The sequence below is a fragment of the Astatotilapia calliptera genome, chromosome 15 (assembly GCF_964374335.1).
Source record: "Astatotilapia calliptera chromosome 15, fAstCal68.1, whole genome shotgun sequence".
Taxonomy (NCBI): domain Eukaryota; kingdom Metazoa; phylum Chordata; class Actinopteri; order Cichliformes; family Cichlidae; genus Astatotilapia; species Astatotilapia calliptera.
Window position 1 is genome coordinate 26,087,196 of NC_137436.1, and position 144,179 is coordinate 26,231,374.

The 144,179-nt window shown below is 41.9% G+C and overlaps 2 protein-coding genes and 3 long non-coding RNA genes across 7 annotated transcripts; 2 read left to right on the forward strand and 3 right to left on the reverse strand.

Moving 5' to 3' along the window:
• The first annotated feature begins 243 nt into the window (after positions 1-243).
• adgrg6 (adhesion G protein-coupled receptor G6) lies at positions 244-105,231 on the forward strand. 3 transcript variants are annotated; one of them, XM_080290087.1, is made up of 29 exons: positions 244-469; positions 9,425-9,525; positions 36,542-36,889; positions 39,530-39,669; positions 39,889-40,168; positions 40,666-40,842; positions 62,925-62,990; positions 77,821-77,909; positions 78,768-78,820; positions 79,234-79,272; positions 79,385-79,530; positions 79,774-79,864; positions 80,924-81,012; positions 81,945-82,009; positions 82,103-82,236; positions 83,521-83,686; positions 83,776-83,916; positions 83,989-84,102; positions 84,476-84,521; positions 84,987-85,096; positions 85,315-85,442; positions 86,406-86,674; positions 87,307-87,391; positions 87,946-88,096; positions 88,356-88,488; positions 88,686-88,787; positions 90,316-90,468; positions 91,239-91,280; positions 104,096-104,234. In XM_080290087.1, coding segments are annotated over exons 1-28 (3,438 nt in total). In that variant the 5' UTR covers positions 244-467; the 3' UTR covers positions 91,259-91,280; positions 104,096-104,234. The 3 variants fall into 3 exon arrangements, with proteins under 3 accessions (XP_080146213.1, XP_080146212.1, XP_080146214.1); XM_080290086.1 differs by lacking the exon at positions 91,239-91,280 and having other exon boundaries at positions 104,096-105,231; XM_080290088.1 differs by lacking the exons at positions 36,542-36,889; positions 91,239-91,280 and having other exon boundaries at positions 104,096-105,231.
• On the reverse strand, positions 9,026-10,206 carry LOC145420662 (uncharacterized). The gene is made up of 2 exons (XR_013901979.1): positions 10,070-10,206; positions 9,026-9,551 (listed from the first exon to the last, which is right to left on the reverse strand). It is a non-coding gene; the product is annotated as an uncharacterized LOC145420662 (long non-coding RNA).
• On the reverse strand, positions 11,520-16,344 carry LOC145420661 (uncharacterized). Its single transcript, XR_013901978.1, has 2 exons — positions 15,950-16,344; positions 11,520-12,080 (listed from the first exon to the last, which is right to left on the reverse strand). It is a non-coding gene; the product is annotated as an uncharacterized LOC145420661 (long non-coding RNA).
• LOC145420660 (uncharacterized) lies at positions 51,184-53,471 on the reverse strand. Its single transcript, XM_080290089.1, has 2 exons — positions 52,292-53,471; positions 51,184-51,835 (listed from the first exon to the last, which is right to left on the reverse strand). The coding sequence occupies exons 1-2, from the start codon at positions 53,454-53,456 to the stop codon at positions 51,321-51,323; spliced, it is 1,680 nt and encodes a 559-aa protein (XP_080146215.1). The 5' UTR covers positions 53,457-53,471; the 3' UTR covers positions 51,184-51,320.
• Positions 105,232-118,275: 13,044 nt separating the features above from the next.
• Positions 118,276-119,745, forward strand: LOC113006829 (uncharacterized). Its single transcript, XR_003269811.2, has 3 exons — positions 118,276-118,464; positions 118,554-118,664; positions 119,378-119,745. It is a non-coding gene; the product is annotated as an uncharacterized LOC113006829 (long non-coding RNA).
• The last annotated feature ends 24,434 nt before the right edge of the window (positions 119,746-144,179 follow it).

Below are 144,179 nucleotides of genomic sequence, written 5' to 3' on the forward strand. Positions count from 1 at the left end.
CCTGCGGGTGGGGCCGTGCTCAGTGTGACAGCTGATTGTTCTGTTTGTTCTGTCAGACAGCTTTTATTTTGATGGTTTGGGCGGAAGATTAATCGTATAAATTCCAGCCTGAGCTGAAGTAAAAGCCCGTGCTTGTGTTTTTCCTCAGCTGAAACGTCTTCGCGCTCCTTCGCCGGGCAGTCCGGGTCAGGAAAGCGAGTCACCCCTCGCTCTCCCCGCCTCTCTCTCTGCATCGCCCTCCCTCTCACTCTCTAAACTTTGGAGACTTTTGCGCGTCCTGGGCGCATTCTGGATTTGCTGATTTGGAGTCTGAAAACTTTCAGCGCGAGAAAAAACTGGAAAGCAGAGAAAGAAAAAGGGAAAGAGTAAAAAAGGGAGAAAAGAAAGAGGAGGAAAGAAGACCTTCCCTCGGACACCGGACAGGGAGAATGATCCTGCGGGGGAACCAGCTGCCGCTCCAGTGAAACATGTAAGTCACAAAGTGTGAGGCTGTTTCAGCTGCAGACTCGTGTAGGATGGGTTTGCTGTCTGGTGTTTGCTCTGAAAGCTTCTCAGAGACTCACTTTGAGTGTTTCTGTGTTTTTGCCTCCCGTTTGTGGGACATCCACAGAGTGGATCCACAGCAGCCTCCGTGGAGAGGCTCCTGGTTAGCTGAGTCTTCAGCTCTGATGGACGCGCCGTTAATGAGGAAAATCATGTGTGCTTTTCTTTGAGCTGAGTTCTCCTGTGGAAAATGAGCAGATCTGTTTCCATGATGCTGCTGACTGCAGATGTGTGCACATGTTTATGGTGATAGAGACGGAGTGCGCGCGGGAGCGGGTCAGTGTGTGTAGAAAGCGCACAGACTCCTCTGGGTTCTTTTCTTTTGTCTTTTGTCTGAAACCCTGAGTCCAGACTACACAGGCCTAATATATCAGAGCTCTTCAGGTCTAGCACGTAACTTGAGTCCTGTGAGGAACAAGACGTGATGTTTGAAACATGTAAAAACTCTGCGAGCACAGCTGGGACAGTCCCGGGTTTAAACCTTGGCTTAAACAGTTAAAACACCTCGATTATACTTCAACTAGTTCAATTCTTAGATCGATCATTATAAACTGGACTAAGATCTTGTTTAGGAATCAGAAAATCTCGGACTGTGAACAGAGTCCCATGGAAAAGTGTAGAAACGTGACTGGAACCAAAACGGAAACTTTGTTTTTCTTTAATAAAACTGCTTTTAAATTACCACAGTTTATAAAAGATTAGTCTGTGAAGAGTCTTTGATTACTTTGTGGACTTTTTTGTATTGTGTGGAGTGAAATAAGCACCCGTGCTTCATATGTGCAGGTGTGCGTGTGAGTCTGACAGCGCACACGTTATGAAAGCAAAACGCACCAAAAGACCCTGGAGGCACCGTGTAGAAAGTTTCTGTTTGCCGGCTCAGTCAGTGAAGTAGTTTGTTTTTCAGATGATGCTGTCTGTCCATGCAGCTTATCCCAGCTCCCAGTCCACCTGGACAGGTCACCAGTCTGTGGCAGGGCTAACGCAGAGAGACCCGAGGGGCATTTACAGTCAGTGGGTATCCCAACCCCACAGAAAGGCCCCGGGCTGGATTTGAACCCAGAGAGGCGAGCATGGTGACCGCTGCATCAGCATGCTGTTGGTGTGGGTCATGTTTGTGTGTCACAGCATGACAGGAGCTGTGGAGGCTTTGTGCCTTAGTAACGTGTTTCATTGTGAAGATGGGACGGCGGTGACTCCAGAACCAATCAGTGATGTTCGAGGAAATGAAAGATGCATCCTCACAGGTCCTCAGAGCCTCCGCAGTCCCCTGCAGGGAGAGGATTCCTCTTTATCGAGTTCTGACTTTATCAAAGAGCGTCTTGTTTAGGGTCTTGTTTACTGCCAGGTGTTACGCAACCTGCGAAGGCGATACGGCCAAAAACACACCAAGGGTCCCAGAAGGTGAAGCGCCGAACAGGCCGCCTTTAAACGGAGGCGCGAGGTGACGTCAAATGACATTCTGATGACGGGAAGTGTGTGTCTGTGTGTGAGGTGAAGTTACCAATCCTCCAGGTGTACTGAGGAGCCCTGATACATGTACATATTAAAATGAAAGTTATGTTCAAACAGAATGAAATCCAGACGGCGGCGATAAGCGAGAACGAGCTCGCGGTCAGGCGTAGCAGAGAGGAATGTGCTTTAATTAAGCTAAAGGGGAAGATCTGATCTCTCCACCTGCACCGTGAGTCTGAGCCTGGTGACATTTGGTAGGATAAGAAAGAGGCGCTCGCCTCGTTTCCCCTTTTCGTCGTGAAACGGGCGCACAAACTTTTACAAACTAAGCATTGTGATTTATATAATAAAAGTGAAAATGAGTGAGTGGAACAGTAAAGTCACAGGGAAGGTGTTTAACGAGGTCCCAGGTGAGACTGGGAGGCTTGTTTTCCGACAGACTTCTTTGTGCAGGAAGAGGTGTCGCCCCCTGCTGGTCATGAGAAAGAATACAGGTTTAAGTCGCTTCCTTTTTTAAACCCTAGAAACTGCTATATGCACACATGCATTAAAAAACAGGAAAAAATAAAGCCCTGTGATGAGTACTTGTGTCAGTGGACCGAGTCAAAGACGGATTCGGCACTGAAGGCTAATTTCATTTAAAATGTTATGCTGGTGCCTAATAAATCATAATGAGCTGTTTACACCGAGTAATGAAGATGAGCTCATCATGTGTGAAATTCATTTGGACATCTTAAAACTCTTCCACTTCCAAAAACATGTTTTTATGCCTTCCAGTAATTAACAACAGTCATAATGTCAAAAAAGGGCTCCATGCTGTGAATGAGCAGCGTAGGTTTTTTTTAGCTGTCCACACTAAGTGCTGTGATTGTGCTTAAAATACAACAGCAGAATCAGTCACCAGCATGGAGCCCCCTGAGGATCAGCACCGAGCTGACAGATCTTTGGAACATTTAGTGTGCTTTAGGCCCTATTTTTGGTTTTGCGGCACATTTCCATTGCATCTGTACGTGTTTGCATAAAGCAGAGAGACATCACTGCAGTGCAGCTGATCAAACAGCGCAGCTTCCAGGAGCGAGCAGAGACCAAAGCGGAGCTAAAAGCAAAGGGAATATCAGACACGCCATGTTGTTGTCCGTTTACTAAAAATCTCATGATGATTTTGAATATCAGTGACCTCAAGGTCAGAGGTCAAGTTTTCTGAATATCCTATGAATGCCATTATTAAAGAGTGAAGCATATTGGTTGAATATGATGGAAACTACACAAAGAAAATGAAGCAGTAAATTCTGAGAGTTAAGAGCTACCCATTTTTGTTGTAAATAAAATAAATAAATAAATATGTCATCGCTGGATTAAAAACTGCTAAACATGTCACCCTGGTCACCCCGTGGTTCCTTCACAGGTATCGTCCACCTGTTGTTGTCACACTTGTGTTGCACAGCCTGAATTGTGTGTCCTCTGGTCCGTGCTGCTGTTGGTGCGTTTAGCTTCGCCTCTGCCGTCTTCACAGCAGACAAAGAGCGTCTGTGTCAGAAATAACGGCTCCACATTGGAGGGCATTGTTTCCGGTCAGCGCGTTGCATCTGCGCTTGCGGGCAGCGCTGATGTTTTCGGCAGCTCTTCCTTTTCACAGTCATCTCTGCTGTGGTCATTTCCCTTTTGCTTCAGGCTAAAATTTCAGCCAATTGGAGTTCAAAATATGCAAAGCGTCATCACTCAGAGGCGTCATGCTCTTGTTCTGCTGGAGGACTGCGTTTAAGTGCGTCTCAGTGTGCGTCGTCCACTCCATGCAGGCTGGTCAGACGGACACAACAATGGGCCATAAATCAAGCGTCAGGCAGCTCTAGCTGATCTTCTGTACACATGTTTGAGGAGGGCAGTTAGAGCAGTTTCTCACAATAAATTAGATTTACAACCGTGTGCGTGACAAGAACTTGGCTGCAGTGTTGAAAGGACAGGTTCCTGTGTGGGCTTCAGACCTCCACCAAGTTTGAAGAATTGTTAATATTGGGATACTGCAGCGAGACGAGTGCTGCTATGGAGATTTAATCCTGAATGACTTTGTTCTCCACCCCCAAAGCCGACAGAATAGAAAACAAGTGCGCCTGTTTAACAGACTGATTACACATGCACGACACAGAAATCTGAGCGCCACGCCAACGCAGAAGAATAAAGAGCACAAATATCTTAGATTAACATCTCTAGAATATAATACACTCATCTACAGAGTCAAACAGTTTGTCCCTGTTTACCTTCTCTTACTTCATAAGAGAATCCATACTTCTTTCTCTGACTTACAGAAAGGTCTTCACACAGATCCAGACTTTGTCTTACATGATGTCTGAAAGGTGTTTGGGTCTCAGAGGAGTGTTTTTAAGGACTGCATACCCCACAACAGCACCCCTGCAGCCCTAAACTGGATAAGAGGTTAATTAAAAGGATGAAGGCTTGCCCACTGGCATGCTTATGTGGCAGTTAGAGATGGATAATTTCATGCTAGTGAAGTTTTTGCACACCTGAGTCACATTCAAGCCTTTTCTATCCTGGTTTCAGGATTTTAATCAGAATCAATAATGTCGTCAGTATCGATGACATCCCCATCACTCTCCATCCGGAGGCGCAATTCTATTTTCAACTCACGTGTCCATAATACAGAGTAACTCTCTGCTCAGCTTTAAAAACTGTAAAACACATAGAGGCGGGGCTTCAGCCGTAAGCTTTCAGCAGTGTAGTTTCCTGCTGTTGATCTACGCTGATGATGGTGAAGTATTTTTTCTCAGAGTTCGGTGTTTTCTGTCTTAGCTACTATACTTAGCTACTATAACATAAAACCCTACTGAATTAGGTCTGTTAAAGTTGTTGCAGGATGCAGCTTCTGGTGATGGTGTGTAATGCAGTAGTTGACGCAGCAGCAGTGGGGAGACTGGTCTCTTACACATATTTCCATTTAAACATCAGCCCTTTCCGGCATGTAACCGAGCAGATTTTGGAAGCTGAGCCTCTCTCTAGGCTTCAGCGACAGCAGGTAAAAGACACAGTTTATTTTGTGTTTTTAGTGACTGCACTGATTTAGTGATGACATAAAGGCAAATTCTTCAGTAATGCATCTGTGGTAGGGTCCAATCAGGAAGCAGTTGACACCGTTGGTTTGTTAATTAGACCAGAAAGAGAAGTTAAACAGCAACAAGATAAGAAATACAAAGAATGAGGTGACGCTGACAGAAAATGTTCAGCGTGATGTCGGAAAGTTTTCTTTGATTCTTGTGTGTCAAACATGAGCAGTTTGAGTAAAATGTAGTTGGTTGTAATTAATAGAAATCAATTTTAATGAAAAACATCTGTCAGGCTTGTTTTCTCACTCATGTCCAGGTTATTAACCTTCAATGTAAATGAACTTGAGGGTGAGTCACAAAGGTGTTCCTACTTGTGCAGAGGGGTTGGGCAGAGAAGGTTTGTGTTGCCGAGTCATGTCAGAGCTCCTTTTCCTGCAGTGAAAGGTGATTTTCTCAGTTGTTCTGCAGTGAAACCCTCAGAATAACCTCTGGGCCACAGAATGCCTGGCTTGAAACAGGGGTTTGCAGGCTGCCATCCAGCACTGCAGACACATGAATCGCCGCCTTTATGTGGTCATGTCTACCGCCTTGCTCGCTGACCTCGCTCTTCTTGTCATTCACTCCCATTTCCACAGCGGAGATGGAGCTGGGAGGAGGAGGACCGAGAAAACAAGACGCATGACTTGACAAAGAGGCGAGTTTTCTTTAATGTCAGGAGCTGCATGAATTTGCAGCACTGGACACAACAAAGCTGAACAATGAAATTAAAATCGAGCTCTGTTCTCTCTGCTCTAAATATTTATGATGCAGGAACTGTTCCCAGTAGTAGGACGGCCAAGTTTGCATCAAATGATGAAAAAAATTCTAATTAAAAGTTCCCAGAGACCGAAATGTTTCTGCTCGTCTTTTTGCTTTCTCTACCTTGTACAATTTTCATTTCTTCCTAGTGTGTTGAATAATTCACTGGTTTGATCTGCGGAGACAGAGGAAGTGTGCAGCTGCCATGTAAAGTTGTTCAAACACACCGCTGAGGCCATCTGCTGCCTCGCACATAGAGACGTGACTTTGTTTCAGCATGAGGACTTAGCAGTTTAAGCTCAGACAGGGTGACGACGAGAAAACTTTGCTGCGTTAAACCGTTGAATATTCACTGAATGTGTAGCTTCGGCAAAGTCCACAGCTCAGGTCCACATTATTCTGGACCTTTGGAAACATCAACGGCCAAATTTGTCGTGAGAAAAAATTTGTCTTTGGTTGTGCACAGACAGACGAGGAAACTTTGAAGTAGCTGGGATCAACCATGTGATCGAGGCTTTTCACAGCGTACTCTTTCTGGATTCGCACAGGGATGGATATCAATACCAAAGTCCTAATCAGTTCAGTCACAGAGTGAATGAAGTGCCGTGCAGGCTTCATATATTTCTGATCATCAAGCTGTTCTAGAGACCATGCTAGGTTTGCTAGCCACATGTTGGTCTTCGCCAAAATGACCACACAGTACAAAGTGTGTGTGCCATTATCATTAAATATGCTAACCTTCTTCACTTCTACCTCCTGGATCGGTGCAGATGTGGCAGTACTGCCTGAGTGAAGTTCAGGAGGATGCTGGCTACATGTGCCGTCATGGCAAGCATATATAGGAGTGCGGTGGGTGTATCTTGGGCGGCTTTGGCCTCTTCAAGGAATTCACCAATCACTGGCAGATACATGCAGTATCAATAGAAACACAAGGACTCGCTCCCACACAGCTCTGGTCTTAACATCATGGAGTTGGTAGGAAAACACAAGGACCTGGGGGCCATACCTTTCTTAAGTGTTTTTGATAAATATGAGCCACAAAAAGATCCCAGCAGTCCCAGCCGTTAAGTGTCCAATGGGTTAATGAACAGCTGAGAGAACAACCTGAAGGCTGTTGTGGAGATGCCGTGGTTTCTTCTGAAACTTAAAGACATTCGGAATTTTTAAGCTGTGAACAACTTTTCTCGGTCTTCGGGTCATTTTTGCTGTGATTCATAGTTTAGTATTACGTGATCTTATAACTCAGTAACCATGAAAGAGGAGCCGAGTTTATGCTCTTGCTCAGTTTTTAGCACAGCTGTCACTTCTCTGCATTTTACAGTCTCCTGACAACAGAGACAACAAAATACAATCAAATCAACTCAGCCAGAGTCATGAGGGACCGTCCGAGACACCGAAAACAACCTTTAGATTCACTTCACTGCGTTAAGCACATAGTGCACAGATGATGTCACTTCCTTCCTTGAAACCGCTGTAATTTCATGTTTTCTGTCATCTGCCACTTGGCCCTCTGTCTGCTGAGCCCAGGTGCATTAAAAGTTATTCAAGTTATTCAAAAAAACAGCAGTAGGATATTTTGGTAGATCGTAAACAAAAATAAACAAATAAATACATATTAATATACATATTAATAATGAGAGTAGTTAATTATCAGCCTTCTTAATAATTAATAATAATTGATTAAGTGAGGAATTATCCAGAGAAACTTCATTAGCAGTGATTCAAGCAAACCTGGAGTTGGATATGTGGAAGGAGCAGATTATAAGATCCTGCTTTTAATAAGCAGACTGTCTGTGTGATGCTGCAGGTATTTATTACTATTTATAATTTATACACAGGCAACAAACAAAACCTCCACAAACCCACTGTGTGTGTCTGTGGAAAATAACTGGAAAGGACTTTGGTAGAAAACCTTTGTGACTGTGGTTTCAGCATCCTGCACTGCTGTGTGTGTATACATGTGTGTGTGTGTACGTGTGTGTGTGTTACCAACAGCGATTATGGGGATCAAAATCCTGGTTTGAAGGCATTTTTGAGACTCAAAATGTGGTTTCAGTGGCAGGGTTACAGTTTGGTTAGGGTTAGGCATTCATTTTTCATGGTTAGGATTAGGGTAAGGGGCTAGGGAAAGCGTTATGTCAATTAGATACCCCCACCCGATGTGTGTGTGTGTGTGTGTGTGTGTGTGAGTACTGTAAACATTCGTTTCAACTGCAGGAAGAGACTAAATCAGGAAGAGACGAGCTGGGTCTCCACATCGCTGTTCCTCCCAGAGGCCTTTGAGATTTGGATCACTGGATGGTTAACCCTGATAAAGTATAGATGACAGCCTCGCTCGACCTTTTGGTTTCATCTGTGCTGAGATAAAAGTGTCCCGACCTCACAGCCGTCAGGAAAATAAGAGGTGTCAGATGGCTGACAGTGGATGTGTGTGTTTGTGTGTGCGTGATAGATTGGCAGGATCCAGCTGATGGGTGAATAAAACATGAAACAAAGGTGTGCTGACACTGTGCCTGGAACATCTTCCTGAATGTGGCTGACTAGTTTGGATCCCTGTGTGGGACTGAAATACTCCCAAACGGACACATTCAGATGTGTTATTGGACTTTTTTTTTTAATTTGGAGACTTTCCACAGTTTTTCATTAAGTTGCAAATCAAGTGACTCTTTGATTATATTAAATTTGATTTTGAATAATGTTATGCTGCAAAGAATGCCACAGAGAGCAAGGCTAGAGTATGGGTACCTGACTGAAGATATGTAATATAAACAGTTTAACCCACTGATGTCGGCTTTATTTAAACATTTCCTTGAAGGATAGAAGTCAGTCCTGTTGGGATAACTACCTTCAGTCTTCTCATGAACTCTCACTCCTCTATAACACCTCCGACCCGTTGGGGCGTGGACGTCAGCTGATGCTTTTGTTCTGTGTGTTGTCGATGGGGTCTCCATAGGTCGGGCTTGTTCCTGTGCCCTCTGTGACCCTTAATAGGTCCTGAGCCATTGTTGCGGAAAACTTAATGAATGAACTGAGATAAGATTTGAATTTGCTTTAAAGTTGCTTCACTTTGCTGAAGTGAAACTCTTTGATACAACAAATCCTCTCATTAGCTTCTCTCTGCATTGGAGCAGTTTGATTGGTTCCCCGGGGGTGTGATTGTCTGACACGCAAACACATGTGATCTGCAGTCACTCGTTTATTCACAGGTCTCTCGTCAGTTTCAGGGCTGCAGGACACATTTGAATGTGACTGGTGAGAAGCATTTGAAGCTCCTTTTTTGTCATGAAATTATCCATAGTTATGTTGAATTAGGAATTACTGAGACACAGTAAATCTGCATCAGGTCAAGTTGCACTCCACCCACTCTAGAGCGAAGTGGAAGGCTCTTTGTTCCCACTGATGCTTTTCTGTTGCTCGGACTGAAAAATGACAGCAAATAAGTTGAAAATGGTTCAGAGAGCAAATGAATCATAAAATGTGGAGTTTTCATCCAAGAAAAACAGGATTCATGTTCAGAATATGAAAAAGTCGGAATGCACTATGCTGAAAATTTCCTTCTTCGTCTGCTTTTCCAGGGAGACCTTTAGAGGTGAAGGCGGAGGAGGAAGAGGAGGAAGGTGGAGACTTCGTCACGTTGTCCCGGTGGTTCTGCTGTGGATGACCCTGCACAGACACGGTAGGACTCGATGGTTTTAACTCTGCCTGAATGGGAAAATCCAGGACAAATAGATCTTACTTTTATTTATTCACTGAAGCAGGAAAGCCGTGCTGCCCTCACAGCTGTCACACTGACAGGAAAAAAAAATCACACATATTCTAATAAATAAACCTTCAACCCCTAAACCGCGAGCAGGAATAAAACCGTAATCATCTGAATACTGAAGACACTCCAACTGCAGTGTGTGTTCAGGCAGTAGTTGGAGTTACTGGGTTACTTCCTGATGACATGTTTTTAGTGATGTTTGCTGTGTTATTGGGCAGCGTGGATATTTTGAAGAGTTCACCACTGCAGCCACAGCAGCACCCACATGGAGAACATGACAAATACGTTCACTCGCACTTTAAAACACAAGGAAAACGCCTGCAGGTCACCTCTGCAGGAGAGGCTCAGGAACAGGCATCAGTGTTCTCAGTTACAGAGCGATGCCGTCTGATGACAAAACACGAAACCATCATGAAAATTGAATTTATTTGTTTGTGTATGTGAATGCAAACATCACCTCTTTGAGTTACGGTCAGCTCGACTTTGGAGCTAACATACGAGGAAGTGTAAAAATCATCGGGTCCATCTGAGAGTTGAGCTGCAGTCCTTGGTGCGAGGGGCAAAACGACCCAGAAGGCTGTATTTTTCTTTTTACTATTTGAAAGTAGAAAACCTCACAGCGTGAACACAGATACAATATATAAAACTTCATGCTTGTGTCAACCTGGGAAAAGAAAGAAAAAGGTAGGGGGAAGGATTAGATCCAGGATTTTGATAAACACAGAGCTAGTGCAGGGAGGATGGGCTTCATGTCACGATGTTGGTTTCAGGTACAGAATGAATTAATAGTAAACAAACCTTTATTCAGGTGACCCAATAGTCCAAAGGGGCTGTGGATACACTAGGCATGAACAGGCACACCAGCAACCTGAGGCTTTAAAGCAGGGGTGGGGAACTCCAGGCCTCAAGGGCCAGTGTCCTGCAGGTTTTAGATATTACCCTGGGTCAACACACCTGAAATAAATGATTTGTTCATTACCAGGCCTCATTACTTTGGTTGTGTCCGAATTCAGGGGAAGGATGCTTAAAATGCCATATTTGGAGGCAATGACGTCACAGCAACGCGACGAAGGCTGTCCGAATTCAAAGAGTACTCAAAATGTGGCGACAAATGCGTCTTACTTTTCCACAAATTTTAAGGATGGGTCCGATGTATCCTTCGTGTCCTACCATATCCCAGGATTCATTGCTGGTCATAGAGGAGATTTGTTTCTGATAACGACGGGGGTCGAAGCGGGAGCAGAAAACACTTTCAAATGTAAGTATATGAAAATCTGGTTGTACAAAAGTTAAATTGTTATAGCGGTCGTGTTGTTAAGCTTTGGGCATCTGCATAGACTTTTTTAATTTTTTTTTATTTAAATAACCGTAAACCAGCTTGTATGGTGGGTCCCGCAGTTTTTCATGTATTGCCGCTTACATACAGCTAATTTAGATTTTTTTTTAATTGGTGACATGTTATGGGGAACAAAGACCAAACGACTTAATTTATTAAAATGAGGAGAAAACGATCACCTCTTCACTGGGGTGAAGAATTGGGCCGCTATGGCGTGGAGGTACAAGAATAAATCAATTTACACATCATATTCATATGAATACGGTCCTATTAACCCTCATGCTGTCCTATTACCCCACAGCAGCGGTCCCCAACCTTTTTTGCGCCACAGACTGGTTTATGTCAGACACGGAGCCTTTAAGGTGTCGCGGATAAATACAACCACATAAAATGGTCCAACCAAGACAAAAACTGTGGTATCTTGTAAATATAATAATAAACGTGAATGTACTGTGTAATTGTGTAACTTTATTAGCAGCGTTCTCCTGAAAATGCAGAGGCTGAGGAGAGGAGAGCAGGGAGAGGATGGACAGACTGTTTTCACTTCTAGAAAGATTAGTTCCAAAATGAGTTATGCATTAAGAAATTAATTTATTTGGATATATTTGTTACATTGTTATATGTGTTGCATTAGTGTAGAGGTTTTATGTTATTAATAAATAAATTAATTAAAACAGTAATTGTCACTGAACTCAATTTGATTTACAGGTATTTGTAACATGTATGAACATAATGCTAACTTTGAACAATAGTACTTGGATATTTATTTGATAGCAATAAAGTAAATAACAAAAAGCTTTAAACAAGAATTAAACAACAGTTTTAAAGATGAAAAAACAATATTTTCAGTTGTTCACACAGGATTAATCTGAGTGACCTGTTCCTGGACGGTTTCTTTCACAACTGTAATAGATTACAGGAAGTCTCTGGCAGTGTTGCTGAATCTGCCCGAGCAAGATCAGACATGGATGGGGTGCTGCAACTGAGACCCGCAGTTTGTCTTTTCTGGTCTGCGAGTGGAGAATCACACAGGGTGGTCTGCAAAGAGAGCTTTAGGATGCTTCCTCCCACTGTCCACTGCATTGTCCATCCACAGGGTTTGCAGGCTGGCTCACTCGTGGCTGCCACACCACTAAGATGTTTTCAAAAATATGCAAGCAGGAGATGGTGGATGCTAAATTATTAGTATAATACTTGTAACTCTGTAGCAGACAACAGTTTGATAAAGTGCTATGTAAAAGAAACCAAAGATTAGATTCTATAAGTTTCAAAGACCTTTGGTTTATATATTTTATACAATACAGTACATGTGTATGAATGACTGGTGTTGTGCCAAAAAATGATAGTCTGCCAAAAACTGATTGCTCGTATTTAAACTGCTATGAATAACATGTTGGTCTATAATACGTGAAACACATGTCAAATGTATCCCTCGTGAATGATATCAAGTCACCTTGAGCCACAAACAACATTCCTGTAACAAGGTAGAAGCTGCAATCAGTTGTTGGCAGACTTTTAAATATCCTTTATTTATCCAGTTCAAAAAAAAATGTTGTTGACATTGAAAAATTTTTTTTTATGAGTAATCTGGTCAAGTGGACAGCAGACAGCGCAACAAATATATCAACAGCTCTGTAAACATACTTTAAGTGGACAAAAAAGATCAGATTGGTTATAATGTCGGTACAATAACACAGAGTTATAAAGACACTTGAAAAACAGGTAATTTTTAAATTATATAACCGCTTTGTGAACCCTGTTCACCGAAGTCTATTTACCAACATACATAAAGATATTACACACGGAAACATTGGAAATCAGTTTTGGCAGGCACTTTTTGGCACAACACCGGCAATGATTCAATTATCCATGTAATTAGCTGAGTAATTCCTAAATGTGTGTAGATTAAAGGAATTTATTTTACCTGCATATGTTTGTCTCTGTTGAGCCTAAGCTACAAAACGTGCCGGCGACGACGATAAGGTTTTTCTAGCTCCTCGAGAATTACAAATGTACAAAAAAAACGGAGCGACATTTCTCGGTCCATTTTAAAGTTTTCGAGTTGTGGCGCTAGTGACCATAAAAACACGGAAGTAAGGGCAGACTTGAAGGCTAAAAGGCTGTCCACAGCCCATCTGTTATGTTGCATACTCATTGTTTGTTCAATAAAGTTTCTATGGAGAAAAAAGGGGGCTGTCCACAGCTGCTCACTTCCTGACTACCTGTCCATCTAAGGACACTACCTTGTGACGTAGGTAGGTAGTGTCCTTATGAGCATCCTTCCCCTAAATTCGGACACAGCATTCAAGACATGTTGAGGAGTAATTTAGCCATTTAAATCAGCTGTGTTGGATCAAACGCACATCTAAAACCTCCAGGCCCTTGAGGCCTGGAGTTCCCCATCGCTGCTTTAAAGCATACAGGAGGCAATAAGGGAACAGGAAACACAGCTGAAAGTAATCATAGATAATGAAATAAAACTGGTAAATCATAACAAGAAAACAGCAAACACATAGAAAAGGAGAAACTAAAGCTCAAGGAATCAAAATGAAGCTGCACCTACAGATTATTTCAATCTCATTATGTTCATCAGTAGCACGTCGCTGCAACCATAGAAAACCTCCCTGAGACCGAAACCGCTGCTGAAACACGAAAGTGTGGCAGTGAAGACTGTTTGATGTCATTAAGGTGCTCACAGGTGTAGAACACAAACATGGATCTTTGTGTGTGTTTTGACCACCCTTCCTCCAGTTGACACCGGAATCATTCAGTGTTTGTGGAGGACTTCCTGAACGCTCGCAGCTGTGAGGGCAACGCAGCACAAAATTCTTCCTCTGACACAGCAAAACGATAAAAGGCCCTCAGCAGCCGTCAGAGCGACTGCACAATGATTAAATGTCAGAGTTTCAGAGCGGAGTAAAGTCTGCTTTCACTCTCAGTCTCATTTTGTTCACTCGTTGAATCTTTGGAGTGAACATGAATGTGAAGTTTTTCCTTGATTAAAGCTGCTCGCTCTGTGATAATTGCTTTAATTACAATGAATCTGTGCTTCTAATGACATGAAATCATCCATTAAATGTCATTTTCAGATGTTTGTGTGATTATTTTAATTAAACATGGGGCTTGCTTGCATTTCCTTTCCCTGTGAAAATGCCTTTTATTGTGAAAGGCTCGTGGACATGACCGTTTTGTGTTTCTTTGCTTTGTTCATGTTCTCTTTGTGTTCAGCTGCTGTTGGGAAAAGACGCTGCGTTTTTGAGGGAGTGCTCATGCTCTACGTTCCTCTGAATAAAGAAATGAGCCACGTGTAAAAGATTCTTTCGAAGCTTAAACTATGGGAAAACCGGCATTCCCAGGGATGCAGCGTTTTCATCTGACAGCAGTGATCTTTCATTTTGTCTCTTCTTCTCCCCGAGTTTCCATCGTTTGCGTCCCGCTTCATCCCACTTTGTTTTTTCATATTTTCCATGTCTGTGTTGGAGCATGCCTCCTCTTCTTCATGCTTCCATTAACGAGAACCACCCGCCATGTTCCTGAAGCCTGCAGTCAGATATCTTTTCCATCTGGTTTATTTTTTATTCCGTGGAGAGCATGTCAGCAGCGATCATGCTCTGATGCTTTCATTCATTCATTCCCATGAGGTCAGAAATTCATCCTCTCACATCCATGCATGTCTTTCTGTCGCAGGCATCACTCTAACACCTACAGACGTCTTTTTGTTTTTTACTTTAACCTACCCAATGTTTGTGAGTGGTGTGAGGGAGGTTTGGTTCCTGGAATCAGTTTCACGTTCGATTTGGAGCCAAATTAGACAACACTGGGCCAGAAACCTGTTCTGAAGCCTAACGGAGTTTAAAAAGTTTCGTTTTATAGATTAAAGCCGCTGTGTTTAATGATGTGTGTTTAGTGATTAGTTTGGTTATTTTTCCATGGTTTTATGGTTCTGTTTAAAAACAGAGGAGCGCTCTGGAAAGGTTTTTTTTGGTGTTTTGTACTCTGATTCAATCCTCTGTTTGTCAACACTTTCCTGTAATCCAGTTATGTTTTCCTCTGATTGTTCAGCTTTTGGCCAATGAACTAATCAAACATTTGTTGGTTGTTTGCTTCGTTTGTATCTTTCTGGTTACTTCATTTGTTCAGAGGATCAGTTTGATTGAAACTTGGTTTGTTAGTGTATTTTCTTTTTCTCCTCACTGTATGGCTTTTTTCAGAGCTTGTGTCTGAATGAAGGTGTAGTGGGTGGTGCCCACAGACTCATCTGTGCAGGTTTGGGCTCTGTCAGCCCGACTCTGCTGTTTTTATTATTTTTATTTTATTTCCATTGGAAATGTTGACAGAAGGTTACCTCAGCAGAAATGAAAGTTGTTTATGTTCATCAGTGTGGCTTGCCTTAGAGCACTGTACCTGGACGTAGTTCTATAACGGCGTGTAAACTGAGTCGAGAGAAAGGATTTTCTTTGTTTTTCTACAGCATTAAATTACATGGATTAATTTTCATTTAAAGAGATATTTCATGTTCACGAGTCAAAATAAGCACAAATGGCTGCAACCGCTGGGTCTCCTCAGAAACGTGCACCCAGTACAGACTGCATACAGTCATTGCAAGCTTATTATCAAGGGTTTGACAAACATGCACGCTCAAACTACTCTGACAGCGCCGGCTCTGGGTGCCAGTGGCATCGGATGGGACCAAAGTTTGGCCAAATTCTTGCACGGCAGCCGTGGGAAAAGTGGGGCATCCACAGACTTTTGGCCATGTGAGTGTTTTTCTTAGATTTCAGTGTTCAAGGAGAAATGCAGGAGTGGAGGACCGAGAGCAGGGAACTGCTGGCTGTCCATGTTTTCCATGTTTCTGCCAATAACACTCATTAAACTGAAAAATTCAAACTCCAAGTGAGAGAGAGACAGAGGGACGGATGATCGAGAGAGAAAAGCGAGGGGCGAGCAAGAGGAAAGAGGTGAAGGGGGGGGGAGAGAGTACGTTTAATGCATTTTCCATACCTCATCAGCAGCTGCAAGCCAAACCGCGCGGTTCACACACACTCGTAAAGTTCCCAGCAGTCCTAAACCACAGCACACACACACATGTGCACAGGGGTTAGCGGTGGTCGCTGTTCTTCTGGTGACAAACACATAACCGACATGTGTGTGCTGCTGCTGACCGGCTGATAAACTGCAGCTCTGAACCAATCACACAGGAAGCTGTAAATATTAGAGAACGAGCGAGGGGGAGAGAGAGAGAGAGAGACCTTTGGTCTGACAGCAGCGTGGGGCCTTCTCCTCTCTGACACGTCAGTCCGTTAAGGGTCACATGCCAATCTGTTTAAAGTTGCTGTGCCCTCCAAACACAAGCTAACGCTGTAGCTGTGGGTCTGGTGAGGTTCCAGTAAATGTATTCTGCTGTTTGTTCTGAAGCTCTGAAGTTTCCACACACTCAGCAGAGTGCAAGTCTTCCGAGTGCTGCACCACAGTACAACTATTGTTGCAGAACCAAAGTATTGCACTGACTGAAAATGATGCAACGTATCAGCTTCATGGAGCAACTCCCATCAGGACGTTGCTCTTACCAATTATCTCCCCATTTCTTACTGATAAACACGAAGCCTGAGTGAAATGCACAGGCTGACAGACAGTGCTGAGTTGTTTTTATCTGATGACGTGAACATGGGGCTTTATCGAGATGGAACCAGAAGCTGTAGAAATGTGCTTTCTGTCACTTGCCAAAACTAAAAGCAGCACGCCTTCCTAGCTGCTCAGCTCGGTCACTGACCTGACAGCGGAGCATCTACACTCGACCTTGCAAACACAACTCTGACTGTGATTCCAGTTCCCAGATCTCACAGTATGACCACAACGTTTGACAACATAATGCTCAGACTTCCTGAGTTGCTGGTGATTTGTTTCAAACCATCCATTTTCTACTGCCTGTCTGGATTTGAGTTGTGGGGGCAGCCATCTAAGATAAGCACAGACTTCCCTGATCCTGAAATCTTCCTCCAGCTTATCTGGGGGAGCACGGTCATTTCCAGTCTTGCAGAGAGATGGAATCTGTCCAGCGAGTCCCGCGTCTGCTCCCAGCATGACATGCCTGAATCACCTAAACTGATTCCTAAACTATCCATCCATCCATCCATCCATCCATTTATTGTATTTTGCTTATCCAATTCAGGGATGTGGAGGGCTGGAGCCCATACCGTAGGGCGAGAGGCGTACACCCTGGACAGGTCGCCAGGCTGCTGCAAGGCTAACACACAGAGACAGACAACCTTTCATACTCACGAAATAAAATCCAGTTTTTTAAAAAAAATCTGGTCCTGTTTTAATGATTAGTCAGCAAAATATGTAAAAAACTTGTTCTTTGAAGTGAGGAGTGTGCTCTGATATTGGAGCTTTCATCTTTAAAAAAAAGAGTTTCAAGTCTCATGAAGTCCAAAGAGTTTTTCAAAATATGATTAATTAATAATTCATTTCCCACAAACATGCCTTTTGTTTCTTCTGTTTTCTTTTTCTTAACGTTTCCGTGCGTTCCAGCATCCTGCTGGCATCTGAACAACGTTTAAAATCTTTTCCACCCTGACCAGAATTTCTTTTTCCTTCCTGCCGCTGACTCGCTGTGATTAGTTTTTGTCCCGTCTGGGCTCGGAACGTTATCAGGGATCAGCAGCCGCAAATTGTTAATGTCACCCTCCACCAACACTGCTAATTAATCATAATTATGGTGTACTGAATTTTTTAGACAGTAAGGAAATGATTTCAAGCCTGGGCGCCTAATGGCTGCCCACTGCTTCACAGTGTGAATGGATTAAATGCAGAGAGGAATTTCCCCACGGGGGATCAATTAAGTATACATTATTATTATTAAATTTCAGTGTGTGGTTTTAAGGAATCGATGCAACGCAGCCGATGAGACGTGAGAAGGAGCAGCTGAGGTTGTGCACACATCTTGCTGTGTTCTTCATAATACACATAATCACAGAAAAGATTATTAGACATGAAAGACACGAAGTAGCGTTTGTGTTAAAAGAAGATTTTTAACTGCTCAGAAATCGTGTTTAAATAAGATCCTCCGGTCCTCCTCGGTTAAGTCGTTCCTCTGGAGGCAGCGAGAGGCCGGGGAGGGGTCGTTCCTACATATTTCATAATATGATGTGGGTGTGTGGTTGTGGGATGGTCCAGATTTTATCAGCCAGCTTGGCGTCCTCCCCTCATCCCTCAGTTTTTATCTCTACCTTCACTTTTTTTCTGTTTTCTCTTCTGCACATGTAACTAAGTACATTTACTTTACACCTTTTGTGCTGTACATATTTATTTCACGGTTACAGTAACCAGTTAACCAGTGTAAAATATGATGCTTGGTTATACTATAAAATAAGAAATCTGACCAGAAAATGAACAAATGAACGGTGTTTCGCTTCCAGCTTAACTTGACGTGACAAGTTGTTGTTTTTCCTCTTTGATCTGTTTTTAATCGTCAGTTTGAGGCTGTTTATTGGACACTCTTCTCACTCTTTTCCAATAATAATCAGAGGAAATAATGAGCATAATAGTGGGCTGATACATTACTGAGCAAAATTACATCCGCCCCTTCTAATCTTCATTACAGATCTTTAAAGGTTCCAGCAGAATGTGCACCGTTAACATGAAACTACTGAAAATGCAAACTCAAAAGGTGCTGATTATGAAATTGACTGAGTACTGCAAAATAAAGATATTTCTAAGTATTTTTATCCAGCAGCACAGACGATGCCACACTTTTTTTTTAAAGAGTTACTGTGTTGCTGTGAAGCCTTTCAGTTTGCAGAGAGTCCAGCAAGTTTGTTCCATATAACACGAGCATCGGTAAAAGAAAAGCCAGTTTTATGCCATGAAAATATCTGTTTCACATCCGTTTGTTCATCTTAGAAAACCCAAATGTATTCTGTTGATAGTTTTCAGTTTCAGTCTGATTGGTTGGCATGAGACTCTCTGATTGATGGTTTTTGGTGGGAGTTGAGATGAGGTGTTCAGCAGCTGGCTGTTTCCCCACCTTCACGGGAGCATATCCATATATATCTCCTACTGAGCATGCTTCATATGATTGTTTTGGTTTTCTTTGTGTCACTGTAGGGTCTTTCCCGTATAATATGAAGGGCTTTGATGTGACTGTTGTGATTTGGTGCTAAATAACTAATAGTGAAATGAACTGAATTGTTGCTGTGTGGTGCTATTTACTGTTTCAAACCAGAGACATGTTCCAAATGTCCTGTGCTGTAAACTTTAGCGGTATGTATTTTCTTCAGTCGTGTGAATAAGCTCTTACTTTGTGTTCGTCTCTGCTTTAAAAGCAGCTGGGCAGAGATGAAGGTTTACTTGAGCCCAGTTACAAAACCTGGACGATGATGTCACTTTTGGCCTTCAATTTTCTTGTTGAGCGCAAACAAGGCGATACTCTGTCCTCTCTCCTGTTTTACACATCATCCCTTCTTCAGTCAGCTCTACCTTCCCCCCCAACTCTCGGATGCCAGTCTTGATTATCTCCCAGTGAAAGACAAGAGGATGATGTGAGGGAGGAGCAGGAACACCTGGGAGAGTGATTCAGTATTCACCTGCAGAAAGAGAAAAAGTGGGGGGAAAAAAAGTAAAATTCCTCTTTCACTATGTAATTATTGCGCTTCGGGCGAGCTTATCTGTGCTCATTTCAGTGCTTCAGGTGTGTGCCGTTCATGTTTGAAGCTGGAAGAGAGCAGCTGTCGATGGATTGAAATCCGGGGTCTGAGCTAGCCACCCTGTTTGCATCTTTTGAAAGACCCTGATAGGTTGTCCAAATTATGGAAAATATTAGGCATCATGTAAGTGCAGTCATTGTGTAACTAGTCCAGCTGAATAATTGACTTCTCTCACAGCAAAGTGGAAACAAAGGGTTTTCTATGGAGCTCATATACCGTGTCAAACTGAAACAGACATACTGTGTTGACTCAATATTGTCTGAAATATCTCTGTATGCAGTGTCAATATTTTCCTCTTTGGAAGAGGCAGCTCCTGGGCGAGGTGTTCTGAGCATGTCCGATCCCAGACACACCGGAGAGATTATGTCTGTCAGCTGGCTGTCAGCTGGTGAAACCAGCATATCTGAGTCTCCTGTAAACAATTTTTCTATGGGGACGAGATCATTAAAGAACTATATTTTATGTGTGTGGAAATGCTCAGAGTCAAATTAGTTAGAGCTGTAAATCATCATTTCTTGGAGGAGAGGCAAGTCTGTTTCTGACCGATGATTGGCCAACAAATGTTTCTTTCTGTAATTGCCATGTTTGTTGTTGTGTTTCAACCGCAGGACCTTCCCCCAGATTACAGAAATTCTTATAAGGATCTCAGTTCCTGTGCAAGAATTTAAACTGTAGAATGAGGCAATAAATTCACTTCTGATAAGGTCTGTTTATTCCTGGAAAAATACCTGATTAAGGTGTAAAATTATCAGCAGTTTCAGGAACTCCTGATTAAGGGGAACGTCACGGTTGTGATATATCAGTTCTTGGAAGTAAATCTGTTTGGATGTGGGTCAGTGAGTGAGGATTAGTGTTGGAGGTTGGCTCAAACAAAACATAATAAAACATAATAATTAGTGCTGCACTTCACTAAGTCTGCAGTTAAGGACTGTACACATTTTACTGTAGTAAAATGTGTCTGAACATCAGGACCAGCGCTGTAACTCCATCGTCTGATGTTCTGAATGAAGTCACCAAGAACCTGAGTAACAAATTAATATCTGAATATTACAGGCCAAGAATGGTTTTACTCTCAAAAAGATGGAAACAAGCTCTCTGTTTTTATTCTCTACATCATCACCGCTTATGAAGAAAGACCGCTTCAACATTTCCTGCCAGTAACCCTGTCTCTTTGTCTGTTCGATGACATCTGCCTGTAAGTACGGGTGTCTGGTACAGCTTTGCATTATGAGATGGTCTTGTAATGACTAGTTCCTTTCAAGCGCACCCAAGGCTTGATTGGGTTTCTCTTTTGTAGTCGGATCTTAAAAAGTCTTAGATTGTAATAAAAAAAAACACTTCAAGTTCTAAAACTGAACCCATGCTGGAAAAACCTGTGACCTGTTGAGCATTTATCAAAGTTTTGTCTCTAAAAAGCTACATCTGAAGTGTTCGCTGAGGGAAGCGACTTCAATTTCAAACCTTTTTGAAGTTTTGTCCCGTGTGTAATTTGAAGAACTTCTCACAGATTCTTAAAGTGAGTTTAATTTTCACAAAGCATGATTCAGATTCCTCTATACTGCAGACTGATACTGACCACAAAGGCATTCTTACATTTCATCCAGCATGGTAGGCTGTTGTGCCTTCATTTGGAAGAAGTGTGCACGGTGTTTGGACTGAACTGTGTTCAATTTGTAGGTGGGAAAGAAGGAAAGCAAAGAGAGGGGATCAAGAAGGAAAGCAATGGAGCGATAACAGTGAATGCCTGAAGAAGAAGGAAGGAGTAGAGAGGAATGCGAATGAAAGAATGTGAGAGAAATGCTAGAAAGGACAGAGAGGTGAAAAGAGAGAAGGGCAGGTTGATGGAAGCCAAATCATCTATAGGATTATTTTCAGGAGAAAGGCTGAAAGGGGCAGAGGGGGCTTTTATTTTTAGTGTATTTGTGATACCGGAGAATTTAAGATGAAGTTTGGCTAAGCTCCTTGGGTCACAATGAAATACCAGGTGTGCACTGATATCTTGTTGATAACAGAAATGATGCCAGAAAGTTCCTATTTCAAAAATCCTCTCTGACCTTTCCTCATTCTGTCATTTTCTAAGATCTTGGGGGTTAAGGAAAGGTCTCTCATATCTGTTATCAGAGTGGGCAGGTTTTAATACTGAGGACATGGTTAGTTGGCACCACTGGTGCATTAACAAATTTGCAAAATTAGTTTTTAAATAAGCTCTTCTCTTCGACGCAGAGATGCTGTACCAAACTCACTACAGACTCACACCAGCAGCTCTGAGTAAGCCCGATAAGAAAGACTGAAAAGGCTCCTTCAGTTGCTTGTTGTATTTCATCATTGGTCCTGATTGTAAAGGTGCAACAAACAGAAGTTTATCTTTATCTTTCACAACGACAGCAGTTTATCAGCCACGTTAGCCAACATCAGCTATCTCTGGTGGTATCTGCTGTGTCAGCATGCTCATTACGGATTCTGGATTTTAACACCATGTGATCACGCACAGTATTTCAGAGCCCACACAGTGGTGTTTTGGTTATGTTCAAACCCACTGGTCAGCCTTTAAATAGTAAATGTGAGTCTCTGTGCTACTGTATTACTGTGATAGACTGAATAGGATACTAGTGATTGAGCACCGAATCGTTATTGACCTCGTTCACATACTGCAGATGACGACCTAGCATGAGTGGACTGATATCAGGTCAGAGGTGCTGCTGAACATGCAACAAGAGCTAAAGTCTATGATGTAAATTATGATCAGGCTGACTAACCACTGATACTATGAGCACACCAGAAATGTTGTGAATACAGCATCATTAATGAACAGTTATTACAGTTTGATGTGGTTTGTCTTGAATTCTCATTATACTATTATCTCAGAGAGTATTAGGAAGTCCTCGGCTGTGTGCAGCTCTTCTTTAACTTTTTAAGGACAGTTTAACAGTCCTGCTTGTGGAAGATAATGAAAGATTCACTTCACTTAGAACTCACAGTGAATAAGAGTGAAGCAGAGCACACAATGGTTTTATGACCCATCGTTCTGTAACTATTAAATTAGAATTTCATTGACTGGAATAGACTTGAGGTGTTTCTACACACACTTAAGTATTATTATTATTTTTATTATAGTGGACAGAAAAGCCACAGCCAAGTATGAGGAAATATATGAATTTTAGTTGAGCCACCATCTTATAATTCACTTCATGTAATGCAGACTTTGGCAGAGGCTGAAAGCTGCCACTGCTGTGATGTTGTCACGCTGGACGGAGGCCAGCAACTTGAATAGAACCCAAGCGCAAACACACAGGGCGGAGGCAAGAGAGCGTTTTAACACAATTTATTGGTGAATATATAATATATGTGAAAACACAAGGACGTGGCATCTGTGGTGTGGAAATGTAGCCGTGGAACTATTAGCGTGGCATGAACGTGAGGACAACTAGATCTAGGCAGGTAAGTATTGGTCACACTGGGGAGAGAGGAGAGTGGAGTTAGAGCTGGGTTAAAGTGGATTACCAGAGAGGGTAAGTATAACAGTTTTTCCAGCTTACTTGCAGGAGGTGGAGGTGTGGTATTGAGGGAGAGGTGAGGGATTTCCTCGGAGTTTGAAAAAGGTGAAATAGCTGACCTGGGGTTCGTTGGATCCAAAGTGGTGAGTGAGCAGGAGGGCAGGCAGGTGAGGTTTGGAGATATTTCCCAGTGAGGTGGAAAGAAGCTGAGATCCAAGTGGTGAGCAGCAGTCGACACTGGAGAAAAGGTCCTGAAGCACAAGAAACAGCGCGAGTAAATCTACTTGAGAATAGCAGCATGAATGTGAGAGCCGGTTACCAACATCAGGTAACTGACAAACTGGCAGGGAGGAGATGACAGCGCAGAGCTTAAATCCCCTTTGGCCTGATTGCCCCAATTAGCTCCAGATGCGTGAAGCTGAGGAAGTCCTGCCCACGGGCGGAGCCAAGGGTGCTCTGGCACTGATGGAAATTCCCAGCTGCTCACCCAGACCATGACAGATGTAGAGGTCGGCTGGATGTCTTTCTTCAGAAAACTTAAAACTTCAGAAAATATAAATTTCTTTCATTTTATGCCTTTATTTAACAGAGACAGTGACAGAGGGATGATGAATATCAGGAAACCAGGACGTTTGTGCCAGAGCTGTTCCTCTTTTACCCTAAACAAGATTTGGAGTTGCTGTAGCTTTGCAGGCTGTGGATGTTCTTGTTCCTTGTTTTACAAAGTGTCCCCAAATGTTCTCTCCTGGTGTTGCAATAGTCACCACAGTTTAGGAAACAGGCGTTCTCCTGTTGGATATTTGTCTTCTGACATGAGCTTAACTTTATCAGTAGGTGAACCTTTTCTTTCTAAAACCTAACCAAGTGTTTGTGGAGGCAAACAAATACTCCAAGTTTGTGAAGGTGATAACTGGTGAAAGAGGCAATGTAGGATTTTGAAATTTGTACCATTGGTGCAGCTACTAAATATCTTGCACGGCTTTGAATTTCAGTGACCTAGATGTCAAGGTCAAGGTCAGAGGTCAGGTTTTCTGAAAGTCTGGTGAATGCCTACTACTGCCTTCTACTCGGAGGCTGAGGGAAGTCATGGGGAGCCTCCAATATTTTTACATCCTTTCGCAAATAAAGGCCTCGTCTGCCTGTTGGAGCGACTGTGCAGTCATTCTAAAAGGCAGTGATTAAAAGGAGATGTTAAAAAGTGTCAGTATGTGATGAGTTGGGCGTTATACTCAACAAACTGAGCCCTCACAAAAGCCGTCACCAGCGCTTACAAAGTTAATAAGTAACTGCATCCACACACCCCCACCCAACCCCACACCTCACCCCACACCCCTCCGTGCTGCCTCTCCATAATTAAAATGTTGTAAATCTGTCTCGAGTGAGTAAAATGCACTCTTCTACGCTTCTTCATTGTTGCATCTTTTTAAAAAATCCACTCTGGCAGAACTGCAGCAAAGCCAGCCTCCTGTCTCCCACACTAGCTCCCAGACAAAGGCCTTTTGTTTTCGGCTCCATCAGATGGGCTAAACGAACAGTGCTCTGGGTTGTAGCTCTGACAGAGAAGCGTACCCACATGTCGGGCTTCCCGTCAGGACTGGTTTCAGTATTCTGTGTGGGAACTGCTGCAGGAAACAACATCTTCTAGATGTCGACTTTGTTTCATCTAAAAATTTCTCCGAGCACAATGTGGCAGGCTTTGGTCAGTAGCTGGAAGACGTCTCTCAACGTAAATGTAGACACACAGCAAAGTAGACACATGTATTGCCAAACATAACACTGTGTAATTCTAATATTCAGTTGACCTAAAAGTATGTAGACAGTAAAAAAATGTATTGTCTTTATTGTCAGGCTTGTTAACCCTCTCTGGACTGCTCTGTTTCAAAGAGGGATGAACTCGTGTGGCCATACCTCAGCTAATCGTGACCCAACAACCCAGGATGTGTGTTGCTTCCCTTTGTCATTTGTAAATCGTACGATCATTTCTTCCTCTTAACCATCAAACAGAAGTATTTAAACACGATGCATGCAAAATGTTCAGGCATGACCTCGTTCAAAATCCTGCATGAACTACAAACTTGGGCATCTCCTCTGCAAATAAATCTAAATAAGCAGGAAGTCTGTGACCTTTCTGATAATCTACCATGAAAGAGAATCTTGGACATTAGCAGCAGTTTGTGAAGACACACCTGTACTGTGGAAGAAGTGAGTAAAAATATTTCTGAGGATTAATTACATAAATGTTCCTCAGTCAGTGATTCCAGTGGAACAGCGTGTTGAGCTGGAATCTGGGCTCAAATTGTGTAAAGTCTGTAGTTATGAAAAATGAAGAGTGTTGGGAAAAGGCAAGCCTCTGACACACACACACACACACACACATACACACACACACACACACACACACACACACACACACACACACACACAGCCAGTAATTAGCAGCTCAGCATACACTTGCTGCGGGTCATTAGCCTCGGCCCTGCAGCCTGGTTGCGTGGATGCTGGTAATTAAAGCGACGTGTTGTTTGTATGTTGTTTGTCACATGCTTTTTTTTGGCTGTCAGGAAACTCAGGAGGGTGAATTAGCAGGAGTGAATGAAGGTGTGAAGCACACACACACACACACACACACTTCTTTGCTTTCACTGTACCTCAAGACCACAAACCTCCTTCACTCAAACACACTAACTTTAACCTTAGTCAACTCAATGATTTGCATCATACAAGAAAAGTTTGGTTCTGTCTCCATTAAGTAGCTGTGAAAGTTCACACACAGACACAGAAGCTAATAAAGCAGCAGGCCATCCCAGTAGCCTGTGCCCAACCTGATCTCACCTCCTACTTTTAACAAAACCACAGCCACACACACACACACACACACACACACACACACACACACACACACACACACACACACACACACACAGAGTGGAAACACTAAAACTGTGTGTGTGTTGCGTCATCTGTACTCTGTACAAACAGGCTGTTTACAGTCTCACTGAAATAAAGAAATATGTAATACTTGAGTTAACTGAATGCTTTTTAGCCTCGTTTATGTGTGTGTGTGTGTGTGTGTGTGTGTGTGTGTGTCTCTGTGTGTGCTTTGTTCAGTCAGTTGAACTGCTGCTGAAGCTGATGTTTCAGCCTGCCGGTACAGCAGTCCTGCACGTCTATCTCCTCTCTGGAGCAGAGCACAAACACACTGTGCACCGGTTGTTTGTGTCCTGTTCCTGATGCAAATATATTAAGTATTTATTCAATCTAAAGGATGAGAGGTGGAGTTTTAAATTGACTTCTACTTCATCAGCTTTCTGCCTCTAACGAGCTGAATACGAGTCCTCTCTGCCAAACAGGGACAGAAGCCTCCCCAAAGACATGAGAAGGTTCATTATGACCTTTTATCTTTAACAGGAAACACAGCGACACACACACACACACATGTTTCCTGTCTATTCTCTGCAGTTCTCCTTTACCCACCAGTCCCTTTTCATTCTTGCCCTCTTTTTTTAATTACTTCCTTTCCTGTCACTTCTCTTCTATTTGTTGCCCTTTTGTCACGTTTTTTTTTTTTTTTTGGCATATTTTCAATCTCCCCACCTTTCTTTCCTTCACATGCTGTCCCTGCTGTCCTTTCCTTTGATTATTTTTAATATTTTTTGTCTCCATTTATTTACGTACACCCCTGAGACATTCCTTCGTCCTTTCCTTTCCTTATTTTCTCTTATCTACTTTCTCCAAACGATTTCCTTTATCCAACGTCTCTGACCATCCGTCATTTCCTCTTTCTCCTTTTTTCTGTCCTCTGTGCTTCCCCTTCTCTGTTCTTTCATTTTTCCTCCTCTCTCCTCTTCCTGTTCTTGTCTTCGTCCTGATCAGAAGATGCTTCCTTTTTGCTTCCTTCTGTTTTTCTTATTTCCTCTCATCTCCTTGGGATGACCCAGAACATGGCTCACTGTCAGCTCTCGGCTTATAGGTAAAAATGAATAAACTATTTTATTCAGTCCCAATTTTTATTCTGTCAGCAGAATCTGCTGATAATTTGTGTCTCTGTCACATTTCCTGTAAATAAATCCCGTTTTCATTCTGTTTGGCTTGGCTTTGATTCTCTTGCTTTAATCCAATTGATACACACAGGGTGAAATTTATAGCAGTCCACAGAGAAACACTCAATGCTGCCAGGATCATAAAATATTAACCTTTCAAATTAATTCTGTAGTGGTGAAATCATCCACCTCTCAATGTGTGACAAGCTGCTGCCAAAACCAACCACCCATCTAAATGTAAATGCGTACAGCTGTGCCACTGCTAATCCTCCGCTCATTACACACGTTCCTAATGATTCCTCCGTTAACTGCGACAGAAATTTAAGGAGACATTAGCAGGAAATAGACTGCTCCTGTCCACTCTCTCTCCCTGACTCACATCATTAGTTAACAGTCGAGCTGCAGAGCGTCCTCTTCATCATGAACGAGGGGGAGGCTGTAAAGTTTTCCTCCTGCTCTGATTATCAGCAGTGAAGGTGACTTGGAGCCAGCAAGGAGGCATTAATGTGCTACCGCTGAAATAACAGTCAGCAGATCACACCTCTACCGGAGAGACCCGAAGATCGTTTGTTTTATTACATCGCTAAACACAAGCAGAAGGAGACAAGGGGGCAAGAAGTGGACTGACCAGATTAAAGCAAGGAGACAGGAGATGATTCGATGAACAGAGGGGAAGAAACTGGAGGGAGCAAGGAAAGGAAAAGGGACAGTAAAGAAGAGAAAAAGGGGAAAGGAAACAAAAAATAAAGAAAGGATGAAACAAGAGGAAAGATGTCATAGAAAGCAGAGGAAGAGAAATAAGGTAAAATGAGAAAAATAGAGGAAAGCATACAAGAAGAGGTGAAAAAGGAGTCAGGAGGAAACAGGGGAAACTGATGGAAAGGATGGAAGAAGAGAAGAAGTGAAGAAACAAGAAGGAAAACAAGTGAAAGTTGAATAAGAAACAATAACGAGAGAGGAAGCATGGTAAAGTCAAGAAGAGGAAACCGAAGAAGAGAAAGGGAAACAAGAAAAGTAAAAAGATGAAAAGGAAAAGGGAAGATGGATGGACTGGAGAAAAAAGGAAAGAGTAGAAGGGAGAATAAGACAGAGGGGGGTGAAAAGAAATTAGGAAACAAGAGGAGAAGAAAAGAGGAAAAAGAGAAGTAAGAACAGCAAAGACGAACAGGAAGAAGAACGCTGCGCAGTGAAGTGTGTCACTTCTCGGCCCCTCCCACCCTGAAGTCATTGTATCACTCTAGCAGATTATTGTGAAACAAATCTCTCCTCATTTCCCACATTTGCTTATCAGCACAGTCATATTTGCATGGGTGGACTTCCTGTCTGCTGTTCTGCTTTTTTTCCTGTTTGGCAAATACACCCACACCCACCACTAAACACACACACACACACGCACACGCACACACACACACACGTCAGGGTTTATCAGCTGCATGGAGCTGCCAGAGAAATGTCATCACATTAATAAGAGGCAAGCAGAGAAAAGAGAAAGAGTTTAGGTTTGATTGATCCAGCTGGTGAGAAGTTCGGCCATCCGGGAGGGGCTCAGAGTAGAGCAGCTGCTGCTCCACATCGAAAGGAGCCAGCTGAGGTGGTTCGGGCATCTGACAAGGATGCCCCCTGGGCGCCTCCTGGGTGAGGTGTTCCAGGCATGTCCCACCGGGAGGAGGCCCCGGGGCAGACCCAGGACACGCTGGAGAGATTATATCTCTCGGCTGGCCTGGGAACGCCTTGGTATTCCCCCGGATAAGCTGGAGGAGGTGGCTGGGGAGAGGGAGGTCTGGGCCTCTTTGCTTAGGCTGCTGCCCCCGCGACCCGGCCTCGGACAAAGCGGATGAAAATGGATGGATGGATGATCCAGCTGCTGAGGTTGTCCCAGGGTGTCTGATTCAGAGCCGTGTGAATCTGTTTACCTACAAAGGTGTGACTGTGTACGTACACACCGGCTGACACTGAGGCCTATTGTCCCACCTCAGCCAACAGAAATGTTCCAAATACAGTTTTTGAATATTAAGGCTGTACCTGTAAAGTCATTTCACACTTACAACACAACTTCTTGACGGAAGTGCCAGACGCAAACGGCCGACACAGTAAAAGGATGAAAAAAACACCATGTCATTAGATTATGCAGCACAATTAAAAAAATAAAACAGTTTAAAAGAAGATCTGTGTCTAGAGTACATTTTATATTAACATAATGGAGAAAAATACAATTAGCACTAGTGTCTAACTCAAATACACAGTGGGCCAAAATTCAAAATGGAACATTAATATTTGTTGAAAAAAAAAATCTTCCTCCAGATATAGGAATGAATCTTTTCTTATGGACTCAAACAAGTTTAGCTGAAAAACTGAATATGGAACAAGCAAAGCTTAATACTAAACAATATATATATTAGCTGTATAATACCAGTAGGCCAGCTCTAATAGTAATTTGGTATGGCTTCGGGCCAGAGTTTGACACCTATGTCCTAGGACCTGGCGTCCACATATGTGAACATCACATTTTGGGTTATTTAGACCAAAATACTCATTTTTGCTTTACAAGGGCCTGATATCCACTTATGAGGACATTATACTGCTACTGTTCTATCAAAATTTTAAACAAATATCCTCATCCTCTTGTTTTTCTTAAAAACAAAAATAAGGTAATGACGTCAGACTTAAAGACCGGATAAGAATGGTTTCTTTTTTCTTTTAATTTCATGGATGTGGTGAAGGAGGACATGCAGAGGATTGGGATGTGTTGGGATCCCTTCACCCCAACCGGTCACAGCAGATTCCGGCATTCCGGTTCTGGCAGAACCTGAGTCTGGGTTCTGCCAGAGTTTACTTCCTGTTAAAAGGGAGTTTTTCCTTCCCACTGCTGCCAAGTGCTTGCCCTAAGGGGTCATTTGATTGTTGGGTTTTTTCTGTGTTGTTGTAGGGTCTTAACCTTACATTATAAAGTGCCTTGAGGAGACTGCTGTTGTAATTTGGTGTTCAAAGCAGAGGTGGGACCAAGTCATTGTTTTGCAAGTCTCAAGTAAGTCTCAAGTCTTTATCCTCAAGTCTCAAGTCAAGTCTCAAGTAATGTCAGGCAAGTCAGAGTCGAGTCTCAAGTCACTGGTGTAAAAGTCCGAGTCAAGTCACAAGTCTGAAACTTTGAATTTCAAGTCCTTTCGAGTCATTCAAAAAAACGAAAAAAAGCATGTTGCAGTTATATGCTAAATGTAAATATTAGACCATGTAATTTTTAAATCTGTGTTTTTCTCAACACATGACAAAATAGTGAACGTAGAAAATATACACAAATTGTGAAATTGCACCTCTTTAAAATGCAGCTCAATTAAACCTAGCTCCAAGAATAATTTTCACCGACAGTTCTGAGATAAGCTGCATGTTATTCTTGGATGCGGTTGTAGGACCGGCTTTAAAACCGCATGACAAAAATATCATACACATTAAAAAAAACTGCATCACCAACGTAGCCTGGACAACATTTGCTAGTTAGATGAAGTCAGCTATCTCATCTTAGCATATTTATATGCATATTTATAATCATACGGTTCTTGGAGTGAGTGCATACACTCATGAAGTTTAGTAACTTCAGGTCACTGCAACAAGCCCAGGTACAGTTTACCGACGGATGGGTGCAGGACCTTGAAATGCACCGTGTAGAACGAAAGACCATCGTACGTATCATAAGTTTACCAGTCTCACAAACTGTCGTCATAAATACACATTCCTTAACCGTTTATTAATAGGACCTTTGAGCTCAACGATAATTAATTAGTAGTGGAAATAATTTCTGGTACCCATCACAGAAATGTAGCAGTGACAATAATATTGTATGCTGTAATCATACTGGGCAATTAGTGATACAAAAAAACCCGTTTTATCCTGTGAATAAAAGTATGTTTTTGTCAATGTACCATAATAACAGAAGCGAAACGCAATATTGTGTCAGGACAATTCACTATTTATGCACAATAAATAAAGGAGCATAGCGCGACAATTTCTGTTCAGTGCCAGACTTGCTTGTAACCTATATCACCAATTATGTTATGAAAATGACGTATTAACTACTAAAAAACACTGACCTTCGTGTAAATGCTTGGAGCAGACTAACCTGTGAGCTGGAGGGTTCTGGGACGTTATATTTGGTCTTTGAATGGCTGCAATCCAGGCCATCCGTCGCGTCTTTGTTACTTCGGAAACATGGCTCGAACAATTTCTCTTCAACGACGTAATCCGATAACAACCGATCTCTTTACCCGTCGGCTTCCCGTGGCTGTCATGCGACCGGCTATTGCAGTTAATAATACAACGGCTTCTTGACATTTTTGTGTTTCTTTTTATCGCTGTATAACTGATTTCAATTGAAAGTCTGTGTGCGCTAGTACCTCTTGCCACGAGTTCCCAGAATCCTTTGCGGTTCTACCCGTGAATGACGTCACATTTTCAATCTCTATATAATATGCATGTTAAATTTTATATTTGGGGTAAAATATCAAGTCTTTTCAAGTAAACAGGTTCAAGTCCAATTCAAGTCCCAAGTCATTGGTGTAAAAGTCCAAGTCAAGTCACAAGTCTTAGAACATTTTTTCAAGTCAAGTCTAAAGTCATAAAATTAATGACTCGAGTCTGACTCGAGTCCAAGTCATGTGACTCGAGTCCACACCTCTGGTTCAAAGCTCATTTGCTGGTGTTGTGTTTTATTCATGTTCATGTTAGCTAAGCACAGACCTTCTCAAAGTGTGGGGCCCGCCCCCTAGGGGAGGCGCAGAGCCATGGCAGGGGGGGGCGCAGTATGAAAAGAGGGGAAAAAAAACAACGCTTGGACACTGCTACCATGGGGCGCCCACGGACACGCAAAGCAGGAGATGAAGCATGGCTGAATATGTTTCCAAACCAACTTCATTCTAAGCCAAAGACTAGAAAATATGGTGAAGCATATCTTCCCTTTGGCTTCACCTGCACAAGTGCCAAGGTAGGTCTCCCCTGCAGAATTGGTTTTACCTTGTTGGGAGCACGCACTGGGCTCTTCAAATCACGGACAAACGGTATCCCACATTCTTGATTGAAAGGAGTTTTAAAAAATTATCAGTTTCCGGTGATTCGAAACGCCGTTTACGTGTGGAAGAAACAGCTGCGTTTTCAAAAATACCCGTGTAGGTGTGGACGTAGCGTAAAAGAGTTAGTGGTTTATTTTATTATTTATTTACTACCTGCAGATTACTTGTATTTGCTTAACTGTTTACTAAATGTTTGAGGTGTGAAATAAACCGCAATGGAGCAAAATGGGGGGGCGAACATTATTCTTGTAAAACAAAGGGGGGGGGGCTAGCAAAAAAAAGTTTGGGAACCACTGGCTTAGCAGAGCAGTGACACCATGAGTGCAGCAGGCAGCTGTGTTAATTAATTGAGGCCCCTCCTCTGTGTTAAAATAATGACCCATCTGGGGAATTTCAGGCCACCTTGCCCATCTTCTTCCACACACCACAGAACTAACAGCCTGATGATATAAATTTAACGAGACAATCAGGACAAGGTCGGATTTAATAATTCTTTTGAATTTGATTGGCCCACTGTGCCTAGACCAGGCAATAGACACATGACAGTCAACTTTGAACTAGCCAATAGGTGGAGGCTTGACACCTGAAAGGTAAAAAGAACACAAAAGCAAAGCCACATCTCTTGGCACGTAACAGTGGACTACTGAATTTCCTCTTAAATACCAGAGTATCTGTATTTAAGATGTTGCCCATGTGTTCAGCTGCTAGTGGAGGGAGGGGCTGTGTGTCAGATGGAGGAGACAAAGATGGCTATGTTGTTGAAAATGAATGAAATGAAAAGCATCTAATTTGATAGTAATCTTTATTGGTACCCAAATATCACTCTCTTTTAACAAAACCCTATCTGGCAAAAACCAAAGTACTGTCATGTTTTCAGAAATTTAGTACTGAAAGGTAATGTAAATATTGGTTTTGGTGACATCCCTGATTATACTCGTGCTATAGTTTTTTTTTAGTTTTTTTTTTTAGTAATACTATTTAGTAAAGTGAAAACATGGTGTAACATCTTGAGATATCAGCTAGTTTTGTGGCTTTCTGCTGCCTCCTAACTCTGCTCAAGCCCTGTTTCACGGACGCCTGGATGTTAAAGAGACCAGCCTCACTGACTGTTTTATTGGAGCTGAAAGACATTTTGACTGTCACTGATGTTGCCGTCTTTGATCTGGGAAACTGAAGGAACATTTGGACAGGAAATGACTAATTATGCCAGACTAAGTGAATTACACCCAGCACCTTTAAATCCATTGAATAAACAATGTCCAGGGCATCCTGCTATATTCAGCCAGCACATTGTGCAGGCATTGTGCCGAAGAGACATGAAAGAGAAGCGTCAGAGTCTGTGAGCCTTGTAGTTTGATATTCAGGCTGAAAACATGAAACCTTTTTTTTTTCCTGCCTTCGCTGCTCTGATCTTGAAGATATCGACACTCAGACCAGCTGCAGTCAAACAGAAGCACGCAGGACTGGTCAGACCAATGGTATTTGGACACTTAGAGTGCACTCAGGGAGAGCGTCAGCATCTTGTATTAACAAGATGCTGACGCTCTCTAGTTGGTGAGATTTTCAGTTAGTGAATATTATTAAAAATATTATGGCTGAATATTAAAATGTTGGCTGATGAGGGTCCAGCCATTAGAATCAATCAGAAGGGTCGGCTGGAGACGAGAGAATCCAGAGAAATGTGAAGTTGTACTGCCAGAAACTTGAGAGGCAGCTTTTAGGCTTTTGAGGGATGAACTGTGCGACTTACAAATGCCCCCCCTTCCACAGACACAAAGCCTACCCTGAATGAATGAAATCAGGGAATCAGGAGACATGGGGAAACACTCATTTTGTGTGTGTGAGTGAGAGAGAGGAAGAGAGAGAAGCAGAGCAGAGCTGGGAAAGAGAGAGAGAGTGAAGCTGTTTTCTGAATCGTGTGGCAGCGTCTAGCTTTTCCATTAGTGGAAGGGAGGAAAAAAAGCTTGGTGCTTTTTGATGTTACATCCAAATGTTCCTAAAATTTCACGCTGAACAACTTTAATGGGAGCAAAAGGTTTAGCTGAGACACACTCACACACACACACGCACACTTAGGAGGATTGGAATTTTTGTGCATAAATTTGCCATGTGTGCTGTGAATGTGTTTGCGTGCACCTGTGCAGTCAGAGTCTGCATGTGTATTTCTGTCAGCATAGAAATCCTACATCACCCTCTGTTGATCCGACATGTTCAGCATGCTTTCAGTAAATTGCTTGTAGAACATAAATGACTCAAGGAAAGAGGGGTGGAATAAATGGGGGGATATAACCTCACGCTCCACGGTTTGAACTTTTCAATTCAGCCAATGCCATTTCAAAGCCAGGTGCATTAAAAGGCAGAAGCACAGCAGGAGTATGGCTTACAGCGGCAGAAAGCATTTAAAACCTTTTTGGGACACAGTCAGCAAGAGTTTGTCACCACCCGTGAGTGGTGATTGTGTATGTGCAGGTTTTTGTGTTCCGTGTCCTCTGAAATCACCAATCACCAGATAGGCAAATAGCCTCGTCACAGTGTAAACAAACCCTGAATCAAAAAAAACATGAAGCACGAAGGTGATCACGGTTTCTTAGGCAGAGGTCTCTAAAGGACACAGCTGGGAGATTCCTAAATACTCCTCAGCCATTGCTGTGGATGGTAGGCGTGTCCGAGGATATGCCTGAGCTAGGCTCGTGCATTTGATTGACCAATTGGATGTGAAGGCTGGGGAACACCTACTCTGATTGAGTAACAGTAACACAGCACTGCAAAGACTCCTTATGTGTGTTTTTGGGAATCTGTGAAGAAGCATCATGTCGAGGATGTTCCATTAGCAGAGAAACACTGACCCCTTCCTCAGGTCACTCATACGTACAAATATTTGTGAAAGGAGGTAAATGTGTGGCTTATTTGCTTATTTAAATGCATTTAAATGACTCCTTTTTCATGTTATGACTCGTCCTGGTGGCTCAAAGGATTAACGGCCATGATTTAGCTGTTTGAGCAGCTGTCTCCTTATTTTTGATTTAAGCAGCGCTATAGAAGCCTGAAAGCGTTTCAGGATCTGGCAACATGCCACGATTGTTTTAGCCGCTCGTAATTTGAAGTCTGCTGCACTTGGTTAATAACATTTACCAGAACGATGCGTGAGCTTCACCTCATCTGCTTCTGTTCCCATGAGCGAGGCGCGGAGCTGTCAGTTTCTGCAGTAAAACATATGAATATGAAATAAGACGACTGTGAGAAATGTTACACCGCCAAGCTTTTCTTATTGGAACGAGGGCTCTGAGACGCGTGCACGTGCATGCTGGCGTTTCTGACGTTGGCTGTGGTTTTGGCTGCCGCAAAGGCCGAGCCTGAGATCAACGGAGGCCATTGTTGCCCCGAGCGAGAGAAGCAAACCATTCTTTCCACTTTCCATTTCAGCTCTTGTCTGTTATTTTTTTTTTTCCTCAGGAAACGTTTTTGTTTCCAGCTGTTGTTAAGGGCGATGAAGGCCAACATGTTTCATGTGTAGAAAATTTTATATCAAGCTTCATTAACAGCCAACATTTTACGGTTGGAGGTGGATAGGGCTATACGTGGCCCCGTTACCGGGATGTGAAAATGTGAAATATGACTTTATATTAACTTAAATATGGAATCTCAGCCGGCCGAAGTGCAGCATGTATTGGTACCTTTAAATGAAAGTGGTTTTCTTTGGATCTCAGAGAACTGAACACAGCTGCTCTTGTTTTTTTATTTTCTGCCAAGATTTTCACATTTTTGTTTAAAACTTAAGAATTTGACTGCTTCTTGAAACAAGGGTGACTCACTCACTTTGCATGTGCATGCTTGTGTGTTTTCAATGTAAACTTGCAAGAGACTGGTTGTGGTGTCAGTCTGCTAGTTTGATTACACTCTGGATTAACTGCACGAGTTGTTCTGGCTCATAACTGAAGTGCAATTGCTCCAAGATTACTCCTGAACTACTCTTCTTGCATCTTATCTTATTGTCCTGTAAACAGCAATAAAACATACTGGGTTTGTCTTCTGAGTCCTTCTTGAAAACCTTTCTTGATCCCTGACTGGCTGACTGGGCTGCGTTTGTCCGTGAGAACTACTTTGCCTATTGACTTCTAAAGATTGTATGAAATATGTCTGTTCCCTGTCTGTTTCACATCTTATGGCCCTGTAGTCCTGTACTCTTTGTCTCATTCTTATCCCCATGTCCTTGTTTACTAAGCGTCCTGTCTCCGTTATGTTGCTGCCTCATTGAAGGTTGTCACAGTGTGAACACTCATGAATTTATCACCCCCAGTACTGGGCTGCGCCTCCACAAACTGTAACCTGGTGCTAACGGAGGCCCAGGGAGAAATCACATCACCGTGCTATCCCCAGAGATACCCCAATTCGTACAACTGTAGGTGGATCATGCAGGCCCCCACCGGCTTCATTATCCAGCTGTCCTTCCTGGACTTTGAACTGGAGGAGGCGCCGGGATGCATCTATGACTGGGTGAAGGTGAATACAGGCAGCGCTGAAGTTGTGTTCTGTGGTCTGACGGCCAACGGGCTGACGCTAAACTCAACGGGGAACCAGATGGTGCTGTCTTTTACCTCCGACTTCAGTGTGCAGAAGAAAGGCTTCAGAGTTAGCTTCCAACATGGTAGGTGAAAGCCGCCAACAGGGTCCTGATCTTCAGCTGTGTCTTAAGTCAGGCATTAAACAATAAGAGTTTGAGGATGGGTTTGGTGACAAGGACGGCTCATTTGGTTACATCAAAGGGCCGATGTTACAGCATGAGGATTACAAATGCTCTGCTCACTAAACTCTGACCAAAAGCACCATTGTCACATGTAACACACAGTGTTTAATCAAGGAGAATTTGGTCCAGGAGGTTTTTCTCACGCAGGTGTGAACCCACTTTGGTTTGCTGACATGTGAAATCTTTGCAGCCGACCATTAGCAGTCCAACAACCAGCCAGTGTTTATGTACTCACAGATGGAGGGTGTATGTGTGCAGCATACTGCAAAGTTTCAAACTGGTAAAAACCAGCAGGGGTGTCAAATGTACGGCCCGCTGGCCACATCCGCCATACAATTATATCCAGCCCATGAGATAATTTCATATGTCAGTTATTGATAGCCCTGCTGAGAATCCATGCGGACGGGGGCGGGACTTTAATTTGATAGGAATGATACATAAAAAAAAACTCCCTTATGGCTGTTCGTACTGCACAAAGTAATTTACAGTACGATAAACAATTAACCTGCTGAACCCCAATGCCCCGTTACCGGAGACGAGAGGGAGAACATCTGGTTTAATGTGATGTACAGAGATCTGTTATTTAAACATAGACGTGTGTGGTATCCACGGGAACGTCAGAATCTCAGCTGAAAGCTCAAAAAACCATTTTAACGACCACCAAACAGCTGAAACAGCAAACGATGAAAGAACAGGTAAACAGACTCTGCAAAAAGATGTAAACACAAAGTATGGCGCGTTCACCTGATGGCGTATACGTGGACACACCATCAGTGCTGACGTCTCACAGATTCTGATGTTGCAACCTCATTTCTGCTGTTCAATTCCGAAGAAATTTCAACTTTCACAAATTCTGCCAAATAACAAAACACGTAGCTTTGTCTCTAATAAAACCTCAGTGAAAAACAAAGGTTTCTGCTTTTCACTTTCTACCATAAAAATCTATTTTTTAAGACTTAAGTTAAAATCTAATGGACAGTATCGAAAATGGGCTAGCAGAACTTTTTCTGCAATTTTACATATTTATTTCTTACAGTTTAAGTCCAAAGAGTTGCACTGACAGATTTCTTTCTTTGTCACAGCAAAGAACGAAATCAATTAAACACATAACTGGCCCACTTAAGGTCAAAGTTTGCTGTAAAATGAGTTTGACACCCCTGGCATAAAGCCTTAAATCATGTGAAGAGGCCTTATGGTCTCTGAATGAACCAACAGGTGCAGATAACATATAGCGTTAGCTTAGCATGGATTTCAGGGCAGTTTGTTGGCCCAGGAAATGTTGGACATTGGACTGGAGAGTGGAAAGGCTTTGTTGTTTAGTACCAGGTGTCCAGTGTCATTGCACTCCCTGCTCTTCATTCACCAACACGTTAAGACACCTGCCATCAATGCCTGTGTACAGCTCCTAGCTCCAGCTTAACACCATGACAACAAAGCTGTTCCTAAATCAGAAACATTTATCATCTATCATCTAAAAACAGAGGGAAGTGTTTCCACACCAGTTGTTTCATCAGTGATAAAAAGTATAATCAGTCAATCAATTTCCTGGTTTGTATGAGAGGCTGAATTGGACTTGGAAACTACATTGTCTCCTCGCTGGAGGCCAGCCTCTTGACTTTAGCTGTATGAGTTCATGCACAGTCTGACTGAAGGTGCATGTTTTTAGGTTATCGTGCAGTCAAGAGACCGAAGCGTCTCAGACGTCACAGACAGTCCGATGTGTCACCGACTGACCCAACGCTGTTGCAGTGTGTTGATGCACCGTGTGTACCTGCCTTCCTGCATGTTTGCTGTGTATATTTGAGCGCTTTTCCAGTGAGCAGTGAGAGATGACAGCTCCAGCCAGAGCCACTCTCCTGCTGAGAAACGTCGTTTGACGTGACGCTTGAGAAAGGCTGAGGTCCTGGTTAGGAGCTGCTTGTGGATAAAACGTCTGTTTTCTGAGAGTCGAACTCAGACTCATCATCACCGCTTTGCTTTTTTCAGTCAAACTTTCATTTAAAAAGTTCGGCACATGAAGCAAATATTATCACCAAATCACATCTGAACAATAATAATTAGCTTTGTTGGGTGAAATCGAGTTTTGATTTGACCTGTTTAAACTGAAAAACCAATCAAAGACTCGGTAATTTTCCCTTCTGTGATTCTGAGTTTTCACTCCCGTTTTTGTCCTTTTTTTTTTTTTTTTTTTTAACATTTCTTTCTTTCCTTGATTGAATTTCTGGATTTCTTTTTTTTTTTTTTTTATCTCTTTACATTTTTTGCTTCTCCTACTTTCTATTTTTGTTATTTTTACTCTCTTTCATTCTTTGGTGCTTTTGTTCTGGAATTTTGTCTTTTATTTCATTTCTGTCTTTTTTCCTTTTTTATCCTGAATCTTGAATTTTTCCTGAATTTTCTTTTATTCTTTTTGCTCTTTCACCTTGTTTCCTTTTGCTTTTGCTTGCTTTTTTCCTGTTTCTTTCCTCCTTTTTACTTTTCTCGTCTTTTGTCTTTACTTCTCGTCCTTCCTTCTTCTCGATGTCCTTCTTTGCGTTTTAGTTGCTGTGGCCCTGAGGAACCAGAAGATCAAGATGAGCAGCGGTGTCGGGCAGATCACCAAGGTCGCCAATTCTGTTTCCATCCCTGCGCTGAGTCAGCTGACCATATGCTTCGAGGTGGAGCGCACCAGCCTGAAACAGGTCTGGATAAACGTCACTTTTTGATTTGACTAAACTCCATCTGGTCATTTATTTCTTTATTTCATTAACTTTTTTTTACAGCTTCAGTCTTAAGTAAGTCAAATCATAAGAAAATAGACCCATTTAGGGGCTTTAAATTATTTAATTTATACGCACATGTGTGTTATTCATCCCACCAGAGCAAGTTTGTGTTAGCTATTGTTCTTGTTCCCTGAACAGAAAGAATGGATCTTCACTTACTCCAATGACAGCAGCGCCATGTTGCTGAGTCTTGGTTCCGATGGAACGGGGATGAAGATGGTGGTTGATGGAGTGGTCTGTCCAATAGACAACATCATCTTACCATCTGACTTCACTAACTCCATGAAGTCCTTCTGTGTCCTCTGGACATCATCAAATGGACGTGTGGCTGTTTACTTCAATGGGAACTACTTGGCCAAGACCTGCTCCAGCTCCACCGGACACTCCGTGCAGGCTGGGGGAGAATTCCGGATAGGAAGTAAGCTCCAATACGAGTTGTATGTTTTTGATGCATTTTGTTAGACGTGCACGTAAAGTGTCAAACCACTTTAAAGACATTCTGCAGAGAAACTTCACCACCCGGTAATCACAGGTTTGGGGATCTGCGGGATTATGAGATGTGAAACTGTGTGCATTAAAGGATAAAATGGATGAAAGACACTCGTAGACAGAATATTAAAGCAAAAAAAAACAAAAACCTGGAATGCTGATTCTCTGCGTGACATTTCATGGCGCCCTGTGCTGTCACATACAGTAACCTTGGTTTGATAAGTGATGCAGTCACTTCTGTTAGTAAGCGGGAAAGTCTCAAGCCCTGCTCTATGGTGCTGAGCTCATTACTAACCCGCTTCTACCTAAGCAGACATTGATGTAACTGCATACTTTGAGGATGTAGAATTATTATTGTGCTCTTAGAGGAAAATAAATTAATACATTTCTGCAATGCTCAGTGCTGTTTTTCTGGGATTTGTTCAGGTCAGCAGCAGAGCTTCGATGGGAACATCTACAACCTGCGGCTGTGGAATTACGCCATGTCCATTCAGGAGCTCGGCGCATTAAAGTGTGACCACGTGGGGAATGTCATCGACTGGGACAACAGCTACTGGACCATCCCGGCCTCTCTGGCCCAGACGAACACCTCGCTCAGCTGCAGTGAGTACAGGAAAGAAATCAAAATGTGATTAAACAAGCACGATGGCGGGAACAGGAGGGTGTGCTGCATGGGCTGTGATAGAGCCACGTGTGTTGCAGGTCAGGGGTGTCACACTGACCTGCCAGGAGGCCTGAACTGGGTCACTGGATGGAAATGTGCAAAAAGGAGAGAACTTTTTTATTCGACTTTTTTACTGCATGAGCACCGATCAGAAAGTTTGTTTCTCTGCACATCCAGCTGCTAATCTTAGATCACTCCCTGGTAGTCCAGTCTGACACTTCGCCATCTAAACAGACCTCGAACACGATCAAAATTTTTAATGACGGATCAATGCCAGGATCGGAACATTCTGAGCCCCACAGCAATGAGTGAGAGCAGGAGCACGATCGCCATGTTTTTAAATCATTTATTGGCTGTTCTGCGATGAATGAGACCCCTGAGGTATCTGCGCACACAGCACTCTTACTGTGAAGGAGATTTTTGGCTGCACCGACACATCGCCATCTTCAGTCACGATCTAAACCGCTTGGCAGATTCTCTGCATCGTTGCCCACTTCCCGAAAAATAAAACCGAAGTTGAATGATGACCAGTTTGACACTTTTAGAGAGATCCCGCAGCCATCACAGAGGGACTCTAAGAATAGCAGCGGCGCTAAAAGCAGGCACATTTAAATGAGGCTTTTCATTTGCATCGAGCGTTCCCGTAAGCTTCTGCTCACACCTCGTGTTTCACACTAGGAAGCATTGTGTTTCAAGTCAACCGGGCTGCGTCACCGCGGTGGCGTCCGACCCAGAGGTCTGAATCATTGTCAGCATTACATTACCCACAGCCTGCCACAACACACAGAAAAAAGGCGGTTAAATCGAGAAGCCACGCTGACACGTTTCTTTGATTTACAACATTAGACTGAGCAAATGTGGAAAAGCTGAAACACGAAGAAGAAACTAAAAAACTCAAACTCTGTTCTTTAGCTGGAACCAGCGGTCCACACAGAGGAGTCAGGAAGAGCCGAGAGACGTTCTAACACATCATATTTGCTGAGTGTGCACACTAAACGTTGCCATGAAAACATTTTTCTTCCCATTTACTGTGGCACCAAGAAGTCGCATGTCTCTCCCACACACACACACCTCCAGGTACTCTTCAGTCAGCACTTCAGTCTGTTTGCTATCAGCGTGGAAAATTAGAACCAGACTTCAGCCAAATTCTGGTAGATTTTAGCTGCGCCTGGTGACTTAATCAGCTCCAGCAACCTGTTTGGCTGCTGATCAGAAATCGCTGTGATTCCTGCTCTGGTCCACAAACCCACTTGGCTGGTGAAACACACAGACACAGATGTGTGCTACTGTACCGCTCCGAATGGAGGCATGTACATTTAAATGACTCAGTTATTAAAGATTTCTCACTGTTTTTATTAACATGTTTTGCACACATACACACACCCACTGGTACAAACCTGCGTGTACATTTGTGTTTGTGTGTGTGCGCGCGTGTGCGCGCACCGACAGTGCAGTACCTCCTAGTTAAAGCTTTGTAAACGAGCGTATAGCCACAGGAGGTTAGCCACAGCGGTTTTAGTGAAATTCCAGCCAACACTGTACCCACTGAAGAAAGAGCCTTCTGTGTGTGTGTGTGTGTGTGTGTGTGTGTGTGTGTGTGTGTGTGCATGCCTGTTTACCTCTGAGACTTGTGGTGGTTTTTTAGAAATGCATGATTCTGCACTAACCTTCCATATTGTCCTGCGCTTACAGTAAGAAGCTGACATTATCTTTTCCGGGGGGTGGGGGCATTCACTTTAGCTGTACCTGAAACTTTATCTGTGAGATCCACACATACAGAGACTTTATAGACCGAGACATGAGTGAGGTTTTTCATGTTACAGCTTTGACATGGTGCAGCACACAGTGCACAACAAGCTTCAGAGCGACATCAACAACAAGTGTTTAAGACTGCAGGCATTTCCATTTTGGGTAACCTCCACACATCTGCAGACACGCACTTTTGATTTTGAGGGATCTGCCTAATTCCTGGAGCTTCAGACCACCTACGCTGGTTTGACTGATGTGCTGAAGATTAAACGCTGCCTGAGTGACTGATGACTTACTTTCTGTCTTTTGTTTATTAAGTGTGTCAACCTCACATTTGCATTTACAGATCTCTCCAATGATTCTTGCCTGTATTGTTTTGGAACTCATGCCCACTAACCTGTCCCTCTCTTCACAGTTTGCTACCCTCATTGTATTCACTTAACAACTACTGCGCCAGCTAGTGGTGAGTGCTGCTAACACCTTGTGTGCACCTGTGTGAGTGTGAGTTTATGTGTGTGTTGGCTTGTGCTAATGCATGAACTGGGATATGTAACGGTCTCCTTTTATCATTCTAATACGGTAGCCTTTGGATTCATGTTTCTTTAATGTAGAAAAATCAGCAAAACATAATCACAAAACAAAAGATCTTCCCCAGCAGCAGTTATTTAAAGGTTCTGTATATATTATTCTCAGATTATTATAGGTTCAGATTATCAGCTGTGTATGAAAGCTGTAGATTATGCTCTGTGGCATCTTCCATCAATTTCCGGATGCACTTTGAAGCCTTGACTTTACCAGGGTGTTTTTTTGGCCTGTATTAAAGCAATCCGCATCCATATACTGTACAGATGCAACACGCATCTCTTCTCTGTGCATTAAATACTGTCATAACCCTGCAGCCGAATCATCCAGCGATACAGAAATGCATTGTTAGATAAACTAAACACTTTTTTTCATTTCATCATCAGTATCCACAGGTTCCCAGGATTAAAACACCATTAAAGTCTCTTCTTTCACATATTATAAATTAAACATCAGTAATCGTATCATATCAACTCATAATGAAAGTAACTTTTGCTCGTATCCCTAGATGATCACATTTGCTGCAGCTGGCCTTCCGCATTTTGCTCAGCAGCAATCGCAGCAGAATTATTAATAAATAAACATGACATGAACTTAATTGGTCCCTGCAGGGAAACTGGATAATTGCAGCAGGAGGAAACACAAACAGAGGATTAGTCTGGAGAATAAAATGTGTTGGGAGTCATTCGCAGATGTCTGCTGCTCGGAGATTAGAAATGATTTGATGTCACACTCATTCACAGGTTTGTGTAGCAGAGGTTCAAATGCAGGTCACAGCTTGTGCGAATGGATTCAGATACACATAAATGCCATTTACACAGAAGCAGTAACAGCAGTGGGAAGGTTTGGAAAAGTCTGAAAAAGCCCTGGAATCTTTTTAATTTCATTCGCTGTCATTCATTGAAGAAAAATGTGATGCGTCTTTAGATTTTTGGACAAAACAAGCAAATATTTTACATTTTTGCTTAAAAACTGAATAATTATTGAGCTCCAGATTTTAAATCATCTGTCCTTATTTGGTGGTGATCCAGCTGTTTGCAGTGACCTCTCTGTTAATGTCTTTACTATTATTAAGTTTAATTAATGTTCAGGAATTTCAGTTATGTGATCTTTAATTGTCATTGAATTAGACATTTTTGAGGCGAGTCAGGAATAATTGATTGTTCTGTATTGATAAAGCTTATTGATAATTAATAAATAATAATTAGGTGTATACACTAAAAACTGTTTGTGAACTCCCAGAGAGACACAGTTCCACACAAAGCTGTGTTTTATTATTTAAATAAATAATCATTTAAAATGAGTTCTTAGAAGTGAAAGTGGCCCTGGCCGCCCGTTGACCCCCCGCCTCCGTGTTCTTCATTTAATTTATTATATAGTTAAAAAGCGCTTTGTATGTGCTTGGAAAGAAAAAGTTCATTCCATGAAGTGGAATGAAGCAGTTAGATTTACATCATACTCTCATACTTGGTCCAGTATGTTGGGGAAATGAAATTAGTCCTTCAAACAGGTCTCAAAACGTCTTTGTGTAACAGAGGACAGCGTGCAGTAATGCTGGCCGTGCACACTGTCCAGAGAGGGAACACTGAGAGTCACTGAGCATTGGAGTGTTAGTGTTTCTGATCAGCAGCCACAGTTTAAGGATTAACTGAGCGAACTGTTGTGTTTTAGTCTGAGCCCGATGGAGATGCACAGGAAAGGATCAGAGCAGACATGTGAGGTCCCATCTGAAGGTCGCAGAGCTCTTAAACACGCAGGCTTCAATCTAATATTTGCATGTTTGGCTAACGAGCTAAAGGTATTAAGAAAAAAAAGTCTCAACCATCTTTGCTGAGCTGTAAGCAAACGAACAGTTTTTTAGACACGCTGCTAAAACTAAACGGTCCTCTGTAATGATGTTTTCACTGACTGTGTGCTCACTTCTGAGGGTACAGTTTGTTGGTGCCCATCCTATTCAGATGAACAGTTCACCCTGAATTATATTTTTGTGTTGTAGCATGTTTTCTTCCACTTTAGGAGGAGGGTTCATATAGCCTTTAGTATGTGGCCAGTGCTGGTGGACACAGAGTGCTGGATTTACCTGCCAGAGCTTCAGTGGACTTTGATTTTGTGTGGTTTTCATCACCATTTGATGATGTCATCTTTGGCTTTGCCTTTTTTTTACCTGCGTTTTTCCCGTGTTTCTTTTCTTTTCTACTTTTTAGCTGTACTGTCAGTGACAATAGCAATGAAGAAATACACTCAAAGGCAATAAACTGCCATCACCATCTCTACTTCATACCTTAAGCGACTTCTACAAGATATCTCTGTCATGTGTAGAAATGGATAAGGTGGACCCAGAATGCAGACTTGGAGGATGCAGTGGAAATACCAAAGCTAACCTTTAAATCCAGGCTGCAATCCTAGAAATCCAAGAAATCCTAGTAACAAGTGACAGAAAAAAAACAAAGTCTGTGTATCAAGTGGGAGAAATGTATGTCTGATATCTATCTACCTATCTACCTATCTATCTACCTATCTATCTACCTATCTATCCATCCATCCATCTATCTAAAAACTTTATAATGAAACAAAAACTGGATGATCTGTCCTTTGAAGCATAAAAATGGTGACTGTTAAACTAAAACTAAATATTTTGTATTAATGATGTCTGCGGGGACGCTTTTGTTCCAAGTACACTTCACACTCGTTTATGTCTCCCCGGAGAAAAGTGCTGTTGATTTTGTTTACCTGAAAAGGCTCTTTCCTTTTTTATGAGCCTAGCAGAGAGCCGCTGGCCAAACCAGGTTTATGTGGCTCTCTGGTCTGTTAATGAGGCCAGTGGTGATGGAGGCTATGTGCTCATACAGTTTATATTGTACATGCATGTGCATGTGTGTGTGTTTGCACGTCAGCTTGCCTTTCATCTCCTATTGATGCCGGGGGGGGGGGGGGCAGACACCTACAAGCTGCTAATCGTGTTGCTACAAGGACTTATTCACGGAGTGGTTTTCTTTTAATTTGACACAGTGGACCGTATGTTTTATGGCCTGAAAATAATGCACATTAATTTAGAAGTGCAGTGTGGATGGTTCCTGTGAACAGGCAAAAGCAAAGCTATGTGTATTCATTGGGGAAATATTCAGAAACAAAACACGGCTTCATATGAGAGCTGTTCTACAGGATGCCTTGAAGTCATCTGCCATCCTGCCAGACCGCAGAGAGAGAATTTAAATCTCGGTTCATCTTTGCCAGCTCAGAGAGGAACATGGGTTTTTTTTCCCAAGTAAAATCCAGCCAGGCACTCACATGGAAAAGCTTCAACGAGCTGAATATTGGTTAACATGCCACAGTGTTATTACAAGTGTCAACTGCTGGTTTATATGAAAATGCTGCACAGTATTACTTTAACCGCATCTGGCGCCCATAAATATGGACAAACAGCTCTCGAGTATAAACATGTTTTCCACTTATCACGGTGAGTTATGGTGCGCTGTCCTGTGCCGAGTCATCATATTAATTACAGTTCATGAGCTACTGTCAGCACGGCGACGCCCTGATGAAGCCATACGGGGCGAACATAAGCGCCTTTGCTGACAACGAAAGGAAATTTGCATTTTGAGCTGCTATGAGAACAGATCGCTTGTGTTTTTGTTTGTCTCAAATTCAGATATGCTTCATGTGGACAATTGATTAAGCGTCGCTGAAAAAATAACTGTGAATCTCTTCGTGCTTTTTCCTGTCATATATTTTGACAATAATGGCAAAGCAATTTAGTTGTCTAGCAAGTTAAATTAAAGCTCATTACCAGTGACAACTTTCTTCATCTGCCTCCACTCTTTCTGGCCCAACACTTTGTGCTGTTAACGGGCTTGGCATACCTGCTTATCAGCACGATGCTGCTTTTAATCTCCAATCACAACATCCTGCACAGAGACAAGAGGAGAATCAGAAAACAGAACAAGAGGCAAAAGTCAAAATAAAATATAGGACATGGACACGATCACTGTCAGCACAGTTAGTGCTGAAGAACATTTGCACACCTCAGAGGAGCCAGGATTTTATCTTCTCTCTTAGATTCACGTGATGGAAAAAGAAAGTTGTTGGACTTTTGTGAAGATGTTCCACCTTTGATCCATGACGCTTAAGTTCTAAACAGAACGCATGTGGTGGTTGGCACACTATTATCAAATAACGAACCGAGGTGTGATAAAAGGCGTGGGTCATTGCCATCACTAGGGTTTTACGGGTGAAGCTGTCATGATCCTGGGTCCTTTTGACCCAGCATTTTGTGTTTTCTCTTCGATTTTGGTTCTGTTCTTCCTTTGTTTAGTGTTTACTCTGTTCTGCCCGTGTGTTCCTGTTTTATTGTGAAGGTCTGCGTCTTATGTGAGTGTTTTCAGTTTGCCTCCCTAGTCTCGTTATGTTAATCACTCCCAGCTGTGTTTCCCACCTGTGTGTAATCTCCCTGTGTTCTCTGAGTGTATTTAAGTTGTATTTTCTGTCTTAGTAATTGCTGGTTCGTCTGTGTTGTTTCCCCTTGGTCTCCCTGCGTCTTCCCATTTGTAGTTCTCCGGACCTCCCTGCATCCTCGTTCTGGTTTGTCTTATTAGTTTACCCAGTTTAGGTTTCCAGTTTCATGTTTTGTCGCCACCGCTGTTTGTACTTACCCACCCCTGTTAATAAACACTCACCTGCACCAGAGCTGCTGCCTTTTGGGTCCTTCCTACATTCCACACGGCTTGCCCCGGCAATCCGTGACAGAAGCCACTGTGAGACCTTGCCCCATCCTATCATGTCAGGATGGGGCAAGGTGTGGCTGCGTGATTTGCCACCCATATGGGCGTCATGGGAGTTTGCTGTTCTGATTCCTTGTTGTGGTCCAACACCGTGAAGAAAGAAGTTAAAATCTTAATAAAAAAGAATGAACAAAAATTTGCAGTCCAAACAGATGGCGGGTGGCATGAGCAGAGTTTGACATCCACAGTTCAGTTGTTGGTAGTCAGACACTGGAGACAGCACAGCCACATAACACATAAGAACAACTGCAAAATGAGACGGAGTACAATACGACGCAAAGCTGGAAAACGGAGACGGCTAAAGTACAGCTCATGAACGAAAGTTGTCTGATACTCGCATACTTGAAATAGGCAGTGGACATGTGAACATGAAGCCTGACTGGAGAGGGTCATGAGCTTAAGGTTTTCAGGGTTTTTGCTGTCTGTGGGAGATTTGGTTCTGTTAGGGTCATCAGGCTGGTCTTGGAGACAGGGTGAGGAGCTCAAACTAGAACTGCTCATTTTCATTTTACTGTAAGGGGATTTAGGCATCTGATCAGGATCTACTGATATGTGTGACATCCTCCCAAAGGAGGTTGATGTTTTTGGATGCATGGGCACCTAGACTAACTTGTTTAGTCTGCTGACTCCCAAACCTGAGCTTTGATGAGGTCTAGGACTGAAGTCAGGCTTTAAGTTCTGGCTCACGGTCCAGTTTCTGCCAAAGGTGTTGAAAAGGGGTGAGGTAACAGACTTGGTTCAGACAAACACCAAACTGGCAAAACTGCTGGTTTAGAGGAATACTGCTGTGAAGTAAAGTTTCCTTTCATTGGAGCTAACTTGTCCAAACCAACAAAAGTAGTCCAGACCAATAAGTGGGCTGTGGTATCCTGTTCCTAAAGAGCCCAATCTCCATCTCCCCCCATTTTCTTCCTCTCACTTCTGTACTGTGAAAAAGAGACCGTGGATTATCTGTCTGCTACAGTACACTGAGGAAAATAGAAAAGAGGTAATAGAAGCACACGGAGTAGAAAATGGGAGATTCGTTGTGCTGAGGTTGTGAAAAGAACAGGAAGGGGAGAAAATGTAAAAGCGAGGGCAGCACTGAAAAACCGAAGCAACATAAGAGAAGGTGACAGTCAGTCAGAGTGTTAGGTTAAAAAAGAGGACGAAGGGAGAGAGCTGGAGGTAGATTATGACTGGGCACAATCCTCAGCCCTCCTCACCTCTTTTGATCCTGTTATGGTTCAAAAATATTGGAGATGGACACCAGAGGAAAAACCCACAATAACAACACTGGTCCGGTCGGGTTGAGTCAAACGATGATTTAATGATCACACACGTGGGAGATGGACACTGTATGCAGACAGTCTCAGATCTCATCTCAAAAAACACATTTCCATAGTTTTATGAAATCAGGGTATTAGAACGCCCCCTCATGCGTAGTGACAGGTGTAATACAATCAATATTGACAATTTTATTTAACACAAAGAATAACATTGTCTCCTTCCCGAGGGCAGACGCTAACTGCCCCCCTTCTCCTGGAACCGTCTGTACCCTGCTGAGACACAACATGGCAACTACAAGGACTCTTTCATTTATTAAGACCATTAGTGTGTATTGCTCTAAATCAAGTATATAATATTAAATGAATATTGCTGGATCAGCTACTTCTACTTAAAACATATTAAAACATGACTAAGCACAAAATCACCAAGAATGACATCTTATAAGTGCTGTGTAAGCGCGTGCGGCCTTCCAAGCTCAAAGCCTTTGCCCTCCATAGATCAGCCAGACTCGCGCTGGCTGTAGCTTTTAACCTTTAATTACCTTGAGCACAACTCTAGAATGAGCAACAAACTGCAATGTGTATGGAATGATCATGGTTACATCTGCAATGGAAAATCATGTTATTATTCTGGTACCTGTAAGAAAGATCAAATTAAAGTTATCACCATCACTGTAATGCAAAGAATAATGTAAGATCAAAAACTTCAATTCATGCTTAATGCAAAGCTGGTTATATACTTCTAATGAACTAATAATGGCATATTAAAATATTAAATGATAATGAGAAAAACATCCCCTCCTTATTCTACAATTCCCTCTGTTGACCTCTGGAGAATCCAGAGGTCACAAACAGTTGTGTCCCTCCTTGGCCTACACATTCAGCTCCACATGCATCATTGGCATCATGGACATTGGAGTAATGACTCCAGGGTCCACTGCCCTCACAGACATACTTTTGAACATTCTTCTGGCACAAGGGATGAGACAACAACAAATAACCATAATACCCACCACAATAGACAAAGAAAACATGACCGAAGCGATGACCCCCTTCCACCGTCCGAACACTGAGGTCAGCCAGCCTTCTAACGGATTACCAAGGGCCATTCTATTCTGCACTCCCATTAACGAGGTCGGACCCACCTGCTTCGCTAGCCCCTCCAATCCGTCTCTGGTCAGGTTAGAGAGCCTCAGTACATTGTAATGAACATAATTAATCCTATCTACATTCTTATTTGGAGTCACTGGAAAGAAAGCAGAACGATTAGTTTTTCTAGGAAATTAACTTTAATTAACCCTTTTGGATCAACCCCCGCTATTTCCACCCCCAAAATTAAATACATAGATTGTTTGCGATGCCAATTCCCCAATGATAAAGTTAACGCGTTTCCAGAGGGGCTAAAATCCCTCTGTAGTTTAAGCCCGTTTTCTGATCCTGATTCTAACGGTTCCCAATTTTGCCCAGTGTAACCCCTTACCTGGTCCCAATTACGGCACCAGCTGTCATAAGGACGATTTCCCCTCTCCCAGTGCGTACTCACTGAATAATCCCAACAGACCCACACATTGTATCCCCTCCAAGCACTGCCGACGTCCCTGCAATTAACAACATCACACAGATCAAACGTAAAGGAAGTTGTGGAACCAATAACATAATCTAATTCTAAACCACCATATGTGCTGAGACACTCATCCTTTTTACCAGAGACCTCGCGCTTCACTCTTGCCCGCAACCTTAAATCACTATGGACCACGTGTGATGTACTTGGTGTATCAAACAACGCCGGACTGGCATGGCCTCCGTGCTCAGACTGGTTTCCCGGGTCGGTCTGCAACAAACAAATCAAAAAACAAATAGCCATGATTAGCAACATAGTTAACATCAAACTCATAATAATTTTGAACATTGTGATGGCTTTTGAGACTCTTTTTTCATCACCAGTGTCTAATTGTTGTGATGGCATGGTGGTATGTGAATGTTATGGTGTAGTAAAAAGTTCAAAGCCCTTTATCAGAGCCTCTCTCTTGTTTTAGGTGTTCAGTGTGATACCGCTCCTTTTCGTTGGCGCGGCGATCTCCTCCTTGGCTGCTCCTCTTTCTTTGACCTTCCGGGTAGACTACCGGTCGGTCCGTTGCACAGGTGTGAGGGATTATTGTGCCGCTCAATTTCACCTGCGTCGGGTTGAGATTGATCCTTCCTCACCAAGCCCTCGTGCGCAGCTGCGCACTGCGTCCAGTGATACCAGGTGTCGCCTTTCCCCTTCAGTTGGACCGCTGTCGCCGTCCGAGCCGATACCTCATATGGACCAGTCCAGCGGGGCTCCTTCCACTTTCGTTTGATGACTCTCAGCCACACTGTTTTCGCGTCCGGGACCTCTCCTTCTCCTGTGGGCCCCTTACAAGCCGCCTGTTTCGTGAAACTGGACACTAGCGCCTTTAGCTCGTTCCAGTAGTCTGCGTGGGACCGGTTCCCCTTTTTGTCCCGTTCACCCGAGCCCACCGTCCAAGGTGCCGGAAACTGTCTCCCGGTTTGCAGCTCGTATGGTGTAAAACCTGTGGATTGATTAACAGAACATCTTATGGTCATCAACGCAACCGGCAGGGCTGCGACCCAATTTAGCCCTGTTTGCGCGCAGATTTTTGCCAATTTGTTTTTCAAATTTAGGTTCATTCTTTCTACTTTCCCCTGAGACTGAGGATGATAGACCGTTCCAAATTTATGCTGGACGCCCAACATTTTTTCTACTTTTTCCAAATCTTGATTTTTAAAATGGGTTCCATTATCTGATCTAATTCTTTTCGGGAACCCATGACGGGGAATGTAATGATTGATTAAACACTTAATGACAGTCTTAGCATCCTCCTTTTTTGTAGCCCAGGCCTCTGGCCAGCCGGTCAAAGCGTCAACACACACTAGCAAATATCTTACACCGCCCGGCCCGGAATCAATCATATCAGTGAAATCAATAACAATCTCCTCTCCCGGCCTCTCAGGGGGCCGAAACTTACCCACTTCCGGTTTTACTGCTGGCTTAGGATTGTGTGCCCCACAGATTAAGCACATCCTGGCCTTCTCCCTTATCATTCCTCGCAGCTCAGGATGCCACCAATGACACAAATTTCTTTCCATCTGGGCTCTCCCCACGTGGGCAAGTCCGTGGGCTTCATCCACCTTCTGTTCTGCCATTTTGGCTGTCAGCACGGGGCGCCCGTCTGGCCCCCTCCACAAATGTCCATCCTGCCAGGCTCCTTTGTTTTTCCACACCCCCTTTTCCTCTGGGGATGCCTCCTCCTGGGCCCGTTTAACTTCCTCAATCAGGTCAACAGGTATCTCTTCTTCTGATGTTACCTGTATCATTTGTCTCTGTCCTTTGTAACCTGCGGCCTCCTTTGCGGCTTCGTCTGCTCTCTGGTTTCCTTTTTCCACCATACTGGTTCCTTGGGAGTGAGCTTTGCATTTTATAATGCTCACCTCCTCTGGGTCAGCCAAGGCCTTTTCCAGTTCCTCCATTTCATGTTTGTGGGAGATAGGTGCATTGGTTGCTGTTCTGAATCCTGCTCTTTTCCACTGAGGCAGCTCCACATGCGCTGCTCCAAACGCATATGCCGAATCGGTGTAGATGTTCACTCTCCTGTTCTTGGCTAGTCTCAAAGCTCGAGCTAAGGCTATCACTTCAGCTCTCTGGGCCGACTGCTTTCCCTCAATCCTTCCTGACTCTCTGACCTGATAATCTCCTCCTACTCTGCAGACCACCGCATACCCTGCTTTCAGTCCTCCTTCGTCTCGGTGGCAACATCCATCGGTGAACCAGTCCTCAGCTCCCGGTATGGGTTCGGCCTTCAGGTCCTCTCTAATCTTTTCCTCGATCTGTGCTCTTTTGGCGCAGTCATGTGGTTCCCCTACACCCATTAAATCTGCCATGTTAATTCCTTCATGTGTGAATGTCAAATTTGGGGCCTCTAAGACTTTGCTCAGTCTCTGTTGTGCCCGTGGTGACATACAAAATGCTTGTGAATTTACGTATGCCACTATGCTATGTGTAGTGAGTATTTTTAGTGGGTGTTCTCTCACTACATGTGCTGTTTTTTGGATAATTCTAGCAACCCCTGCTGCATGTTGTGTACATGTAGGATGCTTTGCTTCTGTTGGATGTAGTTTTACACTAACATACATGAGCACTTCTCTACCCCCCCCTTTTTTCTGAAACAACACTCCATTTACAATTGAGTTTGTTTCAGAAACATCTAAATAGAATGGCTCGTCATAATTGGGTGTGGCTAAATCTGAGGCCCTTGACAAATCCTGTTTTACCCTAATAAATGCGGCTTCAGCTTCAGGCGTCCAAGGCAACTCAGCCTTAAAGTTTCGAACACCAACTTGCTTCATTAGGGCCCTTAAAGGGGCAGTTTTTCCTGCATAATCCGGAATGAACTGCCTGCTGTAACCTGTTAAACCAAGAAAAGAAAGCATTTCTCTCACAGTTCGCGGTTTTGGGTGTGTCAAAATTTGGTCTCTGTGTGTGTTCATCAAACCCACTGATTTGTGTGCGATTACCCGGCCCAAAAAGGTCACTTCAGGGCGAACTAACTGCAGCTTGTCTTTACTTACTTTAAAGCCACATTCCGCCAACCTATTCAACACAACGAACGATGCCGCTGAACAATCCGCTGCTGACGGGGCTGCAATGAGAAGATCATCAACATATTGTATTAATGTACAATCATTAGGCAAATTACATGACGACAGGGCTTCTTTAAGCACCTGATTGAAAATGCCTGGAGAAAGTGCAAAGCCTTGTGGCAAACGTGTGTATCTGAGTTGTTGGCCTCTGTATGTGAATGAAAAAATGTCTCTGAGTGACTCATGCAGAGGAAGACAAAAGAATGCATTTGCCAGGTCAATGCATGTGAACCACTTTTGGTCACATGTGATAGCTGATAAAGCTGTGTACGGATTTGGTACCGGTGCAGTAGTAGAGAGCAATATTTCATTAATGGCTCTCAAATCATGTGCCATACGGTATTTTCCTGTTCCATGTTTCTCCACTGGTAGAATTGGTGTGTTCCACAGTGAGTGAGAGGGTTCTAACACCCCGGCCCTTAGCAGGCCTTCTATTGTTTCTGTAATTCCTGCCTCTGCTTCAGGCTTGTGTTTATACTGTGGTCTATTAATTGGTGTGTGTGACTTGAGCTGGAACAAGACAGGAGGACACTTAGCTAGGCCAACATCCGTGGGCCCTTTTGACCATAGACTGTCAGGCAGATTCGACAGTCCAGCAACTGCGTGAGGATGATCTACACACTCCTCACCATGTGTTTTTGAAATTTCTTTATGTTCCAAGATCACTATATCCTCACAGGCACAAGTTATGCGATAGGTTTTACAATTTGGAGCATAAGATAAGTTAGGAATTTGAGTTCTTTGCCACCCTGTGTCGTCCAGTGCTCGCCTGACCATTGGACCTAGATCACCTGCACCATGACCTTGGTGGACCGCCAATGTAATGTGAGGGGTTGAATTTTCTTCCACATTGTACCAAGGCAGTTGTTCATCAGTTAATTTCACAGCCGCGGCTACACCTCCTGGTCCGATGTAGATGTCATGTGTTTGCACATTCCACGTCTGACCTTCAAGATCAGATTGAAATAATTCACGATAGGTGTCGTCATTCTCTTTATCATAAAACAGGGTAACGTGGTAAGGGTCGCGCGGAGGGGAGTAAACTGCCAAGCTCATTATCCAGGGTCTCCACAGCTGAAATTGCCTCAGAACATCCTCTTCCACTAGTCTCCCCCAGTAGATATTGACTTTTGCTCTTTCACAGTCTTGAAGCAGATATTGAGTCTTTGAACTTGTTCCCAGGCACGGAAAATGCTGGCCCCCTGGCAGAGTCACAGATAATCCATCTGCTGAACATGTGATTGTGGCGCCCAACTTCACGAGCAGGTCCCTGCCCATAAGATTTACTGGCGCTTGCGATGACACCACATAGTTATGTTTCAAAGTCTGCTTGCCCAGCTTTGTCAAAGCTGGGTCAGTCACTGGCAGAGTTGTCGGGATCCCGGAAAAACCCACCACGTTCACTGTGTGGCAGGACAACGTTGCACTGTCTGGTGCAGCTCTCAAGGTTGAATATGTTGCTCCAGTGTCTACCAAGAAGGGCAATTCTGTCCCTTCTATAGTCATTAACAGCATGGGATCTGCCATCACCATACTGTTTGGTCCCTCCGGGTCCCTTCAGTACTGGTCCTCCCTCCAGTCAGCCACTGGATACTGCGTGGCTGGTGCTGCGCTCGGGTTTGGGGCCTGATATGCTCCCCACGAGCCATCTCTTGCTCTCGGAGCTCCACGTGCCTGGGATTGGTAGCCTCGTCTTTGATTGTTCTGACGACGTTCTGGGCAATTTCTGCTCCAATGACCCTCTGCTCCACACCTCCAACAGACATTCCAAGGCACACTGCTGAGATTCCCCGTGTCACGAGCTCTTTGTACTCCCCCCGCTGAGCCACCACGCCCTCTGTACGATCCACCGGTTCCCCAATTCCCTGTGGGTTGGTTCTGCCTTGGTGCATTGGCGGGCCATCCGTCATTAGTGCAGGGACCCGGGCCACTATCTGGCCATTCAGGCCCAGGACCAGGCTGGGTCGCAACTATCATAATTTTTTCTGTTTTTTCTTTTTCCTCTTTTTTCTTTTCGCTGGCTTTGTTTCTGGCCTCCACCAACTGTAGTTTGAGTAGAGACGCTTGTGCCTCCTCCAACTCTTTTTTCTGCTTGTTCGCCCTGTCCTGCTCCAGCTGCAAACGATGTGAGACGTGTCTTTCCCACTGCACCGAATCTGCTACGGCAAAATCTGGGTTTTTCTGTAGATCTTCTGTGACCTGGTTTGGCAGCCCTGCCAGCACCGCTGAGCGAAACCATGCCCGATGTTCACCTTCTCTACCCGGATGGGTACCTGTTTCTAACAACCACTGATCTCTGGCTTTTTCTAAAAACTCTCTAGGTGTGTTTTGGGGGTCCCAAATTATTTTAGGTATGGCTCCTGTATTAGGGGTTGGGTACTTTTCACGGACTGCGTCAGACAAAGCACATTGCACTTCATGATAAGGAAAATCATTTGCATGGCGAGTTGTGCAAGCTATAGCCTCTACATCTGCTAACCCACCACCGAGCATACACCGCGCAGAAATGGCGCGAAAATCGCCAATCGCAAGCTCCTCTCCTTCTGTTAGTCTGCCTAATTCACGCAACCACCTTGCTCCGCCTCCAGTTATAGGTGGAAGCTGTTTAACCAATGCCTCCAAATCTCTTACTTTGTATGCGCGGTACACTGGTTCATTTTTTGCACCAGCCACTAAAGGCAAATTATAATGAGTACCCGCAGCTTTTTCTGCTTTGGTCACAGTTTTACACTGTCCCAATTTTCCCTTGCCTTTTGAACTCTTAAAAATAGGCCTCCTCTGTCCCTGCTCTTTTTTCACCTGTCTTGACCTAAGATTCCTGGCTATACTTGGTTCTGACGCGACTCCTCCTCTGTCGTTATCTTCATCATCTTCTTCCTCCTCTGTGGTAGATGAATCATTGTCACTCTCCTCTTCTGCCATGCTTTTGGTCATTTTGTCCTTTACGGTCTTCAGTGTATTTAATACTTCCAATAGCCCTTGCGGGGCTTCCAGCATTCGTCCGAATACTTCTCCTGCCCATGTGTCTGACTTGGCCATTGCTTTGGAGTGTTTTGACCTGGTTTGGGCCTGCTCTTCTCTTGCTGGTGTTGGCAGTCCGATGAAAGCCGGTTGTGCCATCCTTTCCACCGGTGAAATCATTTCCTCGTTTGTTGGGGTCCAATCCGCTTCTCCAGTCTGGTCTGGCAGGCTCTCTCTTGATGCTTCGGCTTTTGGCCTGTCTCCTCTCTCATGTGAACTAGAAGGCAAAGGCAAGCCTTCCTCTGCGGCTGATGTTATCTCTTTCCCTTCCCCATTCAGGGACTGACATTTAACTGTCATAGGCCCTTTATTATGAAACACCCGTGGTGCTCTGGTGTATTCAACATCAGCTACTCCTCCCACGACCACTGCCGTCTGTCCATCGGGGCCTTGAACTTGTCCTCCTCTGAGGGTCATTACAGGCATGACATATTGTCGTCCTACGGCATTAGATGTTAATGTGGCCCAAGGAAGAATCTCTGCTGTGTGATACTTGTTAGCATCTCCTGGTTTTGGAATCCAGTTCTTCATTTGGTTTTCCAGCTTCTTATTTTGGTCTTTCAGTTGTTTCAAAGCCTCCATTATGCTTTCCATATCTTCTGTTTCAGGTGTGTCATCCTCCTCTATCCAGGAAGATGCTCCATTCCACAAGAACATCCACTTGCAACACTTTGCATGAGTTTGCTGTAGTTTCTTGATTTGTTGTTTAATCTTCCAGTTAATTGAACGTTTCTCTGCCTCGGCTTGTAGTTGTTCCAATTGCTGCTCACATCTCTCTCCTTCTATTTTGAGCACAAGACTTAGGGCTATTTTGTCATCCAGCCCTCTCTGTTGGGAAGCAATAAACTTGTTTAGCTCAGCTTCCATTGCTTTGGCTTCCTTCTCAGCTAACTTTGTTGATCCAGGGGAAGCTAAGCGAATAGCTTTTTTTAACTGTTGCTGCTGCTCCTTTAGAGGCTTATAGCCTCTGTGCCCAGTAGGTGTCGTGTTCGGGCCGTCAGCCATTATCCTAAAACACAAGCTTACCTCCCTTTTTTGTGACGTTTTACGGCTCCTCCTTCTGGATCACTCCGCAATGTCTGCCTGTTAGCTTTCAGAAATACTTTCGCTCCTCCCAGGGTCACTGTCTCCTTGTAATCTGCTTGGTAAGACACACAGCCAACGCAGTGTGTCAAGACTTAACCAAGCCTCTTTCATTATTCACTTTTAATAATTACTTTTCACTCTGTAACATAAATGTTATAAACTCATACACACTGCATGTTAACTTTGGGGCACAAAACAATAACACAGCTCAAATGCATTCACACAGCCTTAAATTTTTCACAGAAAATTGCTCCAAAGCAATATCATGTTTGCTCACAAACTAACAAATTCACTGTGTTGTTTACCGAGCGAGGGAGCAATGGACCAATTAAATCCAAACTCCTCAATAATTAGCTGTATAGCTCCCTCTACTTCAATGCCAAACCATAGTACTGTGATTAGCTTTATTGAAATCAAATCTATGTTTCAAAGCCTTTCAAACGCACACCCACACACACAATTTCAACCACGCACTCTCAAGCACACATTTGTCTCCTTTAAATCTACTAATCACTTGGAGACATCTCCACAGATAATTATATTATTTCCCAAGCAAACATATCAAAATCAAAACCGTCTAGTACCGACTCTATCATAGCCTGAGCAAAGTGGGCGGCCTCTGTGGGCTCCCAATTTGGATCATTTTCATGCTCAGTCATCTCCTTTAAGCCTTGAAATAAAAATAGGCAACGTTGTATATAGGCATTTAGCTCATGCAGCTCAATCTCGGACCACACTGTCATCTCATAAGGTGAAACACCTTCCTCAGTCACTATGTGACATTTGCAGGTCACCTCCAATTGGCCCTCCTCCTCTGCTATTTGTATGTTACAGGTTGCAAAATAAAGCACAGACATGTTTGCTTATTCTATTTAAACAACGATTTAACAGTATTAAATGGGACTGTTTAGTGCATGGGACACAATATAATCATTTATTGTTGAAGGGACAAATGTCAAAAGGGGTTCTAACAGGTCCACTTTATTGCGTGCTCATAAATTATTGTTACCTGGGTCACTCACCCAATGTGCTTTATTGTTTAAAATTATTAATTATGTCACGCTTATTAGTGGCTCATATTTATTTAAGGCCTATGTTTGAACTTGACAACAAAGGCAGAGCATCATTTCATCCTTTCAGGGTGAAACACTCCACTTTCTCTGTGTCATGGCAGCTCAGAAAACTTCATGAACTTTACTTATTTAAAGATATGACTTAAAATCAGTTGTGTTATCAGTATAAAATATTTAAGATTTAATTAAATTGTTTTCAATTGACTTACAGCAGCTTACTCTGATCTAGGAACACTCTCTTATGCTCCTCAAAAACTGAAGTTACTCAGTCTTAAATGCTTTTTACATTACATAAATCAACTGTGATTAACAAATAACGTTCTAGTGATTCCCACTTGGTTTAAAACATTCAAAAGTCTTCTAGGGACCTATTCTGATCATAACCTATGTGTTTGTAAGCTTGTTTGCATTTAACCCTCTGCACTCAAAGCATTTATTACACTTTATCAATCCGGACAGTCACGCCGAACGAAGCTTCTGACCTTCAAAGGCCGAGTGCCAACTCATTATAAGCACATTTGCAAGGTATGTCTGAAAATTATTTAAACCACTCTCTTTAAATCAGAAACTATTTACATTGTTATAACATCAAAACCAGCAGCTTCTTTACAGGCTTTCAGCAATAAAAGGCCTTCTGCTTCTAAGGCTCACACACACTCTGGGCAGGAAGTGAAAAGCTCTGTTCTCCTCCCAGCCACACACTCATTTGCATGTTCACACACCGTCTAAAAATAGCTCTCAGCGCTGCAGCTGCGCTCTCATCACACGCAGGGTCACACAAAACTCAGACAAAACTCTATTTTATATCACAAAGACGTCTTATATTTACAACCACTGACAGACATGACAAATTCAGCACCTAACAAATTTCGACAAATTTAAATTAACGGGTCCAACCGAAGAAAGCTTCACTTTTTTGTAATCAATCAAACAGTATCTGTCACTTCTGGGAACAGTTTCTGACCTAACTTCTAAATCCCTAACTCAATTTAACTTTGTCCAAACAAGCACATGACACCGTTTCAAACGATGAGGAGTCTCGGTAACTCCTAGCTTATTTCGGGATGCCCTGTACCCCACAGTTAAACCAAAACTGAACTACCCCTGTTCGCCGACAGGTCAAGACCGCGCGTCCACGGCCAGGAGGGGGCGTAACCCCCGGGCTATGTGCTTCTTAGCAACTTCTGGTGCCGTCCTATAATAATTTCAACCTAACCGATTTTGTAAAATTTTACCATAACGGGTCCTACCGAAGAAAGATAACTTTTTTACGACCAATTAAACAGTCTCTGTTACTTCTGGAACAGTTTCTGTCCTGATTTGTAAAACTATTAAACAGTATCTGTTACTTCTGGAACAGTTTCTGTCCTAATTTCCCTACCAAACTACCTGAGCCTTCAGCTCAATATCCAGGGACTCAAACCCAACATTCTCTGTTACTTCTGGAACAGTTTCATATTTCTTCAACTTCATTAAATACTCTTAAACAACTTTAACTGCATAACACACGGTGATTCTCATCAAAATCAAAACAGACACCCACCAGCAACGTCAGTGAGCAGGCTTTTAATTTAATGCAGCCCAATTTGGCACAATTTGGGAATCAACTCAACAGGCAGTGCCTTACCTTTTAGATGCACCCGGGAAGCTCACTCACATCAGATCCCTGGTCCGTGCCTGTCCGCTCGACAACCTCAGACCGTCCACACCTCGCACGTCCACCCCAATACCACAGGACGAGCCCCCAAAATGTTATGGTTCAAAAATATTGGAGATGGACACCAGAGGAAAAACCCACAATAACAACACTGGTCCGGTCGGGTTGAGTCAAACGATGATTTAATGATCACACACGTGGGAGATGGACACTGTATGCAGACAGTCTCAGATCTCATCTCAAAAAACACATTTCCATAGTTTTATGAAATCAGGGTATTAGAACGCCCCCTCATGCGTAGTGACAGGTGTAATACAATCAATATTGACAATTTTATTTAACACAAAGAATAACATTGTCTCCTTCCCGAGGGCAGACGCTAACTGCCCCCCTTCTCCTGGAACCGTCTGTACCCTGCTGAGACACAACATGGCAACTACAAGGACTCTTTCATTTATTAAGACCATTAGTGTGTATTGCTCTAAATCAAGTATATAATATTAAATGAATATTGCTGGATCAGCTACTTCTACTTAAAACATATTAAAACATGACTAAGCACAAAATCACCAAGAATGACATCTTATAAGTGCTGTGTAAGCGCGTGCGGCCTTCCAAGCTCAAAGCCTTTGCCCTCCATAGATCAGCCAGACTCGCGCTGGCTGTAGCTTTTAACCTTTAATTACCTTGAGCACAACTCTAGAATGAGCAACAAACTGCAATGTGTATGGAATGATCATGGTTACATCTGCAATGGAAAATCATGTTATTATTCTGGTACCTGTAAGAAAGATCAAATTAAAGTTATCACCATCACTGTAATGCAAAGAATAATGTAAGATCAAAAACTTCAATTCATGCTTAATGCAAAGCTGGTTATATACTTCTAATGAACTAATAATGGCATATTAAAATATTAAATGATAATGAGAAAAACATCCCCTCCTTATTCTACAATTCACATGCTATCCACGATTACTGAATTCCTGCTTTTTCACTCGGCTGAATGCTGCGATGATTTGCTGACATCTCTCGAACACATTCCTCTCAAACAAAGTCTCAGCTTTCTCCGTCTGCCCGTCCACCCACTCTGCTGAATGGTCTGTGAATATGCAGCATGTGTGGGCTGCAGCCAGGCTCGGGGTTACATTTCAAATGGCCAAAGTACTTAAGGAGCGCTTGATTTTTGGCTGCAGTAAGCACACAGTTGGTTAGACAGACTGTCCCTGAAATATAACTTTGAGGGCTCGATCTGTGCAAGCAACCAATCTGCACCCACCACAGACCTCAAAGTCCGATTGATTAGAAATCTGCACGCCATTAAAATGGTGTGGGAAACTTTCTTAAACAAGCAGCAAACACTTTGAGAAATAGAAGATTGTGTTACTCGTCTGGCACTCTGTTCAGTGTGTCCATGTCTTCATGTCCAATGCATGCTGGGATAGGCTTCAGCTCATTACAAGCCAGAAATGGATAAGCACTTCAGGCACTTGGGTTGAACCTTGATCACATAACTGTTAGTATAAAAACCCAAAACTGAGCCGGACGGATGCAGCCAGGTCTGCTGCGTCAGACTGGTATCAGGCATAAACACAGTAAGCCAGAGTTACTCCAACCCTGAGAGTACATTTTACATCTGCGGTATGGAGCTGAAGTACCAACCAGGCAAAGTAGCTTAGTGCTGGAGGATCTCACATTTACCGTCTCGGACTCCAGACTTATTTGTACCTGTTAAACAGGACACCATCTTCAGAGAGCTTTTTTCCTGCTTTTTGTGGATTTCTACCCTTTCACACACACACACACACACACACACACACACACACACACACACACACACACACACACACACACACACAGGAGGTGTTGGCGATATAAGTCACGCAGAAACATGCTAACATCAGACTGTGATCAGTGTAACGGTGTAAAGATTGACATGTGAGCTTAAAATATGACATCATTATATGAATAATATATATTCTTTCATTTCTTTTACTTTATTTTGAAAAAATTTTTTATACTTTGCGATTATTTTTTCTAAAATAAAAAAATCTTTAAGCATTAACCAGTGTAAAGATTTCATTGTGTTTATCAGACTAAAAATCTTTCCTCCTCTCCTCCCAGGCGTCTTCCCAGTGAGCAACGCAACCCTCAATAATAACTGTGACCCATCTGCGCTGGGCTGCCCAGGTACGAAACGATCACACTCTTTGACACAATTGCTGAAAAGACCGCTTTCCCCCCGTGAACGTCCTCTGTTGTTGTTTGTTGTGTGTGATGTTCACGGCCAGACTTGCACTGAGCATTTGAGCATTTTTATTGTAAAGAAAAAAGTGTTGCCAGGAATCTTTAATAAGTAAATTCAATTAGTTTGTTAAATCGAAGTTTATCAAACGATAATGTATTACTGTCTGTGGTCATGCATACTCTTCTTCTTGGACCAAAGAACCAGAAACAAAAAGACAAATACCCTGTTCTTCTAACAGAAATTTTGAACTGATGGAGTTACAGATAACATCAGTATGTTGGGTAACGCCAACTACTGGAGATTATGTATCGGAATTTCAGGAGCAGGACCACGCTTCCAAACACGCTCCTTCCGGTTGTCATCTACTGTATATAGGTTCCCCCAGTTCTGCAAGCTGTTCATTCTTGTTTACGTGCCCCACCCTCCCTCCCTGTTCTCAATTCTTTAACTTCTTCATTTCTATTTAGTGTATGGGGATCTGCCAGGCCCGGGAGCCATTGCCAGTCCCCTTCGAGGCCTTCCCCAAACCGCAGCTCAATTCATGTCAAAGCATTCACTTTTACCTACCAAAACACTGTCAAACCTAAAATGAGGACGTGGGCCCAGCTAGTGAAATCATATGTAAAACACAAATGACAACAAACATTTTTGATCAGTTCTTCCTTTAAATGAAAACATCTTTTCACAAAATTGCTTCAGAGTCTGCATAATTTCATACATTTTTATTATGAAGTAAAAATGGTAAAAGACTATTGCAGGTAGGTCTCCGTAGGTCTCACAACAAAATCAGCTGTAAGATTTTGTCTTAATGAGTCACTGACTTTACCTTTTCTGTTACATCTGGTTGCTTAATCCAGATCACAGTGACAGACACACTCACACCAGTCAAAGTTCATTAGAGCTTAGACAGAAGTGAAGAACACAAAAGTGAATCTAGCACAACATTAACCTTTTCAGATAAATATTTGCTCAGAACAGCTGATTGGCAGATACCAAGAATAAATTATGGGGTTCTTTAAACATGGGGTTTGTGCCATTGCATCGCATCTCCTTGGTTGCATTGATGTCTTTTCCCTCTGACATTAGTGCTGTCAAAACTGTCAAATATCTATTAGTCTCTGTTCTTAGTCAGCTCTTCACACTGTGTTACAGTTTGGTGAAAAATGCAAGGGCTGTAAGGACCTCAGAGGAAGTAAGAAGGGAAAAGAGTTTTGACCATGAAAAAGTGACAGTTTGAGTGTTTGAAGGCGAATGGAATATATACAAGAGCTATAGTGCTGGGGCTGAACCTGACAGTGTATACACTTTGAACTGTTCAAGTACAGAAGGCATTGTACAGCCTTGACATCTATATAAAAGTTTTCCTCAGTGACCACATGAACTTTTTATAAAGGTAAACCAAGTGCATCGGTGCCTACACTTCTTATTCAGCTTCACACTATGATGGTTTTTTCTGTCAAGCTTTGCTTTCCACCTTGTGAAGAAGTGTCTAAGGGTCAGGTTTTTTGGGAATGTGCTCATAAGAGAAAGACGCTTAATTGAATTTTGAACATCCTGTTAAGAAAAACTTTCTAAATGAAAGCAGGCTCAGGTTTGGATCGAGATCCTTGGCTTTCCCCAAAGCCCTGAACATATTCTAGCCTTTAAGCATTCCCAGTGCTGTCACACTGCTCTGAACAGTGAAGAGATGCTAGTTTGTTCAAGGATGAATCTGGCAAGAGGTGAGAAGATCAATATAATTGTGATCAACAACTTTGTTTGTGGTGTTTCTAGAGAACCGCATTTAATGATACTGCAGGCCGGTCACATTCTGGTGATGTCAGAGTTTTGGAATTTGGAAGCCAACGCTGCATAATTTGAAGAGCACAGCTTGTCCTTACCTAAACCTGCAATAAACCTTATGAACTTCTTCACGCTGTCATTGACTTTGACAGTTTTTGCGATACAAACCTCGTTCTCCCGGGTCAAACGCCTGTGCTTGACTCCTTTGTCCAGGGTTTATTGTACTTCCTAAAGCTTTTCTGCCAGAAAACCCTCAGTGACCTCCTGATCATCACATCTGTGTTTGCTGTTAGGTCCTTCTGTTACTGACTGGTGCATAACTGTTAGTTGGGACATGAAGAAAACAGTTACAAATTAAAATTTCCAACATTTACACTGAAGATTTGGTGAATACACAAAAAGAAGATGAATTTTGGGTCAGTTTTCTTATTTAAAGCAAACATATGAGAAAAGAGAAAGTCGTGCAGATTGCAAAACCCTTTGATTTATGGTTTTGGGCTTCATATGTGACATTAATGAGCCTGGACAAGAAAAGAAAGCAAAAGGGAATGGAATCTCAGTCAGATTCATTCAAATGAGGACATTCTTGAAATGGAGACAGATGCTTCACTCTGCTTTATTCATTTAATCAGCCTTCATAAGTTCAAGTGGCTGATAAAGGAGGAAAGAATAAAAATGGGCATTTGGCCCATGTCACCTACTCTCACCAGTCTACGTGGATCTGCCAAGAATCTATCCAGGAATGCTCGGTTAATTACATTTTCTAATTCCAAAGTAGATCATACCCGAAGAAACAAAATAACGTTTTTAAAGCTATATCCCCCAGGGTGCCGTTCAGCTGCTGCCATAGCCATTAAAACTGGAATGCTGTCCCTGCACAGATTGTGGCCCTCGAGGAAAATGGACCTCCACCAGTTTCTTTTGCTCAAAGAGGTCACATGATCCAAGACTTACCAGTGAGCTCTGGTCAGAACAGTAGCTGTGGGCCAACTAGTAATGTGACCCAATTGACCCAATGTGAAATGTCAGTTCTCACACTGTCCAGAACTATGGAAGCCTCAGAGGGACATACTGTATTTCTAAAGGTCAGTTTTTGTGCGATTGCGCCATGAGAGCATGGAAGTGAAGCCAATTAAACTACAGTTTGTGTTGCAGGATAGAAATTAAGAGCACAGACAGCTCAACAAGCCATTAGAAAGGGTGATAATATAATAACTCGTAAGCTCGATGGAACAAAGAATAAATGGTCAGCTGAAGAGTAGAGCTGTTAGAAAGTTAGGGTGGTGGTCTGAGGAGTGAAGAAGGCCTGAGTGGGTGTGCTTCAGTGGGTGAAGCTAATTCAGGTGTAGCTGTCCTGAAAAACATAACTCTGACTTCTGTTCGGGAGATGTAGGTGGAAGAAGTTAAATGGAACCACAAGTGAGTGAGCAGCATTGTCTTTTTTTTCCCAAACACATTTGACTTCACTTTAACTCTGAAGCACAAACTTCTTTTCATGAGTAGACTTTATCACCTCTTGTTTCAGTCCACCTCTGAAATCCCTTTGATGGTACAGAATTCATTGTTTCAAAACCTCATCTGTGACCATGCTTAGACTCAAGCCTTTCCACATGACATAATCAAACTTAATCTGTGTAAACCGTCTCATGGCTTTAAACCCTTTGGTCAACAAGAGCTTGGAGAAACTCTGGAGACTGAGCTGTGTATGTCAGCTTGACGATGGCAGGAGAGGAAGCTCGGGACAAAATAAAAATAAAAAACCGGACTGTGTGGTAAGTTTTGACAGCAGCCACAGTCTCAGCTGTTAAATCCACATCACTTATTGGTTGGTTGCTGCTGGTTAGTGTGATTATGTTGTAAGCGGTACACAGACCCACACAGTCAGCTTTGATTAAAAAAAGAGAGCTTTTATCATTATGACTACATAACTGTTGAATAATTTGCATTCTTTATTAACGATGCTGAGAACACTTGAGAAGCCCAGATCCAATACCCCTACTGTGTACATTTAAGATGTTCATTCCTCATCACATCCATTTATCATCCTTTGCATCTGTTTCTCTCTCATCCCATCACATTGTCACTACCACCAGCTGTTTCCTCTCCTGCCACCTCATCCACTGACTCCACTAACACCATCTACACTACTAATGCCAACACCCACGGTAAGCAACCCTCCTCTTCATGCAGCCTCTGTCCTTCCTTTCCATCTTCACCTTCTCCACTTCTCTGTGCCATTTTTGTTCCCCTCAGTGCTTTTGCTTTATCATCACCTCGCGGTTCCTCCCCCTACTTTCCCTTCTTCCTTCCATCTTTTTTTTAAATGATTATTAAACATTTTTGGTTGGTTTTAAGCTTCTGGATTTTTCAGTCAAATACCTTTTCTGTAGAGGCTTCCCCTTTTTTCTTCTGTTTCATCTAACTCTAATTTAGGATAAACTTTTTAGGGTTCATCCAACATCCACAAAGAAAGACCTTTTTTATGGAACTCAGTTATAGTTCATCACCACAAAGCCGTTATTCTTAATGGTTTTCAGAGAGATTTCCCTCATAAAAATCTCAAACCTTTTTAGCTCTGCCATATTTGACCTTCCAGGAAGCCATGAAAAGTAGCTTGAAGCTATTTTGCCCCTCTAAGATCAGTTTGGTCATTCTCTTATTCATTAACTACCTGTGAGAATACTCAACTAATTCAGCTCTGATGAACCCGTCCGCTTGACAGACGAGTAAATTATCTAATGCTGCGTTTGAAGACGGAGTTCATCAAACTTTTCATTAGTCAATTAACCTTTCTGTCGTCCTTTTTCCAACTGAAAAGTTGTAGCTCTAAATGAACTTTCCCAGGAATTTATGAAAAATCAGCTCTCTGTGTTTGATTAGGATAATAAGAACTTTTCATTCTTAATGGAATTTTAATGAAGCACCGATATGTGCTGCTTACATTATATATATCTGTTTGTAATATGTGCATGTGAGAGTTTTAGACCTTCTGGAACATTTGCACTCAAACTGGGCTTTGGGAAAAAGCACACGCTCACGCTAGCATTAAAACCACTTTGTTTTTGCATGTGTCATCCTCTCGTCCTGCCTTATCCTTTGATTTGTCATCATCAGTCCTCTCTACCATCACTCCATCTCCCAGCATTCTCTCCACTCGCATGCCTCTAACCTCTATCATCAGTACCACCGCCTCCGCTGCAACCAGCCCCTCCTCTTCTGGTAAGGCTTCATCTGCTTTCATGTTTGATTCCTGTGCAAAACCTAACAAAGATAATAATAAATGAATGTGTCCCCTAAACTATTGAGTTTACGATTAAACAGGCTGAACAGGAAGCCTCAAAAATGGCCGTTACCTCTAAACGCTAATCCATAAGACTAATCAATGGGTTCCAAGAGAACACATATACACAGTGTGTACATAGAGAAATTGTTACTTGAAAGTTACATGAGGACTTTTATCTCCCAAATGTCATCAGGCTAAATAATTTTGCCACCTTTTCAGGTGGACCCCTCCCAGTCTAGTCATGAAAATTAAATACCAGTAAAATTACACATCTAAGTTTCATCATAGGCTTCCTTCAGGTTGGCGCATAGCTTATTGTATCTGCAGACAGTCACATGAAGAAGAAAATCTTCACAGGATTTATGCAGCCTTACCAGCAGGACAACAACAGTTTAGTCTTTACCTGCTAACCATGCAGGTGAATTCTACGACTCAATTCCTTGTCATTCCTAACATTAAAAGTTTACCTCTCCTGTGACTACATAACATTTAATCTTTAATCAGTGGTATTTGTGGTGTTAGATAAACAGCATAGATAGAATATTTCTGTACCAGTTATTGTTCTGGCAGTCGACCTTTGACCTCAACAGTGAGTGGTAACAGTTGTTTGTGTTAGAATAACCTGTTCAGTGAGCAAGTTTCACATTTCTCATAATGCATCATTAATGTGTCGTTGAATCCAAGATACTTTTGTGTTACTGACATAATCCAATCTGATCTAATCAGTTTTGCCTAATACTACCATCACCACCACCACCAGAGCTCCTACCTCTGCATCTACCGATACTAATGTTTCTGCATCCAGCAGCACAGCACATGGTAAGGTAGCTAACACTATCTTCATATACAGTGTTGTCAGTAGCTGCCATTCTTTATGACTCTGTTAAAAGCTGTTTTTGTTGTAATTAATCTTTTTTTTAAAGAAAGATTAAAAAGCTGCTGCTAAAACCCAAATCCAAGTGGACACGATGGTAAATGGTCACAGGATTTTGTATCCATCACACGAAACACTACTTTTTTTCCCAAATGATGTGACTTCAAAGTTCAAAATATTGTAGTTTTTATAAACTAAAATAATTATGTAGTCATATTTTACAATCCAGTAATGGATTTGATTCAAATTAGTCTTAGAATAAGGAGAGAAAACTTACACATGTGGAAAAACTCGTATAAATTGTCACTGAGTGAGGTTTTTATGTTTTCATGAATGTGCTGTAATGACGGGTAGTTAGAAGAAGAAGTGGCTTTTAAGGCCTTTCACTGCCTTGAAGTGAGTGGGTGCTTTCACAGATACAAAGCAAGAAGTTGCTTTCGCATGATTTACTGAATTATTAACTAATCAAAAAAAAAACCCAAAACTTAAATTCAACTTAAAGCACAATAAAGCATACAGCATCGTATTGACGTCTCCACAGTTTAGGTTTGTTTTACCTGCTGTTGTTCTCATATTGATGCATTTTGAACGCATTAATATAGGATGTAGTCCACTGTGAGCATTTTGAATCAGTTGTTATTCTGTCAGTGTCACTGTGTTTTTTTGTTTTCCCTCCAAAAAGCAGCTCTTTTTCACAAACATCCCGACGACATCTAATACAGACGTTCATATGTTGCTAGCTCCATTCAATAGCTGCCTTTTAATCCTTACAATAAAAGCCATGCCTCAAAACACAGCTTTACTTTACGTTTATATTTACACTTTATTTTACTGTTGTTGGATATTTTGTGACCTGCTCGTTTGTGACTACAGTTGAGGGTGCACAGGTACGTTCACACCAACTTTTCTGGGTGCGTTCAGTCCACTGTGAGGCCCTGTGCTTGTCTGACCTTTGATGGTTGCAGGTTGCAGGGCCACTCACCTGTTACTGTACAAGGACGGCCCAATGGAGCACAAAGGAAGTTTGTTCCACATGTGGTGGAGTTTGGTGTTCATGCTCATTAACGTGTTATGTTCAGCTCAAAGAATTTAGTTTGATTTATGTAATGTGGTCACAACATGCAGCGGCTGGCATCATAACATATATCATGCGCGCTTTTTTTGGCGACAGCAGGAAGGATGTACCAACAGACGTATTCATATTAATCACTGTCTTTGTTTCTAGTTTATTTGTGACACTGATCACTGATACCACATTACATCAGAAATATGGCATTTCTATATGAAGCTCTATGAGGCTGCGATGTAGCGACAGCGTGTGTCAGTTCAGATGACTGATAATCTGTGATTGTTTACTTCCTGTAGCCCAACAGCCAACCAGCAGCACGGCAGCTGTTTCATCTTTTACCACTAACCATCCAGATACTAACCCCACCCTGCATGGTAAGAGGAACAGTAATACCATTGCCAAAACTGGCATGAATAATATTGTCACTGTCTAACTGCATGGATTTTTAACAGTAGTATTTATGCAGCAGATACAGAAACTGTATATGATTGGATGTTGTTGTGCCACAGCCTCAGCTCTTATAAACATAAACGTGTCCCCAAAAAGTTTATTCTGGTTATCTGGACTTGGCCTTTATTTCCTGTGTCTTAAGATCTTGATTGTCATATACTGTTGAGGATAGTTTTAGGCCTCGGGCTTCGTCTTTTAATAATACATTGATTTGTTCTTACTCTTCTCCAGCATGTTTAATTCTTTTAGTCCCTACTCTCATTTCTTCTTCTACACACTGTTCCAGAAACATCTGGCCAGCTGCAGTTCATGACTACTAACCAACCAGAGACTAACATAGCTGTTCCTGCTGCTTCTTCCTGGGGTAACATTCACACTTCCATGTCTAGCTCTTAAACCAAGATCAGTGTTAGCCAATCCTCATCATTCCTGTGGAATATGTGAGGCTTTTCTGCTAATAGCTGTGTGTTTGCACTGCAGGATCTAAGGCCCATGAAACTTTATTTTTGGGGGTCTTTTTTGTTTCCTTCTCCTTTTTTAGCTCTTTAACTGCTTAATCAGCCTAACCTAGTTATAGTCATGTCATATCTTTTGCTTTGGTTTCTTCTCGTATGGTTCATGCACTCCTTTGTTTCATATCGCTGTTACAGACATAGTAATCACTGTACAATCCTACAATACTGTCTGTGACTGAAGGATGTTGAGATGGCTTATGTAAAAATATCGTGTCCTATATTAGTGGTTTATTTTTGAAATGCATTTTTTTACCTTTATTTATTGTATGTAACTTGCTTTTTCACTATAATTACATCTGCTTCGATCGGCCATATCCCGGTGACAGTGGAGGAGACTCAAATTATGCTTCAGCAACCTGAGCCAATGGCCTTGAAGTCCAGGTCCCTGACTGTTTGGCCAGCTGGTTACCTCAGAAGACAGACTTCTGGATTTACTGTTGCTGCACTCTCTTTTTCCCAAACCCCTAGACATCCAGTTCCTTTAGTCCACAAAATCAGGCAAACCAGGTCTGCGTTTTTTCGCAATCCTCCTGGAGGAGCTTCTCTTCATAGATCTCTTACGTCCAGTCCTTTGAATCCCCCCGCTCAAACCCCCAGTCCCCATCATTCAGCTCATCAATCCAGATTCTTAGCTTCAGTCCCTGGTTCCTCTGGTCCATCTGAAGCTACCCGCCCCAGACCCCCTGCTCCCTTCCAAAGACCTCCACGGTATCGAAGATCCAAGATTTCCCTGGGGTACATTTCAACCCCTTTGAGGAAGAGGCCAAACCGAGGAAGACATCAAGCTACCACTAAAGCACCACCTAGGGTGGAGATTCACATCACAAAACCTGCTGTTCCATTAGCTGATCTCAAATCCACAGCCAGGCTTAAATTCACACCAACGACTGGATTCAAAGACACAGATGGGTTGAAAGACTCGACGCCTGCAACCATTCATCTAAATATTTCTTCTGTTACGTCCCAACCAAAAACTTTTCACCAGTCAACCTCCAAAACGGAGGTCTCTACCACCACTCAGGACTTAAAGTTCCTTCCTGAATCTCATACTTCAAGTTCACCTCAGGGGTCACCTCTGCAGCAGAATAAAAGTGAGGCATTAGCTGCGGCTGGGCTAGCACCACTGTCATCATCGTCGTCATTGTTTTTGTCATCATTATCAGCACTTGGCATTAGGAAGAACAAACCTGTTGCTTCATCATGGTCACTCCTGAACATGAGTGGTGGTGAAATCCAAACATCTGCTGCGGGTAACCTGACAGATCAGGAGATACCGGATAATGAATATTCATCAGGCTCTGGGCCATTCATGTATGACATGACTGAACTTGTGGGGGAAAGGAGTCCTTATAGATTATATCAATTTGATGCCTTATCCAAAGAACCCAATACTGGACCTGATGCCAGAAACTCAGACCCGCAAAGTGCTTCCCACCTTTTCATCCAACCCTCAACTCCTTCTGAAAGAGGAAGTGAACATTTTTTCACCCAAACACATTTCCATAATGGCTCAGAAAGCCTGCTCAGCATCCTAGCAGCAGGCATCAAGCCTTTTAAAGATCACTCACCAGACCTACTGGTACCAGAAACATCCATCAGCACTCTTAATCAGACTTTGACAACAGCTCAAACCCACCACGAGCTTCCAAAGAGCAGCGGTCCAAGTGGACAGAAACAAGAGGAAAGTTCCTATGCACAACTGGAAAGACTGAGTTTGCAAGCAATGCCGTCTTCCCTTCCTCCCTCCTCTTCATCCCACCTCTTCATGCAGCCAACACCTTCTTTGCCGATGGCACATCTAAGCTCCCCTTCTTTCCTCGCCGAGGTGGTTTTCCCCAAACAAATCTTTTCCTCTTTTGTGCCACAGAAGGAAGACAAGGCCCAGATATCCTCACTTTCTTTAAACCCTCTGGGCAGTAAAGCTGGACTAGCTGTAGCCAGCAGTAGTCTGGTTAACAATTTATATACAGACGCACATGCACACATACAGTCTTCTGTGCACGTCATTCCCCATCGATCATCCATTCTCTCCCCTCCATCTCCTCCCTTTCACGAGCCATTCCAGAGCCCTCACTACTCCTCATCCAGTATCCTACCTCCTACTTCTCCCTTTTCTCTCTTTCAGTTAGAATTTACAGCCACCTCCGCCCATGCCTCCCCCATTCAAACCGTCATACCCCAGTACTCCCCACTCAGCCCCACCCTTCCCTTGGCCTCTGATCCCCTTTGGCCCACCCTGGTTCCTTTTCCACCTTCTGCTGCTCCTCGGTACCCCTCCCTCCTCCTGCCATCATCTTCCCAGCCTGCAGAGCGAAGGCTTTCAGAAACTGCTCACATGCCAGTGTCTGTGTTGTCATTTCTGTCCTCGAATCTTCAAAAGAACTTTGAGGACTCAACGGTTGACACAGCATCTTTGTTGTCATTTCCTCTCTTTTCTAAAGCCCCAGCTCAGTCTCCTTTTGTTGATAGTGCACTGCACCCTGAATACCACTCTGCAGAAAAGTCCTCTAGTGGTTTATCTAAAGCTAACAGAAATGAAGTGCCCTCCACTGTGCACAACCTGTCCCCTGATACTCGATCACATACATTAACCCATGCAGAAGATTTTTCAGATAACTCCTTTAGTCACACTAACCCAACTCCCTCAAGATTATCTGTGGAGGCTCTGGTATCCAGTCCTGCAGCGCTTGTGCCGGACTTTGGTCCAGCCCTGTCACAATTAGAGTTTCCTGTATCAGAGCTAAATTTGTCAGTGGTTTTGTGGCCATCCTCAGATGCAGCTAGCCTGTCAGTCAGACCTTTTTTAGTTCATTCTCATCAGAAAGATTTGAGCGAGATAGAAACTCGTTCAGTGCTTCACACTGACACTGGCTTGACCTCGCTGCCAACAGCTGGTATTTGGGGCCATGATCACACTCTGGCTCTGCTCAGGGCAAATATTGAAGGAAAGCAAGAACCGCCCTCTTCCTCTGCCTCTTCTACATCATCTTCCAATGTCTTCCTTTTAACTCAAAGCTCTCACATCCCTTCATTTACCGACTCCATCAGGGAGACAGAGGGGATGATGGGAGAGGAAACCGTTCTGACTCAGAAATCTTTGTCTGGGTCACAAGAGAGAGATTCTTCCAGCCCGACTGTTAACAGAGATCCTTGGAGGCTGCATCATGCAGTCTCACATTTACACAACCAGGGAGAAGTGAATGGAGCTGCTGGCACTCGGACCAACTCGCAGGCCCCTGCTGGCTATGACAGTGGATTTAGTCTCTCCACTCCGCCTTTGTTGAATCCGTCCCAGATGCTGGCACACCGCGACAGCTCAAGTGCACAGCTTGGTGTGACAGCCCCCCGGCACGCTCCGGGGATGGCTCTAGCACACGTCTCAGGCCTGACACGAGCTAATACTGTACAACCCGGCCGTCTGATCCAGACACACATTTCAGCACACACACAGCTGCCCACACACTCTAACAGTCAGGCACACACTCAGAACTTTAGGAGTGATGGGCTCAATTTGAGCGAGGGGGCTAACACCAGGGGGCCACGGCAGCAATCTCCAATCTTGAGTTTCTTCACACCCTCGCTTCCTGTCCTTTTGCCCTCCATGTCATCTTCTGTTTCTCTCGTAGAAAGTGTTTCACTTCTTCTTCCATCTCAGCACCTGTCTTACACCTATCCTCCTGTCTCACCCTCTGTCTCCACCCTTTCATCCTCCTTTCTCCTCCCCAGCCGGGCGACATGGCCAGCAGCACCTGCTAGCATGATGAACACAGAAATTGGGTCCTTGTCACCCACTCGTCCTACTGTTAGATTCCTGCAGCCCACAGCAGCACAGTCCTTACAAAGACCCACCATACAGCCAGTTGAAGAGTTTATCTCAAACACTCAATCTCTTTCTTTTGGTCAAGTTTCCATGGAGTCCATCCAGTCACGCCTGCTTATTTCTCCTAACCAGGATGAGGTTTTATCACAGTTTACAAACCACTCTCAGCCACAAAATGAGTCTACGTTAGTCGGCGTTTTGATATCTGAGGCCTCAAATAAGCAAACTGCTGGTGGGAGATTATCACATCTCTCTGCTCCATTTAACCCTGCAGATGTTGTTCCAAAGATACACTTTGCTAATGAGCATGTCTCACCTGTGAGCAACAAAGCTCCTGTAATCTTAAGCGCTGTAACAGGCCATCACCCTAATGAGCATGTAACTCCACAATCTGCCCTGAATTCTCTCTCATCTCCTGTTGATATGCAGAATACTCCCTGTCCTATTTCTGAATCCTGTTATCAGCCTGGTTCTGCTACATCATCACAACCGAATGTTGCTCTGGTTCTTCCAACCCCCCTGCAGTCTTCTGACCTTAATACCCCCTCTTCCACCTCCAGATCCCCCACTGGCTTCTCTATCGAGATCACAAATCATGGCTTCATTTCTGGGCTTGATGAGCTCTCACCTCCTGGGAGAGACAACCACACCACAAACACAGCAGGCTTTAAATATATACCTGAGTCTAATTCAACCACTGCTGTGGCACTCCGAGACTCTCCTGTGGCGCCGGCTGCGATGACCAACATCACAGCAGCTAAAGATGCTAGTGCACTCGTAGAAAAAGGAAGTCTGGATGTGTCGGAGGGCAGTATGACAGGCAGCAGGCCAGTGCCGGTGCTCGTGAATGCAGCAGCAGCAGCAAAGTCAAATTTAACCGCCTCAGAGCCAGGTTTGAACTCAAGTCCAAATGTGTCGAATCACAGCAGGAACCAGAGCTCAGGAGGTTTAATGAAGGGGGACGTGAACCAAGACCACGGCACTGGCAAGATCAAAGACAACAATCTCAACTTTTCCCCAACGCCTCCAGCAGCTGCCAGTGGTTGGCATCTCATAACCCCAAAGATCTCCTCTCCTACACCTCCATTCAGAGCTCTCAGTCCATCAGCTAACGCCGGCAGCAGCAGCGGCCTCAAAAAAGCCACGTTGCACCCCAGTCTGGGATCCCCAACAGCAAATCCATCCATCAGGCCCACACTGCCCTGCCGGTGTAAACAACGCTTTCTTTTTACATGTCAGTGTGGACTGCCATCGGGGAATAGTATGTTATGCAGCAACAACTTTGTTGTCATAGAAAATAAAAATAAATAATCAGTAATATTACAAAATTGCAGAAATACAGTATTTAGTCTTCAAGTCTTTTAAAGGATCTGAATCAGAACGTTTTGATTTGAGCAGCATTACAAATGCATACGGACACCTGTGTCCGTATTATTAAGTGTTTTTGTGGTGTTTCCACCTCACAGTGTTCCCATAACCAACTCCATTCAACCAGCCCTCTTTGGTTCTGAAGAACATTACTGGTCCCCATTCAACTTCCTCCCTAATCTGAGGTGACAGTGATTCAGACCTTACCGGCTGATATCATTGTTGGCCCAAAGAAACCAAGCTCTGGCTGCCAGTAACGGATAATCTTATAATAGAATAATCAGAATAATCTCAGAATGACATGTTCAGCTGTTGTACAGTCAGTTATGGGTCAGTCTTTGGTTGAGTTGTAATATCAATGCATTGGTTTAAAAACACAAAGACTTTAAGACTGAATACTCACTTCAGGTGGTTGGGTTTCAGAGCAGGTCAGTAGTTCGAATCATAGATGTCAGTACAAATGCTGTGATTGGGCGGGATTCCCATCAAAGTTGAGACTCGTGATTGGTTTAAAGTGATTCTGGCTCATTGTAGTTCATTAACCATGAGTTTAGCTGACCAATCAGATGTTGGTATTTAGCCTGGTACTTGTAGTGAAAAAAGGGATTGTAGTCTACTTTCTGCCTGTTTTCCTTTCCTCTCTGATAACTGCCAACACCTTTTCTTATTACATAGTTTTTCTGCTTTTCTTATATTCATTTTTCAGTCCGTGCAGCTTCTTGGTGGAGGCATCCTGCTTTGGTGCTTCGCATCGTCCGCATGCTACTTTCTGCTATCAAATCAAATATTCAAAATCAATCAGCGGCACTCTGAAACTCTGAAAAGTATATTTATAACCAAAGATAAGCAGCCTGCAGGATTTCCCTCCAGACCTGATGGAGTGGAGGTCTCATTTCCAGTCAGTAGCATTTACTAACAATTAGAGATATTAGAGAGACATCTCGTGGCCGGTGTCAAGCATAGCAGGAGCATGGAGGGCCCTACAAGGAAGAGCTTAGATGTGCCTCCTCTGAAACCGAAAGTATGCGTTAAAAAGTTTTTTTCTTTTTTCCCTTTTTTTATAAGCTTTAATCAGTTTTGATTCCATTAGTCGTTACTTTCTACACGTATCTGTTTTTAAGGAAATCAATACACACACAAAAACTCAGTTAAATGAGTCTGTGTAACAAGAAATTAATTTTACAGGAAGTTTCAGACCCCAAAACTCTTTAACATTTACATTTCTCCACAGATCTTTAACGTACCTGCTTCATAATTGTGCTCTTTATTCCTTTTTAAGGTGGATTTGTGAGAACGCAGATCAAAGGGTCAAACAATCCTGAGAAAGACTTAAATTGCACAAATCCTGCTTCAACTCCTTGATTTGTGCAGTTTGAAAAAAGAAAGGGGAATGACTGTTCTCCCCTCAGCGCCGACGTTATTGTCCGTCAGGCGGTGTGTTCCCATTTTTCATCATTTTACTTCAAAATGAGATTTTTACATAACTCGATCAGCTCAAACCGCTCGGGCCGTCTCCTGCTATGTGCCACAGGCTCGGTATGAATTAACTGTTGCACATCGAATCTGAAGTGCTCTTCTTTCTTTCTCCTGTGCTCTCACCTTGGTCTGCAGATGAGCAGTTTTACCGATTCGAGTTTGTGGTGGATGACAGCAGATCGCAGACGACACGGGAGACGCTTAAATCAGCCGTGGCTCTTTGGGTGAGTTTTTACTCCACTTATTCATCCATGTCCAGACCTCAGTGAGCGTAACCGTGGCAGCAGCGACAGACCTCATTAGATTTTCTTTCATAATTTTAATTAGTTGAAGCTCTGAGCAGCTTAACTTTATCAAACGTAGAAATATACTAAAATATGATTTTCAATACAAAGTCAAAAAACTGTGTAAAATGTATTTTATTCAAAACATAACACAGAAAAAACCTAAAATTTCAGAACCGCTTCCAGTTATTATCTCCTTAAATGAAACAAAAGGAAGTCTCAGTACAACATAGTTTAATGTCTGTGGCAGCAGCCCTGCACTGGCAGTGATGGTTTTACTGGTTACTCTGGTTGACTGGCATAGTGGTGGTGTAGCTACAGCAGCTAGCAGAAAGTGTATGATGCTGCAGATAAAAATGAAACAACAAAAAGTGTCAGAATATCTAAAAAACAAAAAGATCAAGTGTGCAATTACTCTCACTGCCAGGAGAGGGAGACAAAACAGCCACACTACATGAGTTCAGTAAAACACTGGCACAGAATTATTGAACAGAACTCAAACTTCATCTCCAGGTCTATGATAAACAAGATTAAAGTCATATTTTATTTAATTAAGACTGAATTAAGATAACATGGGAGTGAAAAAAATTTCTGAGCTGCTGAACTTAAAGAAATGAAGATTAGGAGAATACAGAGGTCGGGAGCAAGACTCACCTTTACCTGAACAAGCGATGACTTAGATTTGTTGGAACAGTTTTTACTCATGAAGCAGGTACATAAAGTTTCTTCTTCACACCAATGCGGCAGTTTAATATTCAGTGCTGAGCAGACTTCAAACCCGATCTGTTATTTTTACAGCTCAATCAGACCTTTCAGGACTGGATCCACAAAGTCTACGTGGGCAACATCAGGTAATCCTGCAAACAGCTATCACACAAAGTGCACACGACCTAGGGCAAAGGTGCTTTTGTATGGGTGATGCTGTTTGGGTCTGTGCTCGTTTTCAGCCATTTCACAATAGCTAAAAAGATGAGCTACACCAAGGAGAGAAAAAAAGAAATGGTTAGAAACAGTTAGACCTGTGAGAGCGACAGGTCACGCCAGGATGAAGTTTACTGTCCTGCTCCTGTGAGCACGAGTGCAGATGTGTGAGGTGTTTGAAGCTGAGCAGTAAGGCTCTGCGCTCCTGGGTCATATTTTGAGGTGAACAGTAAAAGTCTGACTTATGTGCTTCCTCCTGGCTGCAGGTACTTTACTGTGTTCATGCATCATTTATCATTTGTAGTCTTTCATCTCTGCTGCTTCTCTTCTTTTCCCTCTCCAGTGTTCAGCTGAGTCCACAGACTGCAGGAAACCTGAGCAGGTAGCATGACTCTGTTTAACTCTGCAGGTTCCTGTCATTATGTGCTCACCACCTCATAGAAGTCAGGTGTTTAGGATGGTAGGTCATTCTGGCATGTCTCTTTTTGCTGCAGCTATGAGTGCCGTGGTCTGCTGGTTTATACCGAGATCATCAACAAGAACCTGAGCCTCATCGATGATGCGTCTGCCCGGCTCAGACAGGGGAGCGTGTCAGAGGGTGTGGAGATCCAGAGCGCCTCTGTGGAAGTCAAACAGATTGGTGAGAAGGTTACACTGAACGCTAAACACAGAAAAATAAGAACCGGAGATAATAAAGAAGTATGGTTTCTGCACATCACTCACACAACTCTCTGGATTTGATTTGTTGTGGATTTTATTGTCTAAAGTCTGTCTGTTCGCCTTCTCTGATCACTCTGTGCCCTGGATGTTTTTCCTGTTTCATTATATGAATGTATGTCTGCTTCAAAACTGTGAAATCACTCCTGTTTTTTTCTGCTTAAAGAAAATTGCCCGTACGACCCGCCTTGGCCTGAAACCAGACCGACCGTTACTGAGTACCAGCCCTGCTTCCCCAACAAGAAATGGAGGACCTGGTAACACGAACACACACAAAACATGAGCTGAATGCAGCCAAACACGAATATTTGATTGCAATATTTCCAGCTCCATATTCTTATTTTCCACTTGACAATAATCCTTCATCATCCTTGCAACTAGCACGTTTGCACAAGTTCAAGGCAAATATTAGGATTTGCACTTATATTCACGAACTGTTATTTATTTCATATCCATCTTTTGTAGGCACTTTGTTCTCATGATCATTGTGAGGTTTTCGTGTTTCAGGGGAGAGTCATTAATCAAGACTGCATGATATATCCCAAAATGTATTTTAAGAACCCCCACTGTGATAAAATCAGCAGTAAAAGCAGCTCATATCTTTTCTTTGTTAGAGTCTGTGGTTTTAATCAGATCTTTCTGAGACACTGTGGTGTTCAGTGAAACAGCATTTGATGTTGATTTATTGACTTAATTCATCTTCCTGTAATGTTATACACCTCATGGTGATCTATGATTTATTAGTATGACAAGCAGGACATCTTCCGACGCCCACGAGTGCCTCAGCATAAATTCTCAGAGGGAAGTGGTCCTTAGTGGGGTTAACTGTGGAGTCAGTGGGGCTAAAGTTCTGGTTATTCTTCTCCTTTTATCACACGTTTCCACAGCAGCATTTCTGTTGAGCAGACTCAATGATAAAGTCTGAACGAAGCAGTCGGACCTTTGAAGAGCGCTGCTGCACACGTACTCCGGACCGCAAACACCAGGGCTAAAATCCCATTTGAACCCTTTAAATGTTACTTCACCATCTTAAAACAGGAAGTAGGCGATGTTATTGTCATAGAGTTAGTGTAGGGAGGAGGTCGGGGCGGATGGGTGGGCTGATAAAGTCAGAGAGTGCTATAACTACCTTTACTGCATGTTGAACTGTGTGTTTGGAGCGACCAGGATTGGGTTTGTTAAGCTGTTGAATATTTAAGCACTTCCTCCACATTCCTCCACAAAACCTGCCTGCAGCAGTGCCGGCTATCTTACTTAGGACTACTTCTTTAAGCTGAGTAATTATATGTCTTATCGATAACCTCTTCTTTTCCCAGTTTAATCAGTTCGATGAACTACTCATCGTACTGGTCAGATCCAGACAGCAGCAACTGCACTGATATCGACTCCATCCAAGTGTCAGCAGGTACGCTCAGACACAAAGTCAATCTGACAGCGGACTGTAGACGTGGCGTGCCGACACCGTTGATTCTAACAATGCATCATTTGCTTTGTGTGTAAAAAAACATAGACAGCTGAATATCTGAGTTGTTTTATTTTTGCATGAATAAAAAAGCAAATACATGATTTTAAATTATTTTATTCCAACTGCCGCAGTTCAGAATAAAAGTATTAACAACAAAGTTAAAGAGTCTGAGACCACAGCGTAGTACAGATTTAAAAATGTTATTTTCCAGTGTGGGAACATTTTATTCACTCTTTGTGCGTTTCAGATAATAAGCTGGGTCACATTTTTACAATATTTTCTGCTCGTCCGTTTCTGATTTGCCCCAAAATGGTATGGTTTGAAATATGTAACATATATGATTTCTGCAAATAATTCGCTTCATATATCAAATACTTATTTACCTATTCTTTTTGACATACGGTCTCTGAGCATAATTGAGCATGTTTTTTCACACCTGTTTGAATATAAATATCTCACAATGAACTATGAAAGATAAAAGCTTTTCTTCCAATAACATTTAATCAGGATCCATAATCCTGCAAAATCAAACATGCAGAATTAATTTAACATAAATTCACAAATATAAAGAAATATTCATTCACTTTTAAAGCTGCTGTGAGTAAATCTGACATTTGTAAAAGAAAAACAAAAATATTAAGATGACCTGTATGAAACTCTAATTTTCACTTATTTTTGACAAATAGATATAGATTTTTGTTCAGTTTCAAGACTTTATACATTAAACTATTTTAAACCTGAATTATAAGTCAATAGACTAGAAATGACACAGAACTGGAAAATGAACCTGAATTTGTGTTTTAATCTGTGATATATCACAAAGTTGTGATAGAAAGTGACAAAATGGAACCATTTGTGTGTTGCTTGAGCAGAAAATGCATCTGATGTAGCGGAGCAGCTCAAAGCGTTCACCAACAACAAGCTGAATGAGAAAGAGGTGAGTGTTTACACTGGCATCTGTTCGCTCAAGCCTCCTGTGACCAGGAGAGTGACTCCGTGTCCTCCTGTCCTCCTTGTCCTCCGTGTCCAGGTGTCTAAAGTGGTGTCAAAGGTGGAACAACTAGTGAACGTATCCAAGATCAACTTCACGTTAGCCTCCAGCATCGTCACCATCATCTCCAACGTCATGAGTGGCTCAGCTACAGTCCCGGCAGCCTCAGACAAGTACAGACTTCTTACTCTGCCCACCTGATATTAAAGTCCTGTTTGTGGCACATTAGTATATGTGAGGGGGGCAAACTCCTCAAGATGGGTGGTGACCATGGTGGCCATTTAGAAGTCGGCCATCTTGGATACAACTTTTGTTTTTAAAGTAGGAAGAGGGCCATGTGACACATCAAACTTATTGGTAATGTCACAATTTAGACCAACTCAGACTGGTTGTTATGTGATGGTTGATCTGCTAAAATCTTAATTTTGTAACCAAAACATCTGAAAAATGTAAAGTTATCACTCACACACCACCAGGAAGAAAGGGTGACTGGAGAAATTCTGCAAATGTCACCAGGTCTGTGAAAATTAGCAGTTAGCAAAGAAACTTTGAAGCATCAGGATGACGATAAACTGAGAATAAGGTGGAGAGTCTGCTATTAGTTTGGATCATCAGTTTCTGATAATTTGATGATTAACTGGAATAAATCGGTGAAAACTGCAAATCATTTGCTGTCTCCATACAAAGTTTTTCACTTTAAACTGAAATTTACATTAAGCATTTAAATTCAGAGTCCAGTAGCTTCTGAAAGTAGGAGATTTAACTGCTCTGTGACAGCAGCGGATGAGTACCTAACATTTGCATAGGAATAAAACTTGAGTTTAGCCTCCTATTGCAGCGAGTTTCACCATAGACAGGTTGTACTGGTTGTGCAGACTGACTCAGACTGGTTGTTATGTGATGGTTTTGTGTGTATTTATTAATCACATGAACATTATTTGCAAAGGTTCACCAACCTATCTGAGAGACCGCAGCAGTTTGGACATAGGCCGCCTTCCACCAAAAGTTCACTCGGAGATTGCAGAGTGCTCCATGCTCAACCTCTGGGCAACCAGCTGATGCTACAACTACTTACAGTTGACCTCCAACAGCAAAACAGTTCAGCATGATCACCGGAACCGACAGGTTGCCCTCAGTTGCGCGGAGGCCGTGTCCCATTTCTACGATAGCAATCAGCTAGCATGTAGTCAGAGTGTTGAAACTTTCTGCCGCTTAATGAACTCTCAGCCACAAAGTTTGCTGGCAGGACGGAAAGTTCAGTATTAAACTGAAACTTAAACGAGACTCACATGTTTGAGTCTGTTTCACATGAATCACCTTCAAACATGATCATTTTCAGCTGCGTTTCAGTCAGCCGTGTTAAACGCCACCTCTGTGTTTCTCACCAATATCTGTCTGGTTTTGCTTCCCTTTGAAATCATCGTAGAAATACTTTGCTTCTCTCTCCTCCTCCGAAGAGCTCTGAAGACCGTGGACGAGCTGGTGCAGAAGATCCAGTTTGATGGTCCGTCCATCCAGATCAATTCCAAGAATCTGGCTGTGGGAATTCTGGCCCTCAACACGACGATGTTCAACGAAACAACCCTCAGCGCCTTCATGTCTCCAAATAAGTCAGACCCACAGGTAACAGCTGGGAAAGTCAAAACTTTCTCCTGTAGAAGGTGGATTTGTGTTTTTTGATTTAGCTTTGACTGTTTCCTGTCCCCTCTCAGATTGATTTTAAGTCTAAGCGGCCGAATCCTTTAGCTCAGGTCACACTTCCCGCCTCTCTGCTGTCCAGAGTCTCTCATGCCGAAGCCGACACACCGTCCAGGATCAGCTTCATGTTCTTCAACAGCCCCAGTTTTTTCCAGGTCAGAGGTCACGGTGTGACGTTCACACAAAGGCTGATGTTTTAGGGTGTCTTAACATGACGTGTTTTTCAGAAAAAGGCAGAAAATGAATTGATCAGCTACGTGGTGGCGAGCAGCGTGGTGAACGTCCCCATCCACAACCTGAGAGACCCAGTGAGGATCGAGATCGCTCATCGCTCTGACCCGGTGAGCGTTCACGTTTTTTCCTTTCTTCTCTGTTCCATTTTTGGACTTTATACACATTATTTATATATTTGCGTCACTCTTTTCACTTCCTTTCTTTGACCTGTGCTTCATTGTGTTGTCTGTTTCATATAAATGACCTTTATGTTTCTCATGTTCCCCTTTTTCTGAGGTTAATTAATACATTTATTAACATTAATAATCCATATTATTGAAACTGTCAGTAAGAATGTAGTTCCTGGAGATGTGCTGAAGGATTTGAAATGACAGTGTCAGAAGATCATGCAGAAATGAGCCAGGTGTGATGGTCACGAGTGGCTCTGATTGTCTGCTTACTTGAACTTGCTGCTGAGTCATTGCTCTTCTGTCCTCTCAGGCTCGTGGGACTCTGGACTGCGTTTTCTGGAACTTCACCAAGAACGGTAAGTCTGTCCGTCGCCTCATCACTCACCTCAAGTTCATCACTGGTCCTCAGATCTGCAGAGAAGGGAGTCGGCAGCTGTTACAGCTCGTCACACCTCCGTCCTGCTGCACTTTTACTTTGACGTTCTGGTCTGGTTGCTCTTTCAGCAGAAAATTCTGGTAAATTTAGCAGCTTTTCAGGCCGTATTACCAACAGATTCAAGTACTGCAGTAATTACTGAAGAGGACGTTTGTGCGCAGTCTTATCTCAATACAGATATTTGGCTTCGGAGCAGCCGCCCTCAAACTTTGCAGAAATATTTCGAGCTCCTGAATCCCGAGCAGTGCTTTATTTATTATAAAAAAACACATTTATTATATTATATTTTATTATTAGAAAGAAATCAATCTTTTCATCTGTTTAACTACACATTTTCATTTTGTGTTGAGGTGACTTTGCTGTAATGCCTCTGTGTCACCACTAGATGGAACTGGAGATTGGAGCAAAGAAGGCTGCAAAAAAAACTCCACCGAATCCACCGCCAACAAAACCGTCTGCCTGTGCGACCACCTCACACACTTCGGTGTCCTCCTGGTAAGACCGCCGTGTTCCTGTGAGTGTGTGTGTCCGAGCTGTCCTCACACACCTGTCACACTGACGTCCTGGCACGGGCGCCGCATACATGTCACGTTGTGTGGATCCTTTCATGTTTTTGTTGTGGTCATGATGGTCTCCATAGTTGCCCTCTGGCCTTCTTTGTTGTTCATGTGCGTTTCCTTCATTCATGTAGTCGTTGCCGTCTCTCTCTTAAGGACATCTCTCAGACTTCGCCCTCCATCGATGAAAAGAACAACAATATCCTGACCTTCATCAGCTACATTGGCTGCGGGATCTCCGCCATCTTCTCTGCTGCCACGCTGCTCACGTACATCGCCTTCGAGTGAGTCCACCGTTCGGCTGCAGTATGAACCCTCCAGCTTCCAGTGCCTGGCTATCGTCTCTCCTCATCCGTGTTTTCCATCAATGATGTCATTGTTTTTTGGTGACAAAAGCGAGTCAGTCTGTTAAAGCAGAACTACACAAAGTGTTGGAAGACAGTCTAGATTTCCATCATCTGTAGTTTCCTTGAGTTGTTCCTCCCAGAGTGTGAAACACCGCTGCTCTGTCGGAGCTGATGGTGTCTCACAGATGTGCACGACATGTCCTTTGGCTCCAGTGCTGTGACCTCTGGGTTTGCAGTAAAAGCAGCATGGATCGCTCTCTTTCAGCTCTTAAAAAGCTGCATTAAGCTTGTAAAAGCACTTTGCAGAGACAGAAGGACTAAAACAGTGTGATATAAATGCCACTCCTTTGTTTCTCTTGGCTTCGCATTTAAATCCCAGAGCCAAGCATCACTGTTCAAAGTGCAGGCTGTTTATACAGAATCTGTTTAAACCCAAACCGTCATCTTTCCCAGGTTTACATGAGTGCAAACGACACTAATCAGCAGAGCCTGTTGTCCCAGGTGTGAACACCTGTACTCCGAAAAGGAGGCATGGGATGGTGTGGAGGACAGAGGGTTGCGTGCATCACTGTTATCACTTTTATCAGTGATGTCAGTGATGCATGAATAAAGACATTTAGTGTGTTTTTAGCTCTGTGTTGGGTAAATGGAGCGCACATGGGTCACGCTCACGGTGCTCTGAAGGCTTTCAGCTCGAATGTTGTGAATCACCAATAAATTTCAAAGTCACAGAAAAATTTGGAGCAGGAAACCAGAGAGAAACTTGAGAAACTCTTAGCTACTGCATGCGGCTTTGACTTGAATGAGAATATTCGGAAAAAACTGCAGCAAATATATTTCTCGACAATATCAGAATGTAACCACGCAGAAATTTGTGCTTTCCTCCTCTTGTCCTTACAGGAAACTGCGACGTGACTACCCGTCAAAGATCCTGATGAACCTCAGCACATCCCTGCTGTTTCTCAACATGGTGTTCCTGCTGGACAGCTGGCTGAGCACCATGAAAAACGATGGGCTGTGTAAGGCTGTGGCCATTTTTCTCCACTACTTTCTGCTGACCTCCTTCACCTGGATGGGGCTAGAATCGGTCCATATGTACATCGCTCTGGTCAAAGTCTTTAACACCTACATCCGCCGGTACATCCTGAAGTTCTGCATCGTGGGGTGGGGTGAGTCGCCCACTGATGATCCACACAGACCCACAAAGACAACAAAAGATCATGAATAAAGTAAAAGTGTCCAACATGGTTTAGCATTTCTCTGCATCAAGAATAATTTATGATTAATAATTACTGAAGCTCCTACTGTTGTGCACAAGTCAAGTCTTCGTTTGGAGGTGGATTTGGTCGGGAACTCTGTGAAGCTGCGGGTGTCTCAGGGCAAAAACACACAGCACAGCTTCAGCTTCATATCATTCCTGTTGAATATGATTAATAATCTCTTACAGACAGGTCTAAGTGCATGTAAACCTGAACAGATGTGCACCAGCGTACCAAACATTCCTCCGAGAAAATATCTTCTGAGATTTATATCATCCTCCTGAGACTGGAGATGCAATTTTAATTTCTATGAGCTGTTTGGGATTAAATGGCGCTGATATGCACAAAAAAATTAACTAAAAAAAGGAGGCCGTTACCTCGTTAGATAATTGTTGAATACTTTTCTGTCTTGATATGAGGACGTGGGTTTAATTTACAAGATAAAACAGTTTGATGCCATTTCAGTCTGTGATTGTGATGCAAGTATAAGAGACCCGGGAGACTGACGTTAACGTGCGGACGGCGTGCTTTGTGTGTTCCAGGTCTTCCTGCTGTGCTGGTTGTGATTGTCGCTGCGGTGGAAAAAGACGCATACAAAGCAGTAGAATACAAAGGAGGGTCAAAGTTGTAAGTGTGCCCAGAATCTCAATAACAGGTCTACAAACCACGTCACTAAATATGGACGTGATGATTTCTTGTCAGAAAAATCAGGATTTGATTAAGTCACTGAATAACTCATTTATCAGAGTGTTGCTTAATCAGTCAGTTAGCTAACAAAAGAAAAGCCTTGTTACATGCAGGCATCATCGTTAGCACAACTGCTCCACGGTGCCAAGTTTATGATGAAAGGACAACAAGTTGTTCAGGATTCGAGTTAAAAACTGCTGTGTGCATGGCGCTGACGTGCTTGAGCTCCTGCAGCTGATTCTGTCTGTTATCCTGCAAAACTCGCAAAAACGATCAAACTGAACAGCTGCACAAAATCTCACCTTAAGCAACCCTCAGTCCTCAGGGTTTGCTATAACGGGATGACCAGTGCACTTTCACTTCGTTTTAGTTTACTGCATCTCAAATTGATTAAGGCTGGATTTAGTTTCATTATAATAAAGTGGCTGATGTGTGAAAAAACCTTAAATCCCTCTTTAATAGTTTGAACGGGCATGTGTGTGTTTCCTTGTCAGCTGCTGGATTACCAATGACGCCGTCTTCTACACCACCTGCGTCGGTTACTTCTGCCTGGTGTTTCTGCTCAACATGGCCATGTTTGTCGTGGTGATGCTGCAGATCTGCGGACGCAACGGCAAACGCAGCAACCGCACGCTGCGGAAAGAGGTCTGTACTCATGCCCAGTGATCTGGACTAAGACTGTTTCATGATTTAAAAAAACTTTCTGTCGGTTGTAATAACTCTCTGAATTAAAAGTTAACCCTGACATTCCTGTAATATAATAACAACCATATCATAACAGGTGTCAGCAGCCTTAAGGCTCTGTCAGTTTCTCATGTCTGCTTCTGGAAAAGGAAGTAAACTAAGGAGACAAGGAAAGGAGGGAACGTTTAACGCTTTAAAATTCTCTCCTGCTATGATCCAGGTTCTCCGAAACCTACGGAGCGCCATCAGCCTCACCTTCCTGCTGGGAATGACCTGGGGGTTTGCTTTCTTTGCCTGGGGACCGGTCAAGCTGACGTTCATGTACCTCTTCTCCATCTTCAACTCACTGCAAGGTGAAGTGACCGCATAGCGTGATAGTGTGAACATGTTTAATCCGTGTGCTGAGTTGTGTTATGTGTAAAGATAAAAGGTTATAGAGCAGGTTTGTGCAGAGGCGATAACTGTAAAGTGACCCAAGCAGTTATTTTTACCTGTCAGCAGGTCTGCTGTGGTAGAATAACTCATTCTGTTTCTATCTGTCTGTTTTCAGGCCTCTTCATATTTATTTTCCACTGCGCCCTGAAAGAAAATGTGCAGAAGCAGTGGAAGAGATACCTCTGCTGTGGCCGATTCAAGCTGTCAGACAACTCAGGTATCCCATCTGTCTGTCTGCCTTTTTCAGGTCAAGGCCAGTTCACGTCTCCCCTCTCAGGTCTGTCTGCCGGACCCCAGAGAGGTTCCCACGGCAGCATAAAAAAAGAAATAAAAGGACGTTTTATTAAAAATATAAAAGCTAAGTCGCCACGGCTTCATAGGTAATAAAAAAGATAAACCCAGGAACTCCTCCAGGTGCGCTCAGTCTCAGGATGTGCTGTCCGGGTGCCATTTCATTTAAGAGAAATCACTGAGTTTCACTTGATGCCAAAAAATTACTGTGCAAAAGTCTCCAACCACAGATAAAGTTTTGCTTGGAAAATAGAAAATAGATGCATAAATACACAGAAATACAACCTGGAGAGCTGGATGTTTGCCTGTTTCGGACATCAGAGGCAGATACTATTCATCTTCTTTTAAAACAGGTTCTTTCCTCAGATGTCTGTCATGTGTAGACATGACACTGATTCATGACTTTAAGCAGGCGAAAGATCCAGTATTTACTGACTGTTATCAGTCGTGTCCTGAAAAGTCCTCTTTACGTGATTGAACTCACAAATCCAAAGAGCTCCACTTTAGTGCCAGCAGTGCTTTTATGAAAGGAGAGAGAGGATGGATGCTCCAGCCCTTGCTTCGCTTTAACATGTGAAGGTTTTCAGTGAGTGAACACGTCTTTCACGTGGACATGTGTGAGATCCGTTTATTCACTTATACAGAAACATCTCTGAATGTTTCAGCCAAAACATGTTTGGAAAGAAACAACTCAAAACGAAGCTTTATTTAATTTATTTTTCATTTGATAAAAATCCAGATTATGATGACTTTTTAAACTTGTTGGAATGAGTTCATGATACATGTTTGTGTTAAAGCCAAAATCTCTCAGTTCAGGTTCCCTAAAAACATCCTGAGAAGCTGTGAAAGTAAAAGTTAGACCTGCTTTTTTATGTTCTGCTGGCAACTCTTCAGTCTGATGGGACAGGATTTTCCTTTTCTCTGTTTTGGCAACAGTTGGATGGGTTATCAAAACCACAGATTATGTTTCTCCCTCATTGGAGAATTATTTAACTGGAAAAGGAAGGAATCATTTGTAATGGTTTCATCCACCTGTCCACATTCTTTCCAGGCCAGCTGAATTTAAACAGGTGTTGTTGGGAATTGTTCTAAACAGCTGGAAACGGAATGTTTAAAGGTTAAATATGCATAATGACAAGATGTGTGTTATTCAAACATCCTGAACATTTTTAATCTCAGCAAATTAAACTTCAGTTGCAAAAATCCTGAAAATGGAAATAGTGCAGATATAGTTCATGTTGACTGTGAATTGTTTAGTCAAAATCTAAATTTGTACATGTTCCTCTAGAAGAAAAATGTGGAGAATTATTAGAGAGGTCCAGTAATTGTGTCTGACACTGAACTTCAGTAAAAGTGAGGAACATTAACATTGAAGAAAAAACCCTACAACACATTGTGTCCCACTGATATCGTCTCTAAAAATCTGGAGATAATTGATTGTTTCTCGCGTGCAGACTGGAGTAAGACAGCTACCAACAACACCAAGAAGGTGAGCTCAGACAACCTGGGCAAGTCTCTGTCCTCCAGCTCCTTTGGCTCCACCACCGCCAACTGGACCTCCAAAGCTAAAGCGACGCTCAACCCGTTCAAACGACATAGTAACACAGGTGAGACCCGCTCAGAAAGGCCCTCGCAGCACAAACGCTCTCATACAGTAATTACTTAGAGGAGACTGTGAGACCGAGAGGACATGGAAGCAAAGAGAGGAGAAACATCCAGCGTGAGTTAGTCTGAAAAGAAAACCACCACCCTGTTTAGACAGCTTGTCTGAAGTCCATTGCTCTTTGTGAAAACACCGCTGCACATACTATGCCTCAGAGCTTTACTGCTTTAATAACACTTGTATATGTTAGCATGTAGCCTATGGCAGGCATGAGTGCGTGGACCAAATGTTCCCCTTATGCTGCGCAGCACTACTATGTAGTAAACAAGTTTGCATGCAGACTCCAGTGTTTTCTGTCCTGAATATGAAGATGAAAGGAACTTGAATCACCCCCTACTGTGGAAGTTAGTGTAGCTTATCACAACCCCGAAGCAAAAAGGCCTGTTTGATTCCATCATAGTTATATATTATAACGTCCTGCTCAGTAACAATCTCTGTTATTAATCCACCTTTCTCCTTGAATAAATTAGAACATCTTTAAATCACTTTCACTATTTAATGAACGGGATGATCCATAATAGTTGTTCAGTGACTCGGTTTGAAGGAAAGACTTTAAGTGCCAGTTAAACCCATCTGCATGCAAACTTGACTCCACTTGAAGATCAGTTCCTTTTTTCCGTGATTGTTGCAGGTTTGTCACTGTTACCATGAAAGCCTGTGTAATATCTCCTGGTACGTGATGTTGATGTGTGTGCCTCTGTGTTTGCTGTGTAGACAGCTATTCCAGCCAGTAACAAGAATGGAGGACCAGTGGAGGTAAAGCCTAAGCCGATTAGAGGGTTGTGCTCCTGCTTCCAGCATCATGTGATCTGATCTGGGTTTCCCAAAATGCTTCTGCTCTAAAATTAATCTGGAAATCCAAATTCTAGATGATGTTTAATTTGGTGTCTTTAATCCAAAAGAGGAAAACGTTCAAAGGTTTCACTAGCAGACATTTTGGGAAAGCAGCCACTGTGATTGTGCTGTGATTGTTTGGTTGCCATGATGTCATACACGTCCCTTGTTCCCCACCCCTGAGATACTCTGTTATAAGTGAGAGCTCAAACTCAATCCACTCATTCATATTTTGGCCTCAGGGTGCCTCGGGGTGCAGAAACAAGCGCGCCGTGTCGGGCTGCTTCCGAGCCGACATCTGCAATGTGTTTAATGATTTTGGATTTGTGCGAATTTGTAATAAGAGCACAGTAACACCAGGCTAACTCTGTGGTTCACATTAGAGTGAGTAACTGATGTGATTTCTTGTGTTTGCTCATTAAATTAACACCAAATGTTGAGGATGTCAAACACTCTGTTTGAGTCCCAACATTACACGATGCGACTGACTCCCAAAGAGACTGAACCTCTCTCTCTCTCTCTCTCTCTCTCTTACTGATTGTGATCACATTAAACATCTGCTCTCAAAATCAGAGAGGTGCAACACTTCCTACAGTTTAGTTTAATTACTTTAGGCACAATTGTATAATATCCCCAAACCATTTGTGGAAGGCTCTGACACTCATCCATGGAGTAGAATAAGCACGTTCCAGCAGGCAGAACTCGAATGTGTTTTCTAAGGATATTAAAGCTATTACTTCTTTATATATTTAAGCTGTGACAGAGACTGTGAACAACCACAGTTGAGTATAACCCACAGATTAGCACAAATTAACACAAAATTAACCCAAAGAACAAGCTCGATATTTGAAATTGCAGTAATATAATTACAAGAGGAGTCACAGAAACTACAGTCACCAGTTTTTTTTACTCTTAAAAGTGGAAAATCTAATGTTTGTTTTTTAACTAATTATCCTAGATGGTTAACATGGGCTTCGGTGCAGTGAATGATGTATTGATTCCAGGTTAACTCCAGGTTAGTTTGAGTAGATGGACGGGGTCTGGTTATACTGGTTATACTGGTTGTGTCTAAAAAAAAATCGGTGTGTGCAAGATGGTGCAATATGGAAACACTTGGCCGTCTTTGTTAAATCCAAGAGAAGCGTAACGTTTTGGCTGCCCGACTCTGATGACTTAACTCATGTGAGCGTACAATAATGTTAAACAGCGAGGTTCATCAAGTTCATCAAGTTATTTCTAATGTTATTGTTTGACTGTGGTTTACAGTTCTAGGCTAACCCCTGTCAGCTTGCCACATATCAGCTATAATAGCTATATTGGCCATTTGGAGTAACTTTATATTGCGTTTGCTACTGGCATTGCATTTAAGATTATTTGAGGCTAAAGGTGACATGAATAAACTTTTTATGTTGGCCACTTCAGATAGATCCATAAGCCTTGATGTTATTGATGTCGTCAAAAACTCAGTTCATTCCACGACACGCGAGCCACGCCTGTTTCTGAATTTCCAGAATGAAAATAACTGCAAGTCCATCGCAGATACTAAGATTAAGTAAGGATTAAGTAAAGGACTCTAACCTATGAGAGTGGGGGAGGAGGAGCTTTGGACAGTGAGGGGAAAGAGAGGAGATTTGCAGGAGGAAGCTTTCAGTTTCCAATTTCTTGGTTCACCTTTTTCTAATGTTACACAATTGCAGCTTTAAATGCTAACGTGCATGCTCAACAGGTTTGATTTTATGCTCCCTCTGTGCCCCCCCTCCCTCTGCCAGTCAGAAGATTAGGAAACTTTTCAGTTGGACATGTCCTTTCACTTTTCACTCTCACATGATCTGCGACAGCCAAAAGGAATGACTAATGTAATTCCAGCTGTAGTTTAACTCTGTGTACATGATGTGTTTAGTGTTATGGACTGAATCCATCTTTAAGTAATTTACTGTGTTTCCATGTGAAACAAAAAGACCCAAAGCAATCTTAAAACCACAGGAGAAGTAATTTGTCTGTAACAAATTTCACAACATGTTGTTTTGTTCCCACTAACATTAAAAAAAATCTGGTTCGTTTTGACCGCTTTATAGATCTCACTGTTCTCTGGGCTGATTTGGCAGTCCTGAAATCTGGACTTCCCCTTCTCTCGAGCACAGCGTACTCCCTGTGCGGCCATTGTGTCAGTCAGAGTCAGCCCGAATGGCAAGGGTAAAGTTGAACAGGTAAAGTGTCTCAGCCGCTGCATTATATCTCCAGGTGAGCTGAGAGAACAGGTGAGGACAGATCTTTAGTCTCTTTGGGAGTTTGGAGGTTTTCGCCAAAGCTGTGATGTCAGAGTTTCTCCTTCAAACTGGCCACATTCACTCTGAGCTCAATTAGTACTCTTACTTTCATTCCCAGCGTTCCCAGCCTCCTCTCCACAGACAGCTGGGACTGTGTGGAACTGAAGAACACGCAGAGCCTTAATGGAAAGAATGAAAAGAAGTTTTTCCCTTTAATGCCAGCAACATGTTTTAAAAAGCTGAGGCTCTGAGACTTTTTCTTACTAAAACGAGCAGGAGAACAACGTTGTCTGCATGGAGTTCACTGCTGACTCGTGCGGTGAACTCAGAACCGTCCGTGCTGAATCTGTGTGCAGAACAGAGCTGATGATTTAAACCCCAGTAGTCAGGAGCTGAAGAGTGAATGGAGCCACTTTAAAGGTTACTGTTGTTCAGGGAAAAGTGCTTTCTGGAACATCTTTCAGACAGTCAACAAATATCTTTCATGGAAGACGCTTTGGGGAATCCACTCATGAATGATGCTGAATGATGCTGAATGTTGCCTTAGCTGTTGCCTCATGGTTCCTGTTCAGGTTGTGTGCTTTACTTTGGGGACCTGACACGTACTTTGGGGATCATGCTGCTCCATTTGTGTCAGCGTAGTGATCTGTCTTGGTGTGTTTGACCCACAGGAACTGATGCACATGGAAGCTCCAAACAGGATATTTCTCTCACTCTGTGATGGTCACACACACACGTGTGGTTGAAATCTCATATACACATTCCCTTACACACTTCACCACATTATTGCATAAATGCTTTGCAAGCTACAGACCTATGAGTCAAACGCCAAGTCCAACCTTCCATCCAGCACGCTGCCAATCCTTTTATTTATGACCTTCATCGATATGTCTCATTGCGTCCCTGCACGATTAGATCATCCCTTAAACCGCTTGGAAAATATTGGAAAATACTGTCATCGTGCACAGTAGTCTACACTAGTGAAAAATTTGGACCCTGTTCTGGATTCAAACCAAGCCCAGGACAAATAAATCAATTATTTCAAAATAGAATAATAAGCAAAACTGAACATGTGGGACTAAAGCAGACCCAAAATGAGCATGGTGTTCCACCAAGATAATCGGTTCATGACTCCCACACCCATCTTATCTTGATGCTTGACTATATAATCACAGCTGACAGTGTAATGAGATGTAGTGGCCCCATCACACTCCATCATGCTGTGCTGCAGTCAGTATTTTATTATCTTCCAGTAAGAGAAAAAACGGTTATTAGACATTTGTCACGACAGAGGATGAAATCATTTGGAGTGGCAGTGTTTCAAAGTTTAAAGCCATCAAACCTGCGGGTGTGTGGACCCCCTGATATATATTTCACTGTCTCTCCTTTACAGTACTGGAAAAACACAGTGAACCATGTCCTTGAACAGCTCGGCTGAGCACCAGCTAATGGGAGTTTCATTACTATGACCATAATTATTATGCTAGCCCATAATTATTCATACCCCTGGCATATTTTGACCTAAAGTTATTTTTATTCAACCAGCAAGGGGTTTTTTGACCAGAAATGACAAAGGTGTTTCCCAAAAGATAATAAGACGATGTACAAGAGGAATCATTGTGGGAAAAAAATTTGAGCAAAAGGTTTCATGTCCAGAATTATTCATACCCTTCTCAGTAATCAATACATAAGCCTTTATTGGCTAGCAATCAAACGCTAATTGCAGACCAGCTTTTTTGCACGTCTACACAGGCATTTTTGCCCACTCGTCTTTAGCAGTGAGCTCCAAATCCTTCAGGCTGGAGGGTCTTCTTGCCATCACCCTGATCTTTAGCTCCCTCCACAGATTCTCAGCTGGATTCAAGTCAGGACTCTGGCTCTGTTGAGAATCTTCATGTATTGCTCTTTTTTTCATGGTGCCATTTACTTTGATTAGGTTCCCTGGTCCACTGGCTGAAAAACATCCCCAAAGCATTAGGTTCCCACCACCATGTTTGAAATTGGGGATGGTGTTCTTTGGGTTAAAGGCTTCTCGTTTTTTTACGCCAAATGAAGGAAACATCATTGTGACAAAACAATTCCATTTTTGTTTCATCTGACCATAACACAGAAGACTAGAAGTCTTCTTCTTTGTCCAGATGAGCATTTCCAAAGGCCAAGCGAGCTTTTGTGTGCCTTTTCTGGAGAAGTGGCGTCCTCCTTGGTCTGCATCCGTGGAACCCAGCAGTGTGCAGTATCCGTTGGACTGTCTGCCTTGAGACATTGCCACCAGCAGAGCCCAGATTTACCAGGATGGCCTTGGTGATGATCCTTGGATTCTTTTTCACCTCTCTCACTATCCTCCTGGCCAACACAGGTGTCACTTTTGGCTTCTGACCACGTCCTTTGAGATTTTCCACAGTGCAAAACATGTTGTGTTTTTTAATAATACTTCACACTGTAGCCACTGGAACTTGAAAACATTTAGATATGGTCTTGTAGCCCTTTCCTGACTTGTGAGCAGCTACAATGTGTAACTGCAGGTCCTCACTGAGCTCCTCTGTCTTAGCCATGACTGTCCACAAACCAACTGCAGAGAGCTGCTGTTTTTTACCTGTTGAGTTGATTAAAACAGCTGTTCCCAATTAATTAGGGTAATTAGGATGCTTTAGACCAGCTTCGACTATTCGGAATGGTATAGAACTTTTGATTTTCCCAGAGACTATGACAGTTTGTGAAGGGTATGAATAATTCTGGACATGGCACTTTTTGCTGAAATGTAAATAAAAGCTGAGAAATTTTTTTTTTTCACACAATGATGCCTCTTGTACATCGTCTTATTATCTTTTGGGAGACTCCTGTGTCATTTCCTGTCAAAAAACACTTGCTGTTTGCATAAAAGTACCTTTAAGTTAAAATTTGCCAGGGGTATGAATAATTATGGGCTTGACTGTATATATTCACTACAATTCTCTTCTTGTGACTCACTTGATGAAATTAAAACCAACCAACAGCAAGATGTCAGTCCCAAATCTACAAACAAACCCTCAAAGCCTGTGAGGAACCAATACCATCCCAACAAAAGCTTGTGTTTTCTCTAAAAACACAAGCTTTTGTTGGGATGGTAAGCATGCACTAGCTAGCATAACTCCAGGAGTTATGCTAGCTAGTGCATGCTTACTTTAGCCAAAAGTAATGAGCATCTATGCTGAAGGAAGATGTCTTTTGTCATGCAGTGAGAGTGCTGGCAGTGGGATTTAGAGAATCATTGAAGTGACTTTGGTCCTCATTGATGACTGCTGCAGTGAGTGGCATGTTACTGATAAGCTGCATAAAGTGTAAAGGATGCAAATGGGAACATGTTCAGTGTGTTCCACAGCTGTGCCATCGCTGTGCTCGTCCAGACGTTTGCATCCAAATGGGGACAAAACACTGTAATATGTTTAAGTCTCAGACATCTTTATAATGCTGGCTTTGACTCTTTTATATGCACAAAGTTTAGTTTTAAGAAGGAAAGAAAAACCACTCTGTGTCAGATATCCTTGTCTTTTGAGGGTCCAAATGACCTTTTTTGCTTTTCTGTTCCCATTTTTAAAAACCTTTATAAAAGTATTTATCTGCAGACATCTGAACAGCTCTCGGTTGATTTTGGGTTCCCCTCAGATTGGTGTTTGAGACTAATTTTACTGGAATGTTGATTAAGGGTTTTTGTTTTAGCTCTTTTGTCAGATTTAATGTGGGTTGATGTGTAACCTTATGTCACCCTGTATCTGAAATCTATTGTCAAGTTGGAACTAAGATTAGAGCTCAGACACGTCATCTTTTGCCTGCTGCACTAAAGCCCAGTATTTACTTTGAAGGCTGCTTTTCCTTTTTCCAGGTAGGCAGCCTGGTATCTTGCGAAGGCCAAATTGAAACCCCACGTCCTTCCTCATAGCCTCACTGATATCGCTGTGTAGCTCAGCCAGACCTAACATATGGAACTACTGAATGATACATACATCCTCCATTAACCGAGGTGCTTGTGAAGCATCTGTTACTGTTTCCAGTCAGATTTGACTGATAGGAAACCTCCACTGTGTCCTGCCTGCACCATGTGAGTCCACAAAGTTGGGATACGGTGAGACGTGGTGCAGAGATTAAAACTCAGATGAGCACGTCAGGCGAATCATGGACAGCTTTGGATGCAACACTTGGTTCGCCTCCAAGCAAAACAGAAAATACTTTCCAACCACCGTCTTTTTCATTTTATTGGCAGTGTTGTGTACAGAAATTGTCAGAATGTCTCAGCCAGGTCCAAGCCACTGAAGAACTGCAGATCTCGCATAGTTCGAGGACTTTTCACTGATTGTCTATTTTTAAAATGTTTATGTGTGTATCAGCTTCTTTGACCCGTCGCCTTTCCCGAGGTTCTCTCCAGGGGTACCTTTTCAGGTGAAACTGGATTACACCTTTGTTATCAAGCACAGACATGCTGACAGAGTAAGGGGATACAGTTTGAGTCGGTTCTTAGTCAACAATCACTTCTTTAACAGTATTTGCAGTAAAGAACAAAAAGTTCTAAAGTGAGGAAGGAAAATGGAGGCCAACAAAAAGATAATGGAGTGCAGATGAAAACATAAAATGTGTTGGACACCACAATAAAATAAATATTTTAGTCAAAAGCTTATCCAAAAATAATTTTTACTCTTTGATTTAAAGAAGTTGCTGATTGTGCCAGTTTCAGATTGTCAGACAGGGCAGTGATATTGACTGGTTTTGTGTCAGCGTTTGGCCAAACTAATAGTGCAAGAAAACACACAAATCCTGGCCGGACACCACAAAACTGTCCACATGGTCATGCCCAGCTTGCTCATTTTTACTTTGTACTGTCTCGTGTGTTGCCTGAGCCACATCGTGAGGTCTAATCAGCAAAGACAGTATGGGATGTCTGAGTCCTACTGACACTCGAATACACATGAAGTCATTTGCCATTTGCCTTCAGATCAGAGCTTTGTTGCTGCTTGTTGTCATCTCTCTAGATGAGGCCTGATTTGCTGCACAGTGTTGGCTGTGCATGTCATTCCAGTATCTCGCTCTGTCTTTTACTTCTAAGCACCAATAGAGCTCAGGACAGAGTCTAAGTAGAAGGAGAATCATTGCCAAGTGATCTGGTTGTTGTCTGGTTAATTTCTTCAAGCTTTGTCCAAAAAGTGAAACCCTGAAATATTCTGTCTTGTTAGGAGCCATTTTTATTTGCAAGTGTGTCATTTGGACACCAGGGTTGATGGATGAGGTAAAAACACAGTTAAGGAAATCAGGCAGATGATGAACAGAATTCAAAGAAGAAAGAGATTCAGTGACTGATCTTCTCAGTAAAGTTAATCTGGAGTCTCATAGTATAGTCCTCACAGCAAGAGGTCAGACACCTTCTGTCTTTAGTCGGAGTCCCAGGCCAACCATCACACGTGCTCAAGAATATTAGTCAAAGAAAATTAATTAAAACTGTTCAACTCTCCTGGTTTGAGTCAAAGCTTGCATACATACATTCTCCCTGTGGATTATTTAAAAGTCTTTAAAGACAAAAAGCTGCGTCCACAGTGCTACATGATGAGCTGCATTAGCTTTTTTATTTGTTTGCGTTGCCACTTGGAGGCAGCAGAAGCAGGGGGTGAACTGTGCTACAACAGCCACACACAGGACTTTTGCCTTTACACGTGACCTGGAGCGACATTTAAACTTAACAGCCTGCTGCGACCTCGTGCTGCGGGAAAGATCGGACGATAAAATCTGTGTGGGTTCGACTGCATAAGTGTAAACTTTAACATGTGATACTATCAGATCATCTGTGTTTCACATAACATTCATCAGCGCAGCTTTATTGTGTGGAATGCTTTAGGCCTGCACAAACAGACTTGTTTGTCTAATTGCTTTACTCTAACATAAAAGCATGTACTGAAGAAAATGCATTTTTATTTGTACCTTAGAGGAGGGTGGTAAGCATTCTCATTCAGATCGTGGCCTGCGGTGGAAATGGACAGCGTGTTATTAAGTCATCTGCGCTGAAGGAGGAATTCTCTCTTTGTGTTTCCTACGAGGTTGCTTCACAGTTCCTCAGCGTCTTCACAGTGTCAATCTATCCTTGTATCATTTCCAGATGTTTGAGGTCGGAGCATCTCTCCATCACAGAGCAGGCAGATCATGACCAGGGACCGACCTGCTATTCCCAAACGCCTTTTCTATGACACCAGCTCAGCTCTAACACCCCTCACAGTTTCTGTCTCTGTCTCAAAGTGTACTCTGGTGTACAATTGAGGGATTAAAAAAAAATAAAACAGTATTCCCCGTAAAAATGTTGTCCATGTGTCAGAGGAGATGCAGAAAGAAAACAAAACATCTCAGTGTGACATCATGGGGCATTTTAAAAGTCAAAATGAATGAATAGGACCAGCTGCAACATGACCGCGTAAGGCCAGCGGCATAATCAGCGCTGTCATAATGCACAGTGAAAGGAAGTCGTGACTGCAGTCCACGCCAGCAGGAAATCATTGCTTGACCTTGAAGCTTTTTGTGTTGCAAAGGGACAACAGTTGGAAGAGATGTTGGGAATAATCGCTGAATGTGTAGTAAGACAACACAATCAATCAATCCATGCTTTGTTTAATCAGGCAGCGATAGAGAAGGAGCTTCTTTGTTTGAACAGCGTGATTTAGATGCAATCTCAAATATTCCCTGCTTTACAATATCAGACCAGGAGGTCAGCGCACAGACATATGCATGTGTTTGATTTGGCTCAAAGAGCATACATTTAAGTCGATTGCTTTGGCCCATTGTCCACAAGAATGTTCCATAAAATGTGAAACTGTGAAGACTGCTGGTATATCTATACCATAAATCCAGAATTCAGGATGACATTTTTAACAAGTAGACAAAATTATTGTCTCAAACTGCCACACCTGTAAAGAGCCCCAGAGCATCGTTAACTTCTAAGAAGTCTTCCTGGACTGAATGAGGAACAAAAGGAAACCCCTGAAGGTTTGATGAAGACACTTTTTGTAACTGAATGAACATTTTCCAGACATTCTCACATTAAGAGCATTGACACTAGTGTTTGGACTTCTATTCTTCTCGGTCTAATTTTGATGTATAACTTGCTCCCCGGTTAGCCCTAATTCTAACCTAAAACAAACATGCAGTTCACAAAATCCCATCAACATTTGGGACTTGTGAACTTTCTGGAGCTTGCATTGTTGCTGGTAGCTGTATGTTAGGTTATAAGAGGGTTGGTTCTTAAATTCAGGGTCACGGACAAAGCATATTAACACTTTCATATTTCATTTTTCCTCTTGTGCCCATTTTCTTTGATCGTTCATCATGTTCGGAGTCAGTAGATTATCTGGTAGCAGACTTAGAAGTACATTCCAGTCGTTGTTGTCCCCAGCATTGTTTCCTCCAATTTTCCCCCTGGAGGATCTTGAGACAGTCTCAGGTCAGACAAGATTTGAAATCCCTCCAGTGAGGGTCAACCCCAACGACTCTTCTCAGCTTGTTATGTTTGGGAAACCTTTGATTCAGTTTTATTTATATTGCTCTAGTTTCAAAGTGCTTTATATTATGGAAGTAAAGACCCTACAATGTTAGCAAAAGAACCATAACAATCAGACGATCTCCTGTGAGCAAGGACATAGTGGTGGGGAGGAATAACCCCCATTAAACTGGAAAAGGCCTCTGGCAGAACCAGAATTGGGCAACCATCTGCTGCGACTGATCTGGAGCCTGAAGAGAAAGATAAGGGAGAAAACCGGAGCACAGAGAGGCCACAAATTATATCCAAGCACATATCCAAATTATGCAGTTTTGATGACCTTGTATAAGCAACCACTTGGGAATAGTGGTAAGGAAGAACTCCCTTTTAACAGGAATAAAACCTCTAGCAGAGCCAAGTTATCCGCCACGATTGGTGGCAGGTGAGGAAGACAGAGACACCCTGTGGAAGATGAATAAGATGAATAATAACTAATAATTAAACAACATATGTTGTGTAAACACATAAAGCAGTGAGTGAAAAAAGGTGAAGACGACGTGTGTAATGTACAGCACATCTTTTTATATGAGTCCCATCACCTATGATTTAAACACATCTTCAGCTAAAACCATGATAACAGCGGTTAGGTCAAAATTATATACCGCATACTGTCACCGTTCCCTTTCTACACATTTTGAGTTACGATCTCAGCATCGAGTGCAACATGAAATTTCGACCCCATGTGATACGACCCAGAGTATCCCGGTTATATTTTCTGCTGGCTCATAAAATCCTTGAAAAAGCAGGTTTTTGAGCAAATAAGAAAAGAAAGATGGAGAAAAACAAAACAGAAAACCAGACAAAAACCAGACGACATTTGGCAAGACAGGTAAATAATCTGCTCTAAGTCGAGTTCATCATAGCACCGTGAGATGATCAGAACTTATTGACTGTGTTTTCCCATCCAGACTTGTGATAAACTCTGCTGAGAGAAGCACAGAAAAGATTGTTAATCTTGAGAATTTCACTCATGGTTAAATAAAGCAGCAAAGATCTCAGGTTATGTAGTGGTTGGCACTACCTATGTGTTCTACGAGGGAGCTGTACTCTGGCATTTCTTTCAGTTCCTGTTGAATAAACAGAGTTGGTCCTGGCTTAAGTCTGGCCAGTGTTCATATCACCATCTTTGTACCGTAGACCTATTATGCCTCACTCTTGCAGTCCTCCTTGTCACTCTGTGTAGGACAACCTTCAGCTGTTCTGAGCAGTGTTTAAATTAGACCATGAACAACTTTCATGTAACTGTCACGTCTGAGCAAGAACATGTTTGACTTAACATATTTTATGTCATTTTATGAGTTCCAAAACAGTCTAAAGACAAATAAGAGATATTGTTTTCACAAATATCATGCTGAATGTAGATACTTTTGGCTCAGGGCAATCATGAGTGTGGTACATGGATCGTTTTCACAGGTAGGGTCAGATATTATTGCACATGACTGTAGAAAAATATGTTGTGTTTCTCCTGGACATTTTGACCTCACTCCCACTGCTGTGTTTTATTTTCTTGGTAAGTTGATTTAAAATATGCTGTACTTATGTAAATCCTTAATTTTTTCTTGGACTAAGGAATTCTGCTTGTATATTTTAAGGTTTTAACAACTGCCAAGTTTCTACATTTCTTCAAGCTTTCCAAGTTTTTGCAGATCGCATTTTGATATTGCATCGTATGAGTGCTGCAAGAAGTACAGTATTAAATGTCTGTGGGCTGAGTACTTGGTACTGCAAAAGGCTGAAGGCAGAAGATGAAATGAAAAGTGGTACAATGTAAACGTAACTACAAAATCAAAGTTAGCACCAGGTCTTTGTGCAGCCCAGAGAGATCTAAGTGGACTCTCTGCATGTGCTCACCGTGTTGCCCTGGATGATGTGGTGCGGGCTGAAACAGCGGACACAGTAAAGTCTTGAAGGTCTTGAATAACTTTTGGTATTTATGTATTTTAGCACAATGTTTTAAACTCTCATGTCAGCAGTTATTTGCTGTTGCACTTGGGCGTTTCCTGATTTTTCAACCTATTCAACAAATTTTATAGCATTCTACGGCACTGTTGGCTCCTGTCAGCATGACTACGCACCAGCTCCATTTTCTAGCTCCATCTTAATTTCCTCAACCCTTGGCCAAGGTGTGGCCACTTCTTTCATAATCTCATTCTTTTGGCTACTATAAAGTTCACTAGGCCCTTGAATAACAAAGTCTGCATAAGAAGAGAGCAGTGGTTTTTAAAAGTCAAAATACTGCCAACCAGGAGAGTGCAGCATGCTGGAGGGTTCAGTTTTTGCACTCTGCTTGTCTGTGGTTTCAGTTTGTTTTCATTTGCTCTTTGCTATGATTTAGGCTTAAAAGTACTTGGTGAGGTGTACGTCAGGTTCTGGGTTTAGGCAATGCCAAATAACAACACTATCTCTGTGCTGATTATGGTGATCGCAGTGAGACTGATTGTACTCTTTATAATTTCATTCCCCAGAAAGTAGTCTGTCCACATCTATTTGAATTTAATTAACAGATTATCATTCTTGGTCTTTGTCTTCTCTTCCTTTTCTTTCTACCTTGTGTTCAGAGCATTCTTCGTCCTCTGCCTTTAGTCTATATAGTTTTTATATTTTACAGGGTTCACCATGATACCAGTGCAGTCCGAATGGTTGGTTTTACCATATGTTTAGAAACAAGTGATGAGCAATCACATGAGTCAAATGATCCACCCGATCATAATACATACCTTATTAATGTATCCTGTTTGTAAAGCTTTTAACTAGAAGTAATACTAATACATGAAGGCTAAATAACAAGTGCTAACATGTTTAATTTGATTGACATTTTCAGCGTGAATGACAGTATCAATGTAATCAGATTTCCTTCTAATAACTGGAACGAATCCATAATTAGGTCATAACACCCTGGTTTCCCTCTGTGTTTTTCATCCCTGTAGCTAAATACTACTCCAAACAAACCAATCCAAAGTGCATCTCCTCATCCTGTTCCTCCTCAGAAGTGGAGCCCAACTCCTCTTCCTCCTCGTCCTCCATCCTTCCTGTCAGCCAGATGATTGACAAGGTGAAAGGTTACTGTTCCACACACTCTGACAACTTCTGCAAGAACATCATCATGCCTGACACCTGCACCCACTGCACCAGGTTTTAGATTGCCCTCAGCACTTCTGCTGCCCCCCATTAGAATATGTTCTAGACCTGCTCACATTGTTCTAGAAACTTCTTAACATCCTGTTCACAGCTTCACTGAAAGGCTTCTGTTAAAGGTTCATACATGAAGCGCAGCACTGGAACATGAGTCATTATTCTGTACATGCCGCTGAACATTATTGAACCTTTTGTGTTCTGGAAGTACGTCTAACATTTCTGGATTTCAGCATTCAACTGTTCAGTCTGTTGGATATCTTCCTAATGATCCCGAACTTTGTGAGAGCAAAATTTGATGTTTTGAAACGTATCCAAGTATTCTAAAGTTGTGTGACAGCCTCATTCCAAGAGAAAGGTTGTAGCAAGTACCGGCTGACTGAGAATTACAGAACATGATTATAAACTCAATGAAGCCTGAGTCAGTGCCCTGAGACTTTTGCACGTTCCAGAAATCTCCAACATTCGACAGTCCCTGTGTTTCGAAAACTCTCAGAGCCTCAACGGTTTGAGAAGCTTTGAATTGTAGAGCTCATCCAAGCAGTGCAGAGCTCTAAAAGCCTTAGTCAGAGAGTGTGTTTTTTAATTCTTCTGATATTCATTGAGATAGCCCCCTAACACTGTACAAGCCCAACACCTACACAAACTGTTTAGAAGCGTTCTGATTCTGTCTCAGCCTCAGAGATGTCCCTGAAAACTTTGTTAAATCGTGTGTCATCATGTGAATTGTTTGTTTTGCTGTAGGAGCACATAGTTTTTTGTACAATTAATTCAACAATCTGCAAAAATTATTGATATGTGTTCTCATTTATGTTAAATTTACAAGGAGCAGGCCGGTTTGTCAGACTGTACTCTAATTTGATTGGATATTTTTCCTCAGTACAGAGTATGCAATAACGTGATTAAATTCCTTTGTACAAAAGTCCCAAAAGGCTTTTCAAGAAATATGCTTTTTTTATGAAATATGCTTAAACGGCAGCCTGTGAACTCATCAGAATTAAGTCAGTCAACAAAATTATTCTGATTAAGAATGATAAGAGAAGCTACAGGGTGGTCAGTGACGCTGATGTGATTCTACTGTATCATATCAAATTACCAAAATTGGCCGACTTGGCTGCCAGAATGTAAGATGAAACTAGGAGCAAGGGGGAGTGATCAGAGGGGTGAGGAAAGACAAAAAAATGAAAAAAAAAAAAAAGGATGTTATCAAAGAAAAAACTAGACTCTTAGGTTTGGCATCTTTTTAATACTGTGATGTTTATTAAAACTGTCCATTTGTGCACGTGTGTGTGGAGCCATACCCTCTGTAAATATAGATCTATGTATTCTATGTGCCTTATTTTTATTGTGAAAATCTGTCTGGATGGTTGATTTTATTCATGCCTTTGTAAGGTCCTCAAAGGGTCACTGCAACTGTACATACTTTATGCTTTATATACATGCTTTAAGTTGTGATGACCAAAGGGGCAGAAATAGGATGGACACACACAAAAAGAGAATTGAACAGAATATAATCTCCACCGGGAAAGGCCGATTGATCAAGGTGTTTTCAAATACTCATTTAACATATTTACATTTATTAAAAATATTATTATCATGAACAAAACTTGGTATGTCTATTGATGGAATGCTTGAGTTTATCAACACATATTTTGATTTTCAGACTCCATTTTTGAAAATGTTGTGCTCATATATAATTACTGTAATATTTCCCACATGTTTGGTGGTTTATTGGATAAAAGATGTTGAAGCTTTCTTGTGCATGTCAGCCAGAGTTTAGCAATCATAGTGGTAAATTCTTTACTGTTCACATTTGGAGGTTTGTTTTCTTACTCTTGTTCTAATATCTGCTCTTATTCAGAATTTTGTGATAGTTTTTTTTAAGGTAATACAACTGCTAGAATGACAATATTATAGCCTAAAGGACTTATGGATAAGTTTACCCAGATCCCAGCAAAAATGCTAAGTCTGCCGATGTTGTGGTTTAGACAATACAACTCAGCATCAGTGTGTCTTTTTATATCCGATATTCAAATTACTACAAGTATTTTGCAGACCTCCTTTTAGAAGGAACATATTTTTAAGAGAAACCTGATGACAGCCAAGTCTGTAGATTACCCAGCGGTCCTGGAAGTGCAAGAGGAATTCCATCCTAGTCCTTTCATGTGGTGGCAAATATCTAAAGCGGAGGAGATTTAAATATATCAGCATGAAAAACGAGAGGGAACAGGAGCAGTGACAGAGGATATTTTTGTTCTCGTAATTCAGCTGAACTGATCCATGAATTTAATCATCAGTATCATTTTTTCTTTTTAAGAGAATCAACCGAGTTAGCAAAATAATCTACACTTATTTCTCAAAATGTAAAAAAGTCAATATCAGTTTCATATTAATGTTGTTTCATCACCTTCTACACAGGTAAAGCAGCATTTTTACATATGGTTTAATTTGTAAAGCCATGAAAGTCAGCACTTCCTTCCCTTCCTTAGACTTTAAATCCTGATAAGAATTCCTTTGTATAATAAAGAGATATAAAAAGAAACTCCATGGCACACATGCAGCCACCATGCAGTGATCAAGTGTGATATTCATTGTTTGACTGTGTTTGTATCATGGACAACATCGTCAGTCTAGGTATGCCACACTGCATTGACATTTTTAACTGGCTGCAGTTTATACAATATTTTATTAAATTAAAAATGTTGAAAATGTAATTCCTCATTGCTGTTAGACCAAAACTGCGCTTTCAAATCCGCTGGATAAACTCACTTTTAATTACTACCAAATTAAAAATAACTAATTCCCATGTTTTAAGGCCCCTGAGACCTAAACCATCACAGGTGGTCATCCTAACCCTGTTCCTTTATTCCGATTTTCTGGAAGCAGTGTAAATAGCTTTTGATATCAGTTGGAATCATTATTGTCTGGGAAGACAATTTAAGAAGAACAGAAATAAAATATTCCGATTGGCGACTGGGTTGTGGCTGATGAGAGGGTTAACGACTTGCACATGAAATGTTATCCAATTTGCCACCAAACAATCAAACGTAATCTTTTTTCTTTATTTTATCAATCAAATTTAATAGAAACATACACTCTGCACATTAGACCACGTGTTAAATATATATATAAAGTAGTAACATTGTATCAGTATTTAAAGCTGTAAGAGGCTCAGTTAGTAGTTAATTTGTAATGAAATTTGAAAAGTTCACTGTTACATTTAGAAAAATATAACTTGTGTGTGAGTGACATCGTAGTAGTAGACCTTTCTTTGCCCGGCAGCACTTTAACTCCCATTTACACAATTAGCACTGGAGCATTCTTGGTGTTGCATTAATAAAAGACAATCAGTCAAACAGTTTTATGATGGTCTTTTGTCACCACCATAAAATTTCATGAATTCTGTCAAAGTGGGGAAAAAGCACCATTCTGTTCCAATAGAAGCCTTTTTTGAAAAAAAAAAAACAAAAAACAAATATGTGTGCTATTCTGTTCCATTGCTTTGAGCATCTTTTGAGCAGTGTTTATTGTGTTGTATGCTATTTATTTTGTAAATGTTTTCCTGTGTCCGGTTAACCACAAATTAAACTTACTGGAAGGGAAAACCATAGAAGATGAACATGGGGACCTATCTGAGGTCTTTTTTGGTATTCAGACTCATTGGACCTCCACTCATCAGCTGTTGGCTAACTGGACTTCCACTGCCTACATGGAGCCAACAGCATTCAACACTGCAAAATGTATTGTAGTAGTCACACATTGTACCCCTTAACCCCTGTTTCTTTTTTCTTTTGCCCAGAGTGGCAGAAGAATGCACTCTTCAGCACTCAGAAACAATTCCCTTGAGACTGTGAAAGAAGAGCCGAGGCCTTTTTGGCAGCTCCGTGCGGGGGCATAGCTCAGTTATCCTGTCAGTCACTGGACTGGCTTCAGAAATGCCTTAAAATGTTCATATCAAGCACGACTGCCCAAAGAGGACAACACACACACACACGTCAGGTTTTCAAATCTGTGGGGACATCTAATTAACGTAATGCTTTCCTTAGCCCCTTACCCTAACCATAACCCAATTGTAACCCTGGCACTAAAACCACATTTTAAGTCTCAAAAATGCCTTCAAACTTGTGGGGTCCAGAATTTTGGTCCCCACAAGTATAGTAAACTTCCCATTTTTGGTCTCCACAAAGATGTGAATATATGCTCACACACACACGCACACACACACACACACTCACACACACACACAAACGTGGATTACCAGGTGTGCACACAAACTGAATTTTCCTGACTGGAACAAGGCTGAATGTTTGTGTGGTAACAAAATGAAAAAGTACACACAGAGTGTAAGGAGACTGCTCAATCCAGACAGGCTGAAAACAAAAGTCATGTGACAAAATCAGATGAACCCAAACTCTGCCCAACGCCAAGAAAAGGCCAATAAAGAGCCTTAAAGTTAAACTCACTCGCACTGCTTGGCTGAAGAGGCCAGAATTCATTTTATGTTTCTAATCAAGCAGAAATTAATTATTTTAATGAACTGCCGATGCCCACCTTAACTTTTTGAAGCCGTTTGTAGACGAGTTCTTTAATCTGTCTGCTCTTGTGCAGAATTCTTGTTCCCTAACGGCTCTCTGGCAGCTCAGCATGCAGTAGCATTATAGTCACTGTTCAATCAGATATCCAAACTCAGTAAACGTTACGAGTCCCGTTTCGTTTCCTCTGGGCTGACTCGTCCACTCACAGGTTAAGTCCTCCCACATCTCTATTTTCCTCTAACATGACGTGTGTACAGTTGCATTTAATGTAAATACTTCATGTCACCTGCACTATGTTTAGTTGACGGATATTGTATCACATGCAGATGTTTCACAGAGGATTGTAACTCATCTTGGCTTTTGCTGTGTTTTAGCGTTTGTACTATTTTTTCTATGATTCTGTGAACGCTTGTCCTCCCTTCACGGCTGCGTTATTGCCTGGTTTTTCTGTGAGGTTATTTTGTGAAAGCACGCTTTAGTTTCAGCATTAAAGGGAATAAAGGTTTGACATGATTACAGAGCCGGAGTCAAACTTTTGTGTTGCTTCTTTATTTATTTTTTTGTGACATATGACTTTGAGTGTGATCCATTTCAGTTAAGAACACAGAGGAAGTTCCCTGCTATAGTATAGTGAAAAGATTTCTATCAAGCCAAATCATGAATTGTTGTTTCTTTCATAATCAAATGATGGTGAAAATAAAGAAGGAAAGAGGCTCTGCTGCAACAGTGCAGATAAGAGCCAACAAGGTCTGATTTAAAAAGAGAAGGAAGCAAAAAAAAAAGAGGACAAACACTACCTGATCAGCCGATGGCATGGATTACCAAGTGATGGCATCCCGCAAGGATTAAAGGACATCAGTTTTACATTCACCCTTAAAAATCACTTTCAGTGCCATCATTTGTGCAGAAACAAGGTCTGAGGCAGAAGAAAGAAACTCAAGTAAGAAAACATCTGGAAGTCCCTCAGAGTTGCTGCTGTGCCCTAGAAACGAGCCAACCGAGGCAGTTCAGGCTTCTAATAAGGATGCCTCCTGGGTGCCCCCTGGAACCCACGGAAGATTTCTTAGGCCGCCTTGGAGTTGTTAACTCACCTCATTCGAGCACATCTTGAGATCTCCTGCAACGATTGGGAAGATGCTGCTGGGAAGCGCGTTTGAAGTAGCTCGCTTAGTACAGTGCCACCATGACCAGACTTGGATGAGAAAGTGGATGGACAGACAGGTGTTTATATTTCAGTACACGAGGCCCGTGGGTTTTCCCATCCACTTCTACTTCTACTCAGCCTTATACAAGTTTTATACAATTTTAAGGTGCAAAAATTGAACATATATAATGAATGCTGTCCATATTTTTTGAAAAATGGTCCATCAACCTGCTTTCAGGTCTTTTTTTATTGTTCAGCAGGAATAACTAAAAGACTATGAAAAGATAAGAGGCTGAAATTTTCTCTGACCTTTCATGCCATCAAACTGAATCAGGATTTGTAATTTGGCAAAGATACACCAGAAAATGTCCAAGTATTGGCTGGTTAAGTTAAGATAAAAGGTCACACACTAGTAAAGTCTCAAATTTTATTGAATTAATTTAAAAAAAATGTCTGAGGACTGTTCCACATCACTAAAGCATGCTATAAGGTTACTTGGTAGATATCTGAGTTCATCAACTTAGCCACAAGTCAAATGGGAGAAAACACAAGACGTCCTAGGTCATTTCTCATAGTGTGCATGGAGATGAGGTGGTTAACACATTCTTACACAAACAGTCTAAACAGTGTTCACTCAGAATTCACTGGTTTCGCTCTCTTGACTCCTGAAATTGATTTTAATGCCACAGCGTCTGGATAAAGTATGTGGTTTGGAAGCTGCTCTGAGTAGATGCTTTTCTGAGGTTAGAGAGGTTCCTGCTGCTGCACGGTGGAGGAGATATCCTGAGGTCCTGGACTGGCGCACAGCCCTGTAAGGGAAAAAAGACCAACTCAAGTGCACATTAGTTCAGTGGCCACACTTTACTCTGAAATCTAATCTGAAATCTGAAATGTATAGAATTTAGAGGTGAAACTGACCATATGGAGACAGAAAGTAACTAAATATGAAGTATATAGTGTACGTGCTCTTATCTTTGTGGATCTGGCAGCTGTAGCGATTATATTTTCAGTCTGCCTGGCTGATCTGGATGTTCTGATAGACTGAGCTTCATGATTTGCAGCTACAAGGTATGAGCATGCATATTTCTATAAACCGTATATATAGTGGTAGATCTAAACAAATATGGACCATACAGTATGTAATATAACAAACATACAGTACTGCGCTATGATCAGGGCTGCACTTTTTCTCCAAGCAGCAGATCACTGAATCACTTTCCTTTATGATAAAGCATGTAACTACATGCTTTATCATAAAGGAAAGTGATTCAGGGCTGGATCAAGTGACCCTGAATCCTCCCTTAGTTATGCTGCAATCCGGTTGTTCAGTCTGACGTCACTAGCCGTGTCTGGGTCTAAACTCCGCTGCAGGTCCATATATCAAACGATCACTATGGCTTTACTGAGAGTTGAAAAACTGTCTAAATTCTTTCATCTTTAATAAAATGATCAGCGTTCTGCTCTACCAGGTGTAACAATTGAGTTTAACATCCAGGCATCCATGAAAACGGAATTTATGACATTTAACGGAGTTAGAAGTTAGCAGGGAGTTAGCTCGCTAGCTTCTATCTAAATACAATATAGCATGTCCTGACTGCGGGGTTTTGGAAACAAATTAAAACGTACAGCTCTGTTATCACTTCCAACATAAATGAAGACAGAAAGCTAAACAGCAGTGACGTTTGTAGGGTTACTGAAGTTTGGCTAGCTGGTATATAATGATGTGCTACATGACCGCTAGCGACACAGCTATGTTAGCATAATATAAACAAGCTAACTTTTTTTCCACTTGATAAAAGTTACCGTGAGTGTTCTCGGTGGTCAGGAACAAATGTAATCGCATGGCAGGATGCTGTAAACCAGGGGTGCCCAATCCCGGTCCTCGAGAGCTACTATCCTGCAGCTTTTAGATGCATCCCTACTCCGACACAGCTGAATCAAATGGTTTGATCTCTTCAGCATGCCATCATGTTTGGCAAAGGCCTGATAACAAGCCATTCATGTGATTCAGGTGTGTGGGAACAAGGATGCATCTAAAAGCTGCAGGACGGTAGCTCTCGAGGACTGGGATTGGGCACCCCTGCTGTAAACGGACCAAACTTCAGCCAGGAGAACAACTGAGATAATCCATCCACAATACGAGGTTAGTCATTCATGTACTGCTGCATGGGCTGGGCTGTAGTTACATCCTAAGGTTTTAAAAACTGAGCTTAAATAAATGATTAGCGGTAATAAAAGCCGAGGGAGGTCAACAGTGATCGCTGACTGTTTTAGGAGCTTTTTGAGATCAAATAGAAGAAAATACATAACATTAAACATGTTAACAACACAAATGCCATATTAAACGCAGACTACTTTAGACCCGGAAGTAGGATTCATCACGTCATCACTGAACAAGCGGATAGGTGTAGGCTGCTGGGGGATTCCCATGATGCACTGTGCGTTTCTTTTCACTCACTATGTGTTAATAGACCTCTCTGCACTGAATCATACTTGTTATTAATCTCTGGCTCTCTTCCACAGCATGTCTTTTATCCTGTCTTCCTTTTCTCATGGCAACCCTCGTCACCCCTCCCTGAGCCTGGTTCTGCTGGAGGTTTCTTCCTGCTAAAAGGGAGTTTTTCCTTCCCACTGTCACCAAATTGCTTGATCATCTGGGATCGTATGATTGTTGTGTTTTTCTCTGTATTTATTATTGTAGGGCCTACCTTACAATATAAAGCACATTGAGGTGACTGTTGTAGTGATTTGGAGCTGTATATGTCACGGTTTGCGGGGCAAGCCGTGTGGATTTGTAGTGAGGATCCAAAAGGCGGCAGCTCTGGTGCAGGTGAGTGTTTATTTACAGCAGTGGGTACAAACAGCAACAGGGTGTGAACATGAAACCGAAACCTAAACTGGGTAAACTAACACACAAACCAGGAATGACGGTGCAGGGAGGTCCGGGGAAATACATGCAGGGAGACCGAGGGGAAACAACACAGACGAACCAGCAACTACTATGACAGAAGACACAACTTAAATACACTCAGAGAACACAGGGGGATTACATACAGGTGGGGACACAGCTGGGAGTAATTAACATGACGAGACTAGGGAGGCAAACTGAAAACACTCACATAAGACACAGACCTTCACAATAAAACAGGAACTTACACATGAAAGGACACAAACTAAGAAACGCGGACTAGATACAGGAACACACGGGCAGAACAGAGTAAACACTAACCAGAGGAAGAACAGAACCAAAATCGCGAAGAGAAAACACAAAACGCTGGGTCAAAAGGACCCAGGATCATGACAGTATAAATAAAACTGAATTGAACTTAATTGAACTGAAGGCCGAATAGTCAGTTTTGTTGCCCAAGTGGACATGAATACCATGTTGAAATGCATCATAACTTATATATGAGCGTTTATGTAGCCCTGCACCGTACTGAAAAATGTCTGTGTTGGAATAATGACCATGAAGAAAGGGAAGCTGCATGCTTTGTATTCCATACAGAGCAGCTTTCCAGGATTCACAGTTAAAAATAAGCTTTTTTTAATGACACGCTTGTGCAGTGCCTCAGTGCACAGCCGAGGTGATCAGGTGTGTGAAGGTGTTCAGAGCAGTTTGAGCAGCTGGCTCACAGACTGACTTACACTGACTGCTCCTTACTTTTGCACTGAATAGAATAAATGTATTAGACCGTCTGTTATGAAAACAGGAAAACACAAATATTTTCGAAATCTGTTGTGAACTTCAAAAGTAAAAGTAACCGTTTTGAGCCTGTAAACTGGAGTTCTCTGAAAAGCAATGAAGCATAACAATCATCCACCAAGGATCATTTCTGTTCAGGAATTCAAATAAATGAAGGAACTTACTGGATAAATATTCATATCAAGCATTTATTTTTCTTTAATTTACAAATATTATTATTATTTCTTTTTTAGCTGATAAGATGCATTATGAGGAGACTAGAACAGTCCTTTTACTGTGATTATGCATGGCAGCTGCTTTAGTGTAAAAATAAGGTTCATAAACAAAGGAAGGCTTATTCTTTTTTTCTTTTTTTTTTTGCTAAACCAGCCTCTCTGTCTCTGTGTATTTATTTCATTCAGCCTGACAGACCTGACTGCTGCATTGTTGCAGGGGTTACATCAGACTGCGGTCTGGCAACACAACCGCTCTGAATTTTCCTCATTTATCATCTCATCAAAACAGAAAATGAACAGAAACCAATTAATGTGACTGAATAACCCTTCATACCACTACACTGCTCCTGAAAGTTTGCTCATACACACGTGAAGACCAAACTAATGAAAGCCAAAGAGGCAGATAGAAGACACGGCTGGAAGGCTGAGCACAGCCGCAACATGAAAACCACTGACAAAGGAAGTGAAATGATCTGCTGGGAACTCTGTGGTCCTGGCTCACCAGGAAATCACCAGAACACCACCAGAGACCTGCGCTATGAAACAAGCTGAACACAGCCCAATATCTCCTTATCGTGTGTTATGTGAGTGATAAGGGACCGAGCCAAAACCTGCTTTAAATTCCAGGCCTCAGATGAACAGGTATAACTTGCACAAACTAACCAGACAGTCCCGTTAAACAGGGTGCTGATGCGTCGACAGTAAACACAAGCAGGTAACCTGTAGGATTACAGAAACCTCAGAGAACTTTAGCAAGAGAAAGATCACCAACAGAGCTAACACCTGACGTTTAAAAAGTGAGGCAGCATAGTTTTATGATTTATCCTGTAGTTTTTTCATCTTCCATTCAGTTATGAAATATGCAGGATTTGGAGGAGAGGACGGGAAGCTTTAGTTGTACTTTGACTGATCACATTCAAGCAGATCTTCACTGGTTTACTCAACAAGTAAACAGTTTATTTGCCGAAATTAAATGTCAGAAACATCTGCAATGCTCTAATTTCAGGTTAGCTTTTAAAATGTAAAATCTATGGCAGTAAATGATGATGAATGGAAGGCCCTCAGAGGGCATGTCAGCAGGGGGTTTTCCAGACCGAGCACTGTCTGGACCGAGCTAAAATTCAAACTGATGTTTTCTGGCTGGAACAAAAAAGATTTTTTTTTGGGCACCTTGTGGGATCTTTACTGGTTTCAAGTGTCGATTGTTGTAATGAGACGCAGAAGCAGTTCAGGATTTGCAGCCCTCTGCAGTTTTCTGGATCAGAATTCACGACTTACTTTTTTCGTTTGGAGGTGAATTTCCCAGATAAGCAGAGTATGATGCATCGCTGTTTACTGCCCATCTCTTGACTGCTCTCCCTCCGCTCCTCTAGTTTCAACATCTCCTTTGACATTTCCTTTTCCTGCTCGTGAAGTGATGAGCGCTCATGATAAATATCTGGAATATGAACATACACCCTGTTTTCCTGTTGCACTGTGAAACGTGAACAGACCATGAATATTAATCAAATTCTTTTTGACTTTGCCAAGGGAAAAGGAGAACTTCCCTTCAGTAAGACTCAGCAGCAAATGTAAATCTTCAGTGCCTTGCTCAAGGACATGTGTGCAGGCTATTAGTAAAGGAAAAAAAAGAACAGTTAGCCTCAAATAAATCTTAAATATAGCAAATGGTGCTGATTCCACAGCGGTAACAATCCTCTATTTGTCAGTTCACTTCTGTTTGCATTAAAAAAAAACTGATTCTCTGTTTTTATAAACATGAAGCAATAATTTTGTGCAAAATGCAACAGAAATATATAATATTAACAGTTTTTATCAAGGAAAATATAGTTGGTATATACAGAATTTACAACAGTCAAGTCCATTTTATTTGTTTTTCCTGAATCATGTGTGAAAAATCATGTCTGATTTTAACGATCATGATGTGCAGTATTTGTTTACAAGCAGATATTTCTCGAGTTTTTTTCAATGTTTTAATGAAAGCATTACATAATGTGGATGATGGAATCCAAATCTACAGTTACACTTTCCTATTAAACATTCTGGTCACTCTGAACTTCTGATATAAATTTATTGATGCATTTTTTTTAATACAAGCCATCATGAGGACGTGTGCAGAAATGTTTAAAAAGTGTGAGGCTGAATACATCATGTAACCCAGTGAGTTTACACCAGGGGCGGAGCGTGGGGGTGGCTTACGGGGCTTAAGCCCGGGTTGTTTTGTCAGAAGCCCGGGGTATTTTGGAGTGTAATTTTTTCATAGTTAGATGCCTGGCTGACAACTGTATAAAACAAAAAGTACACACAATATTCGAAGCACATAGTGCACACTGTGGGAATTTACGACTGTGCGTGAATCCCCCCCTGATATTGGTATGATCCGAGCTCAGGCACTAAGCGACTGAGCGAGGGGGCGGGGGGAGCTGCTGCCCGTGAGTGCGCTGTTGGAGAGACGGAGCCAGCCATACTAAGGAGAGCTTAAGTTTGACCAGGTACCAAAGCAAATCATTCGTACCGTACAAATAATGTAAATATGACGGTGCATCACGAAAGATTGATATGAAACTGATCACTTGACCAATATTATTTTACTCGCTCTTCAAGTGAATCAACAAATGGCGAAATGAAAAGCCGAACAAATGCTATTTTTTAGAGAGTGTTAGCTTACGTGTGTTTATTTCATATTTTCAGTTCTTACCCTCCCCGACTAAATCGGTTTCAGTTATGTACTGAAATATAAGAATGGACATTAGAGGCTTCTTTCAAAGAAAAAACTCTGGTAAATGTTATTTTATATATTATGCTTTGTATGTTGTTCAGTATATTTCTATGCAAAACAAGAGGGATTTCAGTACACAGCAGAATATTCACAGTTATAACCAGATATTTACACTTTAGGGAGAAAATTTTTTTACTGTACAACATCAATTTAGAGTAAACTTTTGTTTTAGATAAATATTGAAATATCTTTTGAATTAGTTAAATGTCAGAATAAAGAGAGACAGAGCTGTCTATTTTTTATCACTTTCATTAAATTTAGGAGTACATGTACACTAAGTTTATTGTTAATTAATAAGAAAACTCCAGACGATTCCATTCTGAGCTGAAGAAGCTTCTGATAGGTTCGTAGAGTCCATGTGAGTAAACTGGTGGCACAGCTGTGGATGCATATAAGGCAAAACACAGAGCCTGTTTCTGTGACATGGGAAAATCAAGAGATGTCAACCAAAACACCAGGAAAAGAACTGTGGAGCTCCATAAGTGTGGCTCAGTTTTGAATACAATTTGGTGCCATTTGCAATTAAAAAACACAGATAGTTTCTCTCTTTACTCTTAAAGTTAACAAATATGTTTTTATATTTATCAATCTAAAAAAATAAACATTTAGTCTGATTTGATGTTACAATTAAAAAAGTGTTTTGATCTGAAGAGTTTGTAAATATCTGGTTTCAACTGTATATTTGATGATTGTCAGCACAAAGAGAGAGAGAGAGGAGCAGAGATTGAGATGGAGAATGAGGACAGAACAGAGATGAACAAGAGCAGGTGAGACACACATGTTAGTCAAATGGTTGCTTACTAAAAGTATCACCGTATCATAGGTCCTCATGTATCTCGTACCTAGTGTTTCTTTTTAGGTTTGTTATTTTTCAAATTCTATATTTATTAAGTTCTGCAGGCTTGTTTGCACAACAAGGCTAAATAATTATATAAACTTTTCTCAATCTAAATATTGTACTTTGGTAGAATTAAATAAATAAGTGTAGTGCAGGTATATGATGATTTTTAGTGCTACTATCATCTAGTTCTGATTGTGGTTATGTCTTGGTTAAGTCCTCAGTAGTCCTGCTTTTGAACTGTTGTAGTCCTGTTTTAATTCTGGATCAGTTCTGGGTCTGGTTGAATTGGGGTTTAGTCCTCGTGTCTTGATACAGCCCCGACTTCGTTCTGTCTCGCTGCTTAATTAAAAAACTAGTTTAAGGTGTCCTGCATGTGTGATATATATATTTCCCTATATGAAGTCATTCTTTTTTGAACAAAACTCAAAACAGAGCCTATTAATCTTTCAGTCATTTCTACACCCCCCCCCCCCCCCCCCTCAAAAAAAAAAAAATCCCACATGCATACTACCCTTTAGGGCTAAGCCCCGGGTGTTTCAAATGTCTGGCTCCTCCTCTGGTTTACACGACTCAGTAATGCACTACAACATGTTATTGTTAATTGGGATTTATCATTACTCTGTTAATCACTGAGTTGATCAAAAATAAATCAATAATAAAAGATAAATACTATAAATATAAGAATAAAACCCAAAGAGTATATTTAACACCCCTACTGGTTAGGAAGGAACAAGCCCCGCCCTCCCCTGCTCTGTACCGTCACGTGCTCAGACACAGAGAGAGACAGAGGTGCAGGAGACCATCGCTGATTTTCACCGCCAAGCTTTTTGCTGGAAAATAACTATTAACTTGATAAATTGAGCAAATATCCATACCGGAGATCTGCATGGACCTTGGAGAAACGGACCTGATTTATTGTGAACATTTCGGACCTTGAAACCATCGCGGTGAGTCAGAAGCTGTTAAGGTAACCTTGAAGCTAAAAAGCTAACAAGAAGTTAACAGGGAATATAATGGCCCAATTTCAATGTTGTAGATCTGCGCGGGAGCGGATGAAGTGGACAAGATCCTCTCTGAGAGTTGAACAAGATCCTCTCTGAGAGTTGAACAAGATCCTCTCTGAGAGTTGAACATTAGAAGTGTGCTGGTGAGTTAAACTGGGACTGGGCGAATCAGGCTAATTGAAAGCTAACTAGCCTAATGCTCATAGCTGCAGCTGTAGCTGACCACGTTTTCACTGTGGGAGAACACACGGGGTTTCTCATGGAGTTCAGCCATTTTGAGCACTCAGCTTGTGTGCTGATGATATTCTAGTATTACTTGTTGAATATTAAATGCACTAAAATTAGATGATGGAATAAGTTAATGTTGATCTTAAAGGTCATGAATCTACTTTATTTTGTTACATTTGATGCTCGAGCGGCACTGGATAGATGTCCGTGTGTATTCTTACTGTGCTGATACGTTACCACATACTGTAAAACTACAGCCTGTGGGTTTTTGTATATTCTTTTCATAATTTTATTTTGTACATTGAGTGTAAATAATATATTGCTTCATTGCTATGCAGTGTATAGCAATGCTCCTGTAATTCAGTTAAAGGGCAATACTGTAAAAAACCAATCTACCATAGTTTATGGTTTATTTCTGATTTCTGATAGAAATGTGCACCTTGATGATAGAATAAGCTGATTGTGATTTAAAGATTGCATTCATGATTAAGATGCACTGTATAGACTATAGTTAGAAATTAGAATTAATGTTTTGTGCTTGTTTTGTTATAGCACTTACATTATTTACATATGGCCATGTATATCTTTAGAGTGTGAACTGAATTAGTAATAGTCCTGTTGTTTACAGGCTAGGTTTTTTTTATGGGATCGTGAGACCTGGATCTCTTCCTGACGAGGAAGATGGCGAGCCTTTCCCTTTGAACCGAACCACAGCCATTCCGAGTTGGCCCAGAAGGGCAGGTTGCTCTTCTCTCACGAACAATCGCAACAGTGCGGTAGGACGAAATCTCACCAATCACAAACTTTTGACCTGTTGGATTTGACTTGACTGAACACTGACTATTAAGCCGGCAAGACTGACATATCTGAGCTCAGATAGGATTCTGATTGTTATTATTATTGCTGTCACTGTATTTTATTTTATGTTTTCATTCCTGTTCATGAAATGCTGTTAAATTGTTGCTAAATAGTTTAATACAATTCATAGCAACTTTACCTGTGGCTCCAGTCATTCTTCTCCACGCAACTCACTATCCCTCCTACGAATCTAGCTATTGGCCCATTCTCTCCATCTTACTTTAATTTCCCCTACCCTATCCTGTACTGGGCTACAATCACATTTCACCTGTTTTTCTCGTTTCATGCTCATTTGCTGTTTTGTTAGTTTGAGTTTGGTTTATGAAAAATTGCATTCGGATTCAAATGTGCCTCATTGTGATTTACATTGTATCCAACAGTGAAAATGAACGGTGAAACTAAAACATGCTTATCTTAAATGACACCTTCAGAATGACACCGTCCTCTCGAATGAGTCATTATGAAATCATAACTGTGGATTTATGTTTTATAAATCACAATATACAAAATCAATATGTGCCACTGTTAGTTATAAAACAATATACATCCTTAAACATTACTTATAACAACAAGTATTTACTGTTAGTATTCTCAGTTCAACACAGGCTTCCAGTGATTTGGAAATTGTAATTTTTCTTCTTTCTTTTTTTTTTTACATTTTACGATGTCCAAACTCTTTTAAGAAATTGGGCTGTGATTCGTTTTTTCCTGTCTTAATCCACTTTTCAGCTTCCACATAACATTTGAAACGGATAAATGAAGACTATTTCATTTTGACGTGCACGCCTGACTTCTCCAGCAGATGAACCTTATGCATATATATGTTTTAGAAATGGGGCCAGATTACATACAGTCTGTAATAAATCCCAGGCTCCCCTGAAGCTCGAACACAATAAATCACATGCTGTTTCTTTTCCCTTCCCCATGTTTCTTCTTTACTGCATTCCCTTTCAATCACCTTTCTTCTTATCTCTCCAATCCTTTCCTCTCATCTCCTTTTCTTGTTTCATTAGGTTCATTGAAAATAAAAGTGAGCTGCTGATAAAAAACAGGCTGGGTCGGTCATCAGCCGTTCAGTACGACAGACCAACATTTGATTTTCTGCTTTGAAATAAGAGCTTGAAACAGTAAACCGAGGTGCCTTCTCACTTCCCATAAAACATGGTTTAGGGGAAGGAGGAGGGATGAGGTCGGCCAAACATCAGACCTCATAAACCCGTACGTACCATATATATAAAGTGTGGTCGGAAGGAAGGGGAGCTGGAGGGGGGCAGCAAGGTTACACTTAGAAGTCATTTAGGTAAACCGAGTCCATTCCTGAGCTCAACTGCTGTATGGATGTGGTAGGTCAGGCAACATTTGCATACCGCCTTTTTTTAACAAAAGCAAGGAAAGTGTCATTTATCCCCATAGCAACCTTTACAATAATTAACCCTTTGAAATGGTAAACAAGCCTCACTTTAAACTGAGCAACACAACAAAGTGCTCAACTTGGAGTTCCATGTTTGGCATGAGGACGGTTCAGTATGTGCAGGAGTCAGGGATAAAGCTACCAAACATTTGGAGGTAATCTAACAGTGTTTACTTAATAGGTCTCTCCCAACAAAAAGGTAACACAATGGTGACTGAGCATGACTGAGGTGACTCGTATTTATTAAGACTTTTGTGAACTGGATGTCTGTGATTGCTACTAGAATCAATACACATTCCTGCTCATGCAAAGGCAACATTTCCTACAGCTGCTATTTCAAATAAACAATATTTAGCTAGCGAAATACACCAGATGACTGGTTGCCTACTGTTTGTTAGTGCTATGGTAACACTATGCTAAGTGTACTGTGTTAATCATCAAAACTCTGTTTACGGAACAAGACATGGTTCGTTGATGACGGGATGCAGGGGGCACTGTGAGCAGTTAGATGACAACCTGCACACCTGCATTGTCTCAGAGACTCCCTCTGTGAGTGTAATTTATGGTCCTGCAAACGTGGCCATCTGTGTAGTGCAGGTAAGGGTGTCAAAGATAAGGCCCGGGGGACAGAATTGGCCCGGCGAAGACTTAATAAATGGATGTGGATGACCCATGTGTCAACACGAAAGGAGGAATAGCAGAGTTCACCAGGAAAAGGAGACTTCCTCTCTCTCTCCTCGGCCGGCTGACGACCAGCAGTAGCACAAATAAGAGTTGCATCTGTCTGCCTCCAGCCAACAACAAACCGCTTTCACGCTTAGGCATAAAACAAGCATGATGCTGCTTCCAGCTTTTGGCAGAGCCGTGCAGTCTGCAGCGTGAAATCAGATCACTCAGCTGATAGAAGGAGATAAAAACATTTGCTGTTACCGCCAGTCACAGCGCTCGGAGAAGGTTTTGTGAGGTTTGTGCAGGAGGCTTGCCACTTTGATGCCAAGCACGTTCAGGTAGAGTCCTGTTATAGGTAAAGTACAATAGCATGTTGTCAGGCCAGCATCCTGCCCCATCTCGTCACTACTCTAATCTTTGACTATATAACAGTAATTAGTTATTCAATGCTAATAGAAACTAAAACCACATAAACAATGTAATAAATAATGTTCAGTTTATCTGTTCAGATGTATCCTCATTATAAAGGTTTTGAAGTAAAGTATGAGAGTAGTAAAACATATCAACATACCTATAATATTTGACGTGCGGTTACAAACATCTGTGGAGAGAACTGCAGTTCGATTTTTTTGTTGTACATCAGGCTTTTGTAACAAATTACTTCATCAGTAAACACACCTGCAGGCCATCAGGTAACAATTTTGTGGGTTATAAAAACCTTTGAACTCGGAGAGAACACTGCATAAACAACCTACCACACAAGATTATAGAGGACATTTAATTGAATTAATTGAGCTTTTTAAACTCATTAATCTTTGTTTTCTTCAAGTGTGCATTACAGTGAAAAGCTGGAGGACAAAATCAGTGTGTGGTTGCCATAAATTCACATTAAAACTAATAAAGGAAATGTAATTAGGATATCACATGTCAGTTGGCTCGCTCCAAGTAACGATTTACCAAGGCTGTCACTTTTATGACAGGTTCATCATTTTCTGTCTGTTCACATGAAGGCATCTGGTTTGATGCTTTCTTTTCCTTTGTCATAAAAAAAACAAACAAACTGGAAGCAAACTGCATCATATTTCCTCTCCAGTGACGTGTTAAGTTCCCCGTGAGCTCTTGTTGAGGCTCACATTTACAGCTTTTCCAAATCATTACAAATTGAAAACCCATTTAAGTCAAGGACCAGTCATAATAAATCAAATCTCCACCGCAGTTGGTTTTCTGCTTTTCTGTTTATTTGCTCTGATATTGCATCTGAACATAACTTTTTCCAGTGAAGAGCTATCTTTTAGCAATGTTATGATCATTCATTTCCCCCTCGAGCTCCAAACAGTTTCACTGCTAATGGGTCTAGAGCTTTTTGAAAAATACAAATAGGAACAAACTAATAAGAAACAGCTCTTGATGATTTCTTGGCATATGGAGCTTGTGGGACCTGAGGCTGCGTTCAAAAAACCCTCTTGCCACACTTGGCAGATCCTGATCCCACAACATGCTCGTTTCTTATATGAAGAATTAAAATTGATTAAGGCTGATGGAGTAAAAACATGATTGCTGTAAAAACATGCATCTATAACCCAACAAAGAAATGTAAAAATTCACCTAGTTTAAAGCTTATAAATGCTCTTGTTTGCTTTGCAGCCTTTATACGTTTTTGCTGTTTGATGAGGTTTGGTTTCCAAAATAGTCATGATGTCAGATATTAGGTGAGTTCAAAGAAACTTGCAATGAACCCAGAGAGTGTGTTCTGGTGTCAAACAGCATCATTCAGCAGAATGTGCAGAAGAAACAACAGTTACAGACGTCTCCCCTGTGCGACTTAAAGCCACGGCGAGCCGTCTCCATTGTTCTGTGAACAACCACATGTTGCGTTCCCCAAGTTCCTTTTGCCGGCTCATCTGTCAGAGCTCTGTTTTGATCTTTGAGGACCAAGCCTTTTCCAGAATTAATCACACAACGCCTCAATCCGTTACCAATCAGTGGTGGTCGCCTGCCAGAATTCTTATTAGAGTGTCTTGCTGAGCCTCAGTTTTTAAAAAAAAATTCCCCGTCTGGCCTCACCCCAGTCATCTTTTGGAACAAATCTGATCTGCTGTGGTTCCACCTCATAGGGACTCAAATGGTCTGGTGCTAGCATCTTGGTGCCAAATAATACAGGACACCTTCAGAGGTCTGTTGGAGTTTAGGACTTTGTAGGTCAGAACTGTGTAGTCGGAGGTAGGGGTAAAGAAAATTTCCTTTTCTGTTCCTACAGGTACAGTCTACACAAAGGTAAGTGCAAGAGAGAAGTATCTCACATTTTCTATATGTACTTTTCAAATTAGGAATCACAATGTCCACATTCTGCAGTGGCTTCTGTTTTCTTTTGGCTTTTGGCTTTTATAAATTTCCATTTGGAGGATGATGGAGAATGATCTCAAAATAAATAGTGACGCTGCAAAAACCTCAGTCTTTGCAAAATCAGAGTCCACGATTAAAACTCTGATGTACCTTTAGATGTGGTGGGGTGCCACTGTTGGACCTAAAGGTGTAGTAGGATTCTTTATTTTGTGATGCAGAGACTCTGGCTCCTTTCAGAGGGCCTTGATATAGTTGGGGGCATTTTGGGAAGTTCGGAGGTGGTGTTGTGGGTTGTGGGTTTAGCTGGCTGGTTGGTATTCAGAGGGCAGGAGATGTGTAGGTGGAGTGGCTTCAGACCAGAAGCGTCTGCTTCCAGACTCAGACTGTATGATGTGGTGTTTTCTCCAGCACAAATCCACCGGCTCACGGCTGTCACAGCAACAACAAAGTGAGAAAATGCTTCCTGAATCAAAGCAAACCGACTCAAGTGCTGAGGTGTAATTATACAAGCGCAGATGGAGCCGTCGACCTGGCCAGACGACCACAGACCCTTTTTTTAAACACTGTTGTACACATTTGTGTGCAAGTCTGCGTACATCTGTGCTTTCAATTATTCAAACTGAGAGATGAACAGGTTGTTTTTCTCCACTAAAGCCCATCTGTTTGGGCCTCTAAGGAGGCAGAACACCATTGAAGAAGAATTAGCAGTAATTTATCCTTCTAATACAGCTCACTGATCTTCACCGTGTGTTAAAGTCTTTACTGGTGAGGAAAAATGAGAGAATGTGAGGAAATGGTTATCAGACTGTGAGGGGAGAAAATGAGATCCACATGAAAAACAGGCACAGACAACTGAGACAAATCGAACCAAACATCACATCGATAATGAAGTCTTTGACAGTGTAAAACATCCTTCACTTATTTAACAGCAGTGCAGATGAATTTAAAATACGAGCTCATATTTAAATCATAACCCAAATTAACAGGCGACACAGTGCAGTGGTCGGTACTGTCCCCTCACAGGAAGAAGGTCTCGCTGTGCCTGTCAAGGACATTAATTTTAGTCCTTCAGAGACTTTCAGCCCCATGTGCATCAGGTTAACTGGTGATTCAATAACTCTGAATTGGACACAAAAATGAAATGGAAACCAAAATTAAGCTGTTAATTTTAATAGACTTACACCAAATCACCAAACACATCTCCGCATGCTCACTGACTGGCAAGACTGAGATCTGTATTTATAATAGTCAAAGATCACCAGTGGCGTGTCTAGAAAATTTTTGTTGGGGGGGCCAGGTAGGGGCACAGATTTGGAGAAGGGTGGCAGATGTAATTGGCAGATAATGTTTAAAAAAAATTTCTACCAACCGTTAACCATAATTCAATAATCCTATAAACCTAATAACCAAATGCACTTTTAACTCTTATTAGAATGAGATTTTAACCACTACGGTGCAAAGTTTTTAGATACTGCGTTGATAAAGTACAAGAGATACAATCAGTGCTTTGTCAGTGTTTACTCAGCAATATTTGCATAGTATTTTTACTGACATATAGTGCGCATATGTTTTGGACAAAAACATTTTTGAATATTAAAATACGAACATTTGTAACATACAATTGACAAATTAGCCAGTTCCAATGTAAAACTTTATCTGCCTGTTAAAAAAAGAAGATAATCTTCTCACAAACTGGTGTTTGATTTTGAAACAGGAAAAAAGTGGGGAAACAACTGAAAAGACTAACATTTGAATAAAACCTGAAAGCAAGTAAATACTTTCTATGCTGCCTTATGGTAAACTTTGGTAATATTGATAAAGAACAACACTGGCTGATGATGAAATACAGTCAGCTGGCATGGTGACACTGCCAGTATTAACCTGCAGGGCTGGACTGGGACAAAAAAATTGGGCATTTTCACTACAGGCCGACCCACCAGGTAGTAAAGCCATAAAGACTTTGACTGAAAACAAACGCTGTTGTGACAGTGATGTACACTGTCTTGTTGGTATATGTATGATTTCTATACATTTTACGTCAGATAAAAACTTTGGTTGTAAGATTTAGATAATTATTTAATAAAAACTAGGTATTTTAAATGAGAATAAGAAAGAAAAGTATTTCTTTGTGCCTTTCCCTGTTAATGCCCTATCTGGCCCCCTGGCAAAACTTTCCTAGATCCACCCCTGCACAGTTACCAGCTGTCAGCTACATAAAAAAGGATCCTGGTGTTATTTGCCTCTCAGAAACAGTTCAAAACTTCCCTTCAACTCATTCATGTGACCTAAAAGGTAAACCTGTTTCTCCATCACCTGTTCAGCTCTGATGATTCAGTAAGGACATCTCCTGGTTTCATCTTCATGTTTCCCTCTCACCAGATATCCAAACCGACATAATGACCAGCAGCTTTACAGCTGTGGCTCCAGCAAACATCAGCTGATACTAGAAATTAATATTAAATACATTCTAACAACAGCTGATCAAGCTTAAACGTGCTGCTGTTGTTTACCGCAACATCTGCTGGTTTCCTGTTTCTGGTGCAAAGTGGGCGATAAATAAACAAGAGAGAAAAGCCGATCAGCTGATCATTGATCAGTTTCATGATTGAAGTAGCAACAGGAGAGGCAGGGGGAGAGAACGAGAGAAGAAGAGGCAGCTGTACAGCGTAAAGACAGAATAACTCCAGCTTTGTGTCTTTTTGCATTCTAGCTAAAGTCCGGGACAAACTGCGTCTCTTCTCAGCTCAATACGAAACGTGTAATATTTTCTCTGAATGAGGGACCATTCCATTTTTAAGGAGCCGTTGGCAACTCTACTAACTAACCTTATGAATAAAATAAAGTTCACTATCAGTAACATCATAGCACCCACCCAGCTGTATAAAAACTCTGCCAAGCTGGCTAGAACGCAGTATGAGTTATTGCAACTGACGGTAAAAAGTCAGCACAACGAAAATAAACTCCACCTAAACTTAGTTCATATCTGACCCAGATAGACTGCAGGTCATGACTTCTTACCTGAAGTTCAGTTCACCTGACACTCGGACTGGTGGCCGCCTCGGGGCTCTCCTCCTGCCTCCCCTTCCCTCATCCACCTGCTGGCCTCTGTGGAAGCCCCGCCATAGCCACCACCAAACAACGGAGTTATTTCTACACATCGACCTGCATCTGGCCAATCCACCACCTCTCATTGTTCATGCCATTACAAAAAAAATAAAAAATAAGTCAAATAAGCCCGATGGCCAGTCCAGCTATGTTAACCTGCAACCAAATCTGCAGCTCCATACAGCAATGTTACGACTTAGATTACATCTTATAACTCATAACTCTTATGTTAGCTGCCCTCAGTAGCCTACTGTCTGAAATATTCCACGGCTGCAATAATTCTTTAAGTGTTATTTTTTTCCTTGGTATTCTAATTTCACCTTAGTTTACTAAACTCAACAAACTTAATATTACTTACCGGGACATTTATTCTGTCCTCATTTTCTTTCACCGAAAAATTGTTTCCTGCAGTGCCGTCTTTCGTGCTTTGCTCTCCTACCTTTGCTAACCTGATGCACATAGCGCAGAAGCCGATACTGCATTCACTTACACTCGGATATCTGAGCGTCACCGTGAAAACATAATCGGACATTTGATATTTGATTGAATTTTATTGTTTTGCCTTTGGGGTGGCACCTGGGGTGGCCAGTCTGGTTGGGGGGGTGGCCTGTGCCCCCCCAGGCCACCCCGCTGGACACGCCATTGAAGATCACACTGACTCAGTTTTATTAACGCTGTTCTAACAACCATCAACTACTACACGATTGATCTGACTGAGTGTAAGGACAAATACTCTGGGACATTCAGAACATGTCTCTGTCTGGGAGGTCTCTGATGCAGAAAAGTTCATTCAGATTCTGTTCAGCAGAACAACAACACAAAAAGGCTTTCGAAAGCTGAAGAGAACCAGTCGATATAAGGGATTTTGTTTGGTGACCCTCAGGTGCAAAACACTTCAAAACACCAAAACCCAACATTTCATAAAACATAAGAATGGAAAAAATAAACACAACAACCTCAAGACCGCTAATTTCCATCTCTACAAAGATTACAGTTAGAGTGACCCACAGAGAGAGAACCGACACCAGAATGTAAAAACCCAGACTGAAAGAGAGTGGAAGGATCTTCTAATGTTTCACAAACAGTGAAAAATGTAACATCCTTTAATGTTCAAAGACGACTCCTTTAGTGAAATCTGTGACCCGTAAGCTATTACTTAAGATTACACTCAACTGTCACTGTGTTAGTAACACCTGGGTTTCATGGCTTTGACATCTTTTTGCCTCCAGAACTGAGAAATGTACCATGTCAACCCATCAAAAATCGATATGGCAACATGACATTTGTTGTTTGCAAAACTTGTGCATATGATGATGCCATTTATATTTGCATTTAAAGTTATGAAATATGATTCATTAAACATGTTTGTGGTTGTTACAGTAAAAATAACTTTTTCTACTTGAATTTTATGGGTTTTTTTCTGATTTTAGATCAATTGTGTTAATACAGTATGCCAAAATGAAAACATAACTGTAAATTCAGACATGTGAGGTTGTGCTGAAAAGGATGATACCAAATTTTTCGGTAAGTGAATGTGTTTAATTGTAGGCAGGGACATTACTGGATATTCTTTTGTTATTGCTACAGAATAATTTATGTTATACTTTGTTATTGCTACAGAAGAATATTGATTTTATTGTTTTACATTTACAATTTTTTTTCCTGGGGACCCTGTGACACCCCATCGAAGAGCCGTAGTCTGTGGATCTCTTAAGATCTCGCTGTTGGGTTTGTAAGGCCATGTTACTCCTCAATTTCTATCTTGTTCAAAGAGAAGATATAAAACAAAGATCTAAGCTAATCGACCTTAGTGTTCTGCTTTTTAAAAATAAGAATCGATAAGAGAATCGATAAAGAATCGAATCATTAAACATAATCGAAGATGGAATCGGAATCGTGAAAATCTTATTAATTCCCATCCCTATCTGACTCACAACACAAAACTAGAAATCTAGCAATCTAAACAACATAGAGTCAGGAACACCAATGTGTAAGTATCACATACCTGTGGATCCTTTGTGCCTGTCAGAGTGAAATTCAGCTCAAAGCTTTGCTCTGTGACCTTGGATTTTCAGCTGGAGCTGGATGCCAGCCTCACCTTTTCTCGCAGCTCAACAAAGATTTTTTCATTTCCAAAGCTCAAGTTGGCTTGTTTTCAACAGCGCAAGAACATTTCAATTCAATTTTATTTTATTGATAAAATTGAATTGAAATAAAAAGTATGTGTGAAACACTGAGTTCATATTTCTGTTTCATTAAAGATCCAACCCTGTATCCTTCACATGCCCTGCTTGTCTCTCAGGAATGTTGATCCGGTCTTTGACTGGTGGACAGAAAATATGGGGTGGATTTGTGGGCAGAATTAGGTGGTTTTTATACTAAAGCTGATCAGGACATTCTGTTCATGGGAGCTCATAAAATCTGCCTGTGTGTATTTTTTCTTTGTGTCCAGTTGAAGCAGACAGCATGCTTTTATTGCTCCTGTATGTCCATCATTTTTTCCAAGATGAGTTTGATGTGCATTCTCATCATCGGGGAATTTCAAACCAAAATGTATTTGATGTATTTAAAGTAATGGAGAAAATAAATATACATGGAGAATACTAAATCCAAATTTTAGACACCTCAATGTTACATCAGATGTAAGCTGGCAAAAATGTGAAGCTGACTGAAAAAAGCTTTGTGCCAAACTTTGTTAAACATGTAATAAAATCGTATGTTTTATTTCACTTCATTCAGCGTGCTGCGTTCCAAAAGAACCTCCTCAGGAATAAAATCTGTTTGTTGTTCTACAATGAACAAGTGTGCATTATATACATAATAAAGGCCATAATAGGAACACTGGGATTCCAAAATCCATCATTTTTAATTTGTTTCAATTCAGCTTTATTTATACAGTGCAAAACCAGAACAACAGTCGCCTCAAGGTGCTTTATATTGTAAGGTAAAAGAAGAGAAAAAGAGAAAACTGTGGGCGTGAGATGAACAGGTGCAGTACTTAACCGAATTTCCCAGAGGAACCCGCCCGAGGGATTAATAAAGTTCTATCTTATCTTATCTTACTTCTTTTGTTGCTTTTTGTTTGAAAAAGGTGGGTTTGATTCTTGAGGAGTTGCTGTCATGACTCATCCAGTGATTTCACTCCCTGGTCAGTCAGTGGCATGCAGTCTGTTGAAACTGTTTTTCAGCTCCACTCAGTTTGTTTGGAATTCTGGTAGTTAAGTAGGTACTAAGAAGTACCTGTGATCAGGTACTGCTACCTAATGGTAAACACCTAATGGAAATGAGGCATATGTATTGCAATTGTATTGTAACTTATCTCCCTGGATACCAGATTTAGGGGTGTGGCCACATTGATTAACAGATATCCTGACACAGAACAATGGAGCCAATCAGTGTCTGCTTAGCCTCACTTCTGCTATTCCTGATTAATTTCTGTTATTCAGCTGTGGTCAATGAAATTCTCTTATGTATTTATATTTAGTTTGTTAGCACTAACTGACAAATTTGTGTCTCTGCATTGCACCTGTACTGTTTATGAATGTAGCTTGCTAGCCAGGTTTGCTAATGTTAGATGATAACTTAGCATTCCTCTTTTCATACATATGAGGTAACGTCTGGCATCATAAAAAACAAAACACAAAAACTGGATTAAAGCAGAATCAGAAATTAATGTGTGACGTCATGATGACTACAAACCGTCGTTTAGTTTGTTTGTGACTAAATTAAAGAGACAGAGTTGCAGTTCCTCTAATGCCTGCTTGGATTTGACTTCAAAAACAGGTCAGAATCTCAAAAAGTTTGTTCCTCATTTTGATCTGGTTGAGTCTGTAAATGTCACAGTCCCCAGCGTCTCAGACTGTTAAAGACAGACATTTAAATTCCACATCATTTCCCAGCAGTTTGTGCACATTTTGGTCCTCCCTACAAATTCCAACATTTTTTTTACCTGCAGCTCCACAGCTACTTTAGTGTGCTGTTATATATTATGCACAAATGCAAAGAAGAGATTGCCCTGTTTATGAACAAAAATAAATTTAAAAAGCCAAGAGTGCACCTGGGAAGCAGATTTGTGTGGATATTTGTGCCATGTAAGTTGACAGAGGGTGGATTAATGAAAAAGCTGTACGGTATAGTCTGCCATGTCCCTGCACTTAATAAGACACTGGATGGGATAATACACAGTGGAAGAGAGGAGGGGTCGTGAACACATGCATTATTCAGGATTGCATTAGTTCCTCAAGCTGTTGTTACCAGGTGTAACTTTAGATGGTTGACATTTTCTAGCCAAGTACTTTCAATCATTCTATTAGTAATTTTGGGTTATTCATTTCACCACAAACACATGACCATCAGAAAAAAGGCCAGAGTAGAAGTGGAAAGCTGTTGCTCTATCAGAACAATTAAGCCTGTGTAATAGAAGAATATAATGATGAAGGACTAAGATTTGGTCTAAGGTTTCTCACCTTGACTCATCCTCACACACTCCAGGGAACAGGGAGGGAGCTAATCAATCAGACATTCCTCCAAGTCCACAATATCATACCACCATACTGTGGACAGATGGGAATGTTGAATCAGAAACAGCAGGGAGGGCCTCTCTGGAGTTAGATAACTTGACTTGAAGATGAGAGAAAAATGGAGAACAACAGTTACAACTGATATGAAAAACTCCTGTGGTTAAACTGCAAAAACTCGGACTGTAATGAGATGAGCTAATCTTTTTCAGATGTCATTAACATTAATGATGGATTGCATTTTTCCTGAATTCTCCTTTTTGTCTTTGTTAAACCACCCAGCAAGCGGTAAACTTGATATCAAATTAATTTGCTTCCGTGTACCCTACCAGAGCTGGGTTGGACCAGCATACTTTCTGGCTAATCACTTGTTTTTCTAAAAATAATTTTAATGACAGTGTTTAAAAATTCAGACAGATTTAAAGGGACACCTCACCACCAAATCAAACTTTTTTTTTTCCTTTGGCCCATAGCGCCATTTATCCTTCTAGATTGTTTTAGCATGTGATGAATAATTTTGGAGATATTGGCTGCAGAGATGTCTGGCTTCTCTTAGATTTAATGGAACCAGATGGCACTTGCATTTTGGTGCTCAAAGTATATTTTAAAAAATCAGCAACAGTGTCTTTTTCCAGAAATTATGACCTGGTTACTCATAAAGGAATAAGACCAATCTTTTTGTGAGCATATTCACATGTGATTTTCCTGTTTCTCCAGAAGCAGCATAACCTTTTCCCAACCATTGCTTTCTGCCATCCTTTTCCATTCCTCTCTGTTGATGATCTCTATAATCCAGTCTTCTAGTCTTCCAACATGTGCTATCCCATTTTGTTAATGCACACAATACATCTATCTTCAGGTCTCAGTTTAGTTCAGTGGGTGAGCAAACTACCATTTGTCTCATGGCTAGACTGCAGTGGCCCAGCTTTGAGCAAACCGGAGGGCCTTTGCAGCACATATCTGCTACACTAGCGAAAAAAATGCCCCCCAAAAATCATCTTAAGAGATAAAGACAGTTGTCTGCATATGAAAAATGTTAAAGGCTGATTTACAAGATTGTTCAATGGTGAACTTGGGTGGGGGTAACAAGGCTTTGAGTAGCTTTGAGTGAAGGATAATGAATCCTAATCCTATTAGAGCACTTCGCTCTCGCACTGCAGGCCTACTTGTTGTTCCTAGAGAATTTAAAAGTAGAATGGGAGGGGAGAGTCCTTCAGTTTTCAGGTCCCTCTTCCGTGGAACCAGCTTCCCATTTGGATTCGGGAGACAGACATTATCTCTACTTTTAAGATTAGGCTGATAACTTTCCTTTTTGCCAAAGCGTATAGTTAGAGCTGGACCAGGTGACCCTGAATCCTCCCTTAGTTATGCTGTAATAGGCATAGGCTGCCAGGGGATGTATTGAGTTTTTCCTTTCCAGTCACCTTTCTCACTCACTATGTGTTAATAGACCTCTCTGCATTGACTGTATTTATTATTGTAGAATCTTCTGTACAATATAAAGCGCCTTGAGGGGACTGTTGAGGGGACTGTTGTTGTGATTTGGCGCTATATAAATAAAATTGAATTGAATTGAATTGAATTGAATTGAATTGAATTGAATTGAATAGGCGGGTTTATCCAGAATGAGACAAGATGCACAAGAAGTGATATGAAGCACAAAAAACAAAAAATGACAGGAAGTCACAAGAAAAACACGACCAGACTTGAACACTGTTACCAGAAAGCTGCCAAACAATCTGGCAGTGGTGTTTAAATGGAGAAGGTGATTATAAACAGGAACCAATGAAGACTAGAAGGAGCCAAGTTAGAAAAAGTTGGAAAATAGGCAACCAGCACTGAGATGGAGAGAGAAAGATGTTAAAGAGGCAGATTAACACTAGAAGGAAATGGTAGATCATAACAAGGACAAGATATTTGGTACTGGAAGCAGTGTGATTTCTGGTTGTAGTAAGTGTGTAGTATGAGTTCACAGCTGGCTTTGGTTTCATTCAGCCCAAGAGAATCCAGTTATATAATCTTTCCTAATATATATGTGTTCATTAACATTGACATACAGAACCAACAGGAAGTACAAGCCTGGATATTCTGGCTACCTGGATCTAAATCTGGTAGCTATAGTACATTACCCACAATGCACCTTTACCACTTATTGGCTAGTAAGTAGTCAGATGGTGTTACTCATGGCACATGGCAGCAGCTACAAAGCTCAGGTAAAGTCACTTTCGCTGTCTTTAAAATCACAAGAATTTGTGTCATACATTTCATAAAAGCAAATCTGCAGCCACACAGTTCAATGGCTTCCTTCCATTGTCCTAAAGCCTTTGATGCAGTCAGGTACACAGTAGTAATAAGGCTAGCAGAGATGTGCAGGAAACCTGTTCCTCACAACTTCTAAAAAGAACAAACGTATAAGAAGAAGACATGTCCAGGAGCATTGTGCTAACATTTCTGTCTATCTGTATTCATGTATTAGCATACTTTGAGATTCATCCTCTTGGAATACAACAATACAGTCATAATGATTATTCAAATATTTCCATGTTAAGAATATCATGAAATGAGATTTTAACAGCATCTCTCTTCACTTTACTCTTAAACCTTACAGTTCAGGCAGTGTGAGGCCTCGTTCAGCTCTTTCCACGGTGTCATCACTGGAAGAGTGAACACTTTTGTCCTTTACATGCCGATTAGTCCACATTGTTGAGCATTAACACACTCTTCCTCTTTTTGTCACCTGAAGCTGCAGACAGTGTTCTATTCAGAAAACACTCATTGCTGTGGTCTGCTTACCAAACTAAATGGTGGTCCTGAACAGGACAAAACTCCAGAGCAGCTGCTGGTGTTTGTTCAGAGGTCATCTGGAATTATAACTCTGTTATTCTCAGAAATTTAAATGTCTGGAAGAACCGGCTGCTGGTGGTCAAAATGCTTTTATTTATGATAATGTCACTGCCAGTTCAGCTGCCAGCACACAAAACAGATAATGACTCGAGTTTTTTTTTTTGTTTTATTTTGTTTTTGTTTTGTTTTTGTTTTTTTTGTTTTTTTTGGGGGGGGGGAAATCTCACATATAGCAGACTATCCAGATATGGATTAAGGCTAACCCCAAGTTAAAAGAACTGAAGATTTCCATTGAATTAATAAATAGACATTGCTTCATATGTATAACTGGGTGTTTTTACTTTTACCTTAATATTTCACGCTGTTTTTTTTTTTGTTGTTTTTTTTTCATTTTAAAACATAGTATTAACAAAATTAATCTAAAATAATACAAATATAAATCCGAGTAGGAAAAATGTTTTTACTGTGGAAAACCACATACACGTTCAACCATAGCTGGACTGGCCATCGGGCATACCGGGCGGGCCGGTGGGCCGCTGGCGATTTTTTGTTTTTATGGGCCGATCGATTTTTTTTTTTTTTTTGGAAGGGTATAAATAATGAAAGGTGTTGGACTGGCCAATTGGTCATGATCAACTCTGGGCTGGACCAATTACAGCCGAGGAGGTCGGATACACCCTCCCCCTTGTTTAGCAATCTTATAGACGAACTAAAGAAAATGGAGAACAAAAAAAAGGAAAGGAGGTGCAGAAAAAATTAGGGCCAAAAAGAAACAAGCCCTTCAGGCAGACGCTGCCAAACGTGTTAAAATAACTGAATTGTTTGGCGGTAGCTATGGCATAGCTTCCACAGATTTAGCAACATCAGCAAGTGGTGGAGGCCAGCAGGTGGATAAGGGAAAGGGGAGGCAAGAGGAGGAGTTATGACCTGCTGTCTATCTGTATCAGATATAAACCAAGTTTAGTTGTAGTTTGTTTTCGTTGTGTTGACTTCTTACAGTCGCTTAGAATAACTGGTACTGCGTACTAGCTAGCATGACGGAGTTTATATACTGCTGGGCGGGTGCTATGAAGTTACTGATAGTAAATTTTATTTTATGCTTAAGGTTAGTTTGTCAAACTCCTCAAAATCTTAACAAATTGTGCCAATCCTTACATGTTGCACCAGGCTGATTTATCATCAAAAGTGGAGAAGTCCGTGACAGAGGAGACAGAAGAGCAGGAGAGAGAGATGGAGATGGAGAGATGACTTTATGTCATCCATGAGGGATGCATTTGACATATGTTTCACATATTATAGCCCAACAAGTTACTTATAGCAATTTAAATACGAGCAATCAGTTTTTGGCAAATACCAGAAATCAGTTTTTGGCAGACAATCACTTTTTGGCACAACACCGGCTATTGCAGTTAATAATACAACAGCTTCTTGCCATTTTTTGTGTTTCTTTTTATCGCTGTGTAACTGAGTTCAATTGAAAGCCTGCATGCGCTAGTACCTTTTGCCACAAGTTCCCAGAATCCTTTGCGGTTTTACCCCTGAATGACATCACATTTTTGGTGGGCTGGTCTCTAGTCAAAATGCCCGGGCCGATTTTTTGTCCCAGTCCAGCCCTGAGTTCAACGAATCATTTTTATAGAATAGAATAGAACTAGAAAGTGCATTTTCTGAAGAAACTGCAGTGTGAATGCTTGAATCTGAATGTATGCACTGAAATGAATTAATTGCTGAATTTTGAGTTAAAAATATTGAATGAGATAAAAAAAAAACCAAAAAAAAAAAACCGAATTTAACCTGAAAACAAAGGTGCTTGTACTGCTAAAAGCTGAAGGTTACACAGAAGAAGAAGTTGGAAAAAAACTGAAAATGTTTTAAATGTAAATTAGAAAACCCTAAGAAATGAGAAAAGAACATTTAGAGTCAGAAAACATCTGAATGAATATTAAAAGGTCATATTCTTTGAATCACTGAATGACTAAAATGTGATCCCTCCACTTGGACCCACACAGTTTAAAAAGTTTACATCTCTGAGCTTTGAAAGACAAGATGTTGGAAAAAGAACAACGATGGCGACGTTTTGAGGGTAAAATGATGGCTTTAACACTGTGGACACAGCAGCAGTTGAAAGAGAAGTGTTTAAGATGAATCTTGGCAGAGTGGCAGAGAGAGCTCGTTAAGCAGGCAGGTGTGAGCCTGGTTGCTATAGTGACCGCACCCAGTGGCTCCATACACACGTACACAGACATGCACCTCACTTTTGCTGCTTAAAATGAACAGAAAAGTCAGGGCGAAACAAATCGTTCCCAAATGAAAAGTAAAAGTCGTATTGACAAAATTCTTTCACTGTGAGCGACAGCAATGTCTAGTCTACCAAATTCTCAGTTTTCATGTCTGTGGAGTTTATTATATGGACGTGGTGACAGTGGAAAGACACCATGCTCTTCTGATTTTCAAACGAACCTTCTGAGCCATTTTAACATTAGAGTCTATGGAAGAGTTGGAGGGAGGAGGCTGTGCATTGGTGACATTTATGAAAGAACCATAACACCTAGTACAATAGTAAACACATTGGATGAAAGAGGACAGCGATGGCTACGTTTTGAGGGTAAAATCATACCTGTAGAGCAAACGCTGCAGACACAGCAGCAGTTTTAAAAAAGATTTTAAGATTAATTTTTTTGCTCCTCTCACTCTAGCAGTTGAGCTGTCTCACTCTAGCCCCAACATTCCGTCCCATACACACCCATTATAAATTTTGAAATGGGTGAAAAAACATCATGAAACTTAAACTGGAACTGAAGAAAAAGTATAATAGATATTGAAAAGATAAATACAAGTTGAATAGTTGAATGTCTTGTCTTCGTTTTAAAGTTTGAATGGTGGCTCTATGTCAATGTATGTGGAAGTAGTAAGAGTTTAAAAATGAGTAAGTTGAATGAGAATTTGAAGGGTCTCCCCATTGAAATACATTATAAATTTTTGTTGAATAAAGTTGAATAAAATTAAAAATATAAATGTTAAAAATGAGAAAAATAGAAGCAGTCATGTCCAAAATAATAGGAATCTAACGATGTTTGAATGGTTTTTCTAAGTTGAACGGTTTTGAAGGAGTTAGATGCCAAAAAACGTACGGAATATGGAATAATAATAAAGATTCGAATAACAATACTGTGAATGCTTTTCAAGCATTCACACTAATTAGAATAGAATAGAATTCAACTTTATTGTCATTGCACATGCACAGGTACAGGGCAACGAAATGCAGTTTGCATCCATCCAGAAGTGCTTTAGTGATATAGATATATTACAATATATATTAGCAATAATATAGATATTTGAGTATATTACAGAAATGGGTCTATTATGGTATGTTATAATGTACACGGTATGAAGTATGTTGTGAATATTCTATAACTATAAGTATGTACAGGCTGTAGTGAGTACAAGCTATGTACAGGATATGAACAGGATATAAATATGAAAAACTATACAGAATATGAAATAAATAACTTTACAGAATCTGGGATATACAGCTATACAGAAATGGGAACTATGCAAGTTGTAAACAGTTGTAGGATTAAAAATTATCGAATGTACAGAATGATTATTTACACAGAGCTATACAGTAGTTTCTACAGAGGTATATAAAGTGCTAGTGGTTGTGAGTGGTGGTTCAGTCCATGTTATTATTGTGTGTTTGAGGGTACAGTTGTCCATTGTGGGTGTGTGTATGTTCAGTCCATGAGTTAACGTAGGTCAGATGTCAGGAGGCAGAGTTCAGGAGTCTGACGGCTGTGTGGAAGAAGCTGTTCCGGTACCTGTTGGTCTTAGTCCGGAGGCTCCTGTAGCGCCTCCCAGAGGCCAGGAGGGTGAAGAGTCCATGTGATGGGTGACCGGGGTCTTTGATGATTTTCCCAGCCCTTTTCAGACACCGCTTCCTGTAGATGTCTTTTATGGCAGGAAGTGGTGCTCCGGCGATGCGCTGGGCAGTTTTCACGACCCTCTGCAACGCCTTCCGGTCCGAGGTAGAGCAGTTCCCGTACCAGACTGTTATATAGTTGGTCAGGATGCTCTCGATGGTGCAACGATAGAAGTTCACCAGGATGTCTGAGGACAGGTGGTTCTTCCTCAGAGTCCTCAAGAAGAAGAGGCGCTGGTGAGCCTTCTTGACCAGCTTGGAGCAGTTGGTCGTCCAGGTGAGATCCTCGGAGATGTGGACTCCCAGGAACTTGAAGCTGCTCACACGGTCCACAGCCGTCCCCTTAATGTGGATGGGTGGATGTGGGTCAGCATTCCTCCTGTAGTCCACGATGAGCTCCTTGGTCTTCTCGGTGTTAAGCAGCAGGTTGTTTCTGTCGCACCACTCAGCCAGACGATCCACCTCCTCCCTGTAGGCGGCCTCATCGTTGTCACTGATGAGGCCAATCACCGTGGTGTCATCTGCAAACTTAATGATGGTGTTGGAACCATCAGCAGGTCTGCAGTCATGGGTGAAGAGGGAGTAGAGGAAAGGGTTCATCACACAGCCTTGTGGTACACCGGTGTTCATTGTGATGGTAGATGAACAGTGGTTATCCAGCCGGATATGTTGGGGGCGGTTGGTCAGGAAGTCCAGTAACCATTTGCAAATGAGGGAACTGATGCCCAGGTCTGTCAGTTTCCTGATGAGTTGTGAGGGGTGGATTGTATTGAATGCTGAACTGAAGTCTATAAACAGCATTCTGGCGTAGGTGTTGTTGTTGTCCAGGTGTGAGAGGACAGAGTGCAGTGCGATGGAGACTGCATCCTCTGTGCTCCAGTTCTGGCGGTATGCGAATTGGTGGGGGTCCAGGGTGGGGGGGAGACAGGATTTGAAGTGTGCTAGGACCAGCTGCTCTAAGCACTTAGTGATGATGGGGGTGAGTGCTACTGGGCGGTAGTCATTGAGGCAAGATGGGTTGGACTTTGCTTAGGCTGCTGCCCCCGCGACCCGGCCTCGGATAAAGCGGATGAAGATGGATGGATGGATGGGGTTGGAGTTGTTGGGTATCGGGATGATGGAGGTGGATTTGAAGCAGGCCGGTACTACAGCGTGGGCCAAGGACAGGTTGAATATGTCTGTCAGCACTCCTGCAAGCTCCCCAGAACACGCTCTGAGAACACGCCCAGGGATGCCATCAGGACCTGCAGCCTTGTGGACATTGATCCTGCTCAGCACCGCTCCTACATCGGTGGGGGAGAGAGTCAGAGGTTGGTGGTCTGCTTCGGTTGTGGTTGTGGGGTTATGCTCAAAACGAGCATAAAAGTTGTTGAGCTCATTGAGGAAGGAGACATCAGCGGATGCGGGGGAGGGTTTGGTGGTTGTAGTCTGTAATGGTCTGGAGTCCTTGCCACATGCGTCGGGGGTTGGAGTTGGAGAAGTGTTCTTCTACCTTCTTTTTGTAATGGTGTTTGGCTTTTTTGATGCCCTTCTTTAGATTAGCCCTGGCTGTACTGTAGGCATGTACATCTCCTGACCTAAAGGCAGTGTTGCGGGCCTTCAGGAGGAGACGAACATCCCGGTTCATCCAAGGCTTCTGGTTGGGGTACATGGTGATCCGTTTCTGGGTGGTGACACTGTCTGTGGTTTCGGAGATGTAATCCAGTACAGATGAGGCGTACTGGTCCAGGTCTGTGTGGGTGAACATATTCCAGTCTGTGTTTTTAAATCTGTCCTGGAGCACTGCGTCTGTCCCCTCTGGACACACTTTAATTGTCCTCACAGCAGGTTTCTCACGTTGGATGAGTGGTGAATACCTAGGTGTGAGGAACAGGGAGAGATGGTCCGATTGTCCAATGTGGGGGAGGGATGTGGCTTTGTAGGCTCCAGCCAGGTTGGAATACACATGGTCTAAAGTCTTGTCTCCTCTGGTGTGGCAGGACACATGTTGGTGGAATCTGGGGAGGACTGTCTTTAAGTTGGTGTGGTTCAAGTCGCCAGCAACAATAAAAGCAGCCTCGGGGTGTTTATTCTGGTGTTTGTTAATGGCTGCAGAAAGTTCTTTCATGGCCAACCTAGCATTAGCGTCGGGGGGTATATACACGGCAGTGAGTATGATCGAAGTGAGTTCTCTGGGGAGGTAATAAGGTCTGCATTTGACCATTAAAAACTCCGCATTAGGTGAGCAGTGACTCTCAGTAGTAGTGGAGTTCATGCACCAAGCATTGTTAATATAAATGCACAAACCTCCACCTCTGGTCTTGCCAGAGTCATCTGCTAGCCCGTTGGCTCGGTGTGTGTGGCGTCCTGCTAACTCGATAGCATTGTCCGGGCAGCTGTTGTTCAACCATGTTTCGGTGAAAAACATGACATTTGAGTTCATAATCCGTCTGTTGTTAGTGATGGAGAGCCGTATCGCATCCATTTTGTTTGCCAGAGAACGGACATTATAACTTGAAATGTAAGCTTTTCATTTTCCAGCAGGAACCTCAGAAAGTTTAAGCTAACCAGTCCAGCGACGGGAGACTGTGTAGAAAACAGAGAAGATATTGATCACAAAACAAAGAGATTTTTTCCAACTTTCAGTCTATGATATTGATGCACTGCAATAGCAGGTGAATGCAAAAGAAACATCTTAAAAACACAAACAAATAAGAGAACAATAATATCAAGCCCACACAGAACACTGGTTCTTTGCTTCATAGCACGCTTCACGGGTTTTTATTTCTGGTGCCCAGAAGTCTCCCATTCTCATATCTTCCTCTGCATATGACGTGCAGAAAAAAACAGTCAGTAATTTCTTGCACGCTTTAAAATTTAGGTGCTTATGATATGTTTTCATAGCTCTTTGATTCCCGGCACGTCACGTCAAACATGCCAACATGGTTTTGTTGACCCTGCAGGCTAAACCACTGCTGCAGAGGTTTGAGCATCAACTCCATCAAACAGCAGGCAAAAGGGTTTCGCCTGCTGCTTTTGATTGCACATATCTCACACTTGACCTTGACAAACCACTGTTATGCAAACCATACATACTTCGGACTGTTTTGAATGTGGGCTGTGCTGCGCTCAAATGCACTTTCAAAACACATCTTAAGTTCACAGTTGTCTTTCACACAGCATGTATTCTCCAGACCACTCGTATCTTTTCATTAACACTGTTATTTTCTCAGATATACTCAAGCCAGTATTTTGCCTCTGTTGTTTCCCTTTCTCTCTCTCTGTTTCTGTCTTCCTCTTTTACTACCTCTCTTTCTCCTTTCCTCCCCTCTCTGTTCTTTCTTGTCCACTTCTTCCACATTATCTCACCTCTATAATTGCAGTTTCTTGTGGCCATGGGAGCATCTGGCTGTTGTTTCCAGTTTGTGCTCTCTAATTATCTCCCCAGAAAACAAGAAATCAGCCACCTAAATGACGAGCATTTGCAGAAACAAACAGAGCAACAGCTGAAAACTGTTTGCAAAAGTGTGCCTTGTACATTCTTAACATTCTCATACTGAAAATCAAAAGTTCACAAAGTTTTGTGAATAAGGTTCTCAGTGTGGCTGGGTGGGCACACTACCTAATCAAACACTGTGTTATTTCAGGGAGGACACGGACCTCAAGCTCAGCTGAAATCCCAGCAGATCAGCTGATGCCAGTGCACATCAACTGATGGCTCTGCAGAGGCGTTTTCGTGCATCTAATTGGCAAACCTCATATACAGCCCACGGCTTAAGCTGCTGTCCCCTGTGTACATGCTGCATGCTACAAGCCGCCCTGAAACCACTTTCCGATCCTTGTTCAGTTCCATATCTACCAGCTCTCTACTGGGGTGTGCCGATGCTCTCGCTGCCCTACACTCCTTGCAGTATCTGCACAAAGAAGACTGATGCCAAATCTAAATAAGTGTAAATGGAGATTTACAATCTTCTCTCAACTATAGGGGTCCTGACTGTAATCTAAAAAAACAAATCTCACAACAGCAAGAAAAAAACCATGATATCGAAAACTTCAGAATCAATCTGCCCGGCACCCTGACAAACAGTTCGTGTCATGAAACATGTAAATGTCAGTTTGTGGTTTTAGGAGTTGTTATAATTGGAACTATTGGTGAACGGCCAGTAGCAGCAATAGTTTTGTTAAAGCCCAAGATGAATGGATTTATAGTTTATCTGGTCTTGGTGCTGGATAAACTGGGTTTTTCCTATAATAATAAAACTTTTCAATCACAATAATCATCTCATTTTGACCCATATCTAAACAGATATCTGCGTATGAATGTGTCGACCCCACAGGGCGTCTTGCTGTTTCCCAACGTTTACGACTTCATCCTTCGCTCTGTGTCTGACCAGCTCTGCCAGTTATAGCTCAGATGAAGCCACATGATCCATGTCTCTAAAACATGATGATGAACTAAGACCAGATTGGCTAACAAGCAGTTCAATAAGCAGAGATCACTTGAACGTGATTTATTCAAACAGAGAAATTAATGTACTTGGCAAACAGACTCTGATGACCCGTCATAGTCGAACAGAATCCTGGTGGCAGGATTTAGGACAGGACCTCCTGGAGTCTGGACGCTGGTGGTGGTGAAGATGAAGATTGAGGCTTGGATGGAGATCTAACTGACGTGTCTGTTAGTTCGAGATCGGGACAACGTGGGCTGCATGAATTACCGAGAGCACAGAGTCAAACCACACGAAGCCGAGGCTGATTGGCTCAAAGAAGACAGGCAGGAAGATGATTGGACTACAGCAATGATATCATCATTGAGACAGTGTGGGGAAGTCATAGTGACATAGACAACAGAAAAGCAGACTAACACCAGGGAGATGAGTGATTACAGATCAACAGATCAACATTACTGAACTTACACTTCATTACTTGATGGCCATCAAGCAGCTGCTTTACTGAATAAAAGCTCCAAAGCAGGCAAGTCAAGGTTATTGACTTCTCACAACATGAAGTGCTAGAACCATTTCCCCTCTCCTACTGACACTCATCGGAGCGTTTTACACAGAGACAGTTGAATAATGTCAATAAAAAACAAGGATGTCACCATTTGTTCCTGGCACGGTACAAATGTGGCTTAGAGTGGATACTGTAGTTCTGCCCACTGCAAAACAAAAGGCTGCATATGTTTGCACAGTGATACACAATCACAATCTTTGCTTTGCTAAAGTCTGCAAACTTAGTTTTTCAACTTTAGACTCTTATTAAAGGTTTCAGATGTACAGTAATGTTTCATAATTGCCAGAAAAGCTGATGCAAGCATGGAAACGAGTGCTAAAGCACAGAGTCATTCACAGCCAAAAGAACAAACTGGATCTCAGTGGACTGTTGGACTCTTTAGTAGTAAACAACCAAAGCTTCTATTTTCTAGAAGAATCAGGTTTTGTTTGGGGTTTATATGACAAGACCACGATTTTATTGTAAATTACTGTAATATCCTAGTACAAACACTGTAATGAAAATTTTGGAGAAATCCAGTTAATGCACATCCCAAGATCTTTGAGGTGCATGAATAATAATAATAATAATAATAATAATAATAATAATATTGTATAAGCTGGGAAAAATACATGGATGTGGTTCTGCTACGCTAACATCATTAAAATCCATCATGTGTGTTCACTGTTAACTTATCATTTCATATCACTGTGTAGTTTATAGAGGGAAGCCCACAAATTTGTGCTCAGAGATGTAATGAAGCACATTGTAAACCCAACACATACTGACTAAC

Coding starts and splice junctions, on each gene's coding strand:
- adgrg6 (XM_080290086.1), top strand. Junction 79,531..79,773: donor TGTGGAAGTCAAACAGATTG/GTGAGAAGGTTA, acceptor TTCTGCTTAAAG/AAAATTGCCCGTACGACCCG. Junction 87,392..87,945: donor TACAAAGGAGGGTCAAAGTT/GTAAGTGTGCCC, acceptor TTTCCTTGTCAG/CTGCTGGATTACCAATGACG.
- LOC145420660 (XM_080290089.1), bottom strand. CDS start 53,456: ATGTATGTTAGTGTAAAACTACATCCAACAGAAGCAAAGCATCCTACA. Junction 51,836..52,291: donor AGCAGTAAAACCGGAAGTGG/GTAAGTTTCGGC, acceptor ATCAATCCACAG/GTTTTACACCATACGAGCTG.